Source organism: Nymphaea colorata, chromosome 4 (assembly GCF_008831285.2).
Source record: "Nymphaea colorata isolate Beijing-Zhang1983 chromosome 4, ASM883128v2, whole genome shotgun sequence".
NCBI classification, from domain to species: Eukaryota; Viridiplantae; Streptophyta; class Magnoliopsida; order Nymphaeales; family Nymphaeaceae; genus Nymphaea; species Nymphaea colorata.
This window is the reverse complement of record NC_045141.1, coordinates 20,063,129-20,191,757: the sequence shown is the minus strand read 5'-3', so window position 1 is coordinate 20,191,757 and position 128,629 is coordinate 20,063,129. Positions and strand designations below refer to the sequence as shown.

Below are 128,629 nucleotides of genomic sequence, written 5' to 3'. Positions count from 1 at the left end.
ACTGACATGAACAATCTTAGATACCACTGTTCATATGTAGTCATCTTGAAAGAAAAAAAGCAACTATTTTTCTCTCTCTCTTCCCATTTTATCGGCTCTCTCTCTCTTTCTCTCTAAAACAAGAAGATGACTCTGGATTGGATCCTGCTTTCCTCGGCTCTCCACCAACGTCTCACCTAAACAGGCACCATGTGCCAAATTCTATCTTGGGCAAGCAGTCGAAGTTTGATGCATTTACCAGCCAGCATGACTGTACTACGCTAGTTCATTTTCATTTAAACTCTAGCTAGCCCTGTACTTGTTGGACTCTAGACTTTAACTATTTTCACCAACAGACCAACATTTTGACCTAATATCAGAAAAAAGAAAACCTGACGATTTTTATCTTTCTAGCATACGTCATGCTTCTGTAGTTCGCAAAGCACTTGTGTAGTTGACATGGCATAGGCGCCGATACAAACTTATGCCTAACATTTTAAACATCAATTTAAAGTATTTTATGTTACCTTTTAAATAGAAAATTTTAATATACAAACTATAAAGTGGTATGGGCCTATGTATACAAATATATTAACATATCTTATATGTGAGGAAACTGATATGGCCGATCTTTATGACATTGAGCCAAGGTAGGATTGCCAGTCCGTGCTCTACAAATTATTCAAAACAAATTGGTGGCAAATCCATTCAATTCATCCCATTGATACAACAGCCCACACGGTGCACAATTTTTTTTATTTTTTAAAAATATCAAATAAACTTTTGTTGTTTAAAATAATTTTTGTGCAGTCCTTATCTTTGATCGATGGATATAATAATTTTGTTGCTGATTTATTAGCAATCCATTCTAATGGCAGAGTAGGCCGATTTTTTTTAAAAAAAAAGAATAATAATATAAAGACCTAATTCCACCGTAACAAGAACAAATATAATAAAAACATGACTCAACTTGAGCTGATGATAACCAGTCTGAAAGCAAGAAAAGAAAAGGAACAAAACAATAAAAATGAAAACTATTCATTCCCTGGTCACTTGATCGCCTGGTATATCGACGAGTTGGAAAAAATCATAGCAGGAAAGCTAATAGTCCATGGAAATTGCTTCGATCTATTTACTTACCATCATATGAACCAGGAGGTCCCCATTTGCATGAATGTGCTTATATTGGGAGTCAAAGCAAGCGGTTCCGCAAGTCAACCAGTGGTTGGGTTGCTTGATTAGTTGCTTTCTTCAGCAACGGTAGTTGAGAATTTGGATTAAATACCTCTTCCACAAAAAGTCCGCACAAATTAATTGGTTCAAACTGTCGGCAAAGCGAATAATTTTTTGTCGTAGGGGCCAAACTATAGTTTCAAAATTTTAACAGGAGTTAAAATAGAAATTTTTTAATTTTTTTTATATATGTTAAAACTAACATTTTTTAGATTTGTATATAAATTTTTAAAGTTTTTATAGAATTACAACCCTACTCCCTAAACAAGATAGCCGAAGCTTCCACTCTTGTGCTTAGGGCAAAAGCAATTCACTCTTTTTGGGTGAGCGAAAGATTCATCCCACCACCTGAAACAAGGCCTGAAGGTCCTGAGTTGTGTCGGTGTTAGCTACAGCAGCGGTGCACCATTCAACTTCCCCTACCACCTTAAGACACGTAATGCCTACAAGAATCAAACTAGACACATGCCCCTACTGCGCTATGCCTCTTGAGGCAAAAGCAATTCACACTTATGTTCAATGAAATATAAATGATTTTTTCCTTTTCTCGATTGTTCAAATACAATCATTATTTGTTTGAGTTGTTTATGTACTCTCATCAATTTGAAAAAATTATAGTGTGGTTTAAGTTGCTTAAGCAATCCACTTCAAAGGGCATAGCATGACCGAGAGGCTTGCACTCAAGTTCTGAGATTAAAATATTATGGTTGTTGTCACTTTAAGTGTGCCACTTCTATGAACTGTAAATAGTGACATGTATAGCACCAAGTTGAATGATGCACCACATGTCAATCGATGCTTTTAGGGGTTCTTGTTGAATAAATGTTCAAAAGAAAAATGCTTAAGCAACCCGATCTAAACAGCTCTCATGTAGATAGCTAAGGCAACGAGCATAAGTGTTAACCTTTATAATGATCACGACTAAGCAAATTAAATCATTCATAATTGTACCCGGTCCTTTTAGTTCTTAGTCAAAGTAATTCACAATCTGCTATGTAGAAAATTATTTTCTAAAAATAAACGATAACTATTCAGAATATATCTTTTTATACATGATGCATTCTTTATGTACTATTAAACAAGTTTAATTATGGAGTATATATATATATATATATAATGTGTGTGTGTTTGCGCACGCTAGGGTTAGATAAACCTAAGCTTGAAAATACACATCGACTACCATAGAAAGGGTCTAAGTGACGCCACATATAGACAAACTAGAACGGAGTTGTTGTTGCCATCCCAAGGTATTTAACTGTTGTAAAGCTGTTCACAACTTAAGAGAAGAGGAAGACAGTGCCTGTGTACGCTACAACTTCCATCGATTATATATATATATATATATTCTTTCTTACCATCCTGATGGCATGTGAATGTGTCTATCAATTCTTTTGGAAGCTAAGATTGCACCTAATACATACGTTGACTCAACTCATTTAGAAAACGATGTACATGTAAGGATGCATTGCAACTTTAATATTTATAAATATGAACGCTTTTATTTCTCACGACTGAACTGTGCGGATGCTCTGTCTTTTCCCCCCTTTTTTTTTTTGTTTCTGTCTTCAAGAATTCCACTCGAGAGTTCCCATTAGACCACGATTCCGTGCCTAGAACGTCGCCAAACCTAATCTCTCTCTGCTTCGTAAGTCTTCAACCACCAACTTTGAAATAATATGATTAAAAACGGCGTTGTGAATAACGGTGTCTTCGCCCTCTTCGGTGCTATATCGTTTTGCTTTCCGAAAAATGAAAAATCGGCGCTTACTTCCCTTTTCCTTATTTTTTGAATTTAAGAATAATTTTAATAAAAATTTTAAGAAGCAAAAGAAAAATATATATAAACATTCCACTCCGTATCTGCACGGGCCATTGCGCATAGGTCGATAAGGAGCCGTTTTTTGTAACAACGAAATGACATTAAATTGAAAAACGCCGATAAATACCAGAAAAGCAGTAATTTATTACAAATAGCTTGTATTTAAAATAGTTTATATCAGTTTATATATTATGTCAAACGTGGATCTTATGCAGTCTTTCAAAGTATAAATGTACCTATCCGGTCTTTGTCAAGAAGCGGAAGGAAAGCACCACTATCTATATATATATATATATATATATATATATATATATATATATATATATATATATATATATATATATATATACCAACTACCCGATGTCCCGCGTAGGCCCCTAGTACCTCTACTTTTTCAACGCCGTCGAAAAGAAAATTGAAGTAGGCACTTCGTAGTGAGTATACATTTTTCTGCCTTTTCCCTTGTCTAGACACTAGTTGAGGAGAAATTTACTCATTAACTCTTATCGGAGATACGTGCTATTCACGGGGTTATTGTCAAGCAGCTCCGATTAACTAGAATCTAGGTTGTGTTTGTTTCACCACACTTTGAGATTTGCGGTGATCTGAAAATTTAAGATCTTAGATCTGTGAATTTAAGATCAGACCCTCCCTCCATCCAAGCTTAAATCCATGTCGATTTCAAATTAAATTCCATCATACTGTGGTCCTCAATTTGTTAAAACTGATAATCTCTTAAAACACACATTTTAATGCAGTCTCTTATCTAATGGGGCATTTAGAAAATAAGAAACATGAAACACTTTCGTCCAATATAGGTAAAAACTTGCATTTAGCTAAAATTGTCTATTTGTGTTTGGTTCAAATATAATATATACAAAGGATATTCAATGTTAGAGCCTTAGAGGGTAACCATTCTTTCTAGTTAGTGCTTAGTTTGGTGAACATTCTTTATAAAACTTGGGGCAGGGATTGGTAAGCGACCAATTTTTCTTTTGAGTTTATGGGACATCACGTTCCTATATTGTAAAAGACAGACCCTGATATACAAGTTGAAACATAACAAGACTGTCAACTCAAAACATCAAATGTTACCGGGCTATTGGTAGTTTATCTTTCAACTCAAAACATCAAATGTTACCGGGCTATTGGTAGTTTATCTTCTTTATAAAAGAAAAAAAAAGAAAGGTTCCAACTCTCACGTAGAGCTTATCTTCATGAACAACCAAGTCTAACATAATTTCAAACGATCATGCTGGTTCCTACTCAGCTTCCAGCTGTACTTTTAAGTGCACAGCAATTGGGGAATTCAGCCTTTTATCGATTTGAATGATCACTTGTTTTTCCAATTTAAAACATTTTCAAAAATTTTATCAATCCATTGTTTTTGTCACGGACTGACTTTTTCAAGTCTATTTGGCCTGCGCATCACCGAAGGTTCAATCCACAACAGTCTTTAGGTCCTTTAAAATTTAATAGGTAAATTTAAAATTATATAAAAAAACACTGTCGCGTAACTAATAAAAGGTTATAGGTTAAACCCAAATTATTGGAAGAGAATTGTCCCAAGTATATGATCAAGCGTTAGCGAGCTGCCCATGACCGTGGGGTTCGTATTTTGTAAACCGCGTGCCCACGCCACTTTTCGGTCAGACACGTTATATCCCAAATTCTCAGCACACACACACACACACACACAAAAAAAAAGGGAGAAAGCGTATGATCATGGTAAATATTTTATTCATTTGAGTGACGAGTTGAAACTAATTTAGTCAGAAAACCAACAAAAAGGATTCGGAGAATCGGCTAAATCAAATGGAAACTGAAATTTCTCGGGATCAAATTAAATTTTATAATTAAAAAAAAATGAAACATTGGTAGGTATCTTTTAATTATTTGAAAATACAGTCATTGTCTTAACAAGTGCTCTTTCTTTGGACTGTGGGCGGCTCTAGACTGTGGGCTCTTTCTCTCTCTCTTTATATATATATATATATTCATGCACGCTTATGGTTGACGATTAAAGCCGGTCAAGATAACATAATTAATGTCATTGGAATGTTTAAGTACAACCCCCAAAACCGTTCAATCATGCATTCTAAGTTAACTTGCGTCGAAATTTTAATTTATGGACCACCATCTGCTCCTTATCCCCATAAGCCTCCTGCATAGACTAGACCAAGTTGATTTAAGATCAAGATTATGACTATTTCAACGAGATATTGTTCGAAGATTTTTTTTTTTCTAAGAAAGATGTTTCAATAATAGTAGAACAAAGTAAAAAGGAAAAATGAAGACAACGAGCCAGTGGACCATGCGAAGACCGCGTTTGTGAAAGTGAGAGTTAAAATGCCAGGATACTCAATCTCAATGGGATGTTCCTGTGGAATAAAAAAGAACGGTAGGAATGATATTGTCTTTTCGTAACCAAAGGAACGGTGAAAGAAATTCGTGAGTAGTCTAGTTCTGTGGAAGGTTTAGTTTTCTCTTTTTGTCGTTTGTATTTTTCATCGTTATTTGTCAACAAAGGTACTTTTTGTCCTTAATTCTTTTATCATTGTTTGTCAACGAAAGTTGGAGGCCAACCTTCAACCAGGGCGTTTCATAAAAGAATTGCATGATTCTTAAGCTCCTCTTAGATGGGCATAGATAGTATCTCATACAATGATATAATATAAGAGTCCAAACTTTTATTACCTCTTTATGATACATGGTATGCTTTTGATGTTTCAATATTTCAAGGTACTATCTCTATCACACTCCAACGTGCACATCAACAAACCCTCCTTAAGGTTGTTTTTTGGGGTGACCATATAAAGTATAAACTTCCACTATATTTATTATGTCTATAGGATATATGGTCTGCTTTTGGTATTTCAATTTGTCACCTTTGCCCTACTTCAATTTGCACATTAATGAGCCCTCTTTATAGTTGTTTTTTGGGGTGAGCATGGATAGTATTTCATACAAACACCCACAAAAGAATTGAAAAAACTTGAACTGGACTTTATTATGTCTTTGTGATACAAGGTTTGTCTTTTGTATTTTAAGATGTCACCTCTACCACGCTTGAACTTGCACATCAGTGAACACACTTTTTCAGCATAAAAGATTAATACCTTAGGAATTCAAAAAGGAAACTGACGGCCTACCAACACCAAACTCCACTACTGTATGTCGAATAACTAGGCGAAATAGCTTGATTCAGCAACCTCAAAAAATGAGTTTCCAAATTATATAAAATGTGAATTTTTTTCTTTTAGTTCAGGTTGACCATCCATCTGCCCAAGTGAGTTGAAGCACCTGCGCCTCTCCCCATACCCCTAATTCAGGTCTGGTCATGTTTGATCCATTTAATAATTCAATTACGATCCATCTCAGTGTCCTTTAATATTTAATTTAACTAGGGGAAACTGCTTTCAATTAAAACCCCAAAAACCACACTATTATGTTTCTAAATTTCTTATGGTGCATCATTCAACTCGGCTATATACTTGCTACCATTAGCATAAAGGACTGGAGCATGACAAGAACCATAAAATTTAAACTTTAAATCCCTTGAACGTGACCTGTCTTTCTACTCAATATACTATGCTAACGAAAACTAAGTCAAAAGATTTAGTGCGTACCGAGCCATTATTCGTTAAAGATATTAAGATATCTCGATTCATGTTCAGTTTAAATAATTTCAATGATGAATTTCACTAAAAACCACATGTAAAGTTACATCAAATCACATGCACGTCGAGAGAGAGTGAGAATCACTCGCCTCCATGGCTTCGAACCCAATTGTGTATATAAACTCACAACATCTACCGGGTAAATGAACATGGAAGGCAAATATATAAATCAAGATTTATAGTTAAAAAATGGCAGTTTAATTTTTCTCATAACATTTAGTATAAACACCGATTCACAACCTTTTTTTTTTTCCATTTCAATATTTATATGTATACTCACATTTACCTATATAATTAAATTCATGAAAAGTAACTTAGAAGCATTGTCCGAATAGTTTTCCATATATACATATATGCACGAGGATCCTTTTTCCCGCTTGCGTTCATCTTCCGATAATGGGAATAAAGTGCGCCCGTTTTCCTTTTCGCGCTTTAATTGGTTTCCGAGGGAAGTGGGAAAAGATAGGAGAGAGGGGGAGTGGGGTTGAGAAGCGCGGTGGAGATGGCTGAGGGAGAAGGCGCCAAGCGGTGGCTTCCTCTGGAAGCGAACCCCGATGTCATGAACCAGGTGGCTTTCTCTTTCCTCTCCTTCAATTTTGCCGTGTGATGGCGGGGAATGAAACGTTATCATTTTCGTGTTTCCCTCTTTGCTCCATCGGTGTATCCTATGATGATCGGGTTGATTCTTCGATGTCCAAAATATCGGCGACCTGTGGGAAATTCATGATCGGTCGATTCGGCGATCACATTATCAGTGAAACTGATGCAATGATCACCGAATGTAATGATCGGGGAAAACTTCGACGGAGTAATCACCGTAATGTTAGCCTTTCCGACCGTCCCCTGAGCCTTACGATATAGGGCAAAGTCCGCGAAATCCGTGGGTTTAGGGCGTTCGCCTCTTCTTCATGTTCCTCCATCGTTTGGACGGCGTCCGTCTTCTCAGACAATGCCTAGGGTTCCCTCTGAAAGTCGTCTCCTCTAAAACAGGTACTATTCGTCCCGCACTTCATAGCATCGATTTCCTTTTCCTCTTCATTTCCACTTGCACGGTTAGCATCGAGTCGTTCGGACCACGATCGGTGGACATTTTGTGTTCTCTCTGTCTCTCTCTTTTGCCACTTGCGGAGATCTCCCGCGAAAATGAGATCTCATCTGGCGTCAAATTTGGGACGCGGGAAGGGATTTAGAGGTCTTGGTAAATTCTTATATATGCGAATAAACTATGAAGCGCTTTCATGGAGAATCTGTGAGGATAGCTTGAGCGTGTCTGCATTAACCGTTCGGTGTCCCAAACCTAATGTTGACAGAGTGGACAAGTTTTTTCGCAAGACTAATTTGAGCCTTAAATCGCATGATTTCCTTCAAAATCGTGCGTCATGAAGCAGCCTCATTTCTGAAAGCGTTCGGGGAACTGCTGTTGGTTTCTTTGGGTTTTAGACAGGGTAGTAGATTGATAATTGATCCGTGTGGTGAAGGATTATTATTCCGCCATTTGGTTGGCTTTGTTTTTGTCAACGGATAGCTCTGCGAGGGCTTCCAATTGTTCTGGAGTCTTTGGCGGCGTTGTTACGTGGAGAGATCAGGCCACTTGCTTACTTGCTCGCCCTGCGACACTACCTATCAACTTTACCGGAGTTGTCAGCGTACTGACGAAAGCACAAAAGTACACTGGCAATCGGATGAAGCCATGACAGGCATCTTGCGATCCTAGAGAGGTTTTTGGGTTTTTTACATGTACCTGTGTGACATAGAGACTCCGTCAATACATACATTCAGAAAGAATTTCAGGTTCACGTAGTGAAAGCGGGTTTTTTCTGACGTCTTCTTGTTTGTCCTTGTGTTTTTGTTGCTTTCTTGTAACCAGACTCCTAGGCAAGAGTGAGTGCTCGACTTAAACATCGCATATCCTTTCCTTCTTTCTTTTATCTGTAATATTGGGTGCTGCCTTCTCTTCTTAGAGCCCCTAGCTTGGCAGCTAATGATCTTTATTTGCCTCTTGCACATACATTTAATGGTTCAAGTCCTGAAATGAGGACTCCTTTGCCTTTCTTTTTTTCTTGCAAAGATGTGAACTGTAAAGTGTAATGTCCACTCAGATGTTGATTTACTGCTTGGTGGTGATGCCATTTGACTGATCACTGAAGCATGCTATCCTGACTCCTGAGACTGCTCAGCATTTTCCAAATATAAAACTTGAGTTATCTTCTGTTCCTGTTGCTAATGTGATTATTTATATTTCAGCTACTTTGTTTGCTTAGAAATTGATAAATATGAAATTTGATTTTACACTTTGATTTGATTGTAAAGAACCCTCTTATGATATCAACATCTGAATCCTTTCGTTTACTTGAATAAGTAAATGTGAACCCAAATTTTCTTGCTTGACTTCTTCGATTTTCATGAAAATGTGTTTTCTTTGCAATTTAATTTTTGTTGGCCTTTAGAGCTTTTTTTTTTAATCTCAATAGCATGATAGCGTCCACATGGAACTGATTTTTCTCATCACAAGGATTGTTCGCCTAAACAATTATGTTGTACCTTCCACATTTGTCTTGCACTGTGGTACTTTGGAATTTGGATAATTATTATTGTTAAATTATGAAATCAGCGTGGCATTTGATTTTTCCCCTACTTTTAACAACTTCACAAATGAAGTTTGAGATCCATTTAATTAGTCTATGATAATAATGTATTAGTATGGGCAGAAATGGTATGGCCCTAAACCGTACCCCGCTTCTCGACAATATTGTCAAACTCTCAAAGTAAGCTAAAAAAGTTATTAGGTAAATCTGATAAATCGAGGAGAATTCTGCAGTAGAAGTTTCTGCTATGGGTGATGAATGAATGTTGGAAGTTGCGGTTAACAACATTTGATTCTTTTATTTGAGCTGAATTGGTATCACTGACATTTTTGCGTAATTATACTCATGTGTTGTTTCATTCTCAAAATTGTCCTGAATTTCTGTGACACTTGCAAATGCTTGGTGTCTGAGTTTAATTATGGATGTCAAATTGATTTCATTGCTTATTGTGGAGCAAAGGTGATTGTTAAGACCGAGTTCATGCTTGTATGTGTGTTTGATGTCATTTGTTTGATAGGAAGTCACTTTTTTCCTTCATTGGTTTTGTCACACTTGCCAGATGCAATCGGTTTATTGATTTTTTTAAATGTACTGTTCATCCAGTTTCTATGGGGCCTTGGTTTACCGGAGGGTGAAGCAGAGTTTCATGATGTGTATGGTTTGGAGGAGGAACTCCTGGAGATGGTCCCAAAACCTGTCGTTGCAGTTGTTTTCCTTTACCCCCTCACAGACGAGGTAATATGTCTAAATTAGTTATGTGTCATTCTTAAGACTTAAGACTATATCATGCACAAGAATGTTTTGTCGGCGAATATAGATTATTTTTTTCATAGCTAATTATGTTTCTCCTGCTGTTGGATACCTGAAACGTGATCAATTTTTTTTAATCGAAGACTTACTGTTTGTTGAAGGTATGAAGTATGAATTACTCAATAATCTCAGATAGTTGAAGCATCTCATATGTGGAAACTGACATTAAGAGGCTAAACTTTATATACTTAACGCAGTCTGCCTTTAATTTCAGGTTAAACATGAACTCATAGATGTAGATGGTCATAAATGACATACTTTCTTTTCAATCATTTAATGATGATAAGTTGAATGGTTTATGATTTCAATTTTCAAAGGGAATATAACTAAGAAAAAAGAGGTGCAATACATAGATTAGTGTTGTATAGGCTTGTTTTCACTTGTATTGTGAGATTAAGGTTGCGGATGAGCAGGTTCAAAATTGTATTTAATATGCCAAACAAAAGTTGAAGATTCAGGACAATAAAAGATAAAATGAAAATGAAATTGCGAATAAGTTGAACTGAGATATTACATTATTCAGACATGTTAAACAGCTATTACAGATGCCTTAAGCCCTTAATACCATGCACTAGCTGTGAGTACGTCAATCCATTCTAGACAATTTATGTAGAACATTATTTTTCCAATAAGAGCAAAGTAAGAAAACAATATCTTATTATCCGTTGCTTATTCATTACCTGTGAAAAAATGATGCTGAAAAGAATAATTTTTCTTATAATTTCCTCTTCCAAAATGAAATGATTGGTGTCACCCTTAAACCAGTAGCATTCTGTAAAAGTTATGGCTATATTTTTGGGTTTAGTGTGTCAATTTTGATTGTCCAATGTTAAGTTATAGATTGCAATTTAATTAATGTTCTTGAGTTTTGTTTTGTCTCCCAAAAAGTTATTCATTTTGCCAATGAATGACTATTTACTTTAAACTTTAAAGTATGTCATTTCCTTGGGGATTTTTTTTTTGGGATCATTTATATTAAATTAGAAGCAAGTAGATATAATTAGCCTGGTTTTAGATCAGTTGCGTGTTACTCTGTACAGGTACTACTTAGTACACAGACATGCATTTGAATGATAAATGCAATGTTGTCACTGGCGTATCGTATTGCGTATTGGTCGGGCTGATCTATACGCCGTATTATAACGTATCGTAAAATTGATTTTTTAATGAAAAAACACTAAAAATTGTTTGGTGTGCATCAGTTACTTTGGTGATGGTTTCATACCGTGGGCGAATTAGTTCAATGATTTTTCTTTTTTTGGTTCGTGTGAATTTACAAAAACTAAACTTTCTCTGGTGTGCATCAGCAGTCTTGAGTGTCCATGATTCTTTCTCACATAACCTGCCATTTATCTAATTTACAATCTTCATACTTGGTAAATGAAGGTGAAAAAAAGTTTACCATTTGTGTGCAACCTTTAGGCCACTGGTTTAGTGACTGGTAGCTAATTATGCATTGTCTGCATGATGATCCCATGCTTCTTTCCAATCAGTAGTTTCTAGATGTTAAAAACGAAAATACATGTAATTTTTCATATGAAATAAACAGCAGCATCATTTCATGCTGTTTATCTTCCATATGAATGGAAGACTATGGAAAGGAAATGGCTTTTGCTTAAGGGATGTGAGCATTAAATGGTTCCAGTCTCTATTGTTATACTCTTAAGCTTTCAGTATATAAATTCTGTGTATATTTATTGCAGACTGAAGCTGAGAGACTGCTGGAGCAAGAAGGTACTGAGGGAGAAGGGGTGCAGGTATATAACATAAACATCATGTTTTTTGAAAGGCAATTGGTATCTAAGATACAAATTAGAAGTAGATGTCTTGTTGATCTTCTCTTCTCATCACATCTTTGCAACTTATATAGAATGTGGGTTTCCACTTTTTTCTTCACATTTTTCTGTTTGCCTAGATTGGCCTTAAAGTTATGGTTTGTGATAACAAGAGCCTTGTTAAATGCTGGACTTGTTGGGCATGAAAGACATTTTTAAGTTTTATTGACGTACATTTAGAATTATGGAAAATGATTAGAGCATTCTACAATTTTTGTTGTGGAAGACGATGATTAGAATAATGGTGTACAGAAGATATATGTTCTTCAGTTTATAGTTAACAGTCCCCCTCATCCTCTTTATCCTCCATCATATATTAATGTAAACTTGTATTCACTTCAGTCACAAAAAACACGTTTAAAAGAAAAATGTGTTAAAAATACAAAAAAGCAAGTCAGCTGAAAAAACTCGATCCAGATTGCTGAAACCAAGAGTGCCAACCAAGGATTTGGAGAACAGAAAATAGAATAAGAGAAGTTAATCCTATGATCACAACTTTCTATTTTCTGTTCTTCAAATCCATGTTTAGCTCCTTGGTTTCAGCAATTTGGATCATGCTTTTGCGGCAATTGCTTCTTCCCTAGTGATTTGAATCTCGGCCTGATTAAGGAATATCTTAAGATCATGACTTCCTCAATACCCGATCCCTCTTGATTCCTTTCCGTAAAACACCTCAAAGTCTTGACGAATCGATTAAAAGATTACAGTCCTCATCATATTCCTAAAAAATGACAGTTCCATCTTCTGCAATGGGATTCTCAACCTTGATTACGTTTAATGTCAGACTGCTTGTTTCTAGTTTCTAATTTTTATTTGTTGCTTATCTACTTATGTTTTGATATTGTTTTATTAGTTTCTCATTTATTTTATTTTTCCTAATTTTTATGATTCTTTATTTTTTTAAAAAAATTTACCGTACTTTTCCTTTTTTTTTTTTAAGTTTGCCATATTATACCCGAGAAAAATTTTGCCATTTAAAACCTGAAAACAATATTTGTGACTATGACTATGATTCACATTCTTCATATTAAAATTAGAAACTCTATATTGAAATTATTTTGCAGAAATTGTATCAAAGGTTTATATTAGGAGAAAATAAATTATAGGTTAAACTTGGTGGAGGGCTTGCTCTATTTGAATCAACCATTTTTGCATCCCCTTGACTGATTTTCCTGTAGAATATTAGGTTTGATTAAAGCACTAATTAAGTTAATATAAACCTTATGTGAGCCTCAAACTACTTCATGTTGAAGTACTCCCGACTGGCAGAAAATTGAATGACTGGGGGGGGGGGGTTGACATTTTCTCTAGTACTGTATTGTGGGCTTGTGCTGCCATGAAAACTTGACACTTTAAATGGGGATGGCGAATTTTCTTGTATTGCTTGTCTTTCTGTTGTTTTAACATTTATCTGTATTTGGATTATGGAGTGTGCAGCTGTCTAGCATTTTGCTTTCAATTTTAACCTGTTGGCACTTCTAACTTGAATAAATATTCATTCATTTTCTAAAAAAATACAGGGCAAAGTGTTCTTTATGAAGCAAACTGTTGGAAATGCATGTGGAACCATTGGAGTTCTTCATGCTTTAGGAAATGTAACGTCTGAAATTAAGCTAAGTAAGTATTTCAATTTTTCCCATTAGCTTAATGCAAGTAAATATTTCCGATGATTTTTGTTGCTGTTTTCCAATTGTAATTGCTTCATGCAAGAAAGGTGTATGCTTGTATGCTACATCCAGAAAGATACTTAAAGCATGAAACTGCATGTCAAATATAAACTGGAATTAGGTTCATTTACTTCTAGAGCTGCCATGATGATTATTTTTCTTTGTGTCACTGCTGTCTCTGGCTACAAAATGTCACTGTTCTTAGTAGTGCATAATGGAGGTGCTTCAGGCTGCAACTTGTTGTAGGTATAGTAGGTCCTCTTGGTTGCCCTTGTGAAACTGAACGTGTAAGATAGGAAGTGATCTGTTTAGGCCAGATAGGAGAAGATTAGGGTAGTTCTTTTTTTTCCCTTTTCTATAACAGCATGGCATAGTCTTTTCACAACTCTCTATTGTACTTTTGTTTATTAATTTTTTGTTCTTCCAATTCAGCTGAGGGTTCTTACTTGGATAGGTTCTACAAGGCAACAGCCAACATGAGCCCTCTAGAGGTCTGACTTCTATATTCACTTCTTCTTTCTAATGTTTTGCTCCATCATAATGATGCTAAATGTCTGTCAACTGTAGCGTGCTGGGTTTCTTGAAAAAGATGTAGAAATGGAGTCGGCACATGGTGTGGCAGCTGCAGCTGGTGACACTGAGGTGAGCCATCTTGCAAGATGTAAATGCTTTTGAAATTGGTCCTTTTTTAATTATTTTTAGGATAGCTGTTTTATAGTGTCATCATCTATCTTGGTTACAATATGGTTATAGCAATAGATGGTGGAATATGAGAACATGGAAATTCCTTTTGCTAAACAAAGAATTTACATAACGATGACAGCTACAGGAAGGGGAAAAGATCAATCAGTAAAAAAGAAAGGTAGAAACAGAAGGTGTAGAGGACCTATCTCCTTTACCAAAAGCTTGGCACATGGGAATGATGAGTCGGTTCCTTCTTTCCCTCTTCACCTGAGGATTGATTGTGTCCTAAGGCTGCAAATTATTAGCAGATACCTTATCTAAATCTGACATCTATTCTTGGATTTGGGCTGCCAAGAGAGCGTCCATGAAATTTTCTATCAGTATTTTAAATAATTTGACTTATTAACTATATATTTCCTTTAACATAGTTACATATTTTTTTAAATTTTGAGTCATTTGAATTAACTGAATGATTAGCTATGACATGTTTAAGAAATAAAAAAACCAGGCAGATAAACCAATGAAATGCAATTCTTTCAGCGAAAAATTATGGTTATTTACCCTCGTCTACTTCCCCCCCTCTCTAGAGCCACTCTCCCCATCTAAGATTGGTGGATTAAGGACAAAACGAGACCTGTAAAACCAGTCCCAAAATGGTGCTAAAAGTTAAAAGAGTGGGTATATATTCGTGATGAGTGTGTGTGTGTTTATATATATATATATATATGATTTACGTGATTCATGATTATTTTTCTTTTTGTCTTATATTACTTTTGGCACTTCAATTGTTCATTATTGATTTATTTGAGTCAACAGACCTAGACTGACTCAGACAACTTAGACAACCAAAATCTGCAGATCAAGTTTGAAAAACAACATAAGAAACCTAGGCTATTGTAGGAGAAAAAAAATCCTAGGCTGCTGAATGCCTAAGCATTTCCAGATGCCACGCTTCTCGAGACAGCTAGTCTAGGTGGCTAACCAAGGTTGCAGGCCTACGTGAGCCTTGGCGGAAGATTAGGCATGCCTTTAGTGTAGCAGCAAATAAGTGATATGATGGTCTTTTTGCCCTTACATTGAAATTGATGCTTCTTTTCCTTCGCAGGCTCAGCAGAACGTGGACACCCATTTCATATGTTTTACTTGTGTTGATGGTATATCTTTTATCCTTTCTTTTCCGAATAGCTTCCTGTTAAAGGTTATGCCATGAGCTTTTTTGTTTCTTCCTGAACAGTATGTTGCTATTAACTAGCATCTGGTTATAACCTGATGGGCAAAAAGATAATTTTGTGTGAGGGGATTGTTAGATTCCTTTTAGTTTTAGCATATTGATTTCTGGCGTTGGCTGAATGGGACGTTAATGTGTCTCTAGGTGTGTTGTATGAGCTTGATGGGAGAAAGGACCGTCCTGTTGCTCATGGTCCGTCTTCGCCTGGCAGTTTATTGCAGGTATCTTTTTCTTATCTGTGTGTGTGTGCGATGCTTTATCAACGATATTACTTGTCTTCTGACAATTTATGCATCTGAACATTAGGAATTAAAACGTCAATTGATGGACTATGAGAAGTTGTTACTGGATGGTCCTTTTTGGGAGCTAGTTTTTTAGTGTTGATACACAACTTGATTGACCTGACCAAAAACCTTGGTTATGCCTTGTCAAGGTAGTGGCAGTAGGTGAAAGTGATGATAAGAGATTGGTATGCACAGAGATGTTGATGCACTACTTAATGTTAGAGGTAGTAGACATTGAAATAAGGTTAGTGGCTTAGGTAATGTTGTTATTGGTGGTTATTTCAGGTTAAACTGGAATGTGCCTTTATTTCTTGGTGGTTGTTGTCATGAAAAGATTCGGGTACGTTTGTCACATAACTGAAAGCATAGTGGACCTCTTAATGGGCATCCCAGGACTATTGCAGTTTAGGGATATCGGGGCTGCCTGATAATACTGATGAAGAAGTAAGTCAAGTAACCAGGGCATCCAATATGGAGCTGATAGTGGTGCAAAGGTCTCACTTGTTTTAAACTGAAATTAGAGGTTTACAGCAGAAACCTAGGGTGCGTCATGTTCTGTCAGTCTAAGGATCCTGCTCAATGTGGAGAATCCTGACTGTGTCGGCATTGGGAGGATTGAAGTCGAGATGGACATTGGCTAAGTAGTGTTGAGGGGGAAGTTAATTAGATCTTTCATGAAAAGAAAAAAGAAAAATTAAATATTTTCTGTACAGGGAACACCAGTGGCGAGAGGGGCACTTGGAGTTCTGAAATGACTTAATAATGTGATTTCTTTTTTGTTCTGTTAGAGATTTGAAACATGACCGCTCGGGGCACTGAGCTCGTCTCCCATGGATGTGCATCTAGCCACTTCATTTATTGAATCGTGACTTAATGCGTATTAGGCAATTCATTGATTGCGTTGACATATAGATAGTAATTTCCTAGACTTTTGAGATTTTAATATTTCATATAAAATGCACTTTTATCATTTTAATGTGTTCATAATATTTACACATTTAAATTGATTTTAATTTATATTAAAGTTTAAACTTTTCCGTTACTCATTTTTCTTTTCCAATGCAAATAATCAAGTTGATTATTTGTATTTCCTTGATAAAGTTACTATACTGGGAAACTTGTTATTTCTGGAGTGGAAAAAAGAGTCTCATATTTGCTTCTGTTAACTCCTGACTTATCTGATGGAGTATTCAGGTGATATTGGCAGCCTGAATCCACCCTGGTAATAGCCTGTCTGGCTGAAAACAAATTAGGCCCAGCGTAATTATTATTAAGCTGGGGCTATTTGCTCTTATAAGGTGAGGATGGGCAGTCTATTGAAATTGAAACATTGCCAATCCCATTTACTGTCCTGAGGCCAGGCCTGGCCTGGTTTTGAATGTTGATTTGGCTGTCTTGGTGAAAACACTGCATGCTCCAGCTAGTGGACTGGTTAAATGGAAGCCTGAGGGGTAGTTGACGTCATGTCCACCCCTAGTTGGCGTCCATCAGTGGGTTTTCTAATTTATGTCCTCATGGCCTTCTTTGTTTTAACAGGACGCGGCCAAGGTTATACGGACTTTCATCATGAAAAACCCAGAATCTGTTAATTTCAATGTCATGGCTCTTTGCAAGAAAGATGAGCAAACCTAGACACGAAGCAGCAGCCTCCTTGGATGTACACTTGGAAGGGGGTGGTTAAGTGTAACTCGGTTGAGTCTCTTTCGTGTACAAGAGGGTTGGACGAACTTACTCTGGTTATTTATAGTTACACCAAAAGGTTCACCCAATGTTCATAGCAGTTTCGTTCTGTTTGATGAGTGTGGCAAGTGGGAGGATGGGCGCTGGCAGACTTCCCAGAAGGCTGACTGAGAGTCAAAGTGATCAATATCGTCTTCCGGGCTGCAACTTAAACTAGGGAAACTATTCTTCAAAGGTTCTGCCGAAAAAGAAAAAGAAAGGAAAACAACATTTGTCTGCGGTTGAAGCGGTTTACGGCTCCTTGGCGGCCAATGAATCTCGTCACCCATATCATTGATCCTGTCTTTTCATCTCTGGTGATTCAACATTTTTGGCCTCATTGGGTGAGAGTCTATTGGATCTCAACAAGTTCTCAAACTAATAATATTGTCTTGGCATAGCTTAGCTGGACAAGCTCGAGGTGTTGGAAGCGATGCGTTTACTTTCGAGCCTTGTGAGGTGGTGCGCGTCACAAAAGTTCTTGCTGAAAGGGTTGACTGACCCTTGACGGCCAATGAATCTTGTTATCCATATCATTGTTCCTGTCCTTTCATCTCTTGGATGATTCTGGTCTCATAAGGTTAATCTCTTAGATTTCATTGGTTCCCAAACTAACGATATTGTCTTCGCTGCCTCAGGCATTATGTGCCTGGGCCTTAAGATTTGGTGGAGTATGTCTTTCGAGGTCCTGTCGTAAAATAAAAAGAAGAAAAACCCTTTTATTTGCTGTTGAAAGGGTTGGCGGCCCCTTTACATCCAATGAATCTTGTCATCCATATCAATGTTCTTGTTGTTTCATCCCCCGGATGAGTTAGCATCTTTGGTCTCATATGACTAATCTTTAGATCCCAAAGGTTTTTAAATTAATAATGTCGAGTGCGTTCTGTATTTAAGGGCAGGGATTAGCTGGTCAGGCTCTTGGCGCCTGAAGTGATGCGTTGCCATTTTGATTACCAACCTCGGTCTTACAGGGTGGAGCGTGTCACTAGAGGAAAACTTTTATTGGTGGTTGAAAGGGTTGACGGGCCTCTTGACAGCAAATGAATCTTGTATTCTGTGTCATTATTCTTGTCGTTTCAGTCCTCGAATGATTCACCATTTTTTTGTCTCATAGGGGCTAATCTTTAGATCCCAAGCTAATATTATCCGGTGTTTTCTGCCTCGAGGGCATATAGCTTAGCTGGTCATGCTCTTGGCTTTGGAAGTGAACCATTGCTAGTTTGATTACCATAGGCATCGGTACCTGGGTTCGAGAAGCCGCAAATTATACTTTCTAATCCACCTTCGTCAATTAGGTTCGCATTGTTAAAGAGAAGAAAATCGTTCCATGAAGCTGGACTTGTCACGACGTGTTGCCAATGGTTGATTGTGGATCAGCAACGCACTGTGGCCTGTTTTCATTTGTGGATTATAGCGATTTGTCTTCTCTCGGCTTAAAATCTGACGCAATCATCTATTTGATCAATAACTAGGTACCATTATCGTTCCCAGCTAGGCAAAACACTCGAGCTAAGGAAAGTGAGGCATCAGATTCAAGTTGCAAGAATGACTAACCTGGAATAAGCTGCTGCTCCCATGATTGCAGAAAACAATTCACATATGCTGAAGGACAAGTTGCTGCAAAGTAAAAAAAAAAAAAAAAAAATCGGAGGGTGCTAAAAATTGACTGTCAGTTGGTCAGTCTTTTTCTAAGCCACACAGATGAATAGATTATCTTGACAAAATAGTAAAAGGCCGGTACAGGCATTGTCTTTTTCTGCTGACAACTATTTATGCGGGGAAGACAGCTTCAAAAGGCGAACCAGAAAAAGATACTTGAATACCAAAAACAGCACCGTATTCAAAACCCGTGAGAAGCACCAATTAATCTTTGCTGCTTTTCTGCCAGCAAGCCCATAAGAGGGGCGAGGGAGACGACTCCGGTGCTTCCTTAGAGAATTCTTTTTCTTTCGTAAACAGCTCTTTTCTGAGATTGGAAGTTTTCATTCTACTAACGGGGAGTGCAGTTTGTTGATCCTTAGATAGGATCGCACTTCCAGCACAGGTATCTCCTCCATGATTCTCCTTTCACTAGATTTGGGAGAAAGCGACCCTTTTCGCCCACGTAGGTGCCAAGTCTTCATTCCGCCATGGCTTACCCTTTCCGTGGTCGAAGCTTATCCTCCTCACTAAAAAAGGTTTCCCACTTGAAGCTGACCTTACCAAGTGGACGAGGCCTACGCAAGAGACACACCATAATTGAATGAGAAAAAAGGAAAGATTAGCAGCCGATTGTTGAAATCTTCCCGTTATAGAAACAAGTATGAAAGGATAAAATTTTCCTCCAAAATCGATCCACTTCCGAAGCTGCCTGCGGAATGATTTTAGAACGAATCTTTGCCATCATGTCTTCGTTTCGGGCCGTTTGGAACTTCCCCGCCGCCTACTTGTCCACACACACCCCATTTGAAACAGCAATCACAATAAATATAGAATATTTCAAAATTTCGCTCATGGCCTCCTTTTCTTTAAACAGCTAGGCTTTATTTAATCCCTACATATTTTTCTGAAGACAAATTATTTAATCCCTACATATTTTTCTGAAGACAAAACATACAGCAAAAACATACGTGCAGAAGAAAAACGAAAAACCACCAAAATTGGGGTAATCAGCTGATGTCTTTTGCCGATTGAGCAATTCGATCAGCCGAGTCATTGAATCAACAGTCCCGCCCATTTGATTGATGTTGTGATTTATATAATGTTAAAATATATTACATGTACCTTGAAAAGAACAAGGTTTTTTTTTATCTAATATAAATTTCTTTCGGGTGAGTGAGTAGGATGATTAATAAGTGTCCCTGCTTTCCCTTGTCCCTATGATGTAAAGCTCTATTGGTACCAAAGAGCGAGATCTCCACAATTTTCAACTTACACCATTAACCCAACTCCTTTATACTATAGAAGTAGCGGAGCTAGGTGCGGGCTGGCATGAGCCACTGCCCATGCCAGCCAACACCAGTCATTGAAAACCTTTATTACGATTACGAGAGGACTTCATTTGGATTCAACCAAATATAATGTCCACACCAAAATCATGTCAATGCCCTATAGGCATCAAACTCAATTAAATTTGATAAAATTTGTTAGCTCCGCTATATAGTATACAAATAGCCCCCTACCAAGTCGAACCGCAACGCATTACGGGCCCCTAAGCAGTAAAATGTCAAGTGCCTTTTGTCTTTTTGCGGGTCGTTCCATGGATTAATGCCCACCGAGGTGCCCACACGAAAGGTGACTGGACCCGTGCATGCACGCACGTCTTTGGTGTTGGAATGAGACAACGAATTAATAAACGAAACCTTCGCACTTCCATCTCTGACCACGACTTCCACCTTCTCCATTAATTAAGTACCGATCTCTTCTTTAATGACCACAATGCAAAATAATTTTGAGCTTACGCCGTTTTTCAAATCGAAACCCGTCTCTTGCTTTTTACTGATTCCCTCGCGTCGCGTCGGAGTGAGAGATCTCGCCCGCCGTCTGGACGGACCGCAGATCTATGTTTTAGGCCCTCAACATGCACCTCAAATCTATAGTTCCATAATTTGAGATCCAGAGACTTCCAAACACGCAAACTTTAGTAGAAAAAGAAAGTTGGGACCGATAAGAAAAAATCGGTAGCTCACGATCTATCAAAACTTCATAGGTTAGAAAACAAGATTCCAATTCTTTGAAAATATGTCATAGCATAAGAAATCTTTAATAAGACTATGTTAAACCAATTTATATCGTGCGTTTGACATGTTTACATAAATTTCATTTGATTACCTTTTGCAGAGTAATCTCTATCGGTCATGATCTTAGGAAATGTCCAAGAGTGCACCCACCTAGCTTTTTGAACATATTTCACTTTTCATGACTTTTTTGTGGTTAGTGGAATATTTAACATTTTCAAACAGACGCATAGTTTTTCCCTATAAATGTCAGGCTATTTTTGTCGTATTACCGTTACAGACAGATATTAAATAACTGACCTCATATGAAACAAGATGAGGTAACATCTAACTTCCCCTTCTTCAGGTCCGCGAGATTCTCACTCTCAACCATTCCCTGAGCAGCGATTGCGTGGGCTCGGCACTCACGTATATAAGGACCTCAAAGCGGCACAGAAAGTCCCTCGTTTAGTGTTTTTTTTTTTTTTTTTTTTATAAAATCTCGAAGATCGTTATGTATTCCGTATTGTATGAATTTTTCATGCGTCAGTATGTCTAATGATGAAAATATTCTGGTTAATGGAAAAAGAAAAGTTTGTTGTGAGGACCCGAAAAAAGAATTAGAAAAAGACATTGCCTTTTCTATAATTACCAAAACGCGGTCGGCACACACATTTGACTTTCATCGTCCTTGGCTTCAATTGGGCTATAGTTTGTTGAACCCACCACCGATAGCTAGCTGATCTCTAATTCAGGGGTGGAGGGATGTGTGAACATGGCACCCCACAAAAATATTGATTTTTGTATTGAAACTCTATAATAATTTGTCTTATTTATTTACAGTCAGATGGTCTTTGAAAATTTTAAATTATATAACTAGTGCTCCTTAATAAAAAAAAAAAGAATTTGACTTTGCTACTAAGTCTAATTTCGATTTCCTTAGGTGTCGACTGCCCCATGTAAGTAGACGCAACCCTAAGCCTTTATGCCAAAAAATATATATATGGGGGAAGTGTTCTCTCTTTGCTCCCGGAAACTTGGTCCTTTTGATGTATTGAACCGTCCCCCATGTTATTTGCTGCAAGTATTGTTGGTGATCTTTTTTTTCTTTTTTACATCAACCGCCAACCCTAATTTGCATGATTTGAGATTCAACAAGTAGACACAAGTTAAAAATAAAAATAATAATAACATACTTATATTCGATACTGTTAATAACGCATTTAAGTTTTTGCATTATCGATCAAATGCTGTAATTTTCCAGTTAACCTGGAGTTGTTTCCAACTAAAGCTAGTGCTACTCTGGAAAAGGACTGAAAATTCCTTCGAAATTTACAAATTTCAAGTTCATTAATTTACTTTTGGCCTTCTTAACTATATTTGACGATATGAACGTGCAATTGACTGTAACTATATTAGTTGGTTTTTTAATTGATAGGAACATTTTTTTCTTTATCAACGCTAGAAATTTATTAAGGAAAGAGGAATTGTATTAACAAAGCTAAGGATGCATTCCACGTTATATTTAGAGGGTAAATTTTTTATTCGCTACCAATTTGAGGATTGGTTTTTTAATAAAAGATATATATATATATATAGACTTTCTTTTACGAAAAAAAACTTGCGTTTTAAATTATCGCATAACTGATTTGACCATTGAATAAGTAAACGCAAACTCCACCTTTTGAAAGGATGGCTGGATATGCACCTAACTTTTTCCTTTTGCAGCAAAGTTCAAAATAATGAATGTGTATAAAATTTTTAATTTATTTTATAACAATACTTGGATGTTGGTCCCTGGCAGGTGGTCCACTTTGAACAAGTCTAATGGCTAAATCCTGAAAATGAAAGTTGATAACGTGAAATAAGCGAGTTTACGTGCAAAATTCCTCACAAATTAAATGAATCATATTTGACCGTCCTGTTTAAAAAGTTTGAACACATACTTGCTTTCAATGAGGCCCGTTTTTTAAATTGAGCTATAAATGAGACCGTGTTTCTTTATTGATAAAAATAACCTTTGGGGCTTAAAATATTCGAAGAATATACCAGGAGCAGTTCAAGCTTAATGGGGCATATAATAGTCCCAAAAGAAATTCAGGACAACTTTATTATTGTGTAAAAAATAAAATAAATAAAAAAAAAACTTCTTGAGGACAACTATTAAGAAGAACATGAACATTGTGTTTTTTAACATGTTTACTTAAGGTACGTGATTGAGAACAAACTACATTGTTTTTTACATCATCATAAATATTGCTATGAGGAGGATTAACGCGACTATACAGTCTTGATATGACAAAAAAATACAATATTATTGTCGCAAAACCACAATGTTTTTATTATTAGACACCTTCCTAAATATGTATTTTTTTATCGGTAAATGTCATGATTTTAAACATAAATTTTTCAAAATAAATTCAACGTTATGTTTGACTTAGAAATGCACATGCATGTGAAATTTCGCTCGTCCAAACACATCTAGAAAATTTGAAATGTCTTAATTGCTCGTTAAACGTGTAGTTATGGTCAAGCTACAAATGTTTGTGGTTTGGAGGAACGCAGTGTCCGGTCATTTTAGAAGTTCAATCAGGTTGATTATGCATACATACCAGCAGGATTTTGGAATCACAAAGTTTATTAAGAAAACAAACAAGAAAATAAAACTTAGCAAATTGTACAGCGCACGTATTTTCCACAAATCAATATACGTTTGAGAAACTTAGTGATATTTTACTTAAACAAACGAGAGCTTTCATAACGAACAAAATGTAAAGTATAAACCAAATTATCAACAAAAAAAGCAAGAACGACAACAAAAATAATAATAACAACTATGATAATTGTCATTGTTGCATTGTGACTATACTCGTAATCAATCACTTGAACCCGAATTATGGAGAAAATTTTCAAAAAGAGGCACTTAACTTTTAGTTGAATGACTATGGCGTTTTTAGTTAATAGGTACAGAAGCTATTGTTTAACTTGTCGTTCTTTTTTACTGAAATGTAAAATATTAAACACACGCATCAAGAAGTTTAACTTGCCAGTTTTTGCTCAGCTTTTTATTTTCAAATCAAACACAAGAAAATTTAGCCCGCTAAAATAAATACAAAAAAAGTCGGACACTCTCAATTTAGTGTTTTTACCATAAAATTTTTTCCATGACAAATTTACCATTATGATATTTTATGTGCCATCAAACTGGTTAAAAGAGGAGAGACTTTTGGGAAATTATTCACCAACTGCGTCAGCTCATAAGCGGAGCCAGTTGTGAACTGAACGACTTATTTAAAGCGCGTTGCGGGAACACCAGATGATTACTCGTAGAGGGTATTTATGTAAGTCAATAGTTGGATGGGCCCCACGTTGTTGCCGTTGGCCCTTCTGACTCTCTGAGCCCGCGCCAGAATTTTTCCCTCCCCTCCTCTATCTAGAGGCGGCTGCATGCTTCTTCCCCGTCTTCCTCCTCCTCCCAGTATAAAAATGTCTGCGCGAGTCAGCCTACCCTCCCGTGGTCTCCGGTCCGTCGCCCCTCCGATCCCGTCGTGGTTTTTCTCCTTCCCTTCCTTTCGCCTGAAACAAGTTCGCGGATTCTGGAAGTTTTAGCTTGCCGCGATCGCCATGAGCGACAGTGCGCTTGGATCTTTTCGGACGGTCTCCGCATTTTTGTTGCTTTTATTCTTCACGATATGGCCCCCTTTCGTTCGATCGCAGGACGACGGTAGCTCGGGTTGGTCGAATCCCCTGGTCGTTTCGACTGCCGTCCAGATGCTCCGCAGCCGCCTCAACAACCTTACGGACAGCCTTATCGCTTCCAATTCTGCCAGGAAGTTGGACTTCTGCATCTTGGATCCGTATGTGCTTTTGAGGATCCTTGTTGCTTAGTTCTTGAACTTTGATTATTCCGGCATGTTTTACTCTTAGTTACATTTTGTTCTTCGACAACATTCGCGCAAAGTCGTCCCATGGACGGATACGGAGTTCCAGATTCACTGATTCCATACAGTATTCACCTTCTCATGCTTAAAGTGCTGTTTCTGAGTTGTTTGTAGAATCTCGATTGGTTTTTCTTGATATGTTATGCTAATTTATAGCTTCCTTTATCGCCGTTTTCAAAGGATTAACTTGTTTCCGTTCGCTTTTTTAGCATCAATATTGCTTCCAGTGAAGGTTCAGATATTATACGAAAAGTTTTTGGGGGAGTTGAGCACTGATGGTCTAGTCCTTGATTCATTATTTTCTTCCTTTGTTTTCTGCAGCCGAAGTGATTGGGATGGCGCGTTCAATTTTTCGTCAAATGCATCCTTTTTGGGGTCTTGCTTCGAGTATACTAAAGGTACGAAGTCTTTTTGCAAATTAAATTGTAAAATTCCGGGAGTTGGATTGTGCTATCCTTTTTTCGAGGGGTACGACGGTGAAACATGAGTAGAATAAATTCCGAGAAATGAAGATGCTGAATCTCTAATTTGGACAGTTTAAACTGTACAAGTATACGTAATTCAGTTTCGCAGTCGTTTCCCTTGAAAGCTACTGCCGCTTGGGGATTCATTCCTACATATTTAATTTTTCGGATGCTTGAAATCCATGTGGTCATCAGATGAAGTTCGCTCCTTCGGGCAATTTCGCCCGTACTTACCTTTGTCCTCTGTTTTACCAGAGAAGCTTTTTGTGCCTGTGTTGTTGTGGCGTGTTGCTTAGGTTGATGTCTGAAAATGGTGCCCCTCTCGCATAACCGCAATCTTAGACCTTCAACTTGTGTCATCATAGCCTTGTCTACGCTTTAAAAGGAGTGGGAGAAGTTGGGTTCATTGTCATTTTGGTCGTTCGAGAGATAACAACACATAACCTTGTTGAACTGCATCAGTGGATGGGGACATGTTCAGATAATGATCAAGCACTGAAGCACCATAAGCTTGAAACAAGTATTGAGGAACACCACTAAGGATTAAGAACCAAGCCTCCGAAACCACGGAATAAAATGGTGGACATATAGGGAAAGTTGTTAAACAAATGGGCTTTGTTTCACCGAGTTTATGGAACACCTGGGGAAAGATAGATGGACGTATAGATATTTTGTTGAATGCTTTAAAGAAAGAGTAATCAACTCATATTGCTATGTAACATTGGAATGGATAAGTGATCTACCTAGGTTGTGGTCTTGGAGCCTGGAGCAGAGATTTTCTTGATAGGCCTGTCCAGACTGATGTGAAAACTGAAAATAATTGCTGCTTATAATATCAAATCAAAACTAATTAGGATAGAAATAAGCCTTGAACACATGAACTAATTACATTACCATAGTATATGGAAAATCATTAGCATAAAAGAAGGACATGTTGAAAGCAGCATATCTGCTTCACCTGATTTATCCATGCTGCAGTATCATTAAATTCTCTGGAAGTAACAGAATATAGATGGAGGGATGGCGGTTATAGCTGTCACTACCTTGTTCCATTCTAATGCAAAAGGTAGTTTCATGGACATGTACTGACTGGTTCTCAACAGGGTTTGACAATGTAATAACCTCTCATAAATTCACTGAATTTGGATATATCCACCTTCACATATTGCCTCAGTGGCACATCTGGTTCCACTCTGCTTATTTTGGGAAATCAATCCCTGGCTTTTGATGTTGAGGTCCTGAGGAGGTAAAATAATTGCAGACCTTATGACCAACATTACTGAGAGTTATCGCCCTGCATCTTATTGGAGAACAAGATGCCAATCCTGTGAAACAACCAATGAGCTTAATATAAGTAGAACTGAATCCTTAGGAACAAACTCATTCTTTATGGATCTAGCAAGTACCATGGCCACCTTGTTCCAAGTGGTATTTAGCAAAAGTATTTTGGTGACATCCTGTTAGTTTTAGGAGATCCAAACTGCTTCATTTTCTAAATAACAAAAAGCTATTCAATAGAGACAGGAGGATGCACAATTTATTCTGTGTGCTTGAGAATTGAGATGGATGCAGGGTCAACCTTGTAGAAATTAGTAGCAGGTTGCAGCTTTCTTTTGCATCTGTTTTACTTAACATAGTATTAGTAGAAAGGCTTTCCTTCCTGTAGGTTTTCCAGTATAGCAGTCTCTGTGAAATACGTCAGGGTGAGTTTTTCCTTTGGGAAAGCGTTACAGTCAATTAATAATTTTCTTTGCTATTTTCATTTCTTCTTTCAATCAAATATTTATGGGTGCTGCTGTTTTTGTTTAACAGGAAATGCCTTACAGCGTGTCTGTACTGCAATAGAAGTAGAATTTTATTTAAGGAGCGTCTCTGAAGGTAATGGCTTCAAGCCAAATAAAAACTGCAACTTGTCTGATTGGACTCAAGGATGTGAACCTGGATGGGCTTGCACTCTATCTGAAGATAGGGAAATTGACCTCAATGAGTCTAAGGAGATACCTTTTAGAACTCGTGATCCTTTGCCTTGTTGTGAAGGATTCTTCTGCCCTCGGGGCCTTACCTGCATGATACGTGAGTATCTGAGCTCCCTATTTAGATTGTTACACACTACTGTCAAATGGAGTTTACTGTTTATGTGGACTACCTTTTCCCTTATGGTGGAATATGTTGGTAGATGTCTTGTTCTCATATTATTCATCCCACAGTCACAGTTTTTGACAACTAATACTTAATGTAGCTGCAAGTGGTAGAATCTGACTGTCAAGTTTCTGTTGGAGTACATGTCATTCAATTTTGTCTTTTATTGTATAGCTGATGTTGTCATTCTTTTTTTATTTGCAGTCTCCTTGTCAACAGAAATTTATATTGGTAGTTCATATATATATATATATATATATATATATATATATATATATATATATATATATATATATATATATATATATATATATGTCTATGTGTGTGTGTGTGTGTGTGTGCCTGTGTCTGTGTCTGTGTGCGTGTGTGCATGTGAGATATTTATACGTTAACATGCATGCATTTTCTGTGTATGCCTATATGTTTGTCGTCAATAATTCCAGCTAGTTATCTTTATTCTCCTTTTTGTTTCCTTCCTTTTTTCTCCAATTGCACTTCAGATATTGGAGGTAGATTACGATCATATCATGCCGTGTACCTACCCTAGCAAGTATTTGCTAATTTCAGTCCTTGCTGAAGGTTAAGGTCTAGAATTTTTGTGTACTTCTGGACTTTGATATATCCCATGCTGCTATGCTGATTTTGATGTTTTAGGAAGTTAGGAACCATAAGGCCTAAAAAATATGGAACTTTAAAGGTTGAATAGATGTGTTTAATCAGCTAAAATGCTTTAGGATGGAAGGGACATGTGGATTTGATGACATGGATAGAGTAAGACAATATTATGATTGGTAGGGCTACCTTTGAGAGGAGGGAAAATATGAAGAATTTCCTTTGCAGTCAGGGAAGTACAACCTGTAATACTGTTGGTATTGTCTAAGCCCTGAAGTGAGGCGTGTTGGATCTGTGTTGAGTGATGCATACAGAACACCAATAATGAGAAAAGGAAAATAAGGGGCAATCATTGAGAGTATGTGAATTCTAATATATATTATCCTGTTTCATTATTTGCTTGCATGTGATAATAATAGTGTACACACACACACACACACATACACACATATATCATGTTTCCTTATTTGATTCCATGTGACAAAGGCTCAATACAACAATTTGCTTCCTGGATTTTCCTGTGCAATGAATTGGTTGTGAAAACCAGTAAGTGTCAGCCATCAGGAAATAGGAAACACATTTATAGGTACAAGTTTAGACGTGTGTCACATGGACATGACATCTGGGCGGTGCGCTTATTGATGCAAAAGGATGCTGTGTGGGTACTCCTTTAGTATGTTGCATATGCACATACACACACACACACGCACACACACATAGAGAGAGAGAGAGAGAGAGAGAGAGAGAGAGAGAGAGAGAGAGATGGGCCCATAGACTCCTCTCTTCATCTCTGTTGTCTCAGGAACATAGAAGGAAAGAAGGAAGTGAGAAGTGAGAACCCCCTACATTCCATCTTGTTGATGCATGCCAGGGAGATGGGATGGAGGGTGAAACTTTTTCTTCTTTTCTTTTTACTCAATTTCTTTTTGTCACCTTCCATCCTATCTACTTGACATATGTCAGGGAGATAGGATGGACGAGACAACCTTTCCGTTTTTCTTTTCTTTCTGCCTTTTGTTTTTTCCTTTTTCTATTCTCATGTATTTCTTCCCTATATTTTTTTTCTTTTTTTGTTGCAGAGAAAATTATTTTCAGTTTGAGTGAGTCAGTGTGTGTGTGTATACATACATAAAGACATGCACATGTACATACAAACATGCAACCTTGTGATACCTGCATGGCTGCATCTGCACTTCGCATGTATGTGACTTAGCTATAGGGTACGTTTTCTTGGAAGGAGCAACATAGTTGACATGCTATGATTACAGATTTTATGTACAACTATAATAGTCTAAACTTTTTTTTATCTATTATTGTTATATATGTTCTCTATAATCTAGCCTATGCAGTATGTGAGTTTTGCTAGATGTATTCATGTCAACCACCTGATATGATTTTTCTATTTTCCTGTTCTCTTTTGTGTGCTGAAGCTTGTCCCTTAGGCGCTTATTGCCCCTTCGCCAAACCCAACACAACAACAGGGCTTTGTGATCCGTAAGTTTGTTGTTCTTCTTGCAGTTAGTTTTCCTTGTTGACTGTTGCTATTGGATGCTTGTAATGATCGACCAGTGAATGCCAATAATTAATACAGATACGGTTACCAGTGGCCACCTGGAAAAGCAACTAACTCATGTGGTGGAGCAGATAAGTGGCTTGATGTTGGAAGCAGTGGTAATGTGTTCTGTTCAGCGGGGTCATATTGTCCTACCACAACAGTAAAGACTCCATGCAGTAGTGGGTATTGGTTTCATCTTAAGCTTTACTTGGATCCTGATTTGGATCACTCTTTTAACAGCAAAGTTCGTCTATTCTTCACATGCAAGATATTGGATGTGATTGCAATGAGCTTCCTGCCTTCAAGTTTTACTAAAATATGTTGTCCAATTATAATGCAGACATTACTGCAGGCTGGGTTCCACTACTGAAAAAAGTAAGTACCTATCCTTCTCTGGTGCTACATGAATTTCATCATATAACTCTTTACTTATAGAGGACTTTCCTTGTAAAACACATTCTTGAGATAATTTACATTTTCACCATGCATTAAAGTATGTTGCTTTCAGTGAGCAAGTTGTTTCATGTCAAAAATTCAGAGTTTCTTTTCTCTGAAAAAGATGCACGTCTAGCAGAACAGACTAAAATGAAATAACCAGTCTACACGACAGCTATAGTGTGGGACTGCCCATTGAGTATTCAATTTGACTTGAAATTATATTACTGTCCCCAACTAATGATTGGCATTGTTTAGATGCTGATCATATCCCGATACACGGAGTTTGCTGAAGTGTCTGATGATTTTTTTTGCTAATCATGCCTATGTTATTGTTTCTCGTGCCTATGTTATTTTTTCAATTATTCAGTACCAGGAATATTTTTTTGGACCATGTGATGATTGATGTACATCTGAAGGATATTATGTTTCCATTTTATTTCTGTTCTAGACATCCTGCACTCGTTATCATGTCTTTGTCCAAAAAGATTGATGATTAAGAAAAGAAACATTTAGATAAAAATTCCTGTTCCTCTTGTCATTTGATATATTGTTCCATGATCTAGCATGGTCCACAGTTACTACTTTTCATCAAGGTTTCCTTCAGAAAGACTTGGGAGAAGCTTGGAAGTCCCAAAATTAGAAAACAAAATGAACAAGAGAAGATTTGTGAAGTTATAAGCTTTTTAGGATTTTTCTTAGAACTAACCATAAATTATTTATAAAATATAGGAGAAGCAACAGAAATATAAATGATATAGCTTAAAAATATATAGTATCTTGGAGGATCACTTTGTCAAGTTACTACTGCGGGCTTGATATTAAAATTCAAAGACAGTAAGAAGCGCCAAATGTTTAACAAAGATATAGTTGGTAAGAGGGGAAACCATTCAATACGTATACAAAAATGGTTGAATGGGCCAGCCATTGTGCTAGCTCCAATGGCCATAAAACCAGCTGTTGGATCTGGCAACAGCTAGCCCTGTCCTGTCAAGGTTAAAAACTTAAAAGCCATCATTGACCTAAAAAATACAAGATGCAAAGAAATGTACAGACATGTAAAAGAAAAATATAGAAGCAGAAACACAGTATATATATATACTACATACTGTTGAGATTTTGACCAAAAGTTAGACTGGAGATCCTTCAAAAGAGTGCTTTCATATTAGGATGTATGAATAATTGCAAATATATTTTAATATAATGATTACAAGCATATTTTGACATATAAAATATAACAAAGATAACTTTCACAGAGAAATTTGCTGGTATGAGATATTACTCTGTTAATATTTTGACGGGTTTTTCCCCTTGTTATTGCTGGATGTTAGTTGCTGATAACATCATAACATTTTAAAATTTTAATTTTCAAGGATGGTCAATACTGATTGCCTGTAGTTCCTTAGAATCTGATTCTGTATGGATTTAAGACTTGAAGAGTATCGTCTGAGACTCTGAGCAACTAGTTTTTTATTTGCCTCTTCATGCTCAAAGCATGGTAATTGCTTGTTTGTCCCAATAAAAAGTTGGTTCATTATTGACGCCTCATTGTGCATGAAATCAATTTCTGAGCTTAAGAATTTCACATTTGTGATGAGGCCTAACTGACCAACTTTTGGATTGGGCAGTGTATATGTGCATTCTTACTTTCTGTAATCATTTGAAGTGCTACTGTCTTAGTAAAAGAACTTTTTTTCTTGAACTTAAACCGAAAAAGGGAATTTTCTCAAAATTGTTTTAACTATTCTTCACAATTTTCTATCTTGCAAAATGAAAAAGTGAAACGTATTATTGCATGAAAATTTGCCTGTTCTTTCACTATTAACTTCACTTGGCGGAGCTAATATCTTGTTATTTTGTGAAAATAAGCAAAATTTAGTTGACCCAGAAGAAATTTAGCTTCAGTTTGTTAGATGCTATAAATATAAGAGAACTGATGTTCATCTTGGAAAGAATATGAAGAAAGTTTCATTAACCTCCTTTGATTTGATAATCAAGGGGACCGCTGAACTTGGAAACCCTTGGTTGATTTCTATAGTAGCTAAATCTTCCTCTCCTCAAGATCAATCCTTGTCCTCTTGATCCTTCTTCCCATGAATGTGGTGCAGTTGGTCCACAACTTTACTTTATTATCTTCTACGTAATCATATATAGTTATTTGCTTTGCCTGTAAAATCTGATGCTAAAAACCCATTTATTTGCTGGAAATAAAAGTTGATTGTTATCATAAGCACAGTAGCACATTCAGTTTATTTATTTTGTTTCTCATGGTACCATCTATTCTAGTAATCCAGTATGTAGATGAATAATTGAGCATAAGATGGACATGCCTACATCTTGGGATTGTGTAAGTTTTTTTGTTATTTCCTGCTTCATGTTACATGGACTAATTTCAATTTTCATCAATTTGTTTCAGGTTGCTTCAAGCTTACTTCTTGTGACCCAAACAGTGCTAATCAAAATATTCATGCCTACGGAATCATGCTCTTTGTAAGCGTTTCAGCATGTAATTTTAGTTTGTACCAGACTAAACGTTATCTATTTAGTCTTCTTTCCTATCATATTCAATCATCTTGCTTCTTGCATTTTTAGCTTCAAGTGCATCTAATTTTTTGGTGTCTAGCTGCTAAGAAAGCTCCATAATTCTGGACATCTTTCATATTTCAGGCTGCATTGAGTACTTTACTACTAATTATTTACAACTGCTCTGATCAAGTTATTACTATTCGAGAAAGAAGGAATGCTAAATCTAGGGAAACTGCAGCTAGAAGTGCAAGGGAAACTGCACAAGCTCGTGAAAGATGGAAAGCAGCAAAGGAGATTGCCAAGAAGCATGCATTGGGCCTGCAGACACAGCTATCTCGAACATTTTCTCGCAAGCGTTCTGTCAAGCAGGAGGAACTTAAGATGCTGCCTCATTTTAAACCTCCCTCTGATGCTTCTCCAACATATGGGCCTCCAGCTAGTTCTTCCAGTGGGTATTCTGAGGCATCAACCTCAAGAAAGAAGGAACCCAGTGCACTTACTAAGATGATGCACACTCTTGAAGATGATCCTGATAGCATTGAAGGCTTTAATTTAGAAATTGGTGATAAGCATCTCAAGAAAATGGAAAAACCTAAAAAAATGAGCACTCGAAGCCAGATTTTCAACTATGCATATGGGCAAATTGAAAAAGAAAAGGCGATGCAGCAGCAACGCAAGAACCTCACATTCTCAGGGATAATTGCCATGGCGACTGACAGTGAGATCAGGACTAGGCCTCCAATTGAGATTGCTTTCAAAGATCTTACTCTAACCTTGAAAGGGAAAAAGAGGAATCTACTACGATGTGTGACAGGCAAAATTACGCCTGGCCATATTACGGCACTTATGGGCCCTTCTGGTGCTGGAAAAACAACATTTCTTAATGCAATAGCTGGCAAAGCAACTGGTTGCACAATAACAGGTGTTATACTTGTTAATGGGAGGATGGACTCTATACATTCATATAAGAAGATTATTGGATTTGTGCCACAGGATGATATAGTCCATGGAAACTTGACTGTGGAGGAGAATCTATGGTTCAGTGCAAGGTGCAGGTATGTTAGATATGCACTCCATATTTTCTGATCCTTGTTCTGATGTTGCTATGTGTTATTATTTTGATGCTTCTTTTGAAGAAGAAGCAAGGGCAGGAGGATGGGAGTGGGATGTTAGGATGGCATACTCAGGAAAGCTCTACACGGTGATAGTATTCATTAGCTATCAAATGTAAGGGAAGTTTACTATTCCCTTTACAGTATGAGCCTTTAAGACCGTCCTGTGGTACTTGAGCCATAACTGTTTCTTAGATGGTGCAATATTGGTGAAAATTTTGCCAATGCTTATTCATGTTGAGCATCTTGGTTAGCACGCGCGGCTGCAGTACGTGCTGCTTCCCAAGTGGTTCTCTGCCAGCTCTGTTTTGGGGAAGTTTCGCAAGACACTAACTGTTATAACTGGTTTTTGAATAAATCATAGCAGCCAGATAATTATTTTCATGTTATTTTCAGTTAAATGTCACTGTCATGTTACCCTCTTGTAATTCATGTACTCTTGCCAACATATTTACAAATATTTTGGCTGGCTATATCTTGGAAACTTAAAATCTTGTGATAGTCAAAGTGTTTTGATAACTGTTGGGGAAAATTTTTAATTCAAAAAATTTAGAAGGTGAAACAATAAATAAAAGAATTAAAGATACATACTCATTAAAACATGAACAGATAAAAGAAAAATAAGAAATAATATAGAAGTCAGGAAAATAATTTATAAGTGCGACAGTAGTCCTGGGATTTTTTTCCTAGAGGTTTTTCTCATACTATCCCATATTACGACAATATGAACTTCCAATATTTTCAATAGATCATTGATATTTTTCCTGTTTAAATCATATTTTCAGTTTATACATTTAATATCATCAATATCTGTATCTATCGATCCACGTATATTGCATAAACATTTTGGTGCATGGCGAGCTGAAAATCGAAATTTTACAGAAAAAACATCGTATTTTGATGGAATAACAAAAGTGCGTAAACAGTCAGTTAATGAAAGAAATCCAAACTTAAAACATATTTTTGTTATACCACCAAAACTGCGCATGTTTTTGTGAAAAGTTTGCTGAAAGTTAGATTCTTAGTATCTTTCTGGTGCTCTAAAGCTAAGATCATTCTTACTGTCTTTGACACCTTCTATGACACCTATACTGGGGTAGTTGTACTCATTCTTTTTTAAATTCTTTTGAAGGTTGCCTGCACATTTGCCAAAAGCAGATAAGGTTTTAGTTGTTGAACGGGTTATTGAGTCGTTGGGGCTGCAGCCTGTGCGGGATTCTTTGGTTGGCACAGTTGAGAAGCGGGGAATATCAGGTGGGCAAAGGAAACGTGTAAATGTTGGGCTGGAAATGGTCATGGAACCTTCATTATTGATCCTAGATGAACCAACATCTGGATTGGACAGTGCATCATCCCAGTTACTTCTGAGAGCTCTTCGTCGTGAGGCACTTGAAGGTGTCAATGTATGCATGGTGGTTCACCAGCCAAGGTAAATTTTGATTCATATGAAATACCAGAGACTTGCATTTTCTTTGAAGATTTGAGTTTTATGGATGCAAGTTTGTTTGAAAGCATCAAAATTTCTACAATCATACTTGTTTGCGCTTGTGTATTTTATCCATCTCAGGGATTTTCAATTATTTTTATTATGATCACTTGTTAATGAGAGTGAGTATATAACCCCACTCTCTCATGGCTGAGACTGCCACCAGTATAAAACTTTAGAAATATTAAATGTCAAACTGGTCCTTCCTTTTATTGGTTCAACAGTTTTTTCTGTTTTTTTTTCAGTTTCTTAAATCCTATCTTCTTAAATCCAGAGTCAGTGAAAGAGCCCCCCAATTCGCAGACAAAACTAATTGAAGATCATCTGAAAATCCAAATAGATGAAAATGATCTAAATTTGCTTCCTTAAAACTGAATATTTAAGTGTTTATGTCGACGATACCAAATGCATTTATGAATGTTTGAGTTCAAATGCTATTGCTTGTGCGGAGATACTCCATATATGTCGAGGTCGATATTTAGTTACTGTACATGATGCATAATTCTTATTGGATACTACTTTTAATTGGTTATTTATATATCTGCAGGCTGGTGATGTATTCTTCATGTAATAGGTATATATATACAAATATGTACCTATGTATACACGTACATTCACATATATATAAATATTATTATAGTAATGCTCTCCTTAAGATGTTGTTCCCTCTTGCATTAATAAACAATGTTATGCCTAATTTTTGGTGGATCTAAACCTGAAGTTACCAAAATATATTATGCATTCAACTGATTTGGTGGGAAAAAAGTTCAAATCTTTCTTCGTCAAGATGTCAACTTTAACAGGGTCTAGATTGTTCTTTTTCACCTCTTCAAGAAGCACATGAGGCATGAAAAATACCATATCTGATGTGTGATTTGCACTGTTTAAGCTGTAATAAGCAGATTCAAGAGTTAATATTCAACAAAATGTATTTAATTTTTTCTTTTTTGGTATGGTCCTAATGAATGTGCAAACTGGATAAGTGCGGTAGTCACATACTCAAATGCACATACACACATATGACATGTATGTACATAAGTATGTATCTATAGGGCTAGGAAAATGTGAGAATTAATTAGAACAGTTGTGAACTGTCCAATCAGATATAAAGGATGGCTTACATTTTGCAACTAAAAAGTACCTTTAAAAGGTCCATCTGTTTGTTCTAAACTATATGATCAGATGAATTGCATGGTTCCTATGGGTTATGTTTATACCAGCCCACATGTATTTGTGTGTGCATGGAACTGGCTTATTACTTTGCTTGGTTATTAACTTATTATATGTTGGGAGTACCAAACGTGGCCTGTTTGCTTTTATTGTGTCAATATTATTGTGGAAATTATTCAGATATTTATGAGTTCAAAATACACAATAAACAGTCCATGATCCTGTAGAGAAGAAGGAAATTGAAATTTCTCTTGAGATTGTGTAGATATTCTCAGAGGAATAGAAATAAGGTTCATTACATGAATTATTGCATCAGAAAATAGATATTCAATTTAAATTTTTGCTTATTGCAACTCTCTCTCACTCTCTCTCTCTCTCTCTCTCTCACACACACACACACACACACACATACGCATGCAAACATATCCAGGCATATATGTTAGAGTTTAACTTTTCTGAACGTTGAATTTTTCAGCTACACTTTATTCAGGATGTTTGATGAGTTGATACTTCTAGCAAAAGGTGGCCTGACCGTTTATCATGGATCTGTGATAAAAGTTGAAGAGTACTTCTTAGGTCTTGGAGTTAGTGTTCCAGAGCGAGTTAATCCTCCTGATCATTTCATTGACATTTTGGAGGGTATAGTGAAACCAAGCCCAAATTCGGGCTTGGACTACAAACAGCTTCCTGTCCGATGGATGTTGCATAATGGCTATCCAATACCACCAGATATGCAGTCCAGGATTCCTGGCGTGAATGCATCTTCACATGGTGGAGCCTCATCTAGTGAAGCACATGCACGTGATGCTGGAACAAATACCCAATCATTCGCTGGGGAGTTTTGGGAAGATGTCAAGTCTACAATGCAGCTTAGGGGTGATAAAATACAACACAATTTCTTGATAGCCAAGGATTTGTCTAATCGCCAAACACCTGGCATTCTTCAGCAATATAAATATTTTGTTGGCAGGTAAATGTGATGCTCCATTTCCATTTATGGACATTTTTCACGTATTTGTTTCAGTAACTGAATCCATTTGTTTAATCATTTGAATGATGGATAGTCTTATGAGCACAATTGCATGTTTCTCTGGCAAGAACTTAAATGTAGTTTATCTATTTGGATTTGCATGAGTCCAGCTGCAAAGCTCTCGGAAAAAGAAGGGGGCTGTTGGGTGAGGGGGCAGGGGCGGGGTGGGCCTTTGGAAAATATAGATTCTTTTGAAAGAACACAAATATATGAGATAGAATGTCCATCCCATGTTCTATTGTATCAAGAGATACAAAATAAGGGTTTGAGTTAAATAGAAATCAAGAATGCAAACATGCATTTAAAACTGAGCACAATGGAAAAACAAAGATGCAACTATCATCAATTTCATATATTAATTTTTTGTATATGTATTTAGATAAGAATATATTGCCGTGGGGAGTGGCTTAATAACGCAGGCAAGCCTTAGTCATGTTGATTTTGAGGTGGAAGTGTCTCAAGATTTTGTTCTCAAACGAGAGAGACAGATTATTAATCATGATGCAGCCAGTAAGTCAGTTGCCAGTTTATCAAATCACCAAGCTTGAGGTTGATGAAGAAACTGAGGCACTTTCCTGGTCTGTCAGGTAAGGGAAATAAAGAAACTATGGGGCTTAACTATAATTAAGGAATATGTAGACGTGATGCATGATAATTAGTTTGTTATGACATGGTCTCTCCAACCCAGTGATGGGTCCTTGGCATTCTACACTGCCAAGTGATCTGGAATGCCTAATCAGGGAAAATTGATATAACAAAAAGTTGGATGTAATACGGAGGATTCAAAGATTTAAAATAGGAGGGTAATCTCTGAAGTCAATTGTACAACAAATCTCAGATACTTGGAAAAGATTTCTCTGTGTTAAGGAAGGTGTTCGAGTGTTTGCTGTCTGAGTCTGACTAGAATCTGGATCACACTCAGCTGTTTCACATGTTCTCTCAATCTTATTGTGATACCGAGATGGTTTTTCTGTCCTATACTTTGGCAACTAATAGGTAAACTGCATAATAGTGCAGGAAATCTGTGCATATTTTTTAGGTCATACATCCCATAAACTAGTAGCAAGAGAAAAGAAACTCTTTTGTGAGGGTTTTTCTAAATGATAGAATTTTTAGAACAGAATCACCACGTTTGTCCTTTAGCATCTAAGTGTGATCTGAAAAATTTGGTAGCATGGTGCATAAACCACTCTTATTCTTGCAAATCCTATTCCTTTTGATGCTACAGTATTGAGCGAGTTCTGTTTAATATTTTTTTTAAATATAAGTGGAAAAGTAACAGGAGCATCGTCTATTTAAAGAACAAGGAAACGTAAAATAAGATGATTTCAGTTAATGCTGACTTTCTACTCAATGAAGAAGCGAAGGGTGAGCAGGAAAAGACGCTTTTCCATTGAGCAATGCAATCAGTTTATAGATGCTATATGAACAATACCTGACTGATGTTGGTAAAAAGAATGAGGAAAACAAGAGTTCTTAGAAAAGGAAATAAAATATTCTTCTGTCTTAATAGAATGAGGGAGGAACTTTCACGAAGGATTCTAATTAGCATAAGAAATATATGAATATCCAACAAGCAGAAAATCCTATGTTGAATGAAATCTGAAAAAGGAGTATTGAGAATCTAAACAAGATGAACATAAAAAAAAAAGATATATTGATGATTGAACAAATCAAGATAACAGCCATAAAAGGTAGATTTGTTGGGCCTTTTGATTTGAATATGTCTATGTGCTATAGATGAAAGTTACAGCCACAAATATTGCGATATTTTTGAAAATATCGCGATATTAACGAAAAATTAAAGAAAACAATAAAAACGGGAAAATATTACGATAGATTAAAAAACATTTATTTATCACGATTTTATCATGATTTTTTTTCGTGATTTTTTCATTTATTTTTGTTTCATTTCTGTTTTTATTTTTTCAACTTTTTGTTTCATTGTTTTATTTCCTCTTGTTTTAGGTAAATGACCTCCTAATGCAATACAATATTAATTAGTTTTTCATTTTTTGTATTTTTATCTAACGTTTTGATTTTTTTTTTTCAAAAAAAACTCCGAGATTTTCCTGAAATTTTCCTGAAAAAACAATTTTGCCGATAAATACCCAAGAAAAACCTCTCCGATAAAAACCTGAGAACGATACTTGTCGCTATGGATGAAACCTACATCAGCCATGCCGTGTGTCAGCGAGCAGCCATAATTATTAAGCTCAAAGATATTTTAGATGAGAGTGCTGGCATGGTTACCTTTCCATTCGTACAGATTGTTTCTTAGGGATTACAAGTGACGACCAGGAAAATGTTAAATAAAATGCCTTTTGCGATGCTCATTAATCACCACTTCAGTGTATACTACAATGTCGCCAATGTCTAATAAATGTTCAGAAATAAATGATATGACTGGCCTTGACATAATTTGTTCAAACACTTTATAGCAGGGGTACAGGTATATTCTTTGTTCTGCAGTCATAAGTGAAGTATCCTAGTGACACGGTTCAAAATTTAGGTTAGGCTTTTGCAGAATATCAACAAGGTTTTTCAGCATTCTTGGGCTTCAAAATGTTAACAATGCATTATGACAAACTTGATCTACTTTCAATTTCAGTATGTGGCACTACTATCAACTTACACTTTTATATTCATTTTTTAGTTCGAACATTGCATGGTTTGTTGCACGTAAGGAGTTTTTGATTATCCCTGCTTCCAGGCCCTGTGCATCAACCACATTGTTAATATTTACTTTTCCTTTTGTATACTTGTGTTGGTCACAGGGTTGGTAAACAGCGACTACGGGAAGCTAGGATTCAAGCAGTGGACTTCTTGATTTTGTTACTTGCCGGTGCCTGCTTGGGAACACTTGCTAAAGTGAATGATGCAACATTTGGAGCTGCTGGTTACACATATACAATCATCGCAGTCTGTAAGCTATATTGTTTAATTTGTTTTGTCAACCTATTCTCCTATAAGAGGTCTTATGATCTGGTAGATACTGCAGCAAAACTCATATGCTTGTAAAACAAGGAGGATTGATCATTCATAGCATCAAACAAGTTCTTCCCACCTTGTGAATTCTTGGAACCACGATTTGCACATACCAGCTTAAAATTTAAGTAAATAAAAAGTATCTCCATGACTGAGCTGTTGGTATAGCTATAATCTTTTTCTCTTTTTCCTTTTTATGGGTTCCTACTGCTAGATTAAGAATTTAAGATTGAAGTTGTGAAACTCGTGCCAATTGATATCAATTGGTTTGCCATGCTTTTGGAGGCTATATATTTCTCTGCACATATGGAGATGCAAGAATAGATTTTTTGTGCTTAAATAGTAAATATCACTATCAAGAAAAACCATTTTTGGACACTTGTTTCTTGTGAAATTTCAAGTATCTTTGAATTTCTGCAGAAGTTTTGTCTATTTTCACAAGTGCAGGAGTTATATTTTGAATCGTTATCTGATTTTTGCACTAACTGTGTGGATTGCAGCTTTGTTGTGCAAAATTGCAGCCTTGAGATCATTTTCGCTTGATAAACTTCAATATTGGAGAGAGAGTGCCTCTGGCATGAGCAGTCTTGCTTATTTTCTTTCAAAAGATACAGTCGACCTTTTCAGTGTCATCGTCAAGCCCGTTATCTACCTCTCCATGTTTTATTTCTTCAGCAATCCTAGATCATCATTTCTGGACAATTACATTGTGCTGCTTGTACTTGTATACTGTGTGACTGGTATAGCTTATGTCTTTGCCGTTGTCCTTGAGCCAGGTCCTGCCCAACTGGTATGCTGCTCAAATCGATCATAGTAACTTCAGTATTTTTAAGTTGTATGCTTCTTGGTCTTAATAATTAGCTTTGTCCTTTGCAGTGGTCCGTTCTCCTTCCTGTTGTATTGACTCTCATAGCAACACAGCGAGGAAGTAGTGGACTTGTAAAAGTGATAGCAAAATTATGCTACCCCAAATGGGCTCTAGAAGCATTTGTTATTGCAAATGCAAAGAGGTTTGTCCTTGTCTTTTTTTCTATAAACTAAAAACTTAGAGTGGCACAAGAATGCTTTACGTGTTTGGTTGATCTTGACAGTCTAGCTAAATGTTTCTTCACAATACATAGGCTACTTTTATCTTCATGTTTCTCCTTATTTTCTGTTAAGCAGTTGTTTTCCATGTTGTTGTCCTTGTTTTGCTATTATAGGATTTTCTTTGCTGATTTTTTCCTTTATTGCATTTCTTTTCATATCCGTTTGCCTTATTAAGTGTCTTGTGAAACACAACTAATTTTCTTGGTTAGGCAGAGAAAGAAATGTGATTGCCTTTTTTTTTCTTTAACTTTGAATCCTTTGGACCAAATATGCTGAATTAGATCACCAAGCTATTTGGCGTTTCGTCTTTCTCACCAGCTGAATTGCTGTGAATTTAAGTTGCAGCAATATGGGTGTTCTTTTGCACAAATAACGAACTGAGATATTGATATAACAATACTTGAATCTCAAAATGACCAAAAGAAGCAAGACTCTCCTAATACTAATAGTGGGCCCCTTCTGACAATTGCATGCTTTTCTGAAAAGTCAAAACCCAATAACGCTCTTCGCTAATTGGATTGGCTACGTCATAAACAAGTTAATATCCATTTCTTTAGGATGCTTTTTTCACACTAACAATTGGGTAAGTTTCATGCTATACAATCTGGCAACATTACAGTTCATTTGATCTAATCAAACTTTTATTCCTAATAAGATAACTTCATGATTCACATCTTTGTGCAGATATTCTGGAGTTTGGCTGATCACTCGCTGCGGCTCACTTTTGAATGCTGGATACGATCTGCGGAATTGGCCACTCTGTATTGCAATCCTTGTCTTGCATGGCATGGTTACTCGTATACTGGCTTATGTTTTAATGGTGACTTTCCAAAAGAAGTAAATCCAGGTTTACATTTACTTCCGATACTCGTAAATGTTGGAAAGGAGGAAGTCAATTTTTTGTGGAGCATGCATGTGGAGTTGTGCCATTACATTGTGGCACTGAAGGCCCCATCATATGTTTGTTGTATATTCGTACATAAAGTTTTGCTCCAGGTCTATAGGGCCTATATATTTGAATCTGTACATTAGATATTCTTTTAGGGAGAAATCATTGTGAAATTGACAAGGTTCCATCATTTTTTGATAATGGAATTAAATTTAATACCTGATCGTTTGCCAAAAAGGAACATTTTGTCTCTTTGTGTTCATTCTCAAATTTGAGCAGCATATGATTGGCTTTATAAAAAATAACACGCGAAAATGTGAGCGGTAGCTAGGCTTTGTTGAATCAGTTAAAATAGTGGGATTGGATTAATGTTGCCCCCAAAATCAAGTTGGTAAGATTTTGCTCTCACGCACATCTGGGCACCCGCCCGTGTGAATGTGTACGACGTTGATATTTCTATTGTTCAATTTTTCAAAATAATTGAAAGTTTAATGGCTTCTGCATCGCTGCAATAACATGGAACAACATTCTCAACAATTATTTTTACTTTTATTGTTGATTTTTTCAAAAGCAATCTAGGCTGAGGGTAAAAGTGCATCCAGCATGCAAATGCGTTTGATTCTGCCGTTGTCCCGAAATGGACCTTAACCAAACGGTAAAAAAAAGAAAAGAAAAGAAGTAGATACATAATGCATCCGTCTGTATCGGGTTGTATTGACCATGAAAAATTTAACGAAAGATTGAAAATTTGAAAATGAATATTCAAGTATTATTATATTAATAAATCGATCGATATCGGCCCATCTAAGCGACGTGGTGGTACTTTTCTTGTAACTGACATTCGCAAAAGAGAGGAGTTTTTTTTTGCCTGTGTCCCATAAGGCAGGGGTGTTTTTGGAAAAACTGTAAATTTAAGGTTGAATGCAAATTGGTTGAGCGTGACAGCTGAGTACGCCAGAGGCCATGTGGAACTGATAATGCAAACAAAATATGAAGAATAAAGGCTTTTGTATTACTTTTGCTTCCACAGTTTGATCAGACAAAACAGTTGAAAACAATGCACATGATAAACATTGAAAGGGAGAGAGAATGAAATATTGTTCTACAGTTAGAGCAACGGCAACAACATGTGATAGAAATAAATGTTCTCTAAAAGTTGTCAGCAATATTAATAGACCCTCAGATACGTGGCAGAGTAGTTTTTGTTAATCTAAAAACATCTTTCCCAGCAGTTTCTTAATCACCGATTCATTTTTTATGTCTGCCTTCTCTAGTGATGTCAATGGAGATTCAACTCAAATCTAAATTCAAGCAATTGGATTCGATATGGCGTGATAGATATTATATATTCACTTAAGTGGATCGGATTTGCATTACAGCTTTGTTTGAATGGAGGCAAAGGAATGAATGGAAATGAAATAAAAGAAAAATAAAAATGAAGGAAAGAGAATTGAGTGAAAAAGAAAAAAAAGGAAAGGATTGCCATAATCTCTTCAATTTTAAAGGAGTTGAATTAATATATTTTTTCCTTACATTCCTCTTATTTTTTTTTTTCCCTTGCACCCAAAAGTTCCTTTTTTTGTTCCCTCCTTATTAACGACCACCCGTTTCCTTCATGCAAACAGGGCATAAAAGGAAAAAATTAGCCATTTTAAAATAATTGGAGGTTATTGGACTTGATTTGAAATTTGTCTCGCATATCGAAAATCAAAGCGGGAGAAAATAACCATTGGAGTTCTAGGCGCGGAGCGTTCGCGGCTGCTACTCTCTCTCTAGACCAGAGGAAGAAAAGAGAGAAGCAAGAAGGGTCGCTCGGACTCTCTCTCTCTCTCTCCTTCTCCCCGCAAGGAAGAAGAAGAGAGCGAGGGAAGGTAAGAAAAAGGCGCGCTTACTCTCTCCGTCTCACTCACTTGGTAGGTGGAGATGATTCTCTACCCTTTGAAGGATATCCGCCTGACCAGGAGGAAGAAGCAGGCCATCCTCGTTGCGTCTGCGGTCGTTGCAGCCGGTTACGGCGCCTACAGACTCTACACCTCTGATTCCCTATCCAGAAAGCGCAGGCGCCTCCTCAGCCTCGCTCGCGCCCTCATCTCTATTGCCGAGTCGGCTTCCTCTGCTGCCGAGACCGTCTCCGTCGTCTCTGATGACCTCTCCGCCTTCCTCCGCTCCGACTCCGACCAGCTCCCCAACTCTCTCAAGCAGATATCCAAGATCGCCGTTTCGCCCGAGTTCTCCGAGTCCGTGGCTAGGGTGACGGAGGCCCTTACAATCGGATTTGTGAGGGGTTTGAGAAATTCGGAGGCGAGGGCTGACGGGGAGGAGGTACCGGTAGAGGGTTCGTCTTCGGCGTCGTCTTTGTTTGATAAGGTCTTTGATCGGCTTTTCTCCACGGCCGGCTCCGGTTTCGCCGCAATCGTCGTTGGTAGCTTTGCAAGGAGCCTCGTGCTTGCGTTCTACTCGGATGAGGGTCGGGCAGGAGGAAGGAGGGAACCGGATGGGGCGCAGATGGGCCTGCCAATTCCGGATTGGGTGAACGTGATATGCGGTCCGAAATTCAGAGAGGTCATTGCGGGTTTCATTCAGGTTTTCGTGAGTTCGGCGGTCGCAGTCTACCTAGACAAAACGATGGACATCAACACCTATGACGAGATCTTCTCGGGGTTAACAAATCCTAAGCATGAAACCAAGGTCAAGGATATGCTCATTTCTCTTTGCAATGGTGCCGTAGAAACACTGGTGACGACCTCCCATCGCGTACTGAGCCGGGACTCTGACAAGAAGGATGCATCTAGTTCGGGAGACTCTCAGCGATTTTCAGCCGTTGAAGACGGACATATGGGAGTAAACGGCGAGTTGGCCTTCTGTAACGGGGTTAGGAGTAGACCAGGTGAAGTTCAGAATGATGGTGGATGGGTGGATAAGGTTTCGTGCACGCTTGCGGTACCGAATAATAGGAGATTTCTCTTGGACATTACTGGAAGAGTGACGTTTGAGACGGTTAGATCGTTCCTGGACTTTACTTTGTGGAAGTTGGGTTCTGGTCTTCGCAGTGGCGTTGCTGTGGTTGGTACTGACCGCGTTGAGAGTGTTAAGGAGTTATTGAGATATGCTGGGGCTAGGTCCATTGTGATTTCCACAATATGCCTTGCTCTGTGCTTGCATGTGCTCGTGGGGACGAAGGCGCTTACTCCAGTTTAGATATATAAAACAACTCAAGATGATGCTTTCCACTAATCTGTAAGCGTTTCTAGTCGACTTTGATCTCTAACAAAGTCAATCAATGATTTATTTTGTTGCCTTGTTATTTTCTTTAGTGTGCATGATCATCTTTGCTTGGTAGAGGCGGCTGTAGATGCCTTTGTTTTGTTGTTAGATGTTGAAGAATGAGAAGGTTTGCGATGGACATACTGCCAACTTAGGGCTTAGGATTATCAGTATGTTTATAACAATTCAAGCCGAAACAAGCTTTAGCTAAAGATGGACTTTGTCAGAAAACCAATGTATTTTTTTCATCACAAAGAGGTGAACATTATTTTCTGTTATTGCTAAGGGAGTCATAGCGTGCAACAGTTTAAAACCCAAGGGGGTTGTACACTTGTACGCCGTATTGCCAAGCAATTCTTTGACTTACTAGTACCTGGACTGAGTAGATAATTTAATTTGGGTGTTTATGCTTTATATAGTTTTTTGAAGATGAGAATTTTTTTTGAAGACGAGAGCTTATCATATGCTTTTATTGTTTTACATTGTGTTGCATGTTATCCTTCCCCATATGTTATCCTTCCCCATGAACTATCGATAACATACTGGACCTACATGTGCTCAAGGATCTGGACATTTTATGACGCTTCCTTCTATTGCTAATTTGCTATAGTTACTGTTATCATTGCATTGATCTTGGTCATAAGGGGACTCTGTGCCAGTTACAAATTTTCACCTTGCCAAATAAGTTTTTCAAATGAAGCTCATGATGCTTAATGCGAAGTTGCTTAAACTTCAAAAATTGATTTTTCTTGTATGGTCACCACTGAAGCATGTGACTTTTTCTGGATGAAAAACTTGGACCAAAGATTTGAAAGATTGGTTGGTGCTAGATGTATACGTAATTACGTATGGTTGATGGGAGGCTTTTGAGTTACTCACTGAGTTGAATGGATGAAGAACAAGGTCATCACTGAAAAAATATGAAATCCATGATATCTTGAGAAATTTGAACTTTGCAGGGCCAAGGAAACATGTTGGAAGAAGTTCATATTTAGACTTGCTGATGATTCTTTCGCTAGACGGTGGCCACATGTATGAGCTAGCCTTTTTAATAGATGTCAATTTGATATTGGGGATGCGTCTGTGTTATATGTGCATTTGTATGGGTGTAGAGAGAGAGAGTTGAGGTATTTCACATGGGCGTTTCTAAATGGCTGCTGCACCTGTGTCAACGCTGGTGTTGGTGCTTCTCTGACACAACACATGCCGTTCAGTCAGTTGATTCGGGTCAAAACTGACCATTTTAAATTTGCACATAACTAAACTATCTCTAAGACAAAACGTTTATATATAAATTATAAATATAGATAAATAAGGCTACTAAACAGTTAAATAACTATGTAACAAATGACTTATATACATATATACCAACACATACTCATACATCATCGCCATACCCGTACCTAATTTTTGTTTAAAAATGCCGCATCCGCACCCACACCAGCACCCGCACCCATGTGACATAGGAGTTGAGTCAAGTAATGGCCTGGTTAGGTGTGTTGACCTAAAGCATTCAAGTTGTTGGTGTTCAAGGATAGATTCTCTTTTTTGTCCTGTCAGAACAAAGCAATAGTGATGCTTTCTTTGTTGTCAATGGATGTGTATTTGGAGGGTTTATGTCGACACAACTGAATGGCACAATATGAACCAGTACGAGAAGACAGGAAGACTGTGCTTCTTGACATAGATTTGTTAGCTTATTCAACATGGAGAAGGTTTCTTTATAAGGTGCTTCTGGATTTTAGCAACATATATTTGTTTGTTAGAAAGAGAGCTTGAACTGATGTAGTAGGCACTAACACGGAAATATTTTGAATCACAAGGAGTTTGTGTTTGATGTTTGCTTTGGCTTGGTTGTGGTGCTTGGGGCTAAACATGGTCGGGACTCATGAGGCATGCCTCTGTTCTCACTGTTTATAGCATGTGGTATGGGACAGATTATTGGCTTTAGGTTTTTAGTTTTAAGAATCCTCACTCCTCGTCCTGCTATTTCACATTTGGCTTACTTTTAGCTGCATAATGGGCTGTGAAAGTCTTACTACTACTAATTTTTTGAATACCACATAATGTAATGCAGGTTGTTTTCCAGCAATATTGCATTGTGGCTCCTTTGCTTTCTGTAGTTTGGAAGTGCTGCTTGCCATCTTGTTTACAGTTCTATTAATTGATAAACTATTTGCTGTTCGTAAAATAGTAAAGGGATTTTGGATTCACAACAGTTTCTACGAGTTTGAGGAGCGCTGAATATAAAAAGATTCTTATGAAGACTAAATAGCTTCATTGTCAAAACAATTTTATTCTGTAATAATCTGACTGAAGCATGTGTTCAATGTAGATAACCTTATTCTTAAGGTGCATGATCAATGGGTTTTTTTGTTATTTGGTTGAATTTACATGGGTCATTAACACCCAAGGTTAAACATATTTGTGTATTTATCACCCTTCTCTCTCTCTCTTTTTACTGAAAATATCTTCGAAATTTGAGCATTATAAAGCATCACTGTTTTTCCCAGTCACCACCTTTTTAGTTTCACTCCTCTTGCTATAGTTTATAGAGAAGTGTAACTTTCATACCTGAGATAAATTATGGTCACAGACAGCATTGGCAACCGATACTTTGAGCAGTTCACGTACCAATTAGATGCATTTTCACGATTTAGTTTGTTTGACCATGCTTTACATGTATCAGTGCTGGACCTTTGTGATACCATGTTACTAGGCGAGGCAAGATCAATAATATGCCCAATGGGGTTGGTACAATTGGTTGGTTTTTCACTGTAAGTTGGAGTTCAAATTTCGTGTTCTTGCACAGGCCTAAGCAAGTATAGGACATGGGTTCAAGGGTAGGCCACAGATTTTTATGTAGCCGGGAATGGGACTAGGTTTCATTGCCTTCTGTTGGAAACAAAAACGGTCAAATTCAGTCACTAACATCAAAGCTATAATTGGAAATTTTCAGGTGTTAATGCATGTGCTTGTGCTTTTGGTGTTTCTTGAGCTTGGACTGAGAATATGCATTTGGTCGTAATTGCAAGTGGTGCAAATTTTCACCTTCTGTTGTGCACTGGTTGTAGTTCTACATCATGTTGTGTCATGTGCTCCACTTACAAGGTTGCTGGTATACTATTTCAGGATGGTGCATGTGCTAGTGGTACACTTGATTGTCCTTTTGGGGGAAGCTGCATGATGCTTGCGGTTCATACTTTACTCATCAATCTATTCAATCTCAAGGAGGTGACAGCATAAAATATTGTAGCATGGTTGGTCATTCCTTTCACATGGAATCTGTAATGAATGCATAATTTTGTAGATCTGAATGTTACCAACTCTAAACAGGAGCTAGGAGGCAATCCTGTGGCTGTAGCACCTTCCTAATGTTCGATACTTGTATATATTCCAAGTGTTTCGATTTACTGACCTTTAGTCAATAAAAAGCATGCACGGCAATCATCAAGCAGATAGAAAGTACTGCTTTTGTGGATGCTAGTCCAACATGACTAGGCTTCTAGTACCGTTCTCCTATATATCTGCCCTGCAACCCTATCTGGTTGGTGGGTGCGCAAAGAATTTCCAGATCAATCCGAAGTTCCGGTAATGGGTATCCGAATAAAGAGGTGATTCAATTCTTGTTTTTCGTATTTTTGTTGTTGACTTCATCTGATACTTTGATAACAGTGTAAAGGTGACTTGGCAAGGATGGGCATGATTCTGTAGCTGTTATAGAATTTCATAAGCATTTCAATTTTCATTCTTAATGCTAGGCACCGTGAGCTTTCCGTTGGTGCTCTCTCTGAAGGTGTATTGTCACGCCTTACCGGGGGTTGGTCTTTCAGACAAATCAGGACCTATTGGAACAGGTTATATGTTATGGCCTTTTGAGCGATTCTTTCTTCGAGAAGTCCTTGAACGGTTCCTTGTTATTGGAATAATATCTCATAAAAATGGAAAATGCTTTGGTTCCAATAATTTCTCATTTACAAGCAATATACTGCAGTTCCATTACATTGGTAAAATAAGAGCCTGGTTGGGAGCCTTTGCATGTGGGAATATGGTTCTCCATGTCTTGGCGAACACAAGTTTCAGATTTTCAGTTCCGAGCACCAGAATGCTTTTGGAAGCCCATTTTGGCTCTCGAGCGGTTGTTGTCAAGAGGAAATAAGGAGCTTGAGGATGGGATATAAAAACTTTGCAGGAATTGTTCGCCTTTTGTGGGTTTTTATCCTTTTCAAAATTATCCATGGGTCATAGGCAATTGACAAACATATGTACAAAACTTTCTTTGCATTTCACGTCAGATTAATTTTTGAGTTTGTAAGTAAAATTTGTGGCAATGGTAGGGAGCCGTCCCAAGGAGGACTTCAGCTGAAATTAATTCTTGAGGTAAAGTTTATCAACTGCGATCAAAATTTTCAGGATCGATTTTCGTGTAAGCGGGGAGAAGGGCGTCATGTCCCCATACCCCACCACAAGCCACGCATCCCTGGTGGCCCAATCATTTGCTAAATACATAACTTGCAAGTATCAGCTAAAGATTAGTCAATGCATGCTGGTAGATGGTGCCAATTTGCCTAAGAGGGAGGGGCACTTTGCCGAAAATATACATTGACTTATCAAACATGAGTATAGAAATACTTTCTTTGGATATCTTCAAATGTTCAAGTATTTCAAATTCTATGATTTGTATCTTATGCAAATTATTCTATTTAGTCAAAAAATTAGTAATTTCATATTGATCATAAAGCACATCAATGACAGTAATTTTATAACAAATTAGCAGAAAAAAGTGAGGCGGAACTTAGGCTGAAATAAGGGAGGGCTGCTATTTTACCAATTATTATAAGTTTCTCTCAAGTTTAACATAAACGAGTATAATCCGCAAAAAGAAACCATTTTTGCATGACACCCAAGAAGGAACAGCCCGCATTCATGTGCCTGAAAACAGTGGTGTCAGTAATTTCGGGAAAAGCAGCTCCATGCAGCTTTTTCTCAGCAATGTTTTCTCATTTGCATGCTTTATAAAAGCGTGATTAAATTTTTTTTTGACAGATAGTAAGATAAGCTGTTAGATGCATTGTTTAAGCCTTTAATGTAAGCTCTTTGAAATGGGGTATTTGTATCAGAAATAAGTGGTTAAGTAGCTTAAATTTGTCATTGTTATGTTCCAATAGCCCCACAGGAATTGCTCCGAAGCAAACAGTTGAAACTAACGAGTAATGAGGGCAAGAAATTAGAAAAGGCGTTTTTCAGAAAATAAAATTATTTGTCTGATTTTTATTGGAAATACTAAATTAAAATGATATGTGAATGTATTTCTGGAAAAATGCTATCTTCTTATTTAACAAGCACGGGGGTACATATAGTCACAGAGAAGAAAAAACCGAGGCGGCGAGGGGCCTCTTCGCTTCGTCATATCAGCAGAAATTGCTTGTCCACGAAGTAGAAGAGAACGATTCATGATTCTGCTCTGCAGTGGAAACTAGAGAGTACATTGGAAAGAAAGAGGATACCTCATGGCTCCTAGAAGCATACTGTCTCCATTGAAAGCTTCCATACCGATGGCTGCCAGTACTCTATTTCTCGCCCACCGCCTTCCCACCAACACCACCCTTTCACCTTGCTCCAATATTCTGCAGCGTTTCGGCTTCATTTCTCTGCATTTGAGGAAGAAGGCAGTCACCATAAGGCAACTTCACGGTAAATTCGTGCCCTCGCACAACTCCGTCCCTTAATTCATCACTTCCGAAGCTTATGCGTCGTTTTCCTTGCCTCTTGGTCGTCGCGGTTTATGCCTTGTTGGGTTTACTCGTTACATTTTGATTGAGCTACGGATGGAAGTTGGCAATTATATGCAAAAATATTGATTGGTTACGTTGAAGCAGTGGGTAGCTACACCATTTCCTGTGTATCTTCCTTGCGTTATTTCCCTGCAGCTTTGATTGTTGATGATCCTTGCTCTATGTATGCCTTCCTTTATTGTACATTTGATATTGTGGCTAGTGGATACGGTCCGGAATCTTGTGAACGATGTGAGCATGATGATGCTTCCCATTAGATATATAGGTGTTTATTTTTTTGTTTTTTTTATTTGTCTTGTTTTTCTGTGGTTTCCTTCATTTTCAGTAGGTTGTACAGTTTCCATTATTATTATTATTATTATTATTTTTGTATCCAAGGATTTCCCCCCCAAAAAATAGCCTTCTAGCTGCGGTGTTCTCTTTTGGGAAAAAGCCAGGTCGGCACTGGGATCCTAATCAATGTAATGGCCAGCTTTCTTAGAATCAGAACGGTTATGTGAAAAACCAGTTTGTCAACTTTATGATGGCTTTTATCATGTGAATTACTATTTTGACGACCTTCGATTTCAGCTTTCAACTAATGTGAAGAGGTTAATTTTTTTTCTGACAATATCGGAAGTTAATCTAAGTTGTAATCCAATTCAAGTTGAAGGATGGGAAAAGCTAAGAAGGCTATGTGATGTTCTTTTGGACATTAAGTTCGTACAGAGGAAAAAGGGAAGTTAATATATAGTCACAAGATAATCACTTGGTTTCCTACTTTCCTTTAACGACTGAAACATCTGTATGGGTATAATAGTTGTTGGCCGCTATGTTGCATCATTTGGGTACATTGGCGGATAATAAATTAGTCTCCAGCCGTTTACTTTGCATTTTCCTTGTTTCCGCTCGCTACTATAAAGAAGACAGAACATATGGTTTGTCCTCTTCTCTTTTCAAGTTGCAGTGATTGGAATACATTTACCGAAACAATCCAATCCCTTTTGGTAAGGCCTCATTGGTAGTACAGTGGTGGAAAGGATCTACAATATATTAATGCCTTTGGGTTCAGGGTTGGGTGAGGGTGGGAATTGAGAAGGTGGCTGTCACATGAGCTGTGAACTGTTTGATTATGTGGAGCCGGACAACTCCAGGGCATGATGAAGTTGATATGGCTATATCTGGTCCTTTGTGCCTTTCTCTAGCAAATGCTTAAATTGTCTACCTGCGGTCATGATTATTGGACATAGTTCAAAGTTCAAACTAGCACGACCACAGTGAGATACTTTCAAGTTCATATTCTTCTCGTTTATCAACTAGTCTATCATATCTGACTGTTTTGACTGCATGTTGGAAAGTGGACCACTTCAACCTGGTTGCAGTTGGGTAAACTTTCTATTTCTCTCAATGGTAAAAAGTTTTTTTTTTCTTAATTTTGAATTCATTATTCACAGGCTTTTAGTTTATGTTCTTTAATACAGTGTCTCATATATAAATATGTGTTCATTCCTTATCCGTCCATGTAAAACTTGCAGTAAGATCAGTTGCTGCACCTACTGATGCTACAGAAGGCTTCGATGAGATGGTTTCTGGTACCAAGCGAAAGTACTACATGTTGGGAGGAAAAGGAGGTGTTGGGAAGACGAGCTGCGCTGCATCCCTTGCCGTGAAGTTTGCAACACATGGACATCCTACCATTGTTGTATCAACTGACCCTGCACACTCATTAAGTGATTCATTTGACCAGGTAAGCAATCTTATTAGTTGGCTTCTTAATGAATATTTATTGATTTTTTCTTGTTTGCATCTTTTGGTTATTTTCTGTGGACTGTGTTGTATGTTGCAATGTATATCTGAGAAAGGGTTTTTTTGAAAATTTGATAATGATATAAGAGAACAAGTTTGGGCATGGAACAACAGTTTCTGGGCATTGACTTTTCATACCCGATAACTTAGTGATTTTAAGTGGATTGAGCTTTTGGATCAGTAAAAATACTTTGTCTCACGTTTTAATGGTGTGTGACTGTGTGTTAACCCTATTAACTACCTCTGGTGATTGGAAGATCATAGTTGCCAAGTATTATGGTGAACACAGAGTATTGTGAATAGGTTGGGAGTCAGCCATGAAGGAAATGGAGAAGATGAAAAATATTATTGTTCATGGTCAATTCAAGTAGGATGCTATGAAGGATGATGGGATGTGAACAATTACCTAAGCTGAGCTCGTGTTGTTCAAACACAATATCATGTTTACCGGAGAAGATATAGCCATACAGGAATAATTGCTGGTAGTAACTACTACTACTGCATGACTAGACCAGAAAAGTATGTCGTTCACAAGCAACCTTTGGTTGGGAACTTATGTCAATAGAAAGAACACAGTGATTTTGTTTATTAATATGTTGCTTTGGGGATGCAAACTGCAGGACACATTTGCAGTTGAATCAGAATCTTACAGGTCAGCTCATGACTTAGATATTTAAAAGAGACGTCCAGAAGTTCGTCCAAATTGTGTTATGTTTTGTTTCAGACAATTGTTTTGGTTCAGATAGCATCTAATCGAAATATAGTTCAGATTAAATTATTGATATTAGAATTCCGTGTGATTGCAATTTTATAAATAAAAATCTTGCCTTTGGTCCTTTTTTACTGGGTAATTAATCTTTGGAATTTGAAGGTTTAGATTCATATCTACAGTTTCCTTGTTGAATTAGATTTAGACTTTGTCCAATTTGTTTAACTCCTGACTGTTGCATCCACATGCGTGTGTGTATGTTCGAAAATATGTGGAACCCTCATGGATTTAGAATCCTTAGTTCAAATTCGTAATTTTCATAATGCTAACTTTATTATGTGTGATTCTCATATCAATTAAATTTATTAAACATAAAAATAATATTTTTGTCGGTGGTTATCAATTTGAATTTTGTCATGTTTAAAATTCAATGGTCTAATGTCAGCATTATTTTGCTCATATCTGTTATATGTATACACTACTGTTACATAGACACGGACCTGGGGCAGCATCATGTCAACATGGCTGGACTCCTGGATTTCCTACCTTACCTTGATACGAAGGAAAGGGTGCAGGTAAAGGTGCAGCATCCGACATGCCGCAGACATGGTCAGCAACATGTGGGGTGCAGCTAATGCACTTGAGTGCGTATTTACCCACTTTGGACTCTGTCAATCTTAACTAGTCTATAATTGTCCTTTTTTCCTGGGGTTCAGCTATAAAGGCCAAACGGTTTCTGTCCAGACTCCCTTCTTCTTCTTCCTTTCTCCCTGTCTGCAGAGGGCATTCTCTTTTCACTCTTCACTGACCCTCTTTCCAGCAACCTCTCTCTCTCTCTCTCTCGCAAGCAATGGGGCCAGGAGTGTCACAACTGCTGTGCTTTTTAGTAGAATGAAATTGATTGTTTCTGTGGACATTTGATGAGGATTCATGCTGAAACCATCTTACTAAAAGAGTCAGATGGTCAAAATAATTTGGGGGATCTGCATAGTTCATTTAATAAGAGACAAGTTTGGAGTCATATCATTCCGATGTGTAAGAAGGAAACTCAATGGTATAAAAAAATTAATGGCTTACAGAGGACCAAAATTTGTTTACTTAAAAGATCATGCTTTCATTCAGAAAACATCTTTTTTAACAAAATTCGGTGCTAGATCCTTCTCTACGCATCTGACGGAATGATTTTGGGAGTTGCCTTCTACCTTAGGCTACACACACACACACACACGAGAACCACATCAATGCCAAACAATAGCATGATTCATAGCAAAGGTCGTTATATTTCTTTTCCATTTTTCTGTTGTTGAAGAAATGTCTTGAGCACCTATTTTTTTGTATTTTCTGTTTCTCCAAACATACACAAACAGTGACGTTATTCTATCATATTAAATATATAACACTGTCCTCCTGAATCTAGAATTCTAGATCCTGTGACCTCAGATAAAAGAAAGCAGAGCATGTATTGGTGCTGATCCATGGCTTTAACCATGCCACTCAAAGCATTGGAAAAAAAAGTGCAATCTTTTATGTTTGTCTTCTTTCTAAGGTTATGCATGATTGTAGCAACTATTTGGCATGCCACTGATTTATCGATATTTAAGTACTTATCGTATTATCTTTACTTCTAGGATCTAACTGGTGGAACTCTGGTTCCTGTTGATGGACTCGATTCTCCACTGTTTGCTCTAGAGGTATGAAAATATATCTGGTTATTATGTCAAATTATGCTGGGCCTCAGTTTGTCTATTTTGGTTTTCATTTTCTTGATTTATATGGTTGGGCTATATGTGCTCTTTTGGTTTATATGTATAGTTAAACCCTGAGAAGGCAAGAGAAGAATTCCGTAGTGCAACCCAGAAGAATGGGGGAACTGGAGTCAAGGATTTCATGGACAGCATGGGCCTTGGTGTGCTCGTTGAGCAGGTAAAGCAATTTCTCTGTAAAGGTGTTTAATGATCCTTCTTTCTCTCTGACTGAGCCTATGTGCATTTTCAACAGTGTAAGTCATGGTTGTTTTTCAGTTCTTGCATAGTGAAGTGAATTCCAGTACCTAACTGCTAGTACAACACTTCAAATTTTACATCAAAGGCATTTTTAGGCTGGAGTTGTATATTTCGACTAATAGTGCTTGTATCATTTGTGCCTGAATTTTTTGACTCCTTCATGAGATTTTTGTTAGTTATTGATTATTGGCAGTGTTTTTAGTTCAATTTTCACCATTTCTCTTTTCCTTTAACTGAACTGTATCCTTAACGATTAGAAAGGAAGCAAGACTGAAGTACTGCTTCGGTGCTAATTCATGTACATTGTAAAAGATGGAAAAATCCATGCCACTAGTACACTTTTCAGTTAGCTCTTTCTCTGTTCTCTTTACTTATGTTTTCGGGTCATGCTTCAAGTTAGGGGAACTAAAACTTGGAGAATTGCTTGATACCCCTCCTCCTGGGTTGGATGAAGCAATTGCGATATCGAAGGTAAACACTTTACTTATTTCATTCTTCTTTGAGTATACAATCTCTCTCTCTCTCACCCCAACTCCTCTCCCCCACCACCGTCCCCCTCCTCGCCCACACACACACACATCAGCAAGCCCCCCACACACGTGCCCCACTTGGGCCCACCCCCACCTGGGAATTCCCATTATCTTCACATTGTGTGTGTGTTTGGGGGGATGAAGCATCCACATACATGTGCATATCATCAGATTTTGTCTTTAGATTGCCATCATCCTGTTGATGTCATGCCTAAACCCTTATTTGTCTGCCAGGTTATGCAGTTTGTTGAAGCACCACAATACAGTATGTTCACCCGAATAGTCTTTGATACTGCACCAACTGTAAGTTTTGTTTTCCTGGTGATTTTCCTACAAAAAAGTACAAAAATCCACCTCAAGTCGTCAAATAACAACATCACTTGTTAACTTTTAAAAGTTAACAAGTAGATCTGAACTTTTGAGAGATTCTCAAACTGCTGCTTACTGACTGAAAACAATAATTTTTTATATAAAAAGATTGAAGTGCTCCTTGTAAGGAACCACACTTCCTTTAGTTGTTGAAATATGTTTTTGTCTTCAATAATGGATTTTCTTTTGTCATTTTATGTCAAAAAATGATGCTTTCTGTTAGTAGTCAGCTTGTTAAGAATTTCTCTCAAAAGTTGAGTGCTTATTTGTTTATCTTTTAAAATTTGAGTGCTGGTTCGTTCTATGTGTTAATGTTAGGCAACCTTTTGTAATTTTTCTTACATATCTTAGACAAGATTTTCATGATTAAGTCCATGAGATCTTAAACCATTGTCCTTCTGAGCTTCACAGGGTCATACTCTTCGCCTCCTTTCCCTGCCAGACTTTTTGGATGCATCAATCGGAAAGATCTTGAAGGTATTACCTATAACTTGATATCACTTCAAGCTGTTCTCAGGCACATGGCCATTTTAGGTATCTGATCACATAGCAAAATCTATAGTTTATATATATATATATATCAGCAACGAGAATGAGCATCAAAGGCATAATAGTAATTTTGTGTGAAAATGTGTTAGACTTCTTATTCTTCAATCTATTTCCTACTTCTTATCTTGTTTCTGTAGGGTGTGTGCTGATTCTGCTGAACTGCTTTTCCTGTGGTTGTTTTAGGAGAAAATGTCTAAGTTATACTGGTGACGTGATTTGTAATAGTAGTTGAAATGGTTATCTACAGTTTATCATTAACATATTTTCGATGTTGAACACAGTGCTTGAAATTGAATGGACATTTTCCATTTTCTGACAAAATTATACTTTTGTGGAGTTAGTTTCAAAATATTCTTACATATTAAAATGCCTTTGTTTAATAACAGGCATTGGTTGCTGAAGTTCATCTCTGTTTATCAAGCACTTACATGGTTTGTAATGTTCACCTTCTATGTGTAACATTTGGCATTTCTAATTCAGCTAAAGCAGAAGTTGGCATCAGCAACATCAGCTATTAAATCTGTGTTTGGACAGGAAGGAGCACAAGATAATGCTGTAAGGTTTTCTAATTATTTATTTTATGTCATGCACCAAAATTCTTGTTGATGCCTGCTATTTCCTGTTTGCAGTCTGACAAGTTGGAACAGCTGAGAGACAGAATGGCAAAGGTGCGAGAGTTGTTTCGTGATGCAGATTCTACAGAGTTTGTCATTGTAACCATTCCAACGGTAGCCTTCTGTATCTTCCTTTGTCATTATCACATGGCGACTGATTTTATCTGTTTGAGCATGGACATGTTGTGAATGTTTGGGTTCTACCATATCACATTATTATTTTGCTTTCTTTGCTTAGCTTAGTCCCCCTAAATCTCTTAGTATTTATTACATATCCGATTGTGTCTGTCTGACTTTATATATTTTCTTAATTCTGACATTTAACATTAAATATTCTTCTTTATTTGCATCTCACGTTCAATGAAATTGCTACTTTCCTTATCATCTTTGTTTTTTGCTTCTTTTCCTCATTCATGTGGACCTTGTATTTGAACACTTCCATTTCAGTTCCCATGTTTCCTAACCATGCTGCTTCTCTTATAAGTGATCGGTACTACCAGTTGGTGCCTGGGAGGGTAGTACCCTAGAAGGTTAGTTAGGGTGTAGATGGAACTAGTTAAATGCCTACTTGAGATTCTAAAAGTTTTAAACTGAAATTTAAAAAGATCTTTCAATATTTCCATTGAATTAATTCAATGAGTTGGACCCATTTTTATGATTTTATGGGGTTCCCTTTGCATGTTTGAGTAAAATGCTTCAGTGCTTAGCATTTCTATTTGAAGATGGTTTTTAACTTTCCGAACAAATTTAGTCCTCTAATTGTTTGTATCCCTATTGGAAGTGTAAATGTTTCTGCTTGTGCTTTTGTATCCTTTTCCTGCAGCTGTGTTCTTTCACTTTTCGCAATTATAGGTTGTTTTCTTACGTACGTGGGTTTCTCCTTGTATTAGGTTATGGCCATTAATGAGTCGTCAAGGTTGCGAGCATCACTGAAGAAGGAACATGTACCCGTAAAGAGGCTGATTGTCAATCAGCTTTTGCCCCAATCTGCATCAGACTGCAAATTCTGTGCTATGAAAAGGAAGGTAAGTTCAAGCATGGCAATTCTCAACTAATTTTACCAAGAGATGATCGCAGACTACTATTGCATGGTTTTATACATATGAAATATATTCGAATGAAGGATTCGGTTATCATGTTTTTTGATCCGTTTGATTGATAGTCTAGCCAACATGTGCTTGTAGTGGCACTTTAAAATGTTTGAACAACATGCTTTGTTTGTGGCCAAAATTGATAACCTCATGTTCATGGAGACAGCTCAAGATTTATCCCATGTGTGGGAGGTATATATTATATAGTAATAAGTTTCGTATATGCCTGCACATAGTTACTGTCTTGCATCCTATAGCTCTTTCTGAGTGCTGAGTCAAAGAAGGTTGGGGTTTGGTTGGTATCTGCCACAGCAGTCAATTTTGAAACACGCCATTTAAATGGTATGACAGCTATCTTCAAGTCTTGGACATGGCTGTAACATATGAGGAGGCATGTGAGTCTTGCAGGATTAATTGGAAGTTGGAACACTCAGACGTGTGGGAATGACTCCTCAGTTCTGATGACTATGACAGTCTAATTCTGATGACTATCACAATCTAGTGAATAGTGTTTGTATTTGCATGTGTCTACTTGGGCCAACTGTGGGACAAGCTATTATGATTAATCTATCTATATGCTGCTATTTCAGGATCAAACACGTGCCCTTGAATTGATCCAAACTGATCCAGAGCTCATGGATTTGAAATTAATTCAAGCTCCACTGGTTGATGTTGAGATCAGAGGTGTTCCTGCTCTAAGGTTCATGGCTGAAATAGTTTGGAAGTAAATTCTGCATCCCGTATCCAATTTATGAGGTAATAATCTGCAGTCACAGGCTAAATCTATATGCTTAGCCCATTTGTTTTATGCTTATCAGTTGTTGGTGTGATACCGATTTTCTGTCTGTGACTTTAGAACGAACTGTTCCAACTCTAGCGTCCATTCCTACCATCTTATTCTTCTGGGATTAATGATATGGTGTATAGGAGCACCATTGGCGGGAAGAGATCTAAAGTAAGGAGGTGCTATACCGTTGATGATCTGTGAAGTTGATGAAAGAGGTAATTTGCATGCTATCAACACAGAAATCGTGAACCAGGCGTCAGACCTGGGGAGCCAAAATTTTCAAGCACTACTTTATGAGTTTTCGACCTCAACCCTTACAAATTAACAAAATTTGTTGTATTCTCATCCTCGATCTCTGTAGCTTTATGAATTTCAGGAGCAAATGGTCTTCTGAAATATGTATACATAACATGCAAATATATGCCAAGTTGCAACAAATGACGTGCCTGAAAATTTTTCTTAGCAGATGATCATTCTGAAAGGAAAAGAAAAAGAAATAACAGTGTATACTAAAAGAGCGTCATTTAGACTAAAGGCGTTATGGATATCTGTCATTAGCATGTCTCTGCAGATGATCCTGCGGCTTTGCCAACAGAAAAAAAAACATTCGACGGTCAGTGCATTAACTAGACGAACTTGGCAAAGCCATGCAGAATGGCATGTTTGCTGCCCAGCGGTGCAAGCATGCTTTATTTGGACAACAACGGGACTTTGGAATCAAATTCTATTTCTGGTTCACCGCTCTGGAAGTTCGAAGTCTATGAAGTACTTCCATGGACGGCCGTGTTTCATGGTGTAAAGATTCATTGATTTATTTAGATCTTACGAAATGATTCTTGTCCGATAAATTGGATTCTATACTGCGACTCTCTCTTCTGATCCTGACTGTTGGCCTTCCATCCGCCTGTCTATGTCTAATTTGGCATTCTTGATGGTGCAATCCTCTCTCGTTCTCTCTCTCTTCTATGACATCGATCATCGATCCTCCCTCTTGGCCATTTTGTCTTACCCATTCTTGGCCTGTAATCCTCTCTGCCCTGCCTGTTCTGTCCATTAATTCCACTGGCCTCTTTCACTTTTAAGGTTTGTTCTTATGAAGCTGTCTGCCCCCCAGTCTCTTGGCGTCCTAAATGTGCCATTTGGGTTTCGGGTCCTTCTTCTTTGTGCTATCATACTCGGTCACGTTAACACCTTTGACATTTTGTCATTTTTTCCCTTTGCCGTGACATTTCAGATGCGACCACATCTCATGTGCGCGTGCGCGTGTGTGTGTATGTATATATATATATAGTATATATATATAGAGAGAGAGACGATAAATTGGAAATATGGTTACGGGCAAAATGCTCATTTTCTAAGTAATTAGAATTACTAAACAAACAGGGTAATTTTGTTTCGGGGATTATGAAATTAAAACCTGGAATTTTGATTTCATTTCAGTTCGAAGAAGAATTATGGTTCTAGAATTTTTACTTTTGATTTGAAATTCCAAATCATCCAACACCCTTGAAGAAAAGAAGAGAAAAATAGGGTTTATGGTGTAGCGATGGTTTATAGTGGCTTTAGCAAACTCTCAGAGCAGTTTGCTTATTATCATATTAGATAGTGTTGGCATTGACAGTTTGTGTTGGAAACAATATAATTTGCAAACGGCCGGACTTTTTTTAATTTTTAATACAAATGGAAACAAAAAACTTAAAACGAAAACGGGAAGCCTCCGCCACTCCATGTTACAAGAATTTAAGTTGTCCGAACAAATGATTCAACTCAATTTAAGTTCCATTTGGATCGATTTCCTGATTTTTTAAATCCATAATTTGATTCGAAATCCCGTGTTGACAGCTTCCGTCAAATCTGGATTATGGGACAACAAATTTTGAATTAGTTATGAGGCAGTGACTAAACTGTCCTATATAATTATACTTAGATTCAACTATTTATTTAAGATTCGAGAGAAAGGATTTGCAAAGGAACAATATCGGGTTTCATCGGATCCGGTCCAATCCGCAAGAAACTCTCGTGGTTTGGGGACATTGAAAAGATACAGTGGATCCCACCCAACGGCCACGGAACGCCGGGCAACCACCGCCTCAAACCGCAATGCCTGGGCCTTGCAACAAAAGCACGGGTCGGGTCAGGTGCGTCTTGATACCAGAACCGATAAAACTCAAACTTGAGGGAGAATAAACGGATCGGGTTTAGCATTTCATATGGACTTTTACGTCTGATCTGAGAAACCCGATTCCAGGAATTGCTGGCCTTCTAAGAGGTGCGTATTTTTTTTTGGGTAGAATTTGAGAAACGAGATTCAGAACCTACCTGTTTGATGAAAGAAATTATATATATATATATATATATATATATATATATATATATATATTTCTTATGTTTTTATAAAAGATTGTATTTTTATTATACAAAACATGGTATGATGATAGATGTTTAGATGTAATAATTATTGGTGGTTAACTTTTATTTTGAATTTTTGAAACGTCAACTCTATACATAATAGGTACAAAATTTGAGTCATAAAAATGCTAAAATACTGAATATAATCAAATGCACATAAAAATACTAAAATACTGAATATAAACGAATACATTTGAAGATGTGCATCCTTAATCCATAAATCATTATGTCGAAAGTTCCAATAAATAATTTTTTTTAAGTGAAAGTTTCAATAATCAATAATTTTTTAAAATTTTTGCAAAATGTCAGATAAGAAGGGCCCAATTTAAGCCTTTGGATGTAAAGTCGTTTTGGTTTGGGTTTTGTTGACCGGACCCAATTACTGAAAATGACCCGGTTTCTGCAATGTCGGGTCTGGATAACTCAATTTGAGTGAGATCCTACCCGCTCAGAAGCGGCCGGTCCTAGGGAAGTGTTGGCGCCGTTGCAGCGACGTTATTGTGGAAATAAACGGCAGCGCAGAGCCTTCTGAGGGGTCCACGTGTCCTTACAGAAGTGGAAAGAAGCGGACTCCAGGTAGAGTATTTTTGCCTGTGGTTTTTTTACTCACTTGGCGTCCGTTGAGCCGAGACGTAGAAAGGCGGCTGACTCTCTCTCTCTTCCGGTCTCCTCGTTGCTTCTCGGCGAAGGTTCCGTTATTCTTTCGGCCGGACGTCGGAACTGCAAAGAAGATATTCTGGTAAGCGTGAAGGTCTCTTCCAAGGTCGTGCCCGTGTCTGTTTTTTATCCTTTTCAGTTGTCGTTTTGTTTTTGATTTCGACTTTTCCAGCTCCTTTTCTTCTCTTTGGCCATTTCTCTCATGTAATTTTTTTTTCAGGTCTTTCCTAGTTTTTGTTTTCTGGGATTCTTGGGAACGATCAGGTAGGAAGTTAAGCTCTTGTGTTTCCTTTTGGTTTGCGGTTCCTCCTGTTTGAAGTTTCCACACTTTAAGTAGTTTCACTGTGAATTCATGAACTGCTTTCTCGTTTACCACATGTTGGTGGTATTTCGTAATGCAATGAGTTTACCATATCCCTTCGATTCTCTGGTTTTTAGCTATTTTCGGTTGTCGAACTGTCATTATGTCTTATCTATTTTGTTTTTTGAGCTCCGGAAAATGGCGACTGAGGTTCTTTTGATGGGTGATTGGAGCTTTACCTTTTTGTTTTGCTTATTGTTAAGATTCATCCCATGCTAGACACTTCACCTGTTTTTTTCGAGGTATAGAGGTGTTTCAGTTCTCCTACAGTGCACCGCGAACGTTCCATCTTTATTTATGAACATGGGGCTAGGTACTGCAGCCGTTACTGGTGATCGTGGTTGTGATGTTGCTGCCTCATATGCTTCTGCTGCTACTAGTGCTTCCACTGTCTTCTCATGTGAAGGACGAGAATCAGTGTTTTAAGTTTTTAACATCACACTAGGTGCTCAAGGCGTGATAAGCTAGTTAAATTTGTATACATCACTTTAAATGATCTTGGTACCGTACATTGTTTTCTATGCAGTTCTACGCCCTGTTTTAATGGGGTACATGACAGAATAGGTTACAAATTTAGTAGAAATAGGAGTTCTGAAATATATAGTTGAGAGATTTGGCTTGTTGTTGTATTCAAAGGATTTGTCATTAGCTTCTGAGATGTTGAGGATATTTGTTTCAACATTCAGGAAAAAGTTCCATCAGTTATTCCTGCACCTTGATTCGCAAAAGTGCTCTCTAACCGCTCCTAGCTTCTCCATTTTCCATAATTTTGCTAGAGAATAAGAAATATGGATTCTATGAGTCATCTGGTTGGTTTCTTTTTTTTTTTCCCCTCTCAATTCGTCATGTGACCCGCAGCGCATCCTTATATCTTAACCACCAGCTGTCTGTCATATATTGACATCATCCATTAACATTGTTAGTTGGAAAAGATCGGGTCACTATATATGCCTTGTCCAAGACTTACAGTGTCCAATAGGCATTAGGTTCTTGAGAAGATGTCCTGGAGTCATTCTAAATCTTAGTGGCAAATATGTTTTCCTCAGGCAAAATGTCATGAATTAAAAAATAAAAGGTATATAAATTGTTTATTGATAAAGATTTAGAATAGTTTTTGAAAACCTAAAATAAAGAAAAAAATTCAAAAATGGAAACAGACGCTGCAACTGCATTAAAAAAGACTTTTAGGAAATGTGATAATATTGCCAACAATATTTTTTGGTGATGTTTTGAAAATATTTTGGGACTTTCGTGTTAAAAACGTTGCATATGTTTCTACTTGATAAAAATGTGATTTTTTGAAATTATTGTGGATATTTGTGACTATGCTGCATACGTTGAACTTGGTTTGATGGCAATATGTTGGATCCTGGGGTCCCCAGCTAATGCAGCTACTCGAAGCAAGTTATTCCAAGAGACTTTTAAAATTCTGATTGCATATCAAAATCGTTTGTTTTTTTGTGCTTCCTTTTATTAAGTTGAAGCTATCCTTCACTTCTGCAACCCAAAGAATGAAAATGTAAGCATATGCATTTTCATTTGATTGTTGTTGTTTATATGTAGGCTATGTGGGAATGATATTAGCTGTTTTGTTGTTCATATTTTAGTTATCAAATGTGGATGTATTTTCAACCGAGCTAATTATTTTTCCAAGTAGTTATTGTAGTTGTCTTCGTTTTTCCTCAGAATGTATTACATGAAAGTTGTTCAGTTCTGTGTCTTGTGGAGAAAAGTTCTTATTTGCTCAGTTGTATAGTGAGGACGGATGTTGTGTTTGCTTGGGATGTTTCATGAAAAGCCTCTTTTTTTTTTATTCCCTTAATTCTGAAATGATATTTGGCAATTGTTTTTCATATGCTTGTTGATATTTTTATTTCAAGCTAAAAATAGTAGCTCTTTTTTTAGAATAAGAATATTACAGAAAATATGAAATCGTGCATGAGAAAATAGTCTCATTTATTTTTCTGTTGACATTGCTGCTATTTTCTAAGATGACATTCCTTTTGCTTCAAGATTCTTGAACTTTTTTTTTAATAAGCAAAATTGTCTTGTTAAGATATACATTAATCTGTGGAGTCAAAACCTGACACAGATTTTGTTTTAAATGTGGTGTTCTAAATGTCTGCTGTATGTTTGTATGTAGAGATAGCAACTCATGATGTTAGTGTATGTCCGGTATTATTGTTGTTATCTGAGATGCTCTTTGATTATTTCACCAGAGCTTGTTCCTTGTAGAGTTTCAGTGGTTGGTTATTGGTACTCAAATATTTTTTGGTTTCTGTGAAAATTGGTGTCATGTTATTTTTTGTGTTTCACACATTTTCTTGGGTTAGCTCTTGGGGTTGCTAGCATTTGATATTGTGTCATTTATGTTGATGAAATTTTACCATATATGATTGTCATGATATGCTGTGTATTATCTCATTGATGCAACATATCATAGTTTTTGCTTTCAAGATGCTAGGTGGTAGATTTTCTCAAATATCTTTATTCTTGTGAAATTGGCCAGGATTTTGGTAGTTTAAATGCTTTGACAGGACAAACAAATGGATGTAGAAAGGGTGCTGGAGGATTCAGAGAATGAGGTCAAAACATATGAAAATCTCACCACAGACTTGGAGAATCCAAATAAGTGCCTATCAGTTGAAGACTTTCCTTGTAGCCACTTCGATGGTAGTATTTCTATCTGCTGATCCCAGACATCACAATATGCTATCATGCATTGAATGGAATATGCTTGCATACTTTGAGCAAAAAGCCGTTTTGGCTTGTACATGGATTACTTACTTAGGTTATCGTCTTATCGATCTTCATGCCTGTTGTATTGGCTGTTTTGTGGTTAAAATGTTCGGAGATGAAGACATTCGGTATAACAACAAGACGGTCAATTAAGCATCAAAACAACACAGTCAAGTTGTCTGAGCAAGAGAAGTCAATTAAGAATCAAAACAACAAGCCGATCTTCCACTCTATATCTTGTCTGACAAGCTATCAGCAACCTTATCCATACAATACGGAGTCAAGTTGAAGTTCATTTTTGACAGCTAGACATAAGTCAAATCTCAAAGTGATTGCTTATTGAGTTTGAAAGGAAAATATGGGGAGAAATCACCTGAAAAGTTTTGTAGAATAAAACATAAAAATCCAACCAGGACAAATATAGCAAGATTCTTCTACATAAGCGTCCTCTTTTTTGTCAGAAGACTTTTCTTCCGTCAGATCAATTGACCTAGTAGTTTCAATAAACACATGTCAACAAACTATAGATTGAATGGTAGGGGGGGGGGGAATTCATATCCTGCTGCTATCATCTGTTGCCACCCATCATTGGCCTTTATTCATTGCCTCCATCACTGGTCAACCTTGTGAGGAGGATTGCAGGAGGAGAGGATAAGGCTTAGGGAGTTAGGGTAAGGCGTCATCAGCAACACCTTTTAAGTTTTAGTAAAGAAATATAATGTGCATCTCACTTGCGAGGTGTGGTTTGTAATGCAAGGGCACACACCATTTCCCATTTGCACTATTCGTGGGTTCTTAAATCTTTTAATTGTGCCTATGCTACAAAGCACAAGAAGCACTCTTTATAGCACACTTTGGCAATGGCTTTATCTGATTTTTTAGTTTTTACCTAAAACTACTTGGAACTTGTAGATGTCATTTGGTGGCCCATCAATTGTATGTATATATTTTGGACTTATTGAGCTGTTTATCACTCAAATATGTTCAGGAGATAACTTAAGTGCAGTCTGCGGTTTGGCCTGCAAGTAGCTGCAACTAACTGATAACTGATAATGCACTCAGATACGAAGGATGCATGCACAACTAGTTGCCTCTGATTGTTCTTGGCATTTATCATTCTTGTGTTTCAGTAATGCCAAAGGAAAATGGTTTCGTCATGAGTTATGACATTTAAAAATAAATAAGTGCCAATGTAGATGTCTATGATCACTACATTTACTAGGTTCTTTTGTGCTACTTTTGGATAATGAACGTAGTTGTCGTCTTTGTAGATCCTGGCGATGCATGACATGGCATCTAATCTAGTACTCACGTTGTCTTATATGCTTTTCTATTATATTTTTTTGGTCAGGTACCATGGACTTGGATGCAACACGGGTAGACCAAGAATTGAACCCAAAGTTTGAGGTATTAACCTGAAATTTGTAGTGTCCCTTATTTGAGTTTGGGCAAAAATTTTCAGTTAAGATTTCATGAAGTGATGCATTTACACACATGAATAGTTCTTAGGTATATTAAAATGTGTGAGAGTTCCAATGTTAGTAAATCCTTGGCTTATGCTGTATTATTTTTGTTCTTTAATGAAGCTGCCAGCTGGAAACCTAGGCCTGATGTCAGTTTATGAACCCACAACTTGCAGTGATCAATTGTGGGAATTCTTTTGCTTCAAAAGTTTCTTGGCTTAAAGTGAATGACAATTTCTCTGCTTATCTTACTGAGTTATAAAACAATGATAATAATAAATAACAAGAAAAATAAGTAACAGCAATGGCACTGGTGGTGTTGATGGTCATGGTATTAGTGTCATTCCGTGAACTTCATTACTTCCTCCATGAATGCATGGCCATTTTTGGCTTTTTTTGCATATTTGGATGTATCAATTTTAAACATGCCATTGATTTAATGTAAAAAATGTCTGCCGTGTAATTTTTGACTTAGAAGATTTCAAACTGAACGGAAGTACTTTTGTCGTTGTGTCTTCAAGTGGTGGAAGCATCAAACGCACTGTTCGCCTTTAGTTTCAAAACATAGTGATAAGTATCCTGATGTATTCAATTACTGATTTTTGTGCAATAAATAAATAAACAGTGCAGGTTGCTTTTGAATTTACCATATAAGAATCATTACAATCCCCATAAATGCTTGTCATTTCCTATTTTTGTCTTTGGACCATTGTTAGAGTACTCATTGGTATTTGACTAAAAGGAGAAACAGACTAACAGCCATCTGGTTTTGCCAAAAGGCATGTGTAACCAAAAGAAAGCGGATAGAATCCTTTTGTAGAAGGGATAGAGACCTCCCTTTTTGTGCTCTTCGACATGGGGTTAAACTCTTCATTCTCAAAAAACACATCTGAAACACTATTCCAATCTGAAGAAGAATTTATATTGTGTTCTGTTTCTCTGTCTTTCTGTTGGATCCAAGAGTTTTCCCAGAGATGGTTGGGAGAGTCCAACTATCATGGTTCAATCTCAATTGGAAAGTCATTACTGTTTTTTGTTTTTCTTTTCCTGTTGTCTATGGATAGCATAGACTGCAGCATACCTTTTTTTTTACCCCATATAATGTGTGTGCATCAGTATGTTGTTTCCTGATTGATCAATGCAAAGTTTTTTGTTTTACTTGTTATTTTTCCCCATATAATGTGTGCGCATCAGTATGTTGTTTCCTGATTGATCAATGCAAAGTTTTCTGTTTTAATTATTAAACCGCTTACTATTCCAAGTTGCTTAGAGTTTAGCATACTAGTCCTTTTCCCGCTTATCATACTTGCGTATTTTAAAGAGCTACGTGGGTTGCAGTTTCTTGGTGTAACTTCCTTTAAGATGACTAATATTTATTCCTTTTACAGTTTTCAGATGATTTGTTGCATATCGAGCAAGAGCATCTGAACGTGACACCTCTTTTAGGTGACTGTTGTGAATATCTTATGGGTGAGCCTCGTGAACTGACTTGATTATGAACCTTAACTAAGAGAAATTGACTTCATGCTTACCCTGCCTTGCTGTTTGGGTTCTTTCTGTTCAGATATGAGTTTCGCTGGACCAGCTGCTCATTTGGGTTATGATTGTCAGACATACGGTTCTGAAAATTTGGGATCAGAGGCTCAGTGCCGAAGTCCTTTGAGGAAGAACAATGATGATGCTGGAAGGCCTGGTGAAACTGGTGCAGTAACGTCATTGCCTGAAGCTAGATTGGAACAAAATCAACAGCCAGTTGATAATGTGACCATCCACGAGCTTCATGAGGCATTTCACTTTACATTTGGACGAGATACAACCATGAAGGACAAATTTTGGCTCAAGCGTCAGCTTTCCCTGGGCTTGCATGACCTTTCTCAATTTGACAGTAGTTCCAGGATCTTGGACAAGAAGCAGCTGTCTTCAGGTCATATAAGGGGTTTCTTTTTTTTTTACTTGTACACCCGTTCCGACCTCTACCTATTGTAAAAGATTAGTTGTAATATGTTCCATCCACAGATGTTGGCACACCGAGGGTACATGGTGAAGATGGGTTGTTTACGGGATTGGTGGAAGTGACAAATACCAACTATGGGATTTCAGATGTCGAGGATGCTGAAAGGACATTTTCAACTACTAAGAGATTGCGCAAGCCTACACGGAGGTATATTGAAGAATCATCGGAGATAAAGACAAGATGTCACGCTAGAAAACTGGAGCCTCCATTGAAAAGTACACTTGGTAGCTTGTCAGAGGCAAGGCCGTCTGGCCAGAAACACTGGAAGAACTTAGAGAGCATGGCATTGGTTTGCAGGCAGGATTCTATTGGGGGATCTGGTATACAGGTGCCTTTTGTTCTTCGTGTCCGGAGAGGTCGTCCAAGGAAAAACTGCACATCTCTTTTTGTAAGTCTTCTATCACATTTTCACCTATGTATATCAGAAAATTATGCATGTCACGCTTGTATTTCCTTGGCAAAGCCTGTCATTAAGGTAGTGCAGCGTTTAACGGTTCAGTGTTCTCTCTCTCTCTCTCTCTCTCTCTCTATAAATATATGTGGGGAAACCAGTCCCATATGGGGACTGATCAACCCTGTTTTTCTGTCTCTCTGTTGTAATTGAATGACTAATTGAGTCAGTAAAGGGTAAAATGAAATCAGCGAGGGTTGGTCCTCACTGGGAACTTGAGTTATCCCCGTGAGGTTTATCTCTCTCTCTCTCTCTATAAATATATGTGGGGAAACCAGTCCCATATGGGGACTGATCAACCCTGTTTTTCTGTCTCTCTGTTGTAATTGAATGACTAATTGAGTCAGTAAAGGGTAAAATGAAATCAGCGAGGGTTGGTCCTCACTGGGAACTTGAGTTATCCCCGTGAGGTTTATTTAGAGCAAAATTTGGAAGTACGTACAAATGTAACAAAAATAAGCTGGTTTTGCATGATGCTTCAAATTTCTTTTCTTTTCATTTGGCAGACAGACAACTCAAAGGAGAACGAGGAACATATGATAGTTGTGCCCAAGAGAACCTGTGGACCTTTTTGTGGGTCGGAAAGTGGTTCAGTCAACTATGCTGCCAGGGTTCGGACTGCGAAGGGTGGTGTTAGACGGAAGCATCACAGATCGTGGACCCTTCAGGAGGTGACGAAACTAGTTGAGGGTGTCTCACGTCATGGAGTTGGAAGGTGGTCTGACATAAAAAGGCTAGAGTTCTCAGCATCTGCTTACCGCACTTCAGTTGATCTCAAGGTAAAAAGCAAAGGTTGCTGTCTTTGATTGTGTTATCAATGCCATTATCTTATCTGAACGGTCTAAATTTGCAGGATAAATGGAGAAATCTTCTGAAAGCAAGCTATGCACAACTACAAACCAAGAAAGTGGTTAGTCTCTCTCTCCTCATCTCTCTCCCTCCCGTCCCTGGTTTCTGATGTTTGTTTTTAGTTCACCGTCCAGTGGAACCTTCTGTGAGTGGATGCGGTCCATGCTGAAGTTGTAGTTGCTAAAGTCGTGAGCATAAACATAAATTATAGAACAAGTACATCCACTCGGAACGGTTCTTATGATCCTGGCTATAGAAAAGCCGAAACCACTTTGAGCAGCAGAATGTTGGACCTCTCTCTCCTTCCAAGTATGCATCTTTTATCGTGGGATTGAAGGCTCTTTCCACAAAGGTGCTTCTTGCAGACCAAGTGAGAAATTGCAGCACATTGCAAACACTTTAGTAGGCTCTTATGCTGGTTAAAAAGAAGCCACCAAATAAAAAAGCAAGGCCATTTAATTGTTTCGGTGGTTAGTTGATGCTGATCTCTCTGATAGTTCAGAAATGATGCAAAAGAAAAATCTACACCTTGGCAGGTTGAACAAAGGAGGAGGCACACTTCCATTTCCATTCCAGCTTCTATTTTGATGCGAGTGCGGGAGTTGGCGGCTCACCCGAAAGGGCGGCAGTCTGTGCCATTTCAGCATGCTTTACCATCAAGCATCATCTCGCTGCCAGGCAAGAAAACACTCATGAGTCGTGGTGGAAGAACTGTATAGAAGCAAGTCGGCGGCAGATCTTACTAAGGAAAACAAAAGTACGAGCATGTCTAACCTCCAATTGTGTATCTTCGTTCCTCTCTTTCCTTCCTGTGCCATATGTTTTTCTTTTCTTGTGAAAGGTGCTAGAAAAAAAATGTATATTGATACCCGCAAGTTGTAGTCGATTCTGTACATATTAGTGAAAAAGATGACTCAACACTTGAAGCTAAAGGGATGCATGAAAGGAAAACCATATAACAACTAAATCGCTCGACAGATCTAAGATCGAGACTCCATTAAGCCCATCTTCTCGCCTTTCTAGGTTGGGTTGGAATCAGTAATATCTCACCGATTCTTACTCGCTATTTTTGATATGCATTCGATGGGATATTCATCCAAGCCCATATCCTTGTCAGATGACAATTTCCATGTATGACTTTTCGTCATGTCACCTGCATAGCTGGGTGTTATTCTGGGAAAGAGCACTTTGAACAAATAAGATGGGGATTGGCTAGACAGAGAGGGATGGACGAGCTTCAACTCATAGCCATTTGATTGGGAAGTGAAAGCTAGTACAGCCATTTTGCGTCTGAAAGCCGTTATTTTGTTCGTACTCCCTTTAGTTCGAATCAAGTAGAGAGTATCTGATTAAAGGGGAACTTGCTCTTTGCTCATTCAAGTATATCAGACTGGACAGGGATGAAGCTGGCGACTCAATTAATAGGCAAACCGTCGTTCGAACTCAAGAAAATCGGTTTGTGGTGGCCCTTTGCCTCCGCCCGCCCGCTAGATACTCGTGTCAGCTACAAGTGGAGGCTTCAAGCACACGGCTACGACTTCTGTCCTTTGACCCCCACCTTCCTTTTTCTTTCGTCGGCGTTCACACCACCCAAGAACAAAAACCTTCCGCTATTAGCCGTGGAGACTGAAATGAACCTTCTGGCACCAGCATGCTTATGTCAGTCAGCCGACCTTCATTTGGAGTTTAAGTTGCTTTCAGTTTCAGACCTCTTCAAGTGAGAAGCGGGTCGTTGCCCAACTTGGGGACATGCTGTGCGGACTGTTCTGCACCAGCATGACCCACGAGGAGACCTCGTTGAAACGGCTGTTAAGCAAGGAAATAGCCAAGATGGGATCTCCCACTCGCCAGAGCTGGGTGTGATTCCATCTGGGTGGGTGAGCGCTGGGTGGGTGAGCGCTCCTTGTCTCCTCCATCCTTCAAAAGGGTTGTTCCGTCTCTGTGGCCCGTGCGCCTCTTTCTCTCTGGGCTCTAGAAATGGTATGGCTCTGCTGATCCAGCATCACCATTACCACCTCCGGCGCAAACTTATGTTGTTGGATGCAAGGTTGGTCGCGGATTCTGCGAGGGCTACGTCACCATTCCATGTGCAGAACTGGGAAGAAGGACGTTATATCACCAGCCAGACCGCCTTTCAGACCGCCGTCAAGGATCCCCCGCCGCGCCCCCTCCACCAGCAGCAGCGGCGACGTGATCGCCAATTCGGCCACCACCAACACGAGTTGGAGCAACCGAGACTCGAGGGCTTCCTCCTCCAGTAGGCAGTCGCTCGCTAGCCTCAGAGAATCCCTCCCGGAGAACCCCCAAATCTATTCTTTCCAGGAGATTTGCCGGGCTACCAACAACTTCCTCGCCAAGACCATCGGCCGATCTCCTACGTGGCAATGCTCCGTGGGCGGTCACGATGCCGTTGTCGTACGTCGACAGTTCAGGTCCACCTCCGACGAACTCCGGGTGAGGCTACGGTCGACCTGCGCCGCGCACCACGGTAACGTCGTCAAGCTCCACGGAGCGACTGTCTCCGGCGCACAGATCTACCTCGTCTACGAGTACGTTCGTGGCGTCAGCCTCGCCGACTGCCTTCGAAACCCTCGGAACCCTGGCTTCACCGTGCTCAAGACGTGGACCTCGCGGATGCAGGTGGCGTCGGACGTGGCCCAGGGGCTGGAGTACATCCACCACTATATGGGTGAGAGCCGAGTCCATGGGCACATGAAGAGCAGCGGCATCATCATCGCCGACCCGTCGCTCACGGCGAAGATCACGCATTTCGGGGCGGCCGAGCTTTCCGGCGAGGCGACCGCGGGTGCCTCCCGAAGCCCGCAGAGGATCAATGGGACCAAGGGCTACATGGCTCCGGAGTACCTCGAGTGCGGCACCATCAGCCCAAAGAGCGACGTCTACTCGTTCGGGGTCGTCCTCCTTGAGCTCCTCTCCGGCGAGGAGCCGGTGAAGTACCGATTCGACCGGTCCGGAAAGGACTACGTGCGGGTGTCGCTGGTGGACACCGCCAGAAAGGCGGTGGAGGGGGCGGAGGAGGGTCGCATCCGGCGGTGGGTCGATCGAAGGCTGGGGGACTCCTTCCCGGTGGACGTCGCCGAACGAACGGTACGTTTGGCCCTTGATTGCGTCCACGACGATCCAAATCGACGGCCAGAAATGCGCTACGTGGCAGCCAAGATATCGGATTTGCTGATGAAGTCGAAGGCATGGGAGGAGAAGACGAAGCCACCGCTTGAAATTTCTGTCACCGTAGGCCCCAGGTAGAAGACTCGAGCTTCCCCCCAACTTCTCCCTCACTTATCCTTTCTTCCTCTCTGTCTTACGCTTCCCTGTACTCGACGTCTGACGTCCGTCTGGGATGCATTTAATAAGTATATGTGGAACATTCTTTCAGATATTCTCAATGGTGGGTAATTTTACTTTTTTCTTTTTCTTGGTTGGGATTGAGAAATTCTCTTTGCTTGTTTAATTTCTGTAAATCAAAATTGTTGGAGAGGAAGGTTTTTAATCAAGCTAATGAGGAATGAATGCTGAAAAATGTTGGTCTTCTGATTGAAGACGGAATATTGAACTAACTCCATCGACGCTCGCTTGTGGGATCGTTTGTTGCGACAGAGCTCTCCCTGAGTTTATAATCAATTTGTTTTCTAATCCTTCATTAGTCGACGATGTTTACCCTTTCTAGACGCATGATTTGTTCTAGTTCATGGTTTTTTTCTTTTCTATCTGCCGAAGAATCCGCTTAACTAATTTCTTCCACGTTCCGCCCACAGTTAGTCGGAAACCTGATCCTTTCTTCTTTTTCTCAAATCACTTCGATTCGCTTTCTCGCTTTTCCTCAAAGTCTTATAGTCAACGTTCTGTTCCTCAAATTCAACTTCGAGCATGGAATGCGTGATGACATTCTTGAATTCATCCAAACCTGTGCCTCGCCCGTGAATAAATAAAGTATACGAAGGTTGATAATAGATGATTTTAATTGTGAGGTTTGCCTTATAGTGAAGAAGTAATGCTCAGGAGCGATGGCGGAGTCGCGCATCCAGGGGTGTCGTTCGGTGGCTGATTTTATATAACAAGAATTTAAACATCTCCTCGTGTTCTGCAATAAAAAACGAAGTTGTTGCAGTTTTTGATGTGAAGCAAATAGAAGAAATGGTCAGTTGGTTAGACCTGTTCATCTCCATTCCTATACTATTTAAACTATCCAAGTTGCAGGTCCCAATGGGTGCTAGCTTGTCTACCTTTGAACCTGCTCCTCCCCATTACCAATCGAAGGGAAGAAAGGGAAAAATCCAATTGACAGAGTCATGGCTCGCTCCTCCCCATCACCAATCAAAGGGAAGAAAGGGAAAAATCCAATTGACAGAGTCATGGTCTGCTCAGACCATGACCAGAGTCTTTCTTTAAAAACTGAAAGCTTGACGGCTTCTCCAACCTTCGTAGTGATGATGCAGAGCACCTGCCCAATATGGGTTTACAACACTAGCCGAGCCAGAAATTTTAGCTGGTGGGTGTCAGGCTCGCATATATATACATATAAACAATCAAACATATGAAATATTAACATAAAAAATACGTAAAGTTTGTGAGGAGCCATTATGTGACTCCGCCAATGGCCTATACCCTTGCCTCCACTTGAGCAGTATATTTTTCTTTCGCTCGTTGGGATGGTCAATGATCAAATATGGTTACTTCCATGGAGAAATCAGCAATGTTGTTTTGCTCTAAAATAGGGGTTGGATATCAATTTATGTGTTAATAAGAGGGCGTTTGATGGCCACAAGACACGCGGAACGGAACACACGTGTCATGTTTAATCGATTTTTTTTATCAAACACCATCCATAGCACAAGATGGACATGACAGACGGTTGGTTAGGGAGTATAAATTATCTTCTGTTCCATACTGTTCTGAGCTAATCCTTGGAACATCGTGGAACAAAACAGGCCTCCTGCCACCGAGCTGCCCTCACCTTTGCCCACGATCTGCCCTTGCCCTTTCTCTTTCTCTCATTCTCTTTCGTCTCCATTTATGGCCTTGAGCTGTTGTTGCCCTTTCTCTTTCTCTCCTCCTCCTTCATCTCCGCCTCAAGCTGCCCTCGCCTTTCTCTTTCTCTCCTTCTCCTCTGTCTCCATTTCCGGCCTTGAGCTGTCGTCGCCCTTTCTCTTTTTCTCCTTCTCCTCCGTCTCCATTTCCGGCCTTGAGCTGTTGTCGCCCTTTCTCTTTCTCTCCTCCTCTTTCATCTCTGCCCCGAGCTGCCTTCGCCTTTCTCTTTCTCTCCTTTTCATCCGTCTCCGTCCCCGACCTGCCCTCGCCCTTTTTCTTTGAGATGGCATGACAGTAGTGTGATGGATAGGACATGGACAACAATCAAGCACTTCTATGTGTTCATAGCTTAGTTCATTGTTCAATTCCACTCGTGGTGCATGAGCAACAAAGTGAGAATCATTGATGGAGTAAATGTTAGTAAAATTTATATTTACAAACTTGGCTTTGACGTACATAAAACTATATATATGATGTATTTTTATTGGTATTTCTTATTTAAAACTATAGATCCCTAGGTGTCAAGGAAGATATAACTTTTAACAATAATAATACTAAAAAATGAAATGACACTTATAACATCAAACTTTTGGTAGTAAAAAAATACTTTTCATAAAAAACTTTATTAAGATCTGTTTTACATTAAATTAGTTTTAATTATAAATGCATTAGCATATTCATATTTTGTTTAAAATATTTGTTAATAAAAATTTATGGAGTTTGGTTTTTATCCCTGCCCATGTATTTTTTAACAAAAGAGAATCGGGTTAGGCTGTGCTACACCTAGATGGTTGAGTCCAGGTCTGGGCCTTAGGCATGGGCCAGCACAGGCCCAAGTTTGAATCGGTAGCTTGGGACCTCGATGGATGGGCCCGAATCATGGCTGGCCTGACCCACCCAATATCTTGCCTAGTAATATATAGATTCAATAATCAAATTGTCAACAAAATCTAATTAAACACACATACGGTAGACCATAAGGGGTGGTAAAAACTTTAAAAATTTATATATAAATCTAAAAAATTTTAGTTTACTATATAAAAACTTTGAAAATTTCTATTTCGACCTTCCTTAAAATGCGAAAAAAAATTTCTAACTCTGTCCCTTCCTAAAGGGACCTTTCAAGAATTCAAGGGTGACGTCCACATGCTATGACCTGCAACAATAGTCAATAAAGTGATCAAGCACTTTTTCTTTCAGGTGAAGAACTATCTTGCTGATAATAAAAAATTAAAGTTGTAGCTACATTGCTCGATGGCGACATAATAACGTAACGGTGATGAAAACATTGTCAGTTTGTCACGTATAAAAGAAAGCTGCCATAATTGAAACATTCAACCATTTCAAAGGTAGAACCCACAACTACTTCACGCCCAAGATTAATCTAAGGAGGTATTAGAGATACCAAGTGAGACAAACTCAATTGATTTATTGTAGGACCTCAACCATAAACAGATGTGAAGCGAAATGAAGAAACCTAATTAAACAATTTGGTGGATGCATGTCAGTGGTGGAGCTATGATTTTTTAAGCCGATGAGCACTTGCATTAGCGATTCGAGTTTGGTGTGGACACTGTACATCATTTCTTAGTCATGGCAATGTGAACTTGAGATATTGTAATGAGATTTTGATGGGCTCGTGTGGGCCACTGCCCACACCAGCCAACAAGTATCTCTTCCACTCATGCATTGATGGTTACTAAGGCTTTCTGGGGGATTGTGGGTGATGATTTGCTTGAAGCAATAGCACATTCAGGCATGGTAGTCAAGAATTTCGCCCATTTTGCTATGCAACGTCTTTTGTAACTGATACTAAAGTGGTTGTGAGTAGAATGAGGGCTAGTGGTTGGAGCATGACTAGTGGCAGAGCTAAGAATTTATGGTTACAGGCCACTGTTATCATAAATTTCAAAATTTTAAGGAGCAGTTATATGTAAAAAGTTTAAAATTAATGAAGTTTTTACATGTAAATAAAATAATTTTGAGAGCTGGTGTGGGCAATTGCCCACAGTAAGGACAACTTGGCTCCGCCACTGGTTCACAAACAGACTTCAAGACTGGAACATCTCTACTGCACCCATCTTCTTCTCGCAAACTTTATACTTCGGGTGTGTGAGAGGGAACCCAATTGCCGGGTAAGAAGCCGAAACTCCCTTGAAGTAACAGTTGTTCCCTTCAACTTGAGAGTATCCTATCACTTTCTGCGATTCATAAGAATAGCGTCTATGGGAATTGAACTGATGACCAAGCTCTAATGAACATGTTAGCAGACGAGCAACTCTACACCCCTTGGAGCTCCCTTGACCTTTGTCCTTGCACTACCATACTCAATAAAAACTTGAATTTTGCTAAGAAAAAACACTCAAAGTGTAATTTTCTTTTCGTTCATGGTAATGTAGAGAAAATATTTGGTCTCATAAATTAAATCGATCACCACCACACCACCTTTTACTTTTTCCTTCATAAAATATTATTCTCTTCACTTTAGGTGTACCTGTAAATCGCCATGTGCGCAACGGCTTCTGGGTTGGAGGCTGATAGACAGCCAGTCTTGATTTCGAATGTCACCAAAGAATACGGAATCATTGGCGAATGAGAGCGCACACACACAGGGAGAGGTCAAGAACACAGGGAGAGGTCAAGAACACAGGGAGAGATTCTTATATCATTTGTGATGAACTTGCTCAAGGTCAAAATTGATCTGAACATGCGGCTTGATGGATCTCAAGTACTCTCAACCTGTTTCTTGTTGGCCCAACTATTAGCCAAGATGCATTGCATAGTTATGTCACTATACAATTAGTGAACGCGAACTATTCTCAGGTTTAAGCTATGGTGTCTTATGGCGGCGGAGCCAACATGCAGACCAGGCTATGCAGTGCATTCACTCAGGTTCAAGGAGAGAATTGCCTCCATCTCCATGAACCTAAACTCGATCTGGTTTGCTTCCCTCTTCGATCCCAAGCCCCAGAATCCCGAAAACAGAGAGTAAGAAAGCTGACCTTATTTTGCAACTACTTGATCAATTCTTTCATGTCCCTTCCTGGTGCCATGGTTAGCGTCAGTACTCGTTGCCTGCGCTAAAATTGTTGACATTATTCTTGTGATGATGAGAAGCAGGTTATAACGATCCTTAATCACTTTCATGAAAGATTGAATCTGTATGAGAAAAAACGAAGAAAGGTGGTCCATTATTCTATTGAAGCCATCTAGCAAGTAAGAATCTGCAACAGCAAAGAATGGTTCCGATCTGCTCTAAAAGAATCCCTCCGAAGGCAGGATTTTTTTGCCGTTGAAATAGAAAAATCCCCATTTGTGGCCTAAAACCCAAATTCCTCCGTTTCCTTCAGCCCTAGGCCAATTGGTTGTCCACGTGTCTCTCTCACACTTTTCCGCTCTCTCTACAGTCTACAGTACCAATATTAGGAGTCCCGCCAGCGCCCCGAAAACCAACAGCCTCCTTCAGTCGTCCTCCGCTGCTCTCCCCCTCTTTCTCTGAGCACGTACGAGTAAATGGCAGAGGAGAATAGGGCTCCGCCGCCGTTCGCGTGATTGCTACAGGTGCGCCCTCTTGGAATCTATGGTTTCTGCCGATTCCCTTCTCTAGTTTCTTAGACCACGAGAAGTCTTACGTTTCAAGGATGAAAGCACACCGACATGCCCTTTCCTTTCGTGTTCTTGTTTTTGGTTTTCTTTTTTCTTTCTCGGGCTCTCATCTTACAGGACAACCTACAACCTTGGGAAATAGCAATTTCGTTTTTCTGTTCTTTGACTTCTTTTATCTTGATTAATTTTTGTAACATGTGTAGAAGACTTGGGGCTTACGATTTCATCGAGTCCCTGAATGTTCATTGGCAACAATTCTATCTTTTTTGTTTGTTTTCTGTTCCCCCTGCTTCGATCACTGCTTGAGCTTCCACGATGTTATGACAAATTTGGAGCTTAAAGTATGTTCCTTTACTTCATCTTTATTTTTGTGGTGAGAAGTCTTTTGGTGGTTTAACGCTACCACAATCGTCAGTCCGTCGCTCTAAGGTCTGCTTTCTCTCTGCGTGTGTGTGTGTGTGGGTGTGGTTGAGCCATTGAGGGTCGGCGACAGCCGCACCTCTCTCTCTCTCTCTCTCTCTCTCCGTGTCATCGAAGGCACGCGGGCCGCCGTGGCCGGCCGCTATCTCCTCTATGTCGCTGTCTCTGTCTCTCTTTCTCGCTGTCTCTGTGTGTGGAGATTGAGGTTCGGGCCGGCCGACAGCCGCGCCCCTTCTTTTCTCTTTATCAAGATGAGGGCAGGTGAGTGGCGACCCTGCCATGGCTAGCCACCCTCTCTCTTTCTCCCTCTCTCACTCTTTCTGTCATCGAGATTGAGTGCTGCCGGCTGCCCTCACGTCTCTCTCTCTCTCTCTCAGTTGCCGATTGTATGGTTTGAATATTTCATTCCTGCTTTGCTGCTGCCTCTCCCAGCTCTCAATGGTGCCTCTGCACCACACAGCTGCACCATGGGTCTCTCTCTGTGCAGATTGCCGATTGTATGAATTGATCCATTTCTAACTGATAATTTTGCTTGTTTGCAAATGCAAAATTTGATATATTTTTCATATGAATCCAAACATGTAGGAACACATAGATAACTGATTGAATGCTTGTCTGGGCGCCTGTTGTGGTTTTGGAATTTTGTTTAGATGTTTGATGTTTATTGCTTACTGTTTATTTCATTTGGATATATTAAATGGACCGTTTGAAACTGAAAACATCTTCTTACCCATTCTTTTTTAATTGGAAAAATTGTTAGAATGTATCTTGTGCACTTGTACACTGATTCCTTTGCGAAGTTAGCTTCTTGAGTCCTTGATGAATGAAAGCGGATGTATCTTCTATTTGATAAGTATTTTGACTTGGGAAATGTTGAACAGTTTGTTGAACATGTATACTTGTCACAGGTATACATGTGGTGCTTGATACATGTTAAAAGTGAACTCTTCACTTGTTCCAAGTTGTGCAACATTGCATGCACAGTATGCAGATTAACAAATTTTATTACATCTTACCTTTTCACCAAGCAAAATCTTTTGGAGCGAACCGACATGATTATGCATATAATTATCAAGCTATTCTAGTGCTCTTATTATAAGTTCAATCAGTATTCATGAAAATTATTTATGTAGATTAGCCAGTGTCTCTGGAATTCTGTAGTATATTGCTTTCATATTTGTTGTATGTTCTTATAATTGAGTTTGTTTCATAATTGGAGCTTTGGGGATGACCCCATTTTAGATGGTTGTTGTTTTCAATATGATTTCATAATTGTGGATACAATTTGCTATGTTAGTGCGACTTGGTTGTGCAATTGATATACACATAAATGGTATCGAACAGGTCACTTAAAAGGTATTGCTAGGATAGGTTGATTTGGAGATGTCACCACATTTGGATTTTGTGGTTACTGATGTAACTTGTTTTATCTTGCATTGGGAATGTAACTTGATTGTTGTTGGCATGTGCCTATGTGTATGAAAGATGATTAACACAAGTTTTGGATGATTGGGCCGAGGACAGCCCCCTCTTCCCTCACATACCATGGAGGAAATGATACATAGATTCTTTCTCACTATGTTGCATTCTGCTCTCTGCCCTGCCTCTGCCTATGGTCTCATTCCACTGTTCTTAATATTGTTCTTTATTATATATACTTGTTATTTAGTAGCTTTTTCTTTTCAAATTTTTCATTATTTTTATAGATATTATATACTTCACAATTCGATCATGAAGTTTATACTTTAGCCTTAGGGCCTATCGCTTGCCACATGAGAGGCTCAATGCCTCACCTCGTCTCATCGCACGTAATGACATTGTGATAATATTGTTGTTATTAGTGTTAGTGCCATTGTTATTTTTGTTGTTGTTATTCTTATTATTTCCAGGTTTTGAGTTTATTGCTTTTGTGGCTCCCTTTCTCTCCTTTTTGTGTACAAGGCACAACCTATTTATGAAATGCCTACATGAGGCAAACGGTGCACAATTTTAGCACCTGAGATTTCATGCATCTCTTCATGTTTGCAGTGCCTCTGCTACATTTGGTAATTCCATGTTAAACTTGCTTTCATCTCAAGTAATCATTGCTGTGCAAATTCATTTAAACTGAGTTGTGGATGAGTTCTTGCATGTGATAATCTAGTTGGAAATAAAGAATTTTATTTTGCTCTACATATTCTACCTGCTTTCTCAAGTTGGAATCATACTGATAACAGAATTCTCTTATTCATGCACAGGTATTGCCTTTTACTTGCTTTTATTTATACCTGGATAACAAGTAATTGGTTTTTTATCTCCTGAATGTCTTCAGAAAATTGACAGCCTTGGGAATGGGATGTTCTGACAACTCAATGGAGTTGGATGCCGAGGATTCCATAGTGGGTCTTCCTGTGCAAGATCCACCAGATGAGGAGTTCTCCTCTGTTGACCTAACATGGACCAAGCTTAGCAATTCTAGTGGAGGTACCGATGATGTTGCACTTATTCTCTATGAACGTGTTGATGACTTTATCTTTGGGGAATGCTCGAATGTGCAATATCCGACTAGGTTTCACCTTGAGAGAGGCAGAAGAAGAGCTCTAGGAAGCTTGAAGAAATTCAAAAGTGATGATTATTTGGAATATAAACAGTGAGTCACAAATAATCATTTTTTTCCCTGTTTCCTGATCTGATCGATAGAAATGCACACGTCTTTTTAGATATGGTTGCAACTTACTCTTTTTCTCTCACTTTTTTTGAAGCTATTGGTGCTCATTTGGCCCAGAAAATTATGGAGAGGGTGGAGATATTTTGCCCAGTCGAAAGTATCGGCTCAATACCCGCAAACGAGCTGCTAGACCACAGTCAATGCGTGGTTGTACTTGCAATTTTATAGTGAAGCGCCTCTATGCACGACCGTCAGTTGCACTTATTATGTACAAGCAGCGATTGCATGTTAACAAACATGGGTTTATCTGCCATGGGCCACTAGATAGAGATGCTATTGGACCTAAGGCAAAAGCTATCCCTTACGTAGGTAGTGAAATTCAACGACAGACAATGTCTATGATTTATCTAGGTATTCCTGAGGAGAATGTTCTTCAAAAGCACATTGAGGGCATTGAGCGCTACTGTGGCAGTAATGTGAAAGGTGCCAAACTTGCTTCACAGTATGTCAGAAAATTGGAGATGGTTATCAGGCGATCCACCCATGAACTTGATCTAGATGATGAATCCAGTATTCGCATGTGGGTTGACCGTCAGAAGAAATCTGTATTCTTTTTCCAGAATTACTCAGACACTGATTCTTTTGTTTTGGGAATTCAAACGGAATGGCAACTGCAGCAAATGATTCGATTTGGTAGGCAGAGCCTTCTAGCAGTTGATTCCACATTTGGGGTTAGCAAGCTAAAGGTATATTTTTGAATGCTCTTACACTTTTCAACCATGATGATACATATCTCTCTATGAGGATCATGTTTAAAATGGTGTATTTACTTGCAGTATCCTCTATACTCGCTCCTGGTGTTTGATGCTAGACAACATGCACTGCCGGTTGCGTGGGTCATAACACGGAGTTTCGCTAAGCATGAGATATCTAAGTGGATGAAGGCTCTTTATGATAGGATTCTTTCTGTGGATCCTTCTTGGAAAGTTAATGGATTCATTATTGATGATGCAGTCCTTGAGATTGATCCAATCAGGTGAACTATGTGTTTTTTTTTTCTTTTCAGTTTTTTATTATTCCAGCATCCTGTCTTATTCTCCACCTAATCAACCTGGTGCATGATTTTCAGGGATATCTTTCATTGCCCCGTTCTTTTTTCCATTTGGCGAATTCGCAGATCTTGGCTGAAGAACATCATAAAGAAATGCAGCAATAAAGAAATTCAAAGAGAAATCTTTAAGCGCCTTGGCCAAATTATATGTAGTATATGGACTGGAGCTGATTCTGTGGATGCCATGGAAGAATTTATTCAAGATTTTATTGATCAAAGTACCTTCATGAAGTATTTCAATGAATGCTGGAGACCAAAAATAGGTTAGATAAGTTTCACTCGTTTTGGTTGTCCCTTTTGTGTCGTTCCCACATATCTTCTAAAATTATGACTTTATATATTTGCACCAGAAATGTGGCTTGCTGTCATGAGAAGTCTTCCTTTAGCAAGTCTAGAAGCATGTGGTGCTGTTGAATCGTATCATCTGAGGTTGAAGCTTAAATTATTTGATGACTCACATCTCAGGGCAACGCAGCGTGTTGACTGGTTGGTTCATAAGCTGACGACAGAGCTGCATTCTAGCTATTGGCTTGACCAGTATGCAGATGAGAGTGGCATGTTTGAAAATGTCAAAGATGAGTACGTACTGTCTACATCATGGCATCGTGCACTGCAGATTCCAGACAGTGCGGTCATCTTTGATGATGAGGCACAACTTTATGCTAAGGTTGTTAGCCAAAGAGACAACTCTCAAATGCATATTGTGTGGAATCCTGGGTCAGAGTTTGGTTTCTGTGATTGTGCATGGGCTATGCTTGGGAACCTTTGCAAACATGTTATCAAGGTTAATTCAGTTTATCACAAGCAGAAGTCTCATCCATCATCTATGTCACATCTTTCATTTCATCAAACCTTAGTCACTTTATGGCAAAATCCTTTGGATGATTCAGTTGACCTTGATCGAGCTATAGCTTGGGCTGGTCAAATGGAAGAGAGTGTTCAGAGATTAGTGGAACTAAGTAGTTCAAATGATATTGGAGGCGTGGTAGACAATTTGTCATTGAAGTGGGTAGTTAAGAAAAGCAGAACATCTATTGGCAAGCGACCTGATGCTTTTTTGGCTCTTCCTACTAAAATGAGTGATGCTACTCCCAAAAGACAGCTTAGGAACAAGAAATTGACATTCCTGAAACTCTCTGCTCTGAAAGATTAATTTTCAGAAGGTTCATTTTTCTTTTCCTTATATCTATTTTTGAATTTTTGCTTGATTATTTATTTTCTGTACACTATAGCTGCTTTGAACCTTCGTTCTGTTACTAGCAAAAGCTATTATTATTTTTTGTCTTGCTATTGTGACTACTCTGTTACTACTTTTAGGTATTTGTGGTGAAAATTGTTGATGTGAGAACAGGCGTTAGATGGCACAACCGTCATTCTTAATTGATTGGTTTAGGCAAAGCAGGATCCCTTTGGTATGTATTTCAATTGGTTATCAATTATCATTAGTTTAGTGGTCTTTATTCTGTCTTTAAATTATCTGATCTTTTGCTCATTTCTTTCTATAACAAAAATAATCCTTGTGTGAATTTATTATTGCATTTTTTTTCTTCTTTTCTTCTTGTGAACATTGTAAAATGAACTACTTTGAAAGAAATAACTAAAATAAATTACTTTATCACATTTTCAACTTCAGGAGCCAGCTATTTGTTGGAAACAATATGTTTGTCTATGTGAGACCATTATAAGCAAATTGCAACACGTGAGTAGTTCTCACCTAGACCCCAAATACGTTCCCGACTATGTTGTGCATCATCTTGCAAGTGATCAGCTTCTATTTCACAGGCATAGCTGAATAACAAATTATCATTGCAAGTGGGTTTACATCTGGAAACCTCACCTGATCTGAATAGATCATGTGATTGAATTCTGGCTTGAACTTTTTTCTTTTGCTTATGCAATACTTTTGCAGTAACTTCGTCATTATCTTTATTCTCTGTGGAGTTCTATTTTCGATCGCATCCTTTGGAAGCTTAGCAGTAAAATCCCAATTCTATTTTGTTTCAACATGTGGGTTTGCATCTGGAAACCTCACCTGATGTGAATAGATCATGTGATTGAATTCTGGTTTGAATTTTTTTCTTTTGCTTACGCAATATTTTTGCGGTAACTTCGTCATTATCTTTATTCTCTGTGGAGTTCTATTTTCGATCGCATCCTTTGGAAGCTTAGCAGTAAAATCCCAATTCTATTTTGTTTCAACATGCCAAACGTTTTATACAGATCCAACATTAGATTGATGATCATTATAATTCTGCCATTTTGCCCTCCTTGGTCGATAGGAACATCGCCTGTTCTCCTATCCCACGACAGAAATGGAGGCAGCAGTGGTTAATTTCCCTTGGTTCCTCTATTTCCCAAGACAGGCGAACTTCCTGGTTTGTGTGGTCTGTGGTAACTGTACTTTCTTGTTTTCTTGCCTTTTGGGAAGAATCTGGATGTGTACGTTTGACATCACTACAGCGCCGTAGATAAGAGCCGAAAACTTGGATTCCCATCACTTGTATTCGTTCTGGATGGATGTGGCTCCGAACAGTTCTGCAGAAGAAAAGTCTACTTGGGGATGGTTCTCGTTAAAACGTTCTGGGTTGCATTTGTATCATCTAATAATGTGGAGATGTGGGTAATTCATGGTGACTGAAAGGAAATAGCCTCTGCTTTCTGCATGTCTAAAGGGCCCCCGGCGAGGAAAAAGAAATGAAAAATGAGAAGATTCGAGCAATCCTAGAGGCGGCTATTCTTTTTGGTATACCATTGAAGGGCTTGACAATGAGAAAAAAAAAGGTTTTACATTGTCGTTGCTTTCTCCATTCACTTGTTTATTTCGTTAGTCAGAATTTCCGTTGGTTTGTGCTATGAATTGATTTATTAGCAGACTGACCAGAGATGGAGATAACCACCAAGCAAGGGGTAAGTAGGACCGAAAGCATCCTGGAAACTCTGGTACCGGGACTCGCTACGGAAAGAGTCAATAGACCACTCTCCTCTTCCTATACTTGTTTTTCCGAGGCTTTGGTGTTTGTAGCGGGCCGTTTCCCACTTGGTTCTTTTTTTTTTTTTTGGTTGAATAGCATCTCAGTGCCTGCTAAATTGTAGACTCAAAACTTTTAGTATACAACTTGTCAAGTGATATTTGTCCAGGAAAATTTTTCTGCTTTAATGGGGTGAACAGTTGAGAGAGGACTCATTTTAGATGCGTCCACGTTTGCTCCAGATATACTGCCTGAGCCGAGTGAGCATAATTTTAATTAATTTTGCTACGTTTTACTCTCTGGCTTGGCCGGCGGCTGAAAGGCTCTAGTTTAGTATTTAGGCCTAGGTGTTTTGAATCCTCCTCTCCACCACTGCGTAGGGCTGCACAAGGAGCTGAGGTAGCTCGAGCTTGACGCAAATTCATTCATCAAAATTCAGCTCGAGTTTGACTTGTTTGTAAAGAAGTCTAGCTCAAGTTCAAACGGATGCTCGAAATGTGAAACTTGTCCAGTTTTGAGTTGTAATAACTAATAACTCAACTTGTTTAAACTCGATTAGGCGTGGTTATATAATGGATGTTGCATTATAATGAGAGAATAATCAGACAAGTAGAAACTAAACAAGTTAACAAGTTAAATGAAATGTGACACACTTAACAGAAACGAGTTAGCCAAGTTGAGCTCAAGCTTGATTTTATATTGTCGAGCTGAGCTTGAGATTTTTCTATGGAGCTCGACTTGGGTTCAAGTTTGAGTTTATTAAGTTAAGTCGAGCTCAGGCTGACCCAGCTCAAGCCTAACTCGGCTCATCTGCAGTCCTATGCGGAGCTTGGTTTTTTATGGTTTAGTTTAAGTGAATTTTAATGTTTAAGAATCCTATGACTTTACATGCCGAAAATGGTCTACGTTTGCTATCCTGTCTTGTCATCCATGTCCACGGATAGATTGAGTATGGATCTAAAAGAGTTGTAAGTGGTTGTTGGTTCATGTAGGTGTTGGATCACGTAAAATATGTCTTGGAATGGAGTTGGACCTGGATTCGGGTTAAATGATGTGGACTGGTTATTGTACAATTCAATCTATTGACAGAGAGTTTACCTTCACTGGGTTCATTTTCAGGCACACTTGGAGTCTCAATTCTCCATCTATCTACGGTATTGATCGATGTCAGAGAAGCTACTAATGTGAGAGAGGAGGTTTTCCACCTGATGGGCCGCCATGTCAGAATGGTGAAAGGTTAATGGCACCAGTTGTCCAGTTATTGTTTCAAAATTTTGACATGGGTTAAAATATCATTTTTCAACTTTTTTTTATATAGAAAGATGAAAATTTTTAAAATTTATATATAAATTATTTTTTTTTTTTGAAGGTGGGGCCAAAGCCCCTGCCGGCCCCACCTTGGCTCTGCCCCTGAATGGCACCCTTTGGCTGGTGGGCGATTCATGTAGTGAGACGTTTCTGGAGGGGAAAAATAAAGGGTAGTGGCTGAGAACAAGAAACAAGAGGATGGTGCATTTCCGGTTGCAGGTTTGATCTGTTACCAGTGGCTACTCTGTTTTTAGCTGGCTTTAGAGTGTCTAGGGCACCATGTGAATCCACGAGAGAGGCTGGATGGCCTGTGACCCTACAGCTTCAGTGTCCTCTTTGGTAGATGCACCGGAGATCCTTCACGGGCAAAACACTTAAAAGGGGGCATTATGCAATAGGAACACTAGTAATAATACCATTAGTCTGTCTCAGATATTGACATAGATTTATGAAACACTGCATTCTAGTGTTTTCGTGTATCTGTCCAATCTTGCCAAACACCCTTAATGAGCCTGCTTTTTGTCGATGATGACAGTTTCTTATCACATTGAAGGAAAGCTTATGGCGTGATTGAGTGGCAAAGAGTTGGGAGTTGACCCAAGTTTTTTTGCAGCACCTTCAATGACTCCTCCACCTTAACGTTCTCTCCACCACTGCGGTCGTTCCACTATGGTTCTTTTACGCTGTTGTGATGGGGTACACTATGTTAGACCACGGAAAGAACCAAAATTAATATGAAGGAAGAGGTCGGATTGTGAAAACTGTCAAAATGCACACGTCTCTCGTCCACTTAAAGAAATCAGTAATTATTTTTACGAGCATCAAGTACATTATTCTCCAAACCAACTTTCGTAACTTGAACAAGGATCTCAATTTTCGTGTCCAGAACAGTGACATTGATCACAAATCCTCCAATTTCAAAAATAAATGAACATTGTAAGTTAAAAAATTTTCTTACCTCATTCTCTAAATAAAAAATTTGAATTCAATAACTCAAACATTAAAATCTTGTTAAATTTCTGTCTGAAGCAAACGTGATCATTCATGATCTGTTTTTGATGATTAACAGGTGGTGAGCGCTTGGGTCTCCAAATAAGCTTGTAAAGTGAGCTGACACATCATAAAATGATGGTCTTTCCATAATTAAACTGGACGAAATTTATCGAGAATGGAGAATCGTGCCCATGAACTGGAGAAACACATGGAGGTGCGTTCCCTGGAGTTGTGGTACTGGTTCCAAATGGTTTGCCAATGAGACAACCAGGGTTCGAGTATTGCATGATGAACTCAAACTGGTATAATTTGCAGTTGCTAAAGTTGATTTGCAAGTAAAGGAGACGTTATAATGCAAGCTAGGCTCATCTTGAGCAGGACTTTCAAAGAATGTTTTTAGCTCTTTACAACAGACCCTTTATGCAAGGATACACAAGCGAATTAAGCTGACCTGCGAAAGGAACAAACTAAAATATAATGAAATCGAATATCTTATTAGATAACGAGAATTTCCTTGCAACAAGAAAAAACCAACCATACAAACCTATTTATGACCACATTTATTGTGCTCTATCTAACATGAAAAATTCAAAGAACACAAAATCAACCTAACCAACGAGCGGTTCCTTATCTTACTGGCCAAGCACAAGACAAACTGGCCACGAAATTAGCCTCGTAAACTTGATCAAGTTCTCGAAACCAAGACTTCTACAGGATGAGAACGAGGAAAGAGAGGAACCTATGTGACCTACAAGCAAGTGACAGGAAAGCAACCGGGGAAGTATCTGGAAAGCAAGCGATTCAATCTAACCTAACTACTGTATTTATCCATTCCTATTTCCCATGGAAAAGTAGATTAGCTGGGCAAACTCTTAACTCGATGACACCTGCTTACAAACTTGTATAACCCCTTCTTGGATGTTTCTGTCTGCCTTCTGTATGGTTCCAACCTGATCAGTTCCTGTTCTTCTGATCAGTTTTCACCGTGTAAGCCCATACCCACTCTCTGGGAATGAACATTTCTGTGTTGATATCAAGAAATTGGTTCAGATGGGAATGCGTCCGTCGTATCGGATGGTCCCTAAAGAGCAGATGCAGACTGACTAAGCTGAGACTACCCCCTTTCCTTAGAAGGCTGAATAAAGACTCGCACCAACATATATACATAATTCCTTTAGTTTAATGGTCTCCCACATTGGCAAGTGGGCAAGCCACACGGCCACACCTCTCACCACCGCAGACGCCGATCACGGGAATCATACTATATATTATTTATTGCATTCATCGAATGTTTTTCAGATGCATGGACTCCAATATTTGTGAGGTGACGCTGTAAAGAAACTTGATGCTCATCGTCTAATGTTAGAGAGAATGGAGGGAAAACTAATTCATGAAGGTATATCAGCCTTTAAGCGGGAACGTTAGGTTGCCATGTTAAGCTTCAAAATAATGCATCTGAAGCCGAAGTATACAGGAGGCTTACAGAATCAAAAGTTAATGAAAAGAAGGTAAAACGCAAGTAATGGTCAGATTTCTGGCGTAGCTAAAGGAGTTCAACATGAAGAAAAGGCACACTGAATGGGCATAGAGAGATGCACTAGTACTAGCTAGTTGTTCGTCTTTTGATTTGAAGCTCTCAAATGACGTTGAAAAGATCTCAACAAGGCGTCTTGTCCTCAATCGAAAACAGTCTACTGCTTATATATATGGAAAACTGAAGCCATGGGGAACAGCACTCTTCTTGAGTAAGGTTCCTCACCAGGAAAAAAACAAAAGAATTGTTTCACATGAATGAAAAACAAATAGGGTGACATTTATTCTCCATCTTTCCTGATTCCCCTAGGCTCTGATCAGACAAAAACATATGGACTGGCTCTGCAACACTAGCCAACTTCATAAAACCCACAGTACGGTCCATCCAAGTGCTATGAAGCGAAGAAAGAAAGACAAATTAGATTAATCCTTGACAGAATTAGTGAAAGCTAATTGAGACAGCTTGTGGTTACGCACCATCCGTTTACTATTTGTTTTTTCTTTTCTATTTTTCAACTCAAAAGAATAATCCTGTACAATGTTTTGCTATTATAGCATTTCACGCGCAGGGAAATATATAATTCATTTAATAATTTGCAAGAGATCGCGTTCCTTCATACACAATTCGGTCTACATTATTCTACTTTTTGTTCTAGCTTCTCGTTTCCTTCTCCCTTTTCATCTGTAACCTGGGGTAAGTCAATTCTCTGCCAGTTTATAACAACAAAATCGACAGCTAGAGGTACTTTGTATAGAATCTGACACCCAATATAAGAATTCAGAAATCCGATCTTATAACCTTGTTAAACAAGCAGTGGTGCAGTTGCTACTAGCTAGTTCTACAGACCGCCATTGAGCGCCTGCCTGGAATACATCTCCAATTTCTCCGCTTGACCATTCCAACACAATAGAAGCACGTATGCCTGCCAGTTTTAAAATTTGAATCCTTCTAATCCGTTGTTCCTTTCCTCCCTCAATCTTTCCCTCCTTGGTAAAGAATTCAAGCAAAAAAAAAAAAAAAATCCAAGGTGATCTCCATTTGTACATGCTTTTTGTATTCTAGAACTTTGGTGTTGAACCCCTACTAATGGTTGATTGAGATTTGTTACACGGAATGCGTGCTTGGCCATTCTTAGTTGAGTTTCAACCGTTTACGTGATGGTCATGTTAGTCTCAGACTTCGGGTTTAACATGTAAGGAGACGATTCTTTAAAAAGGAAAAAGATTGTAAAATCACGAACTGTCATGCATTTGAAATTTGAAAAAAAAAAAAATGTTCATATGCATACACTGACCTATTAATAGCCCTTGCATTCAGTTTTGTATTGAATGATTTCAATTAGTATTAAAACTAACTTTTAGATATGAGTTCAACATGAAAGGACAATTTTTTTTTAAAGAAAAGTAAATCACAACATTCCCTCTGTGAGAATGACGTGAAAAAGACCTTACGTATTAAAAAAAAAAAGCCTTTTATCTAATTACAGACACTTCTTCTGCTACAGGAGCTTTCGGGTACCTACAAAACCAAATCTGGAAAGGGTAGACGAAAAAGGAGGCTTGGACTTGTCAATTCTTGTAAGGTAAAGATGAAAAATATGGATTGATCTTATGGTGGGGCACAAATATAGAAAAAAGAAGCCCCAAAAGTTCCTGCTGCTTTCTCTTCTCGTCTAAGGACTTTCAAGTCCCACCTACACAATGAAGGGCAGGCAGGCTTCATATTCGGTGCTTTTAAGCCAACTCAGATAACAACATGCACACAGCCGTCAACAAACTATTAACAACTGTGTCTCTGAGAATCATTCAACTTTTGAGAAGACATTACTATGAAATTTTGTCCCCGCCGTTTGTGGAACACTGATAAGCTGTTCGCGATCTCCTTTTCCACTTGAAAGCTAATCTATGAAAAACTTCTCTGATATTCTCTCAGTACAAATTTCATTTTCGCCAAAATTTCTTTAATACTGATAGCTACCAATCATGAAAGACCAGATACATGGAATATATAAGAGAAGAATGCAAAGATTGTAACCCGAACGTTGTCATAATGTTGCGTTGATTAGATTTAGCTGTGGAGGCTTAAATGCAGCTTTTCATCCAAAGGTCACATTCATTCGGGTACACCTCAATGGACTCATGGGAATGCAAAGTAAAACAAAAAATCGTAAAAAAAACATCCCAAAGTGCCGTTTCTACTTTTTAACATAAAAAAAAATCTTAAGGGTGAAGTTTTAGCCCTTTTGTTTATACATATTTTTCTGCAGAGAAGAAGTTAGACAACAGGATCATCAAAGAACGTGTATAAAAAATTAGAAAAAGGTCACTGCTTCTCGCATCAAATAATTGCGCATCCCATGGAGCAATTTTCCTCTTGAATTTGATTTTGATTTAGCTTTAGAAATTAGAACAAAGGATTGGCAAGGTGGCATGCACCTGATCGATGACCGCCATGAGCGGGGAAGCTCATGCCGGACCACCATTGACTCTTCCTCCCACCTGTCGGCCGTCGCAGCGCTCCTTTGGGTGGTGCAGAAAAGGCGCGCTCGGTGCACGCTCAGCGTCCACGAGCGGCTTTCTGCACCTTCCGGAGCCTCTGCCCACCCGGCCGAGGCGGTGCAAAGGGGAGCAATGACGCCATCGCCTCTGCAAACAAGGGGGGTTTCCCCGTTCCGTACTCATCTGACGCCCTGTCCCGTCACTCGCCAGGGCGGGAGCAGGAAGAGAAGCGGAACCCGAGCTCCACACGTTCCCCCTCTCTCCGAGACTCCCCACCGCCGGTCGATCGCCCTCAAGCAAAAGATACATTACGGCAGCAGGGAAGTTGCAGAGGGGGAGCCGAAAGTTAGCTGCCCACCTGACGTCATCCTCGAACCTCCACTCTTCTCCCCCTCCATACGTTGCTCTTCTTCTGTGTCCATGTCGCAGCAGTGAAGTGCAGAGTTCTCGGGGCTCAAACCCGGGAAGGGTGTGTTGGTCATTTAGTTGAACTCCCCAGTTCGATACGGAGGCTCTTTAATGGCAGCCTCGGTGCATAGGCCGCTGCAGCCCTGCAAATTATCCGTACGGGATGACATAATTGCCCTCCGCTTTGGGGATGTACCCACCCTCACTGTCCTATCAGTTCGCCTCCTACTTCGCCCATGGAACCACAGAGAGAGACGACCAGGTCATGTGCTTCATGAACGCGTAAAGCTTAACGCCGTTCATCTTTGCCGATGGACGGTGGGTAGAACGAGTGAGTAATCCGCCGACGCCCTAAAAGGCAGGAAGGGAGAATCGAGCACCACTGTTGGTGCTATTATTTTGCTGCACAGCGTCTGCAGCACCCTTTTTGAGCTACCCAAGTGAAGCAAACCCCCTACGATCACCAAAGACCAAGATTGCTTTTCAAAACGAGTACAGTGCTCGCCGATCAGTCTTTCCCCTTCTTCTTTGATGGTTCTTTCATTACCGTGATACTTTTCAAGGACCCACCACAGGTGTCCGGACTCTTGGCTGAGGCCGTCCTAGATGGGTGCATTATGACAGCCTTCAATGATTTACTTGCTTGCTGCAACTGTTGCTTTTGATGAACCGTTCCCCAAAGGAATTGTGTCATCGGTTCTAAGTTTACAAGTATCATTACTGCTATTAATCACTCGTCTATTGGCCTTGATGCACCAAGATGATAGTATATAACAAAAGACACAAAATAGATAACACAAAAATTCTCTCTCTCTCTCTCTCTCTCTCTCTCTCTCTCTCTCTGTAGCACGCTGAGTAAGACATTCCAGGTCCTTCACAGTGGTACTAAACGATGTAGCTCAGACTTCTGGTGATGCATTCCTCGATCGTTGCAGAAGTTCAGTTTTCATTGCGAATAACGAATTCTGTCCACCTTCAACACAGTCTATGCAATATTTTAAGAGGTCGTAGGTTGCACCAACCTCAAAATTTTGAGCCGTTCTTCTTCATCTCCACAGATCATGCACGTAAACATCGTTCTGCAATGTTAACCCGTGTAACACCAACAAAAACGAAACAAGCATCTGTACTGTGGAAGCCAACATTATTTGGCAGCTACGTCGAACCAAATATGACCAGTCCACTTTTTGGTCCTAGAACTGTGGCTCTTTAATTGCACGAAGCAAAGGTAAGTGCCCATATAATGGCCATGAAAAGGTGCATCATTAGCGAATCTGGAAGTATATATGCTCTTGTAACAGAACCCTCCAACAGTGAAACTGAGCAAGGGAGGATGATCTGTACGAGAAACTGACAACATGTATGGGCGTCCCGGGAGCGTAAAACTACAGAAGAGGTGAAGACTACGTAGATGATGCGCAAGATAAAGCCTAGAAGCATGGTAAGCCTTATACCTCGCCCCTTCACATGCACCTACGAGGCAAAGGAAGTCCTCGCAAACTAGAAGAAAGGGAGAGAGAGAGAGAGAGAGAGAGAGAGAGAGAGAGAGATGGTCATCTGCATGAGCAACCTTTTAAAGTCCCCTCTTGGCCTTCTCTTCCTTTGTAGCACAGGTTCCTGTCTTTTGATCCCCGTTTGCATATAGAGCCAAAGCAACAAGAAAAGAATAAAGGGCGCGGTTGTAGTCGTGCTATCAGTATCAGCAATCCCCATTGTTCACGGCCAGAGAAGGGTGTGGTCTGCGGCTCAAGCAAGAGAGAGAGAGAGAGAGAGAGAACTGTGTACTTTAGGTGCCAAAAAGGAGGATGGGGTCGCCCCCGTAATTTTCTCCAAGACAGGATACCATTGTCTGTGTTTTTGTGAAGACCTTCAAAACTTTCCCAACCTATTGCTTCTGTCTGTGCCGTAGTACAAAGATGATGAGGACGCAGTTTTGGTAATTCCCTTAAAACAGCCAGGGCGATTTGGTCATTCATGTAGCGCGAATCCAGACCCCTCAGAGTGTACATCCTTTTCTTCTCTTGTGCCTTCTTTTTTGTGTGGAGCTCAATCGGTGGGTCACCGTTCCTCTCTCTCCCTCTCTCTCTTAGGGCGGAGGAACACCAAACCCTTTGTAACGGGGACTAGAATTTTCTGGCCGCTGCTTGCTAGAAGGATCTTTGCTTGTCTTCCCTTCAGGGAACTTCCTTAATCCTTTGGTCTCTTGGTCCCGTTTCTGAGGTAAAATCTTGTTTCTTGTGTTTCTTTTATAGTTTGGTGTGGGAAATTTGCGACTTGGTTGACAAAATATGTAACGCATTCCTTTTCATGTCAATAATTAAACTAACTGGAAGAAAGATCTTATTCGTTTGGCAAATTTTCTCTTCTTTCCTACTTTAAGCTGGTTTTTGTGCATGTTTTTTTCCTACCATCTTCACAGAAAGTTGTGTTGGACTGTTGGACGGTAATAAGCCTGAAGGCTAGAAATGTTTATAAATTCTTTCTGCCGGTGATGGGCCTCCTTGCAGACTTGCAGTTGCTGTTCTCGGCAATGTTTGCTCTGCAATCTTCCCTACCGTCTCTCCCGAGTAGGGAGAATAAAGGGAAGGCGATTTTGTTCTTTTCTTTGGGCTTTTGGTGAGGGTTGGGAGCAAAAGCTTTTATTTTTTTTTATTCTCTACTGTTTGACTCTCCTCTTACTTCTCTATCTCTCCTGAACTGAGCCCTCGGTTATGCTTTTCGTATTCGAATGACGAAAATGCCCTTCAAGTTTTCTTTCACGCCGCCTGCTATTCTTATCATTATTCTCCGGAGCCTTCAAAGTCTTCTTTCCTGCATTGTAAAAGCACGCGTTTCTTGTGAACTGTGCTGAATGAGATCAGGGAGGAGAGACGACGAGCAGATGTGAGCAGTGTGACGTGCGGCTACTGTGATGATCATGGTCAGCAATGATCTTTCCTTTGTTTTCGTGATTTTCGACCTCTCAGTGGAAGTTTGTAGATGCGGAGAGCGAGAAAGCGAGAGAGGCTCCAAGTGATTCTTGCGGTTCTCTTATCACAATATCACTATCACTTCATTCTGCAGACTGCATGGCCTTCTGCGACGCCATTGATAGTTTTCTTCCACTGTTAGGATCTTGATCAATCATTATCGTTTTTTTTACCTTCTTAAATTGCATGAAATTACGATATGGGATGTCGTGGTTCTTTTTTATATCCTCGTTGGGTGTCGATCGGTCGCTGTCCCTTCGTGACGCTGCGTGTAGTAAATTGGTGAATCATTCTTACTTTTATGTTTATATTTTGGAAGAAGAAGACTTATTTAATGATTAATCTGTTGAAGCCAATTTGAGAGTTGTAGAGGCGGAAGGATTTGCCCCCGCACGGGCATTGTGCTTTACTTTTTTGTTTGCAAATGATCTTAAGTGAGCTTCTTTGTTTAAGAAGATAACGATTTTTATATATATTTTAGAGACGTTATTCATTTATTTTGTTTACCCGCGAATAGTTCACAGAGATAAGTGCACATTCTCTCTCACATGGTGGCGATTTAGAATGTTGTGCACCTGACAATCTGTTGTTCTTTTGTTTTATTCCAAAGCAAAAAGTTGAATTCTTTTGGTAACAATATGATATTATTATTTTAATATATTTGAGATATATATATATTTTTTTTCAGAAGGTTGGCATGTCTTGGAGCTGTTACCAATGAAGTCCTACTAGAAGATCCGACTTATATTTGGAAGTAATCGATGCTGCATGTTGCAAGATTGGAATTCCTTAAGGTTGGAAGGAAGCTTGTTGCTGCTGCTGATCCATGTCATGAATGATCAAAGTATCTGCAAGCCCAAAAGACATAGGGGTTTGCTCCTCATGAATAGACACGATTCGTTTATGATCACGCGTTACTCACAAAATTTGCAATAAAAACTTGAAATTTAGGTGAAAATTTGACATTCCCTAGCGTACCTGTTACATCATTCTGGTCATATTTGTCTCGTCACTGCAGGAGATTGTAATTCTCTTTTCTCTTGGCCCTTTACCCCAGGTGACTTACCTAGTTCGAGCTTTTCAAACATTCATTAATCAAGCATGTTTCAGCCTGAGAACAACTGTTTCCCTATCAGTACTGAGGTGCTTGTGTCTCAAAAAGATGGTGGGCATTCAAACACTGGTGCATCTGAACTTGAGAGCTGTCCCCAGCCCATTTCTTATTCATTTCCTGTTGCTAAATCATCCTATGATGCTCATGACACAGCCAGCTGGAAGGATGCTGGTTCACATAATGCAGCTGTGTGGAATGTGAACTATGTTGAAAGCCCAGCTTGCAGTCTGAATTCTATGTTCATTAATAATGGTGCGTTGTCGTTGCCAAGTACTCTTATCGGTGGAGTAGTCTCTCAACCTGCTAAGCAGCTTTATTTGAGGAATGCAACCTATTCTTCTGTCTACCCAGATCTGGAGTCTTCTCCTGGTAGTGATATTCATAGTTCAGAAAGCCATAAGCATTATCAGGAGATGTCTCTTGATTATTCTGCTTTTCCACCATCCGTTATGGGGGCTCATCAATTAAGCAGTACACACATTTCTGAAGTTATGAGGGAAGGTGAACAAGTTTCTTTGTTGGGTAGTGGAGGTGATCATGTTATTGGTCCAGGCTACGGGAATACTTTAACATCTCCTAGAGTAAATAGTGTTACTGGATGGAATGATGCTTTCATGGCAAGCAAGGGTGAAGGTGGCTACGGCAGTGATCAGCTTTCTGCTAATATTCAATGTGATGCAAGTGGTCGATGTTTAGCTCTGTCTCTTTCTTCAATTCCTCCTCCCGAATTACGAGCTCCTCAGTTTGGTTCCAGATTTGGATGTCAAGAGATCCAACCCATGGATGTTGATGGCGATCACTCTTCTGAAGAACTGAAGTCGAATCTAAATGCACTTTGTAATAGGCAATTTGGGAGTAACCTTGGGTCATTGCCAAAGCCTTTTGTGTTTAGTGGCAAAGAGAATGTAAATGCTATTGAATGCAACTTGAGCTCATCATCAGTAGTCCAAAATGGTGGCGGTCCATTTGGACCTTTTACTGGTTATTCTTCCATCTTGAAGAGTTCAAAATTTTTGAAGCCAGCACAGCAGTTGTTGGAAGAGTTCGTCGGTCTGACTCGTCAGTTTCATTCAATTGAATCAAACGATAAGAACTTCACAATCGAAGCAAATTCTGGATCCGATGGGAAGGGAGGTTTGTGTTTGTCTTCTTCAATTGGAAATTCTTCTTCTGTATCTACTAGTAATGATATATCAAACCCAGTTTCTCAGAGCTATCACATTGGTTATCAGCACAGAAAAATGAAGCTGGTGGCTATGCTCGACGAGGTTGGTATTGTTTGATCTACAATTCTTCTTCCTCTTGTTTTTTTCATCCTTATACTCGCCATATGATTTTCTGTTCTTCATTTACTTCCATTGTCAATTTTTTGTTTTAAATTCTCTCTGAAGTTCCTTAGATTTGGCAACTTAAAATGGTCTGCTAAAAGTTTTCATTTTTCACATAAAGTAAAATTGGGATTATTTTTATTCATAGCTTGTGTGTGATTCACTGTTTTCCTCATTTATTTTGATTGCAGCATGATGTTCTGTGCTTCTCCAACATGGTTAAGTTCTTCTGTGAAATTGTAATATGGGAATAGCACATTTGATTAGAGGAAGGGAAGATATAATTAATTTTTTTAACTTCCATTTCTAAATAAAATGCAAATGGAAGTGCTGATCTTGTGTATATCTGTTGAACAAGGAAAATAAGCCTTCTAACTTATATCAATTATTGATTCTACGTAAGTAAATTGCTGAAACATTGTGTCAATGTACTTGAGAGGTAGCTATTTTACATATAAACGGTAACTAGCTTTCGCTTTCATCAGCAAAATAGAAATTTGTGATGACAGTGGATTTGTCAAGGTAGATTAATTCAACTCAGATCTGTCCTCTTAAACCAGCTAAACACTTTTTATAGGACTGCTTGTGCAAATGAACTTATATATATATATATATATAACACACTCTCACACACACACCCCCACAGCTTTCCATGAAACTGATCATGCTTCATCACCTGTGTTGTTATTCTTGGATCTTTTGAATTTGTTAAGTTGCATTCATGACAAAAGCTAGTTGGTACTGATAGTGTTTGCCCTTAAAAATTTTCATGTTATGTGCATGCCTAAGTACTTGCGATGTAAACGTTTTCTTTTTCCCATATCATGATATAATACTGCAACTGCTATGTCAATTTAACAAGCACTAATATAGGTTTCTGCATTGTTGGTCCAACAACTTAAACCTGTCTATCTATGCAGGTGTGTGTGTTGGTAGGTGGGACAAAGGGTGTTGATTTTTATGGATGAAAGAATTGAGAGATGTCTACTGCTGTTGCTATTGTTTGTAGTTTTTTCATATAGTGGTCCATTTGTTAATCTTCAGACTGAATATTCATGAAATGGTAGAAATGAGTTCATCAAGTTTTAGTGACTGATAAATAATTAGAAAGATTTTTTTCCTTTTCTATGCTTCTGAAGACATACTTGGTTCATTTTTCTTTTCATTAAACTGTACTTTTGGAAGATACTTTCTTTGTATGTTTGCTTCATCTGGAGATAACTTAAATTGTGTTCAATTTATCATCATCCTTGAGGGACTTGGATAACTATGGGTGGACATTGCATTATAAGAGATCTGGTATATAAGTTCCCTTTCGTCATTTGAATAATTTGTAACACCTTGCCTAGCAAATAAAGAAGAAAAATAAGACCTGTAAGGATTAGTTTACAAATATTAAAATATTCTTCCTCATGGTTTTACTGCTTTTGGGCCTAAACTGTGAGATATGATCTGGCATTTTGCAGATAGTTATTCAGGCCTAAGGTTCAAAGATAATACGATATCTTGCATTAGCGTCTGTATAATTCAGAAGTCTGAGATCATGTAAATGTGTGTTCCTTTTTCTGGGTGAAAAATGGATATATATATATATATATATATATATATAGAGAGAGAGAGAGAGAGAGAGAGAGATTATCTACAGAAGTAGTGGGGCATTTTCTCATTTACGACTGTATACTGTGGCTGCATTTTCTGCTGTCTTTGATTGGATGTTTCTTGCTCGATGTGCATGATGAAGCTAATCTGTTTAAGCACGGCATTGTGATTTCGGCTTGTACGTTTAATAGATAACACTCCACATTTTGCTTGTTTATTTAGTTTGACTATTTCTACAATCTTCTTGGCATCACCTTCTTTAGGTTGTATAGACATGGATTGGTTGTTTGGTAACTGCAACATACTTACAAGTTACAAATGAAAGCACTGAATGATAACAATTTAAATTTTTATATGTGAAACCTTTAATGGGCATTAGGAAAACACTGTATTTGGAAGCGACAGACAATTTTTCCTGCTTTGGTCCGTTGTTGCAGCAAAACCAGAATCCGTGTTTTACAGCAGTCAGTGGACTTTGGTTCAAAATTGTGTGTCAACTAGGAATGTATCTCCTTCGTTTGTCTCCTTGTATTTGTGTTGTATACATCTTGTTTTGATCCTTGACCTAGCCACTGTGCATGATCCGCAATCTTTTTTTACATAAAGTTAAATTTTATATTAATGTTAGATCTAGTGCAAGTGTGTTTCGCCTCTTTTCATTTTGGAAGACTAAAGTATGGGTAACTTTGACAATTTCAGGTCATGGTGAGGTATGATTACTATAATCAACAGATAAAAATGGTGGTATCATCGTTCGAGTCTGTTGCAGGTCTTAGTACAGCAAGTCCTTATACTTCTTTTGCCGTAAGGATGATTTCAAGGCACTTCAGGTGTCTTAAGAAAATTATTAGTAGGGAACTGCAAGATATAAGTAGAGCTGTCGGTGATGAGTTGAATCCTTACTGTCAAACCAAAGGCGATAATGCAAAGCTGAAGTATATTGATCCATCTCTCCGGCACGCGAAAACTCACGTCGATGATCAGCATCAGCATATTTGGCGGCCGCAGAGAGGTCTCCCTGAGCGATCAGTTGCCATACTGAGAGCTTGGTTGTTCGAGCATTTCCTTCACCCGTAAGTGGTTCATCCTCCTTAACGTCCATTTCATTAACCCGTGGACATTCATGGTGGACAAGTTTTCTTCTGCTTTAGGATTTGCTAAATTAGCTGCTTTTATCATTTGACCTTGGCCTTCCATGTTTGTATTTCCTCAGCCGTGTTGTTTTATTTTCCTCATCCACCAAAAAGAAGTGAAAATATTTTTTCGAAGTTTTTCTCCATGTTGGGTAGGCCTTATCGTACCAAGAAATCAACAAGAAAGATGGAAGTCGAGGAGGTCAAAAGATTCTCCCATTATAAACAGAATAGCCATTTGAAAAGACTAGATCTCAAGACTGAAGATATAATTTGTTTTTCTCTCCCATCGTAGGATCAAGGGAGGATTTCAAATCCTACCTTTTATATTTTGAAGAGAGAAAAAGCGTGGTTGCCCCCGAGAAAGAAGAAAAATCAACCCAGTGCACTTGAGATCCGAGGGATTATACAAAGCAATGAAAAACAGCCTTAATGTAATGTTTTATTAGTAGGGATTATTACCAGCCGCAGGTGCAATTAAGTTTTTCCGGGTCTCAGTCCTAGTAATATTATTCGAATGTGATGACATAATCAACTAGTTCTAATGGATCATAACCCAGAAATCACTTTAATCTCTGCTTTAAGCTGTATTTTTTTTTTATTACATGCACTATATTTTGATTAGAAACTTTACTTCTAGAGGCACTGAAGAACCATTTCAATTAATAATATTTTCCTTATCATAATAACATTTTGTTTAAGTTCCATCTGGGTTTATTTCCTTAATAGCAGATTGAAGCAGTCGGGTTTTTCCTATAGCCCAGATTGGTATCTGCATGCTCATACCGACAGCCCAAAAGCTTGACCCGAGTTCCGATTTAGTTCATCTTTTTAGATAAAGTACGCTTCCAAGCATGAATGTTTTACCAGAGTTTGATGAAAACAACGGGAAAGTCGGAATTAGTTTGTCCTTTTTTTTCCCTTGCGTCTCAAGGAAACCCCTTTTCTTTTCTGAATGTCGTGGTGTAGGCCACAGTCTATGACAGCCGCACAGAACCCCTTACCCTTAAGGCAGGGTGAAATGTCAGTTACACTGAAGCAGTCTGCTGGAAGAACTTTTTCCTCTTTGTCTGATAAAGTGATCAAGGGCAATCTGCAGAAATTAAAAAATAGCACTTTTACCAAGATGGCAGACTTATCATGATATCTGTGTAAGGGGAGCTGCCAGAAAGGCTATTCCTTAAGAAGAAGACACTGAGATATGGGAAGCTTTACAATGGTCGGCCCATAAATGGAAATTTCGTTTCCAGTGAAATTGAAGTTTGCATGTCTCGGTGATGCTTTCACTGGTAGGATGAATTTCTGATACCGGCTTCCTGATCTGGTGTAGTTTAGTCTTAATTTCGCTTCATCTAGGTCTAGACGTCTGGACGTGCCCATTCTTCTTCCACCATATTTGCAGCCAGAAGTTGGTCGATTAATTTTTGTTGAAGTTGAAATCTGTCATCTCTGAGATGTTGGATGCCTAAATGTTTGTAAGTTGTGATTAAATGCACCATAAACCGTTCCTAAACATGCCATAAACCATCACTATGTCATAAACTTGTGTGGGGTTCTTAGCAATGGTTTTGAAATATTTTTTCATCTCTCAATATCGTTGGCTGATTTCAATTCTTATATATATAGAGGGGGAGAGAGAGAGAGAGAGAGAGAGAGAGAGGATCCTTGGATTTGTGTCTTGGATGGAGAAATCCTTTGGTCATGCTAAACCAACGATGCATTGCATCTGATTGTGTGTTTAATCAGGCCCACCTTAGATCCAAATGGCTGGAGGATTTCATCTCTTTACACACACACACACACACGTATATATATATGTTTTTTGCTTTCTGTGTTGTTAGTCGTGAACCATGGATTTTATCCTTTCCCAGTTTCACATAAAATCTCTACTTCCGAAATGTGGACTCATTATGTTATGAACAAGCACATGTCTTGTTCTTGGGGATCGTTTCATAGGCCTTGTCTAATTTCCGACTGGCATTCTGTTGGGGTGGCTTCTCACTTAACTCCTATAGTATATTATGAGGGGTTCTCCATGATAGTGCAGGTCATGTTTCAATTTTCATGATTTAATGTCCTCTGCGTCTCTAACTCTTTTGTTACTTGCCACCTTCATAGGTATCCAACAGATACCGATAAGCATATGTTGGCTTCACAAACTGGTCTTTCTAGAAATCAGGTACCACCTCTAAGTAAATGAAGTAATGCTATTTTTCCATCGTGACGAAAGTCACTGATCTTAACCCTTTTGTTGGTTTCACGATTCAAGGTTTCAAACTGGTTCATCAATGCTCGAGTAAGAATCTGGAAGCCCATGGTGGAAGAAATACACATGCTTGAGACACAGAAGGCTGCGGGAATGGACCTGAACGCCTGCGGCCAAATGGGTAGCCATAATAACATTGTGACGAAGAAGCCGACGGCAGGCGCAGCGCTGGAACGCACGCGAGGTTCGGACGGAACCAACTACGGGGGAAAGGACGGCCACCTCTGTATGACGCACGGCTTGCCGGAAATCGGCAGCAGAAATCTGCAGCTGAGCAGTCTGATGAATCGGCCGCGGGGTGTTTCCGAGGGGTGCGCCAACGCCATCGATTTTTCGGCCTATCAGCATGGCATGGACCTAAGTGGTCTGGGCTCGGTGTCGCTTACGTTGGGGCTGAAGCACGACACTGAGGGCCTCCAAGATGACTATGGAAATACCATCGACAACACTATAAACGTTGGTAATGGAAACATTGCAATGAAGCAAGGCATCCAAGAGTCTGCTGCATGTGGCGGCGACGGCGGCGGTGGTAGCGTCTACGGGAGGGATCAGCAGCAGCAGGTAGCGGCATCACATTTCTGAGCTGCGCCTCCACGATCAGTTGGCCGGATGACGTTGGTCGTTGCCTTTTCTCTTCTCTTCCGTTTGGAGGCAAAGTAAGAAAATCTTTGACGTAAAAATGGAGAAGAGTTGGCATGCGCGAGTCCCTGGTTAAGCTCTGTAGCATGCTTTCTTTTATTCCTATATTATATGTGATCATATGACTGCAAGTTATAATAAGTTAAAAGAAAAATGAAATCTCTGTTCTCTTTTCTTCTTTCTTTCTGAATTTTGGGGATGGGTGCATTCGAAGGAGTGCAATCGATGGTTAAACATGGGGAAGTGTGTTCGGGTTGGGAACTTTTGGTGCAGGAGGTATATTCTCTACACAACATGAGACAAGAAAGTCCAGGAAGGGGTCTCCCCCGGAAGGGAAGGAGTGTCGGATGTTGCATCGTGTGTGACAGCTTTTCACGTGAACTATATATATATATTCAACTGAATGAGTTTCCTTTTAAAATTTAAATGTTATCTGTACGGTCCAAGTGGTGATTTGAAAAGTGTCATCAACGCAAATTTCATAGTCTCTAGATGACTGTCTTTGGGTCAAACATGCAATCTTGTTGATTACTAATTACGAGGAAGGTCAGGACCGACATGGATCGCAATGTTCTAGCTACCTGATTGGATTGAAATATCCAGTTTTTGTAGCTCTCTTGTTTTCTTTTCTTCTTGAAAAAACTTAAAGCTTGTGATGTGATGTAAAGAGTTGGAGCAATGAAAGCGACCAGTTCCTTGTGTTGTATATGTGATCTGATGGTTGGTGAAAAAATCAATTGAATGAGGGTGGCAGGGCGACCCCGCTTTTCCGGTGGAGTTGTTGGTCTTGGTTGCTGACCACGATTTAGACGTAGTCGGCATTCAGTAGCATTCTTGTCGATCTTTTCACGCATGCTTCTGTCTGGAACAGTCATGAACTCGGGAGAGATCGAGTGGTGCCAATTGTAGTCTTGGTTTGCAGGGGTTTCTTGGGTTCCTATCTCAAGATGCTTTTCCTCACATCTTCCTTCAGAACCACACATTCTTCTTTAGAATCTGTTGCACCGTTGCTTTTCTGAGAATGTGTGGAATTAGTTCCAGAAATCAGTGCTAGTTGGGTCTCTCTCTCTCTCTCATCTTTAATCTGACTGAGATCACTTTCATTCTGAAAGTATTTTGACGCCCTGATCTTCTAGCAAAGTTCACACATCTTAAGTTGTTTTGTTCGTGTGTCCATCACTTTTTAAACGTCTCGTTTAATGAAATTCTTTTCTTCTCTCTCTCTTTCTCTTACACACACAATCTCTTCTGGCTTCAGATATTCGAATGATATATTCTCTCCTTCGAATCATCGACATGCCAAACCATTATGCCAAAATCTGTTCCAACTGTTATGTAATTCCAATTTCAATTTAAGGGTATGCTTTTCACAAGATAACTTTTTTACCTGGGCAAGTATTTATTTTCTTTTCCATGATGAGACCTTCAAAATGAGGAGAAATGTTTCCAGGATGATTAATCGTGGTGAAGGATACCTTTCAGAATGACAATTAAACCTTGTTTGGTGCGGGAAGAGAGAAATCATTCAACCTTACCCCCCCAGTTTCCTAATATTTCCATCGTTGTGGTGTTTGTCTCACTTGGACGGCCTTTGCTTAGACTTCCACAGTTCCACTGCTGTCCATGAAGGGAGTCAATGGGCTCCGCCAATTTCTTTATGAAATGAAATATTGGTAAGAATGCAAAGTCCATTAAATTGAAGGGAATGAGAAGCGCATTAAGTTAAAGAATTCACGCATTCATTTTACTGTCTGAGCTTTCCCACACCGTTAACTTCATTATTAAGCTTGTCATATATCTTTAGAATTCAATTAATTAGTAGATCACAAGCTAGGCATGCTTTGTTGCAAATCTGCTGGGATTAATGAAACGGGTTTGGATAATGATTGGAATTTCTCAATATTAAAAAGGTAGGAAGACGCATGTCTATAAAGCGGTGACGTAGCGCTTATGGTTAATTCTTCCACCTTGCTAGTAAAATCTGCTGTAAAAGAACTGGCAGGATTCAGGATCCAGCCGATTCGATGCTAAAAACACATGAACAGAATCAATATCTGGAGTACCCAGTTGCTGCGACGTTCATTACGCCGTAGTTTCGATTTAGAACTTTGACTTGTAAATGAATGGTAAATAGGATGCTGTTGAAAATTCGACTATTGCCTTATAACCTTATTCCACAACTTCACACGAACATCTGGCCGGGGACTTCGCTGCAGTTACTAAACAAACCTTGAAACTCCAAGGCTAGGTACTTTTCTTTAGCAGACTTCTTCTACCTATGATATTACGGACAGTAGTAACGCGTGCGCATAGGAACAGAGATATGTGGAGTTTTCTTGGGGCGTATGCTCCACTGATTCTACTCTGGAAATTAATTTCGTGCTTAGATTAGAATGGACTTTGATCCAATTATATGAGTCCGTCTTGACTTGGATCCAATTATATGAGTCCCTCTTAGAGTGGATCCAATTATTTGAGTCCGTCTTAGAGTGGATTCAATTATATGAGTCCGTCTGGACTTGGATCCAATTATATGAGTCCGTCTTAGAGTGGATCCAAGTATATGAGTCCGTCTCATGAGTCCCAGGTCATTGTCTCATGGTAATTGAAATTTTGTTAATTATATATTTAATACCAAAAAAAAATTCTGACTCCAACCCTGGCAGGCACACATAAATACACATATAAAGAGAGAGAGAGAAAGACAATGCCCAATACATGTGCCGTGTCTGACCAACTAGACTATACCCAATTTAAAGAGAGGGAGAGAGAGAGAGAGGAAACCCCCCCAACCCAACTGTTAATGCCATCAAAAGAGCAGCTATACATACCAAAAAACGAAGCTGGTTATGTCTACAACTTGTGCATGCACAGGGATGTGCAATGAGTAACCCAATGTAATAAGACTTTTGAAAAGATGAAAAGGAAATTATAAAAATATTAAACGACTAAAATGTACATACCTTATTGGAAATCTTATATAAAATTGTTCACAACTCCAAGTTGTATTTCTGGCATTTTTCGACAGTAAAATTTTATGTTCTTATTGGAAATCAAGGATCTAAAATCTCAGGATCTAAACTCCCAGGATCGTAAACCACCTCAAATCTAAGATCCGAGCAAATTAAATGCCCCCTAGATATGGGACGTGAGAGTCAGGATAAAGGAAACCAACGAGAACCCTAAACGAATATCATTTTCAAGGTCCTGCCATGCATACCAAATACATGTACATGATTCAAATCTACTGAAGTAATTATTACAATAGTGAGTAAATGATGACTTTAGATGTATATATAAAGTTGCCCAGCTACCTGATCAGCTTGATGATATTAATAGTAACTTAATGTACGTCTCCTTATGCGTTACGATACATAACCGCTAAAGTTGAGGAGCTCGAGAGAAAGAAATTAAGCTCGAAGACCAAGGTGATCACTGAAAGCATAAATGGCATTGCTCGTGTTGATCCTTTCGGTGAGCAGGCGATTAACGACACAAAATCTGAAGAAGACCCGAATGTCCCCTCTGGATTTTGGGTTGTGTTGAGACTTTGGTGAGGTACTATAATACTTGAGTATCGTGATCCTAACTTCTACGGTCCAAGAGATTAGCATCTATAGGAATCAAACAAACGGTCGTGATGTACTTTCTACACGGACCCTGCCTGACCAGCTATTCTATTTTAAAATACTAAATTCACACTGAACACTTAAAGCAAGCCAAACACCCAAGTTTGGACCGGACCCAGTCTCATGCCTTTGGACCTAATCATATGACATAGAAGATGTTAAATAGAACTCAATTAAACCTTCGCTGCTGTTTTAGAATTTATATCTCATGATTAATTAATTAGAATTTCGGGAGATCATCACCCATTGATCTCAGGTATGTAATTAAAAAAGCCAGCTCTTCAACATCTGACATGAGTTCTTGTTTCGTCACAGCCATATCAAACTACGGCTAAATGCGAACGCATATGTCATATAAAACAGCTATATAAGGTGCTTGATCTGTTACCAGAGGCTAAGAAAGCATTAATTGCTTCAATAACTGGTCATTCGCCAAGCCCACTTCATTTCATGCGGTCACGTTAAAAACGGTGAATTGGAACAAATGGACTGATCATTTGGATGATAGTGATAATCGTGTTGCTTCTCTTCATGGTTAATTGAATGAGGCTGCTGTTTATGACATAACCACTCGGTCTTGGGAGCCAGAAAGTTCCCAGTAATGTCCACAAAGTAGAAAAGGTTTCTGAAGCTACAAAGAACTTGATATATAGACAATTGGTCGATAACAATATATCAATAAAAGTCGAGATTTTCTAAATGCAGTCGGTAATATATACTTCGTTATGAAAGGAAAGCAATCGTGCATGTTTTATTCTATTCTGACGATGTTGCTGCTGGAAGTTCTCATAATACATAAATATTCAAGGAAAAAGAAAAGGGGAATAATTTTCATGATGAAGAAAACATAAGTGATATGACCTCGCTGTAGAGAAATTTCTCCGAAAGATGTGGGAGATTCAGAGCTCTCGATTATCTGGTTGCCTGTATTGATTGATTGTTTAAAACACAGAAATTTATGTGCCCAACTCCGGAGGTTCAATTGAATGTAAAATTGTAATTTATTCTCGCGCCCGTTCTTTGGCAGTCTAGACGGCAGCATATCTACGTGTCTGTCTAAAAAAAAAATGACTTGTGGGCATCGTGCATCTTTACCTTTTATCTATACCGTGCTTAATTAATTAGATTCTGCAACAATGCAGAATCTAAATCAATGCGGTTGGAATTAATTTGGTGAATTAGATCTCTAAAATCAACAAATTATACTCCTCTATACGTCAGCCAATAAACCATGTACTACATGTAAAACCAAGCACATCAAGTTTGATTCTAATTTCTCCACGACAGAGTTGCCGACTAGTGAACACTTCATTTTCATTATGTTTGTGATAACTTTAAAAATTTGGTCGGCAATCTTATCAAAGCACACATTGAACCAGGTTGGATCTGTCAACGGATAAGCTCAATACAAGATCAGCTGAGCCAGACCTGATGAGTCATGTTGGTGGTGTTGATTTAGAAAACAACTCTTGATTCTTGCGGGGCTAACTGAACAACAAAAAGAATCATATTTCCACAATATCTGTCAGCCATGGATAAATAAATAGATGCATGAAATACCCTCACCTTCGATCCAAACAATTTTCTTATAGTTTTACCACGATATGTGCTCATGTTTTAAGCATCTTATCTAGCTTTCACAATGGAAGGAGGCCGAGCGAACCATTTTCAGATCTGTAGGTTTCTTGTTTTTTTTACTTCTTTCTGATTTAAGTACATGGAGCTCCAAAAAATGGTCCCTGATAGCTGTCTATGAGACAGAAATTATTTTCATACAAAAGTACAATGCTAAACAAATCCATGCGAAATATTTTGGCCATATTTCATTGAAGGATTAAAAACCGCAACGACCAACATGTTAAGATCAGGGGAACATTCCACGTCGTGAAGCTAGAAACTGAGAACCAGTCATTTGCGCAATCCGAAGCGGAAAAAGGAATCGGGCAAACGAACGGAAATGGGAGGCGTGCAGGCACATTTCCCCTGGGCGCTTGCTGACATGTCTGATCTCTTTACTATCTCCTTCCCTGAATGCGACCGAATCGGAAGTCTGCACATAATTATTGATATTCACATAGAGATCGTCTCCCATAGGGTTTAGGCTGTGATGATGATGTGAATGGTACACAGAATAAGCACACTCTGTCTCTATCTCTTTCTCTCCGTCTGCGGTCTCGAGGCTCTCGCTCACTCACAAGACTGACACCGTAGATCCCGCTGAATCGCACTTTTCCCACGGTTGGTTCGGGCCACGTGAAGGCAGGAGGCTGCCAAAGAGACAGGCAGAAAGGGTAGAAAACAACAGAAGAAAAAGGCAGGGAGGAATAAATGGAGGGAGCTCCATTCGTACTATTCCCCCTCTTTCTATTTCCCTGTTCCTTCTTCTTTCTGCATGCATGGGAGAAAGAATGAGAGGGGATGGAGGGAAGTTGCTGCTGCTGCAGCTGCACGTACTACCACCACTTCCCCCTTGCAGAAAGTGGCCAAGTTGTACTGCAATCGTCTGTCTCCCTCGTCAGAGAGCGGGGAAACTCGGGGGCAGTATCGGCTACAGAGCTTGGGGGGCCCCCCTCGCCGGAAAAACCGGAGGATGAAGGAATTGATTCCTTCACCCCCTCCTTTTCGTGGTTATCCTCTCTCTCTCTCTCTCTCTCATGCAAAGTTTCCTCTGCTAATTCAGTCACTCTGCATTGCTTCGATTTTATTCCTTCGCGTTTCTTGTTCTCTTGTTGTTTGCTTGAAGTGGAAATGCTAGGAGTCAGATCTCGAAGCGGCTGCCAACATGGAAAGTCGGTCCAGATTAGACGTACACGCTTGCAAGATCATCATCGTCGTGAATCCAAGGAGGTTTACTTTACGATAACGTGATGATGAATCGTCTGCGCAGCAGGAACCTCGGCTCGTGAAAGACAGTCTGATTCGAAGTGGAATTTATTATTCGGTCAAACACAGGAGGCAGAAGAGGGTCAGTGCAGCGTCGAACGAGTGACCCGCGCAGTTTTCATTTTTATAGTTTTCCGACTTGAAGTCCTCTCTAATGTTACATTTATTTGTCCTTGGAAAAGTCCTAGCAGAAGAGGTTTTCCCGTTTTTGGATGTAAATTTCTGAAATACAATTAATTATGTAACTCACATCTTCAATACTGCTGCGATTGCAATTAGATATTTTCCTTCTGCTCTTTTTTTCTTCACAATTGCAAATGAGATTCTTAAACGGATTCCATTTGCACTTACAGCTTTGACGATAGTCTCACACATAATGCAAGCCGAGTGTGGATCATTGGTAAACTATAACCAATATTTACATAACATCAATTTATGGACAGTCTTGTACCATTTTCAGAAAAGCAGTTTCCTTGTCAACGAAAAGCTATTTTTTATTAACTGTTGCCTCTTCGCCGGTTTTCAGGCTGTCTTCATGGTTTCAAGCTCACTTCTAAAACACTGTGTATGTTTCATGTTCCGACTTTAATGCATGCGACGTTTCAATAGGCCTAGAATACTTAGCACGATCCCACTTTGATTCCCATAAATGCTACTGTTGTGAAAAAGGTAGTCCTGCTTTCCATTTTCAAAGATGCTACTCTTTTGTGTTGTTAAAGGTAGGTTAGTAAGGTTGAAGGTGGACCGCTGCCTGGGGTGGAGCCAAGGGCGCCACCAGGGTCTGGCCCCCATCAAGATTTCTTTTAATTTACATATAAATTTTTTTAAAAACTATATATCTCATATACAAATTTTAACAACATGATATTCCAGCAGCTGTCAAAATTTTGAAATTATAAATCACCCTTCCTCATAAAAAATTCTTGGCTTTGCTTCTGACCGCCACTTACTTGGGCCTCAACACAGTCTATCACCCGCAAGGGCAAAATGCGAGTGCTTCAGACCTTTGTTACTGTAAATTGTTAACCTTCCATTCAACCAAATTAATAAGTATGATGCTAGCTCTACATCATTACGATCGTAAGTCCTGTTTCTTTGTTGATCCTCAGCTCATTTATTAACTATTTTTGTGATTTTCTGCCCCCAACTTTGTTAGTTCTACTATTTTTCCTTCCTCACGTAATTAACGTTCTAAACAGTGAGATATCATGCTTCAGACAGCGATCAGATTTCTAAATTCTAGTAAATGTTTTCACTTCCACATTTTGTACAATTTTGTGTGTCGGTTTTTCTTTTTATGTATTTTGAGGCAATTGTCTAGATGTATTTTGTCAGGATGTCTTTTAAGTCTTGATTATTTAATTTAGCGCATTCAAAGAGTTTCTCACGGCTCCCAGAAGAGACCAGACTGAAGATTGACGGCCAGAGTTCTCGCAAATTAAGCAGAGGTATTGAAAGATATTCATCTCCGGCACTTTTGTTACTTTATTGGAGGGCTTGGATCTGAACCTCTCCCAACATTATGCGACTATCCATCTACGTTATTGTAAATATAGACGATCAGACTGGCAGTGATGAGCTTATGGACCCAATGAGTTTTCAACCTCTCCTAGTTGTGATACTTCAACAACTAAGTTCCAGACCTCTCTCTCTCTCTCCCAAAATAAGATTCCTGCTTTTTGGATGAAAGGAATTGTTTACCGTGTCAATATTGAAAAAGAAAAGAAAAACTGCGGTTCACAGATCAGTAAGCTTGTCAAGATTGAGAAAGAAAAGAAAAGCAAGGTTCACAGATCAGTAAGCACCAGATACTATAGGAAATTAAGCAAAAGGACTAGAAAACCAAGATTCAAGTGGTTCTGGATTCTTAGACTTTCCCTTCGATTCCTTAACAGCCTTCTCAAGTGTGTGTCTGCGTGTGCTATTTAGAGAAACAGAGAGAGACAGAGAGAGAGGGAGAATATTTGCCGACCGGACAACAGATCAGGCAAAAATTAAAGTGAAGACTTGCACCAAACTCAAAACATACAAGAAGCGGGCTGCTAATTATGTGCTATTACACATGCATATTACACAAGCATATATGGTATATAGTCGCATGAACCTTGAAATCGTCATCTCTGAACTCACTGTTCACCATTTTCTCCGCATCCCGAACCACCACCGCCACCACCACCTTCGCCGCCGCCACCACCCTGAGGTGGGACGTTGGCATAGCTTGAGAAATCTTGCCTTGGTATGCTGTGGTGATTGCTGACATAACTTCCATGGTATGCATCGTTCCCTTCGTAATTACCCTCCATTCCATTGGTCTGCGCCTCTTGGCCCAGAATCTCTCCGCTCATCCGCTCGTCCTTCTTCTCTCCATTTTTCTCTACCGTATAAAACTTTGACCCCCTGATGGCAGAGGAGGAGGCCACCATCATTAGCAGCAACGCAACAACGCTCATCCTCATTCTTAAAACGACTTCTGCTCCTCTAATTAGCTTTTTAATTGCTTTTCCTCTTTTAGCACACTTCCCTTGAAGAAGAGAGATACTTATAGAGATCATTTATTGTGCTGACACAACAACTCATATACTTTAAAAACTGGTAATGGGTTCTCCACTAAATGGAGCAATTATCAAGTGGGAGGCAGAAATTCTTCTATTATTGAATTTTAAAACAAGTAAATGATCAGAAAAGTGAAATTTGTCATCTGAAGGGCAGCTGCAGTATTGACAGGATATGCCAATTCCACTAGGAAAAAGATCACCGGGGCCCAAAACAAGAAGGGAAAAGAGGGGTGAGCCGACCAATGCGTAGTGGGGGTAAGATGGAAATGGAGTGAGAATCAGAAAGGCTAGCAACAGTCGGTCCACTATAGGGAGTGAAGAGCAAAGGAGAGGATGACAGTGCCTTCACTTTAAGGGACGAAGCCGGCCATGCAGAGTCTTTTTAATTTCCTTCCGTCGTTTTCATGGTGCCGTCAATATGCAATATGGCGTGGCTGCCGTGGACTTCAGAGCTGTTGTAGGTGAGTCAACTCGTCGGACATGTACAGGTCTTTTTGGGAATGTTGTAGACCTGCATCTCTTGACCTATTACTTGGTAAAAAGACGCAGAACGTGGTTCTCGGGAGTCGCAGCATGCTGGAGACATGTGGTTCTTTTGAGTTACTACAAAATTTCAAGCAGTTTACATCTTCAACACTCACAGAAATCGATCCATTTGTGTATACAACATATCTATTTACAGTTTATGTATAGAACATCGAAATATAATCCGCACGGCTAGATTTTTGAAAGAATTACTCTACGATGCAAATTTTGCTTTAAACCTCTTTTCTAAGGCATGGAGCATATAATTAGTGAAAGAAAGAATATATATATATATATATATATATATATATATATGTTTTTCCATCCTCATTAAATTATGTCTAACGGTGATAGAATTATGGAAAGGCAAGGCCTTCTCTCGTTCCAATATACTGTTTTTTCTTTTTTTGAAATTAATGAACCTATGTGTCTAAGAGAGATGGAATTGTCCCTTACAGTTTATCTATACAGAGTGCTCACAACTTGGCGCAATAAAAACGGTATTGTATGCTCACAAAATTGGAAAGAGGCGTCCCTTTCTCTCTCTAAAAAATGTTTTATAAATTGGAAAATTTTGGAAGGCTCATTTTTTTTTTTTTAGATCGTGTGGATACCTCTATAAAAACATGTTATGGTGATTGGTAGTCTCTTTATGACATGGGGATTTGCATATATTGTGGAAGACCAACAAGGACAAGGCTTTCTTTTTTTGTTAGATTTCACGATTTGTCTTGATTAGTTCAACCGCCTTTGATCTTAAAGGTGAACCTGTCCTGATTGGGCCGGAAATCAGATGATGGATTTGAAGAACTTGGGAACCAAAGGATGGATTTGAAGAACTTGATACGAAAGGCACCATCATATATGAAAGGAAATTATAATAGTATACTGCACCAGTCATATTTTTCTGCTTTTCCTTTTTCATATATACAACATATATCATCAGCAACATACAACGTATAGGTAGTCTCTTGGTGTCCGGACCTTTGATCTGCGGAAACTCTGAGATATAACCTCGGCGAGCCACTTATTTAGTTACTTTCAAGAGTTTATACGCGATCTCTTCAGGAATCCGAAACCTAGTTGTGACCGTTCCCGAGTTTATTGCCGATGTCACCACCATCGTCTGAACATTGCTGGCTAGGATCAGTGCTCCAGGTAGGAAAACACCGTCTTGGTATGCTGTGATGGTTAGCAACAGAGCTTCCTCGAAAACTGCTGCCGTTCATGCCTGCTTCATTGTTGTTCTTCTCGCCAATGTTCTGATCCTGTCCTTCATTCACAGTGCCAGCTTCTTCTTGACCAGTCAACATCTTTCTGGATATAATATGCTTGTTTCCAACCGCGCCATGGTGGTTTTCACCGCGTGCATTTGTAATGTGCAGCGACAAAATAGTAGTTACTATCAACAGGGCAACGAGCATGGAGTTGGTATTCATCCTTTAAGAGCTGCAGACAAAAAAAAAAAAAAAAAAGCTGCGCAAGTCAGTGGAAGAGAAGGAAAAAGCTAGCCGTGCTTCCTTTGTGTGTTCAACAAATCGATGATTATCATGAAATGGTAAAAAATAAAGGTTCAAATATAGGAACACCCACCTGCTATTGCTAATGCAGAATAAAGATAATATATTTAAGATCTTGAGGGATTGAAATAAGCTTTCAGAATACAAAAGACGCAGAGGCTTGATGGGCTAATTACTTTGGGATACTGATGGTGGGTTGATTACAAGGTGCTGCTGGTTACATCAGCCAGATCAATGCAGCTACTTATAGAAATCCAGGAAGTTTCTGTGTCGCTAGGCCTACGATGGATTATTCCCGCAACTTACGCCACAGTTCAGTGGAAATTGACATTATGGACTGAAACGACTTGCGAAAGGTTCATTAAAACGATAATGGAGGGAGTGTTTCTCCTACCACTCTCTCGAAGGTATTGCAACACACTGCGCACCAAAGTCATGTCAAGTTGAGGATCTTGCAAATCTTAATTGTGAAAGATAAAAGCAACGTAATGAGGTGGGGTACGTATGTAGCAGAGCCGCGTGTTCAGTCCACATCAAAGACTCAAAAACAGTTAGCTTTGTCTTCCACTTAAAGAGCTAAGCAGGACTAGTTTTTCTGTCTAATGTTTTACCAATTACAGCAGTGACATATCCCATTATCAACTTATTTTTCTTCTGATAATTTTTTATTTTGGTGTTTTAACACTTTATAATGACATTTATACAGCGTAGCAGGTTCTCTGTAAGGGTTAGTGGGAAATGTGGCCATGGCGCACCAACTTAGCATGGCCCCCTACAACCACCTATCATATGGTTAGAACCAGAAGCTCCCAAAGAAAAGACGTGGTGCAGCCATGACCTCCTCCACTTTGGAACGGGCGGTCCTGCTCGAATCAGATACTGTGACAACAGTGGACCTGGAACTAGATCCATGTGGCTTAGGATAATTCTGTAACGCATATAATCGCTCACGTCATAGAAACCAAGGTGCTTAATGTTTGATAGTTGCGCAGGGTCAGCATCACTAATTGCGTGACTTTGACTGAAATCTTCAGCCTTTCCAGGAGCAAAACTTTGCGTTGCAAAAGCGCGTTACTCAGGTTGTGATTACTTCGGCGGATCTAAAATCCCATGTATGTGGAACCCGCTGTGTGTAACAATCATCTTGTTTCACCTATACGTGAAAAAAGAGGATTTACGTTTCTCAGCTTTTGGCCAAAACATCATATTCAACGTCACATAGTAAAGCTCGGATATGAAATCACCAATGATCTCAAACCATCTAAGATCCGATCTAAACAAAATCCCCTAATTGTCCTATATATATATATCTTTCCTTTTCTCCTACAACACTCGGGATCATAAAGAGGAAGAGGAAGGCGCTGTGCGTCCATCTGTCAAGCGGTGCCGGTGACAGGAAGGGAGAGACGTGGCCGGATGAGGGGAGGCAAGCACCATACCCTTTCCTCCTGCACGCAGGAGGACTTAAAAAAAAAAAAAAAAAAAAAAGAAAGAAAGGAGGGCCCTGTTGAGCTGTTCCTAGAACAACGTAAGCCCTAGAATCATGATTCATATATTTTATATATATATATATATAAAATATATATATATATATATATATAATATATATATATATATATATATAGAAACATGGTAGGTCATGGACAAAATCAGATGCTTTAATTTTGAAGTCTAAAGTTTTCTTTTTCTTTTTTTTGGCAGTCTAACATACCGACATCATCTTTAAGGATAATCCGATGCAAAACATATATAAAGTTGATTATTTTTTTAGTCTTTAATAATGTTTTTATAATAAGAAAAAAAGAATGGTTTCCATAGCATCTTGATAATAAAAAAATTCACATTTTCAATAAAAACAACTTTAATCAAAGCATGTTTTATATCGCAATAACTTTTATAAATATACTAAGATGTTTATAGTTTATTTAAAATATTTTTTCAGCAAAAAGTTAACTAAGGGTCTGGCTTTTACCAATTTCTCTTATACATATATATATATATATATATATATATATATATATATATATATATATATATATATATATATATATATGAGAGACCTTCAATTCAAAATGTAGTCATTTATCAAGCTATCCTGATGAAGCAATTAATTTAGTTCTGACCTACCGTCAATATTTCTGTTGTTGGCAGGAACTCTTGATGAAATTTGTTCATGAATTTATTTAAGTCCCTACATCATCATCCGTGTGTTACAGGCAGAGGTGGTCATCATTTCATTTTGCAATTTATCTAGTACTGTGCACCGTTTATGCAAAGATTATTGCTCTGTGATATTCCAAATTTAGCAGGCGTGGTATGCTGACTGATGCACGATTAGGTACGTACTTCACTAATCTTTGGCTGAGGAACGAGATCATCTAATAAATCATGCATAAGGCGTTAATCTAGTTTGAAATATCAGAGAAGCCTCAATCGCAATGCTTCCGCACATTCTGCGATAAGTTTTCTCATACATGAGGTGAAAGGTAGTCAATTAGCATTCAGTTTCGTAGCTAATCTCAGAAGGCCATATTGCTCTACCTCATATATACACTGCTTCCCTTCTCTGCCAAACTGAAATCCTCGCACAAATATTCCGAAGTTGAAATCATCACCATTCATTTACGGAACAAAGATTAGCATATCCTTTTGAAAGCCTTTTCTTGCCACGGCTATCAATTCGCTCAAGCAGAAGTACGTGCGAATCATTTCTCTTTATCTTGGGTAGCCTGTTTTGATCTTTTGAAGAAATGGGACTTTTGTTTCAGCAGTTAGACGACCACCAAGATCGTCAATATTACTTGAGGATCATCAGTTAGTTACATGTACTGCTCCCCAAACAAGGTGGCGCAAAAGCTTGAGCATCTAGTTTCCACTTTGAATTCGTATGACATCAATTATTTATACTGCAGCACACTGATATATTGATAAGGAACACACTAATATACAAGTTGAAGCATAAAAAGACACCACTTCACAAGGCACTAAAAGGAGTAAGGGATGGGGTGAAGGAGGAAAAAGGTAGACGGCTTCAGCTTCACTTAAGAAATAGGATGTCCGTGCACTCACTCTAATGTAATGCTTACCAAAAAGGCATGAAATATCAAGTTCATCCTAAAATATTCAGCAGACTATATATTAACAGAACTTACCACAAGCTCTCAAGATATTATTGTATGAGAGGTTATATGAACGCTTAACATCTTAAACAAAATTTTCAGAAAAAACTCACGACGAATCTCTCAACGTATACTTGTATTAATGAAGGCATTTATATAAAATGTTGAAGTTTGTGCAAGTTAAAACAGCGTACAGCATGATATGCGGCGATTGTGATCCAAAATAAACTACAAAAATTGTCTCCAACCAACAACCCCAGTTTTTTTTAATATATATCTAGAGTTTCATGTAGATTACATATACATGTAGTATTATCCGTTCAGTCAATTTGGATGGCTGCTATTTGATCGCCAATCATTGTAAATTCTCTCCCCCCCCCCCCCCCCCCCTCTTTCTCTCTTTCGATGCTCGGTTTTGTATAAATCACACAGAGGAAATCGTTAATGCACATAATTAAGTTGGTAAACGAAGATCTGTCCATGGTTTCTTTACATTCGTATTCCAAGGCGGTACAAAGGGCTGAACATGTGTTGGGCCGGAACACTCATCTACGAAACAAGTCTGACCATCCAAAGCCCAAAGACTAACCACATACTCACAAACATCTTTATGCATTCTGGAATTTTAACCATCTACGACCTACACCATACAGCACATGTATATGGATGAGAATGCAAAAACGCTCCTACAAATTAGTTTCCCCCAGGAGAACATGGCATCTCATGGCTCATCTTGCAGAAATCACCTACCGACATTTGGTGGTGGCTGTGAATAGATGAACCATTATTGTGGGGGCGATCTGCAGCTGTGTCGCTTTCATCACTCTTCATGTCATCCAGAACTTTTTCATATGAATCGATAGTATACAAATTTCTTTCCACCAACGGATCGTTTTCTTGGTTCTGTTTGTTAGAAGTTCTGATCTGGTTCGAATAGTTATCATAGAATTTTGCTTTTTCATGCTTCAAGCCAAAATTAGGTTTTCCTGCATTTTTCACTGAAGCCGAAGGCATGTCTCTTCCATAACATAGGCAAATACCTGATAGGACCATGGTGAATAGTAAGGATTTGGAAAGAATGATAACTTCCTTTGCTGCCATATCTGTAAACCAGAACAAAACAAGACATGAATATCTGAAGGTTGTAAGTGAAACAACCAGAAGAAGCAAGCAGAACGGTTAAGTACGTGACCTTGCATAACAAGGGTACCTGTAGTTCCTCCTCCGCTCAGACCACAAATTGAGAAGACAGTGAGCAATATATCTAGAATTTCTTGAAATGGCTAGTGGATTTGAATCACAGCCAATGTTCTAATTTGAACTTCCGCTTTTATTATCATTGACGATAAAGCTGAGATTAGACATAAAGAGAAGTGCTGTCACATAAGTTCGTAATTTAGCTAGGAAGATAATTGTGGTCTCTCAAAAAGTTCCCACCATTAATTTTAATTCAACATGATGTTGTTCAGCACTTAAGAGATGCATTATGGAAGTAGCTAGAAAAGAACAGGTTCCTGCTTTATAGGGTCTAGATACCATGCTTTGGCACAGAGAAAGTGAACTTCAGAACAGCCATGATAGGCTTACGCTCAAGAGTTTCATTAAAACTGGAAATCCCTTCATCGACTAGCTGGCTTACAATTTTTCTGGTTCTGTATTTGAATGTGAAGTAAGGATAGCGGGATCTTAGTGGACTTTGAAGAGCTGACCCTAATGTAGTTTCATGTCACATGTTCATGTGTACCCAAATTAATCCTGGGTTACAACAAAAGATGACTAGAGGCCGATCCAAAGTTGGAAGAATCTAGGTCATGAAGATCTATGGATTATTGGAGATTCCAATTGTCGCCGTAGCTACTGCAGTGTCTGTGGCGAGCAAGCGATAGTGATGGTGCCGCAGTTTCTTCTGTTTCAGAGGTTTTCAGGTGGCTCGACTGTGGCGAGGCAAACAAGGCAGTGGAAATGAAGCTTGCTGAATACTACTTGCAAAATTTGGGAGGTTAAGAAAGACTTTGCACAGGCCCAAAGTGAGGAAAGAGACCGTTCTAACAATTTTTGGTGAATTTTACTGATTTTTGTCACTTTTTGCATGACCTTAAAGGAGTCGATGAATCCTTGATGGAATCGATACTTTTTAATTAAAAGCGTAGAAATTATCCGAGATTGGTTTGTGGGAACTGCACTTATGAATCAACTGTCAAAACGCAAGCCTATCATTCCAAGGCAAATGGCAACGATAGAACGGCAATCACAGTCAACGCCATAATAATGGAAACAAAAATGGAGATTGCGATGAAAGCAACAGCACTACTGATCAAAGAATATCAGAAACTGTTTAAGGAATTTATTGTGAAAACAGAATCTATCTTTATGTTAAAACAGGGAATCTGTTCCAAAATCAGAAGGCTATTCGACCTTCATTGTGTTGCAAAATCAAAGGTCAATCTTCTCTGTGAAAAATGTAAGGAAACAGAGAAGCTTCAGGCTGCACAATGGAAGTAGAATGTTTATGATCGAAGCACGTTAAATCGTCTTGCTCCCTTGTGTGTGCTGCTTCAATGCTTGTGAGTTATCAACGACTGTTGCAGTGAAGCAATATGGAATATCTAACCATTTAAGGAAGATGAGACATGAATCTTCATTCAAAAACAGTTGAGGCTGTTGCTTTTCAAAGATCAGAATTATGAATGTAATGAGATATGTGTATATATGCAGAAAGCAAAAGACGTGATTCCTTCAACTGAAGAATGCTTGTTGCAAGCCAACGTCATTAAAGAGAAAACATGCATAAATTAACCTAAATGCTTAGCGAATGGATGGGTGTTTGAGTTTTTGGGAAAAAAGAAAGAGCCATCTTTATCTGGTGGTCTGGTCTCTAGAGGTGGAGACCTCTTTGTTGGTGTGTTAAGACTTTATGTACATATTAATGTCGGCGACCAGCGAAATGTAACTTGAATTAGATCCATGCTGATCTTGTAAGATCTTGAACTCCAAAAGAAGGAATTGAACATTCTGGATATACAATCTACGCCGAAAGAAGAAGTATCTCCACCTGTATCAATTAAACTAGGGCAATGCCACAAAGCAGAACCAGCCCAATGACTAAATTTCTTGTTACTAGTCGTGTTCAGATGCACATAAGCTCGAACTAACTCTCAGTACGTTCGAGATATTGCGGGTAGGTGTAATGAATAATCTTGCTATGATCAATTGTAGCTTGAAGCCTTGAGCTTTGAAATAACTTCACCATATATAAAGTCTATTTAAATGTAACATGTTAGAATTGCATCCGACATTACAGTTCAATTAGGATCTCAAGAAAGAATTTGATCAACTCTTTTTTAATCTCAATCTCTACAACTATGCAAACGTTGCTGATCAAAGGGAGAGAGGAAGAGAGAGACTTGCTCCATTTAGTCTAAGCACCGGGTAGCATCAACCTAAGAAAAACTTCTTCGTCCTTAAGCAGATAAATAGCAAAACTAAAAGTTTCATAGTCGGTCCAGCTGAGACGTCCCACCAGCGAGAGGCAAAAGCGACCCTTCTTCCCTCCGCACTCAGGTTTAGGGCTGCTTTCAAGATATGGGTGGTTATAAGGTATACCGTTTAACTTGTATATCATACATGTCACTGTTTGTAGTCTCGAGGAATAGCACTCATAATAATTGCAATGAAAACACATCATCTGCATGTCTTTAAATCGACCAGCTATTCTATACCCTCAAATCTAATTGAGACGTCCATTGAACATACCCCATTTTGGAAAAGAAAAAACGACAAGGTTTTTCTAATCAAAACCCTTCTTTCGCTTTAAATGCACGAAACTTGGTAGGGCTTCGCTCGTTCATAAGGAGAAACAGTGTAAGCCGAAACTTTGATCTGACACCATGATACTAGTTGCAGCTACAGAAGATTCCCTGAACGCCCAACTATAAAGCGTATAAAAATGACGAACAAGTGAACGCGAGTGGTTGTTCGGAGGCCTTCTGCCTAAAATACATGTACAGGCCCTGCATCTTACTGGAAGACCAGCGGCTCAAAAGTGTACTAAAAACCTCAATACATAATAAAAGAAGCTTCGCATGAAAGTGAATGGCCTGAAATATGTTTTTCTTAGCAGGCGATGCAGGACTTGGAGAAAGAATTGTGCAATATGGCTTTCCATTAGTCTACCAGACATAATTACCTTATACAGTAGCTGGTTGTAATTTTTTTTTTTTTGTGTGTGAATCTCGTCTTTAATAATTCCCTTCACAACAATCTATCAGAATGAAATGACTGGCCTGCCTCTATGCAGATACACCAGTCCACTTTGATTAGTATCTCTAGTGGGTTGTTTAGCATCACCTGAGAGTGTCTCATGAATCTGTCCTAAAGGTTGGGCAGATTCATGATGCACTAGAACTAGTTTTACATGAATTTGCCCTTATAGGTAGATTTTGGGACACTCACTGACAGTCTCTTCTGCCAACGACCCCTAAATGATTAGATAGAGCCCATTTTCCCCCGTCTAGAAGCTACTGATTTGTCTGTGACCAACTTCGCTTACTGAACGCATTACTCTCATCTTGCTCGGACCTGACAAATTAAAAAATGCTACCCGAATTTGGAAGAGATGGGGGTGATCAAGTAGCTGCTGACGTCAAAAGTGAGCCTGCGTAGCCGATCACGGAACCATCAACATCTCACTTATAGCTCCTCGGAAATTCAAAAGACACATACTCAGGAAGAAATGAAGAAGAATTCCTCCACCACAGCCGAAAAGAGATGACTAGAGGCATCAACTTGTTTAATTTCTTACTCTTCTTTAGCAAAACGTCACCAACCTTTCCCATTCCATCATGCATTAAGCAGCCACGTCGATCCACTTTCTTGGCTCTTAAGTCTTGGGCTGGTATGATTTTTGGATGTCTTTTCCTTGACAGGGCAGCAATTCCCTGCTACTAGTGCAAATTATTTGCATATGAAATTTTGCAAATCCTCATCATGTGATCTTTACACCGCACGCCTGACTGCTTTATGGATCCTTCCAATATTGCCTTCTCGTGGTGGTGATTCCATAACCAATTTTTAAACCTTGGTAACAGCACTCGTCTGGTTCACAAATTGATAATATTCAATCTAGAAATATCCCTTTTTAAAATCGAATGGGTGAGAGAAATTGAGAAAAACAGGAAACGGGACAGGAAAAAGAAAATGGGTAACTAAGAACAAAGTTTTTGTCGCAATCCAATATTTGTAACTAAAGTTGATGGGGAAGCTCCTGATATGGTAGATAAAAGGGAAGACATACAAGGCCCATTAAAAGCAGATGGAGGCATAGAGCCTTCCCTGTCTAAGATCTTGCTTTTTTCTTTTCCTGGTTGCCCAACGATAGCTGAGGAATGCAAGTATCTTTTAGTGCACGTTTGATAACCTGGAGAAGTTATTCTCTAAGGTACCCTTATCCTTAACAATTGCTTCAGTTGGATTCCTCCAGTTGTCTTTTCCCCCCTTCCTTTTAAGGTTTAAAAAACCCTCTTAACAATATATTTTCGTATAATTACAACTCTGCATAAAGAGGAATGACAAACCAAGGCCAACTGAAAAAATGTCCCACGCGTTGTATCCATTTAGCACGACGGAGAGCACGCGGCACGCCTATGACAATATTGGCTTCGAACCATCTGCAATGCACAGTTACAAAAGTTAAAACCACACAAATGTGATCTTCATGATCGTAGTAACAAATGAGTCGTGCATCTCTCGTGCTCCCGAGTGTGATAAGAAATTTAATTATGCATGACGTAAACTAAATAATTTCAAATTATTTAAAAATTTTCTAATATTGAATCATATGCTTTTTTTTAAGACCATGACCAATAAATCAGTCTAGTTTAATTTATGGAAAAGGTTTTCTTGCTCGTCCATTCTATTTTAGACCAAAGATAAACGCAGTAAGTGCAATGTCCATAGTTCAACATCTAGAAAGCAAGAATATTCCAACCGAATTTGGATCTTCTGCATAAAACGCAGTTAGACCAATCTCTACACATCCAATTAAATACTTCGACATGTTTATTTTTCAAGTTACAAGCGCATTTTACCCGAACCTCTCGTTCCAGTAAATCGCTTTAGTGGAATATTTACTGTTTCCAGCAAGATCCCAGGTGTTGCAAACGAAGAACAAAATTCTGGCTTGTCAAAACTGGTATTTACAGTAACAACTCGCTTACTTTGGATTTCCAACAATCAGAAAGCTCACTTCAATTCATCCACAACTTCATAGCCTTGTCCTTGCCTCCTGATGCCACCTTCTCCCCATCCGGACTCCAATCAACAGCAAATACCTACCACAGTTGAACAATAAGGATCAGAACTTACTCATGAATTACCTTTTTTACGAGTTGTTTGATGTTTCCTTTCTGAAGGACTACGTACCTCATCCGCATGACCTGGAAGATCCATTTTCAGTTTCTTTGTCCGCATGTCCCAAACCTAGAGAACCACAATAAAAGATTAAAAGATTATACAAAAGGATAAATATTATGACACATGGGTGCTTCTAAATGGCTCTCGCACCCACGTTGATGCTGTTGCTAGTGTTGGTGCTTCTCCCACACAGTACATCCGGTTCAGTCAGCCAACCCAGGCCAAAACTGACCATTTCAAAAATGCACATAACTAAACTATCTCTAATACAAAAAGTTTATATGTAAATATAGATGAATAAGGCTATTAAACAGTTATAATAAATAAATAACAAATGTTTTATATACACATATACACACATATAAATACATCCTCACCGCAGCCACAGGTGCACCTAAATTTTTTTGAAAAATTGTTGCATCCGCACCCGCACCTATATGACATAGGATAATTCTTCAAACATTTTCACTCTTGTCAATCAAAATTTAATCACTTTTTAATCTCTCTCCCTCTGCTTTAGTACCATTAGGCATTAGTCTATTAGCATAAGAGAACATTCTGGTTATTAACCATTCAAGGAGAAAGAGGGGAAATGATCACTACCAAAACATGAGCAAGATGAGACCTCTATATTGTACCTTAAGTGTTGAATCCTTGCTTCCACTTAACAGAAGTCGACTATCAGCAGACCAACTGTTCATTGGGTCACATAAAATATGCATGTCAAACAAGACAGTCACATTTAAAAAGAATGAATTAAGAATAGGAGAACAATTCAAATAAAAAAGTACAGATAGCGAATCAAAAGGAGTTCTCAGGTTTATGATTAAGAAGCAATAGAAAGAAACAGACCTTATTTGGTATACTGGTCCAACGTGTCCTCGAAAAGCAGCTACGAAATTGCCAGTTGTCCCATTCCATAGCTTAACAGATTTATCAAAAGAAGCACTAGCAACCCATTGTCCATCAGGTGAGAAACATACATGGTTTACAAGCTGCAAAAGAATTTCAATGAATGTCAGCAAGTTCACCATTGAAACTGCAGACATAGAAAGAGCTAATATTCAGCATCCAACACATACATAACACAAACCAGTCTGCGTCACTTTATTTCACGGATGCAAATCTGCTATAAATGGATTAAAGCTATATGCATGCAAGACAAAGTGTAACATACTAAACTAACATTACCTGTTGGTGACCTGTCATTCGAGACTTTGGATGTTTGCTAATGGCAGGCTCCCAGAGAAACATGGTGAAATCATCTGATCCAGAAACTAGTCGTTCAGGAACATTTCCTTTCATTTTAGTGTACCGCTCAAGAGCAACCTGGAAAAGATAAATCAAACAAGGAAAATTACAAGGAATAAACTTCCATGTAAGGAGAACTTGAGAATGACTTGAACATGGATGATCTCTACATATACCATAAAGACACAAGTTCTACATCATCAGCAAATATTATCTTACACACATACATACATATACACTTGTACATGCATTTACAAATACAGGCAGAGCATGAACTAGCACAACTGCACATGGAAGCGATGGAATGCCATCTAGGTCTACGGTCACAAAAATAAGCATAGTTGCTAAACACAAAAGCAATGGCCCAACTTGATGCCATTCAACTACATTATGCAAAGCAAAATGCCAGCATTCCTGCCCCTTTTGCTTTTCAACATTACTTCAAGTATCCAAATGCACATGATTTTCAATGCTAGTTGATCGCTTGATTGATTACTCAGTTTACCTTAATGTGATCTGTAGAAATGATAAAGCAGTCTAATATGCATGCAAAATGGCAATTTCATGAAAGAAGGGACTGATAAACAAAATATGAAATATCAAGAGCTTTAACACTTCTGGCCGTATACTTTAAAATGCTTCATGACACAGAAGACAACTGAAATAGAAAAAGTTAATGCTGACAAACCAATATTCCGACACTGTCAAAAGCGGCATAACAGACTAAAGTAACAAATGTAATTTACCTTTTTCATTTCTTCAGGGGAAGAATATTGTTTTCCGGTATGATCAAATGCACCCGTACGAAGCACATATTCCGTATTCAGAGCAAGAGTATTAACCCAGTGCCCATGGCCCTGAAAATAAAATTAATATTTGTGTCAAATGCCATGATCCCATATCGCTCACAGCAAATAACAATAAAGATCAAAATTGATACATCTGCCATTTTAGGAGTAAATTATCTTTCTATTTTTTAGGTCAAAATATTTCTGCTATTGATTTTTAAGTTTTTGCAACACATTAATCATAATCTAGCAATCTAACTGTTGCTTCTTGCAAAATCGATCATATACATAGGTGCAGTTAACTTTTCAGAGAATGGCAAAGAGGAGTTCCAAGACCAAGTTTACCCCAGAAAGATTTCTGGGTGAACATGAAGCAAAGAAGAGGTTCTTACTATAATACTATAATTGCAAGGAAAGAACAATGACATTTAAGTTCTTAAATGTGTCAATCCGTCTGACAACAAACAGTCACACAGAGAGAGTTGAAAAGGAAACCAAATTAGAAAACCACACAAAGCACACAAAATCCCTACTGACCTTCAGTTCACGAACTAACTTTCCTTGGTTTGTCTCCCACACTTTGATTGTACAATCTTGCGAACTAGTATAAATAAAAACAACCATTATCACTCACCAAAAATATGGCTCGCTAAATCAAAATTATATAGATAATTTTAGCATGAAAAAACTCACAATCATAACAATCCTTTTGCTGATGGATAACCTATAATTCATTCTTCAACAACAAACCTATGTCGCATGCACTCACCATAATGGATACTGCATCCAAGTTGACATGGCTCACGTAAGAGTGTGACAAATTTCAAGGTCATGTGAGTCACGTGGTGAATTTCATCCGACTATTTTTTGTTCATCTTTGGATACACATGATTCGAGTCAATCAAGAATGTGGTGCAGTTACCACAGCCAGGCGCTCATCAGGCTATGTTGGTTCAAGATCTGGACTTGGTTAACTTTGGCCAAGTCCATTTCCATTGAAAATTTTAAGTTAAAAAATTAAAAGAAAGACAGCTTTAAAGGGGAGAAGGGCAAGTGTCAACCTCCCTCCTTCCCGCCCTCCTCTCTCTCATTTTTCTCTGCAGGCGTAATGCAGAATTGGAAAGGTCTGCAGTTTTCCTATTTTAGGCTTATAATTAGTTGATATTTGATTGTTTATTAGTTACTAATTCACTATGTATACCCTTGCTACACATGGACCAATGTGACATGACAACAAACTTATGATTTGTTAACAAAGAACAAA

The 128,629-nt window shown here is 38.7% G+C and overlaps 9 protein-coding genes and 1 long non-coding RNA gene across 24 annotated transcripts in view; 8 read left to right on the top strand and 2 right to left on the bottom strand.

Annotated features, from left to right (window-relative positions):
* The first annotated feature begins 7,122 nt into the window (after positions 1-7,122).
* LOC116252087 (ubiquitin carboxyl-terminal hydrolase 3) lies at positions 7,123-17,573 on the top strand. The gene is made up of 9 exons (XM_031626140.2): positions 7,123-7,279; positions 9,900-10,031; positions 11,810-11,863; positions 13,462-13,558; positions 14,041-14,099; positions 14,176-14,250; positions 15,398-15,446; positions 15,665-15,741; positions 17,341-17,573. Exons 1-9 carry the CDS (start codon positions 7,214-7,216, stop codon positions 17,434-17,436), a joined length of 705 nt encoding a protein of 234 aa, XP_031482000.1. The 5' UTR covers positions 7,123-7,213; the 3' UTR covers positions 17,437-17,573.
* A 7,072-nt stretch (positions 17,574-24,645) lies between these two features.
* On the top strand, positions 24,646-42,872 carry LOC116252759 (ABC transporter G family member 28-like). Its single transcript, XM_031627262.1, has 14 exons — positions 24,646-25,075; positions 25,481-25,557; positions 27,436-27,696; positions 29,805-29,868; positions 29,966-30,112; positions 30,270-30,304; positions 32,781-32,854; positions 33,032-33,945; positions 35,135-35,431; positions 37,134-37,628; positions 40,466-40,614; positions 41,177-41,466; positions 41,553-41,686; positions 42,450-42,872. The coding sequence occupies exons 1-14, from the start codon at positions 24,843-24,845 to the stop codon at positions 42,604-42,606; spliced, it is 3,327 nt and encodes a 1,108-aa protein (XP_031483122.1). The 5' UTR covers positions 24,646-24,842; the 3' UTR covers positions 42,607-42,872.
* Positions 42,873-44,390: 1,518 nt separating this feature from the next.
* On the top strand, positions 44,391-49,331 carry LOC116252459 (protein PHLOEM PROTEIN 2-LIKE A10-like). 2 transcript variants are annotated; one of them, XR_004172214.2, is made up of 3 exons: positions 44,391-45,891; positions 48,878-48,955; positions 49,051-49,331. XR_004172214.2 is itself a non-coding variant. In XM_031626735.2 (2 exons), the coding sequence occupies exon 1, from the start codon at positions 44,578-44,580 to the stop codon at positions 45,850-45,852; it is 1,275 nt and encodes a 424-aa protein (XP_031482595.1). In that variant the 5' UTR covers positions 44,391-44,577; the 3' UTR covers positions 45,853-45,891; positions 49,051-49,331. The 2 variants fall into 2 exon arrangements, 1 of the variants encoding a protein (XP_031482595.1); XM_031626735.2 differs by lacking the exon at positions 48,878-48,955.
* A 1,946-nt stretch (positions 49,332-51,277) lies between these two features.
* On the top strand, positions 51,278-60,603 carry LOC116252460 (ATPase GET3B-like). Of its 2 annotated transcripts, none has more exons than XM_031626736.2 (12): positions 51,278-51,612; positions 53,228-53,439; positions 55,836-55,898; positions 56,020-56,130; positions 56,607-56,681; positions 56,975-57,043; positions 57,521-57,586; positions 58,139-58,213; positions 58,288-58,386; positions 59,163-59,297; positions 59,954-60,119; positions 60,291-60,603. In XM_031626736.2, exons 1-11 carry the CDS (start codon positions 51,429-51,431, stop codon positions 60,089-60,091), a joined length of 1,227 nt encoding a protein of 408 aa, XP_031482596.1. In that variant the 5' UTR covers positions 51,278-51,428; the 3' UTR covers positions 60,092-60,119; positions 60,291-60,603. The 2 variants fall into 2 exon arrangements, with proteins under 2 accessions (XP_031482596.1, XP_031482597.1); XM_031626737.2 differs by having other exon boundaries at positions 60,220-60,603.
* Positions 60,604-63,143: 2,540 nt separating this feature from the next.
* Positions 63,144-72,025, top strand: LOC116252641 (uncharacterized). Of its 3 annotated transcripts, none has more exons than XM_031627048.2 (10): positions 63,144-63,298; positions 63,437-63,480; positions 66,087-66,250; positions 67,668-67,723; positions 69,168-69,249; positions 69,344-69,703; positions 69,796-70,181; positions 70,751-71,023; positions 71,098-71,154; positions 71,228-71,623. In XM_031627048.2, exons 3-10 carry the CDS (start codon positions 66,124-66,126, stop codon positions 71,240-71,242), a joined length of 1,356 nt encoding a protein of 451 aa, XP_031482908.1. In that variant the 5' UTR covers positions 63,144-63,298; positions 63,437-63,480; positions 66,087-66,123; the 3' UTR covers positions 71,243-71,623. The 3 variants fall into 3 exon arrangements, with proteins under 3 accessions (XP_031482908.1, XP_031482906.1, XP_031482907.1); XM_031627046.2 differs by lacking the exon at positions 71,228-71,623 and adding an exon at positions 71,630-72,025 and having other exon boundaries at positions 63,145-63,298; XM_031627047.1 differs by lacking the exons at positions 63,437-63,480; positions 71,228-71,623 and adding an exon at positions 71,630-72,025 and having other exon boundaries at positions 63,163-63,298.
* A 148-nt stretch (positions 72,026-72,173) lies between these two features.
* On the top strand, positions 72,174-74,519 carry LOC116252642 (lysM domain receptor-like kinase 3). Its single transcript, XM_031627050.2, has one exon. The coding sequence runs from the start codon at positions 73,134-73,136 to the stop codon at positions 74,358-74,360; it is 1,227 nt and encodes a 408-aa protein (XP_031482910.1). The 5' UTR covers positions 72,174-73,133; the 3' UTR covers positions 74,361-74,519.
* A 4,867-nt stretch (positions 74,520-79,386) lies between these two features.
* Positions 79,387-88,505, top strand: LOC116252939 (uncharacterized). 5 transcript variants are annotated; one of them, XR_004172343.2, is made up of 8 exons: positions 79,387-79,703; positions 82,480-82,797; positions 82,910-83,561; positions 83,652-83,851; positions 83,945-84,189; positions 84,277-85,089; positions 85,244-85,338; positions 88,015-88,505. XR_004172343.2 is itself a non-coding variant. In XM_031627583.2 (7 exons), the coding sequence occupies exons 2-6, from the start codon at positions 82,499-82,501 to the stop codon at positions 85,077-85,079; spliced, it is 2,199 nt and encodes a 732-aa protein (XP_031483443.1). In that variant the 5' UTR covers positions 79,387-79,703; positions 82,480-82,498; the 3' UTR covers positions 85,080-85,089; positions 85,244-87,069. The 5 variants fall into 5 exon arrangements, 1 of the variants encoding a protein (XP_031483443.1); XR_004172344.2 differs by lacking the exon at positions 88,015-88,505 and adding an exon at positions 86,355-87,069; XR_004172341.2 differs by lacking the exon at positions 88,015-88,505 and adding an exon at positions 86,206-87,069.
* Positions 88,506-95,549: 7,044 nt separating this feature from the next.
* LOC116253360 (BEL1-like homeodomain protein 9) lies at positions 95,550-104,762 on the top strand. Its single transcript, XM_031628141.2, has 7 exons — positions 95,550-95,639; positions 95,727-95,856; positions 97,294-97,556; positions 97,663-98,987; positions 101,346-101,719; positions 103,898-103,958; positions 104,049-104,762. Exons 4-7 carry the CDS (start codon positions 97,707-97,709, stop codon positions 104,625-104,627), a joined length of 2,295 nt encoding a protein of 764 aa, XP_031484001.1. The 5' UTR covers positions 95,550-95,639; positions 95,727-95,856; positions 97,294-97,556; positions 97,663-97,706; the 3' UTR covers positions 104,628-104,762.
* Positions 104,763-115,120: 10,358 nt separating this feature from the next.
* Positions 115,121-116,158, bottom strand: LOC116253587 (uncharacterized). The gene is made up of 2 exons (XR_004172493.2): positions 115,870-116,158; positions 115,121-115,725 (listed from the first exon to the last, which is right to left on the bottom strand). It is a non-coding gene; the product is annotated as an uncharacterized LOC116253587 (long non-coding RNA).
* An 8,133-nt stretch (positions 116,159-124,291) lies between these two features.
* Positions 124,292-128,629, bottom strand: part of LOC116252970 (notchless protein homolog) — a 12,545-nt gene continuing 8,207 nt past the window's right edge. For all 7 annotated transcript variants that reach the window (XM_050077419.1, XM_031627637.2, XM_031627639.2 and 4 more), the window contains exons 11-18: positions 127,903-127,966; positions 127,324-127,434; positions 126,518-126,655; positions 126,179-126,321; positions 125,965-126,019; positions 125,336-125,392; positions 125,131-125,244; positions 124,292-124,581 (exon numbers count right to left, since the gene is read on the bottom strand). In XM_050077419.1, coding sequence (XP_049933376.1) covers positions 125,161-125,244; positions 125,336-125,392; positions 125,965-126,019; positions 126,179-126,321; positions 126,518-126,655; positions 127,324-127,434; positions 127,903-127,966 — 652 coding nt within the window. In that variant the 3' untranslated portion in view covers positions 124,292-124,581; positions 125,131-125,160. The remainder of the gene's footprint in view (positions 124,582-125,130; positions 125,245-125,335; positions 125,393-125,964; positions 126,020-126,178; positions 126,322-126,517; positions 126,656-127,323; positions 127,435-127,902; positions 127,967-128,629) is intronic.

Excerpts from the sequence above, each read along its gene's own strand:
- LOC116253360 (XM_031628141.2), top strand. The coding sequence starts at position 97,707 with ATGTTTCAGCCTGAGAACAACTGTTTCCCTATCAGTACTGAGGTGCTT. Across the intron at positions 98,988-101,345 it reads TGGTGGCTATGCTCGACGAG|GTCATGGTGAGGTATGATTA; the intron begins GTTGGTATTGTT and ends TGACAATTTCAG. Across the intron at positions 103,959-104,048 it reads CTGGTCTTTCTAGAAATCAG|GTTTCAAACTGGTTCATCAA; the intron begins GTACCACCTCTA and ends TCACGATTCAAG.
- LOC116252460 (XM_031626736.2), top strand. The coding sequence starts at position 51,429 with ATGGCTCCTAGAAGCATACTGTCTCCATTGAAAGCTTCCATACCGATG. Across the intron at positions 57,044-57,520 it reads TCTTTGATACTGCACCAACT|GGTCATACTCTTCGCCTCCT; the intron begins GTAAGTTTTGTT and ends TGAGCTTCACAG. Across the intron at positions 58,387-59,162 it reads TCATTGTAACCATTCCAACG|GTTATGGCCATTAATGAGTC; the intron begins GTAGCCTTCTGT and ends TCCTTGTATTAG.
- LOC116252759 (XM_031627262.1), top strand. The coding sequence starts at position 24,843 with ATGAGCGACAGTGCGCTTGGATCTTTTCGGACGGTCTCCGCATTTTTG. Across the intron at positions 27,697-29,804 it reads GGGCCTTACCTGCATGATAC|CTTGTCCCTTAGGCGCTTAT; the intron begins GTGAGTATCTGA and ends TGTGTGCTGAAG. Across the intron at positions 41,687-42,449 it reads GTTATTGCAAATGCAAAGAG|ATATTCTGGAGTTTGGCTGA; the intron begins GTTTGTCCTTGT and ends ATCTTTGTGCAG.
- LOC116252087 (XM_031626140.2), top strand. The coding sequence starts at position 7,214 with ATGGCTGAGGGAGAAGGCGCCAAGCGGTGGCTTCCTCTGGAAGCGAAC. Across the intron at positions 7,280-9,899 it reads ACCCCGATGTCATGAACCAG|TTTCTATGGGGCCTTGGTTT; the intron begins GTGGCTTTCTCT and ends CTGTTCATCCAG. Across the intron at positions 15,742-17,340 it reads CGCCTGGCAGTTTATTGCAG|GACGCGGCCAAGGTTATACG; the intron begins GTATCTTTTTCT and ends TTGTTTTAACAG.
- LOC116252642 (XM_031627050.2), top strand. The coding sequence starts at position 73,134 with ATGCAAGGTTGGTCGCGGATTCTGCGAGGGCTACGTCACCATTCCATG.
- LOC116252641 (XM_031627046.2), top strand. The coding sequence starts at position 66,124 with ATGGATGTAGAAAGGGTGCTGGAGGATTCAGAGAATGAGGTCAAAACA. Across the intron at positions 67,724-69,167 it reads AATTGAACCCAAAGTTTGAG|TTTTCAGATGATTTGTTGCA; the intron begins GTATTAACCTGA and ends TTCCTTTTACAG. Across the intron at positions 71,155-71,629 it reads AACTACAAACCAAGAAAGTG|GTTGAACAAAGGAGGAGGCA; the intron begins GTTAGTCTCTCT and ends ACACCTTGGCAG.
- LOC116252459 (XM_031626735.2), top strand. The coding sequence starts at position 44,578 with ATGATTCTCTACCCTTTGAAGGATATCCGCCTGACCAGGAGGAAGAAG.
- LOC116252939 (XM_031627583.2), top strand. The coding sequence starts at position 82,499 with ATGGGATGTTCTGACAACTCAATGGAGTTGGATGCCGAGGATTCCATA. Across the intron at positions 82,798-82,909 it reads GATTATTTGGAATATAAACA|CTATTGGTGCTCATTTGGCC; the intron begins GTGAGTCACAAA and ends CTTTTTTTGAAG. Across the intron at positions 83,852-83,944 it reads CTTGAGATTGATCCAATCAG|GGATATCTTTCATTGCCCCG; the intron begins GTGAACTATGTG and ends CATGATTTTCAG.